A 144,179-nucleotide genomic window follows, 5' to 3' on the forward strand; every position below is an offset into this window, starting at 1 on the left:
ACTTGTAATGGTGAGGTCAAGACAAGTTTCCAAGATGATTTGTTCATTCTGCGATTAATATACTGTGGCCACAGATTTCCAATGCATTTAGGCATGAGGCAGTGCCAGAATAGCAACCTGGATCAAGAAACTATTAAATCGAATTTTTGTTGAAAATTTGCAGTACCGGTAATTTGTGGATTTGTTGTATGTGCTTGTAATTATTAAGTTACAAGAATAAAATTACTTGTATTTTAACTGTTGTTATTTATCAACAACATAGTAATAATAGTAGACTTTATTACAAATGCTAGAATCTTTCATTTTCCTTATGAAAATATTTATTTCAGCTACATTTTCCCTTCAAAGAACAGAGAAATAGTAGAACAGAAATAAAAAATAGAGAAATAGAAAATATTACTACTATTAATAGTTTGTTTGTTCAAGTGATGGAAACTTGTTCTTTGTAAAAATGGCAACGCAGACTTTAGTCGTAGCATCCAAGTTGTTACATGGTCTCCAACGAATTACAAGATATTTTATTTCGTTGTGCTTGTTATATGCTTAAAATCAGGGGTAAAAGTGGATCTGAAAAGGTACGACGCATAACGTCACACCGTCCCCCTTGCCTATCTTTGCCCATTGTATTTTTTTAGGAAGTGGCCTGACGCCATCGATAGTTTATTGAACTGGGGACGACGTTACCCCGCGTTCCCTCACACTTTTACCCCTGGTCGAATTTATGTAATACTAGCTGAACCTGCGCTCTCTACCCAGCGCATCATTCACATAGGAGCATAAACCTCCTTGTCATTCCTCACAACGTCTGTATATGACCCTTTACAGACACAAGTGAAAGACGTCTTGATAAAAATCGGTAAGAAGTACACTTATGTCCAAAATGATTGTCGCATATCTATAACTGTCTTCTTGTAAGAATATAATTTGATAATGGTTTTGCAGGGTACTTTTAATACTAATACTACAGGGCGCGGCACGTAAAACCGGCCCGTCGTAATATTCTGGTATATTCTGTTTTTGGCAACACTTAAATAATCTACCTTCCTACCAAGAGATGGCGTGTCGAGGTCGGGTCGACTTACGTGACCTGCAGCAGTCACGTGCAGCCGCAGCCAGTGAAACTTGTCGAAACCAGTTGAGAAAAAGGCCTCGTTGTGTTAAGCCGGGTGAGTGTCAGTGTGTGATAATGCCGTATTCGATACCCGAGCGTGTTGCCATTGTTGAAGGGTTCATTCTCACTGGATCTTTTGTGAAAACAAAGAATTTGTTTCGGGAGAAATTTCCAGGACGCTCTGTGCCAGCAAAAAGCACCATTCAGGAATTTATTGAAAAATGGCGGCGTACAGGATCGGTTCAAAATGCTCCCAGGAACAGACGACCATCTGTCTGCACACCTGAATTAAAGATGCAGGTGGAGGAGATAATGACAAGAAGTCCTCGAAAGTCAACCAGGAGATTGAGTCAACAGGTTCATGCGAGTGAGAGAAGTTGCAGACGTGTTTTAAGGGGACTGAAGTTAAAACCGTACCGGATAAGTGTTGTGCAAGAACTGAAGGAGCCTGACCTACAGAAGAGGGTGCATTTCTGTTCATGGCTGTTGAGCAATGTTGCCAGTGGTTTCTTGGATCCACTAATGCTCACCATGAGTGACGAGGCGTGGTTCCACCTGTCTGGGTACGTAAATTCCCAAAACAACCGGTATTGGTCGACAGAAAATCCACACGTAATCCACCAGGTACTCTTGCATGATGAGAAGATTGGTGTTTGGTGTGCCATTTCCGCCACACGCGTTATTGGGCCCATATTCTTTGAGACGACAGTGAACAGTGACGTGTATATGGGAATCCTGGAGGAGTTTTATACACACTTGACCGAAGAGGAGCGTTAGTTATGTTACTTTCAGCAGGACGGTGCAACATGCCACACATCAGCTGCATCATTGTCCCTTGTGCATGAGATGTTTACACCAGAGAGGACAATCAGCAAAGGCTTGTGGCCTCCTCGGTCACCAGACTTGTCCACGTGTGACTTTTACTTATGGGGACTGTTAAAGGGAAGAGTATACGAAACAAATTCACACACAATTGAAGAACTCAAGACCAGGATCCAGGATGTCACCAATAGCATTACAACACAAAAACTGACAAGGGTATATATGAATCTCCTCAATCGTGCTCACATGTGTGTTGAAGTGGGCGGAGGACACTTTCAGCACCTGCTGTGAAGGTGAGTCGTCATATTCAATACATTCCATTTCATTTATGTGTTGTAGTTAATCATATTCAATACATTACATTTCATGTGTTCACTTTACGGGCCGGTTTTACGTGCCGCACCCTGTATGCGTATAATCGGGAAATGTATATTTGAGGTAAATTTCATAGGAAAAGAATTATAAATACGAAAATTTGAATGAGTAAAACAAAATGTTGCTAAATGGACAAGAAAGTTTTGTTCTTATTTACTGCTCTTGACATAAAATTTGCCACATACATGTCTTCGCCGATTATACACATACTAACGTTATAAGATATACCGGGCGAATTCGTTATCAAATTATATTCCTACAACACCACATTTATAGACATGCGACAATAATTTTTGACATAAGTGTACCATAAAGGGGAGACTTTTTGTCGATTATTTTTTCAATATCTCGCCTCGTTTGCAAGATTGAGCCTACTTTCGGTTGGAGTTTCGAATTCATGTATGATCAGTGTTTTATTTCTTCTTGCATGCAGTATGTAATAAGCAAATATATTACATACGCAATTAATTATGTCGTCATTGATATATGGTGTTCATTGGGCAAAACACTCCAAACAGTAAAGATTCATCTTAGACTGGAGAAATGGTTATTCTTCGTTTTTCATTATAATTTGCCCATGAAACAAATGCCTGAAAGATATACAACCCCTGTACACAATTGCTATGTTGGAATGTGTAACTCATAGGATATGATGCTTTACTTTTTTCAACACTTCCAGTGTACAACTACAAAACGTATTAAAGAAATACGAGCCACGTTTTTTCAAGATCCAATTAAAACTGGACAATCTACATAAATTTGGAATCGACCAGCGAAAACGGCACGTTTCTGGCACTTGTGGTTTTCGAGATCTCATTTTCGAAAGGATTGGAGACAAACAAATTTTTCTTTGGAGACAAACATATAAACCTAGCATTTTAATATATAAATGGGTTGTGTCCAGGGACAGGTAGATGGGGAATTTGAGCGCTTTAAGAGTATTGGTAACTACTGATGAGTCGAAAAATATGAAAAAGTTGCTAATTCGTTTTCTTCGAAGAACTAAGGCATAGGATAGAGATGTTTGATACGGTGATGGATGAGTTAGTCTCGAGACGCCCGACGTCTACACTAAGAAAATGTTTCCACTGTTTTATGGTGATTTGTTTTCAGTGTCTGCTCCAGGATTCCTTTGTTCTTGCAATATACGTTTAATAATAATAATGAATAATGTACATGCGTGTGTTTCAGCCTTAAGCATAGAAAAAGAGACTCAGAGCGACCAAACTTTGTACACAGAGAGAGCTTCGCAAGTCCTAATTGTTCGAAACCTTTTTTTCGATTCTCGACTCGGAGAGTCAGATTTAGAGGGATAAAATTGTATGCACGTTTCTGACAGTTTCTAAGATCATACATGTATACAACCAGCATTACATCGTGGGTGTATGGGCTTACATAACAGCAAAGGATAAATACTCGAATAATGAAATGGTTGTAGAAAAATTCTTTACGGACATTTTTTTCTTCCTACTATCCAGGTGCTGAATTGACCGGGAACGAGGGACACTTACAGCTCGTATAAATAATAGTAAAGCTAGTATAAATATCTCATTATGCTTGCAGTTCTGTATTTTTTAAACTGACTTTTTATCTTCAATGAATGTGTTTTTCATTGGACTTTTAGTTGAATTTATACTCTGAACATGATTAACCGAGTTACAGTGCGGTCCTTATCTTGGTTTGTTGGCTGATTCGGAATATAGCGTTCCTTCCAGCAGCGAAACACTATGAAACGTAGGCCTACAGATTAACGTGGGATCTGAACCATATGAGCTTCCACTAGGACAGTAGTTACGTTTAGCCACGCGAATGACATAGGTGCCCTTCGACATAGGTGTGAGCGCTTCGTAGTGAAGTGTTACGTACTGTGTGTTTTGTTGGGTACGTACACGTAAAAAACATGGAGTAAAGAGTGCATCGGGACATTACGTGTGGCAGCGGAAGATTAGAAACAGGACAAAGCAAATGAGGTGTAGGCGCAGAGCTAAATATAGTTCGTAGTGTAATTTCGCGGCTATAGACAAGATTTCAGGATGGTGAAAACATTCGAAGGCAACATTGGACAGATCGTCTGCATAACAGCCCAGCACGAGGACCGCTACCTGACAACGTCGAACCAGCACTTCATCTGCATTAACCTCTGTGACCCATGCCTACAGATAAGCTATGTATCGACGGCTATATGAAGTGTTTCTTTATGTAAGGCTATCCGCTAAGAAGTCCCATTCACATCAAAACACTATCAGGATCACTTAAGGCCAGGCGTATATTGACCAGAAGACAGAACAGCCAAGCCGAGTTTCAGTACTGTGAGCAATCCAACGAAGCTTCCCACTGCATACTCACTCCAGCACAAACAGCTAGACAAATGTTTCTCCAACGTTATGGTGGAGACACACATTCAATATACTAAGGCCTCTCCCTCTCAGCATACTCTTCTGCCTCCCTTTTCCTTGGTTTGACTGGCACCTTTCTCTGGTCAATATATCTGCGCCCGAGTTAACATAGTGTCCAGTCCATTCTGAGTTGACTGAAGAACAATGGGATGGGGTACTCGTCACTGGTGAGTCCCGGTTATTTTCGACGTTTGTACATCTGGCGGAGACCAAGAACACATTATGATTAGGCTGAATTTGTGGAATGAGATCATTATAGCGGTGCTGGAGTGTGATCTATTGGAACGTCATTCTGCAACAATGTGTGAAGCTCTACCATCGTCCACGTGGCCCTAGTTTCGTCTAACGAGCACAGGTGGATGAATACCTGCAACACCACCACGTTCCTTGGATGTTTCTCCAATTAAACATTTCTGGAACTACTTTGTTGTCAGATTGCGACCCAAAATCCACGATTCCCGACGGCTCCTCCAACGGATGCTTGTACAGAAATGTGATGCATTATCACAGGTGCTGCTGGATAGCTTCATCCAGAGTATGGAAACACGCTATTCAAGCTGTATAGCCATTCACGGTGATATCCTATTCTGAATATTTCTGGCGATGTCAATCGGAATCGATGTGCAATCGACGTAACGAATCCGCGAGGTAGATGCCTTAAAGTCGCTATTTGGTGTTTTTCTGCGTCATTGACCTTCAATGTGGCCTCTGGTTCTCTCTCATACACATCCGTTTCCGCAGATCGGCATTGGTACCTCCCCTTCACGCAAATATCAGTTCCCCATGGCATTCCTTAACTTCTGGACATAAATGTATGTACTAAAATACGCAAAATTATTTGCCTCGTAGTAGGTAGACAAAATAAATAAATAAAATTACAATACATAATAATAATGAAAAGCACAATTTAAAGCACGATCTTAGGGAGATGGGTATTAACAATTCAGACAGAACCAGATGAAATCATCCACTGACAGGTTTTTGTTGCTATGGCGATGATCTTTAGGGTCCCTTAAGTTAAATATCAATTTATTTCGCATTATTTATTGGTTTATCTTTTACAAACTTATACCAGTTATATTGTACATAATACATTACGTAAGATACACGATACAAGTCTGACAACAGAGTAAACGCACTCAAGTAAGGAAGAGGCACATCGTGAACACCCGCAAAGCCACTATACCTCAGCACTTTACACACATCAGTTTGCATGATCGATTTGTTAAAAAAAAAATCTCACGTTTTCACTCATTTTGAACAGAAACAGGTTTATTCTTTTCACTAGTTCTTTCTTGCAATCCTTTGTTTTTATCACTAAAATATTCAGCAATAGGTGCTGGACATGGATCTCCCTCAAACGTTTGTCCAGATGTAGTTCCGTTATTTTTGTTTACAATTTGCTGATATACTGCAAGCGCCTAAAATGAAATGGGAAAAAGGTCTTAATACATATTGTTACACTAAAGCAGATTATGTCAATGAAAAAACAAAAATCACATTCTTAGTATTACTATTATCTTGGAAGCTTAGAAAATGCACAACCTGCACAAAATTCATTTATTTATAAAAATAAATATTTACCTAAGTTATATTAATTGTAATTCATTACTGTTTTACCTTGCTGGAGAAATTGTCAGCTAGGTATATTCAGAATAACGTATTGACTGCTTTTGTTTCTGCAGATTGCTTCTATATGCAAAAACTCTACTTTTCACTTTAAACCACACTAGATAAAGGAAAAGAACTATAATATATTGGAAAAACTTGAGATGTTTTCAGCAAGGTGGAAAAAGGCAAAATATTGTAATGAATTTTAATTAATACAAGGCTTAAACTGGTAAATTAGTATATTATTATAATATAAAAGGCATTATAATGCATTATTTAACGTTTATTTGTTTATTTATTTATTGGGATCTACATTGATTCTTTGTCGTTTCAGATCCCAGTAAATAATGTTCCAATAACATAAGACGATATTATACTACGGGAAGCCTTCTTGTCCTAAATCGATCCAACAATCTATTACATAAAAATGCAACTGATTTGTTTGTGACCGAATCACAGGAAAATGGCTCAACCGACTGAAATTACTTTTTGAATATAGTTATCACCTACATCGAACTGTTATTTTTAATCATATTACTTTGATTAAAATACATATGCTAACGCGGAAGCGGGGAATCCATAATTTATGCAAAAAAAAAAAAAAATCTCAGGAACCCCTCATGCTAGGAACATGGAACTCATTTAAAAACTCGCCACTAAAAATAAACGGACAGATATCTCAGCGTTTTGTAAAGTCTATTATGTTTTAAGGGGGTAATGAGGCATTTTGTATTTATGTTATATATAAATGCCAGCATAGCTCTAGAACGCCAGAAGCATTTTCATTAAACTTGGTACACATATGACTTACAATCTGGAAACAAAATACTGTGGGGTAAGACATTTCTATTATCCCTGGAGGGTAGAAAGGAGTGACATGTAAATATTATAAAAAATGACTGACATTAGTGTCGATCCATAGTTCTCTCGATTACTGAGATGAATACTGACAGTCCCGTATTATCGTAAACGAAGTTGTACTCGACCTATGGGAAATCTGTAATGTACTTATCAAAAGTTTTAAATACTGTACAAAGCATTAGTCTCAAGATCAGAGCTACTAAAACATGGTGTCAACGAAAGTATTCAGAGCAATGTCTTCAAAACTAGTAGGAGTAACTGCAAAGGATTAAACACTGAGCAAGAAAAATAATAATTAACAAGACCACTCTCACAAATCCTCAGGAAGAAGAAGAAGAAAAAAAAGAGATTCATAACGTATTTCGTTTTGTCACTTACAAAATATTCTTGATACGCTTCAAGGATTTCCCGTATTTTTTTCCATTTTAAAGCTGAAGCCAGCTATAATCAATGAAACTTATAAATTAAAACTTGATTATGTATTTGACAACTAACAACATGGTGTTAGATAATTGATCAAACGAATATTGAACATAAATCAGAAAGATACTAGGTGGTGCAGCATGTTGAACAAAATCAAATACCGAGCTGTGATTAAGTTTATCCATCTTAGAGGACAATCGGCACAAACGATACATGAAAAATAATGTCCATTTTATGCTGTGTATGGTGAGTAACGCCCATTTTAAGTTACAGTGAAACGCTAGAAGAAAGAATTTAAATGTGATCACACAAGTTTACAACATGATCCGAAAGAATGTTGTCCCTAAATGAGTACAAACTCAGCGTGGTTGCAAAAGTCAAGTAGCTAGTACTTGAAGATAGACGTGTAACTACTATTGTCAGAAGTTTGTAAATTAATTACAGTAATTCGTATGTAATTAGTGGGTGAACCAGTAGTTAGCAGCAGGGTGGATTGATTTAAATTAGTCTGATTTAAATCGAGATTTCAATCACTTGATTTTTTAAATAAAAATCGTTGGTTTAAATCAAATTTCGAAATAAATTAATTTAAAGTGAAAATAAGTAAAATCCAGCCTCTGTTGTGTTATTTCAATTATGGAAGATAATCATAATACAATAAGATGCAAACTATGTACAGCACAGTATGAAAACGAGTGTTTCATGCAGAGGATGATTAGGAAAAATCCCATTTTGAACGGGTAACGGAGGAATTCTGCTTTCTTATCTTCGTAACATAAGGTTTTTAAATCGCTAACTATTCCAACGAGAAAATCACCATGGACATTTAAGACGAAAATTCGGACGTAAGACGATAATAGGGGCGTATTTATAAAGGGGTCCGATTCCCTCTCCGAAACTTAAATCTTTTTTAGATTTTATAACTTTAGGCGAAATTTGCGTAATTTATATGTATTTCATGCCTCAAGCTAGTTCCATTTTTTTTTTAAGGGATGCCCCTGCCAAATATGACTGACTTTTGTATTTTAAAAAAATCTCATGTTGATAAACGTCGCCGTACTTTTTCATCAGTGCTTAAGAAACACTGTTTGGGATTAGAGATGCAAAATAGCCGGCTTTTTTGATTTTTTTTACATAAAAAGACGGCTTTTTAGAGAAAAAAACTGAAATTTCGGCTTTTTTCATTTTCATGATTTTTCTATCTAAATATCTTTCTTATAGTATACTCTATAGTTAAACAAGATTTCATGACCTAAATGCCATATTTCCCTTTAGAATTCACCATCATGATGGTAGGAGCACATGTTTTATGAATTAAACATTAAGTACGTAGTATTTGAGAGCAATTTTAGAGGCTATGTAACTTTATTTTAACTTCTGAGTTATCGACATTTTTTCTTCTTTAGATCATTTCATTTTCATTATTTGTGTTTCATTTCTTAGAGCTTAGTACTCTAGTTTCTAGGACATAGTTAAACTTATGTTTTTCAATATATCCGTCAGAGCATACTTCCACATATCTGTTATACTGTAGCTGTGCAATGATGTAGCAATAATCTTCCGGATGCAACCTTGAATACCATTTTATACAAATAATCAGTACGGATTTAGAAAAGTGTTTTGGGAGTTTTTTTTTTCTTTCTTATTAATAGTTAGTTTCTTTTTTTTTCTTTTCTAAAAATGCCTGATTTTTATTTGAGGGGAGCTTGAAGTTTATGAGTAAAGACACAACTAAAATTTCGTTTGTTTTAGGAATTCCGTAATTTCGGAAAACAGGCCCAGTCCGAAAGACACCCCCATCCTAACCCCTTTCGCAAATCCGTCATTGCTGGTAATTAGTAACAACAATTTAAAACATAAGAAATGAAACAGCCAGGAATCACAGTACACACACTATCTCTACATTCACAGATGGAATTAAGAACTTTTGTCGGAATGGTCGAATGCGAGACTGAATCCCGGATTTCCCAATAGAAGCGGAAAAGCTAACCACTCACTCATGTTTGTTGTGCTTAACTTAAATGTATTTCGTAGTTTTTCTTTCCTTTTCTTTTTTATCTAAGGGGGAAAGTTCCGCAATGACATATTGAATTCTTGTTAAAAATTCAGAAACCTTCAAGACTGGGTAAACCATGATGATGGTTATATATTCCAGAGCCTTGGAAAACAAACGCTCAGATGAACAGTATTACGCATATGATCCATTAACAGAAAATTCAGTACTTTCCTGACTAAACAAGCTTAAGGAACAGTCAGTGCATTACAGAATTTGGGACTTTATCGATTTTGCAGGTCCCAAGCACCTGATAGGTGGTAACAGATTATTACGTATGTAATAAATGAATAGAAAATACATTTTCAACATTTCTGTTCCATTTCAAAGAAGCTTCTGTAGGGGTAGCAAAGGTGGAAGCAAGAGGTACATTAGCAAATTAGGTGATTTTTGAGCGTCCCATACAAAGATTGCATTTTTTCAGTCTTTTAAAGTAATATGTTGAATTGTAATAAAACAATGATTATTTTTCATTGTTACTCTAGTACGGATGTTTATGAAAGTCTCGGAAGTCAGACATAATAAACTTATAGGCTATAACAGATTAACGAGGAAATGATATTTATTTATTTAACAATCACCAGATGCAGCTCAGAAGCTATTTTATACTGGATATCTAACAACAACATCGAAAGGATTTGGGAAGGTATCGACCAGGACCTGTTTTAGTAGGTATCCTCCCGACATTTGCCTGGTAGGTCTGAGGGAAACACTGGAAAACCCGTCAGGATGGTCGGCAGCAGGAATCGAACCCATGATCTCCCGAATGCGAAGCCAACGTTGTACCACTTGGGCCACTTGATATACGTAATGAACAAAGAGAAGAACATGTTATTTTTGAGAAGGCTACGGCGTCGAAACATAAATTTGTTTTGTGCGTTTGTTCAGTAAATATATTATTATCTTCCAGATGTGTTATTTGTTTGAACTCACACACATAGTACAATAAATTCTGTGTGTCATGTAACAGTTTTTCCTTGTTTTTGTATTTTTAATTCACAATAAAAAATATTGCTTATAATGCATATGAAAGTTAAAACTTAACTGCAAATTATTATATACATGGATTAATTTTTTGGGATTCATAATAAAAATGTGTTAAGAATTAAAATTGTTTGAAACATGTTTTCGAAATTCATGTTTATTTTCCAGGTTTTGTATTATTATCTGCTCCATTACTACTTAAATGGGTTTTTGTATTGTAGAGAAGCGAAACAAAACCTGCTTTATTAATTTAAAGCAGAATTTGGAAAAAAGCCCAAAGTTTCCCAAGCAAAAAAGCGAAGCAGAAAAAAACGAGTCCCCCCCCCCCCAAAAAATAAGTTTTTTTCTGAACCCTTGCATTTCTATTTGGGATTGAAATAAATTAACGACTGGCAATCAATTTAAAATGCAAGCCCAATACTTTAATTTAAATGGCATAATTAACATTTAATATTAATTCCTAATGTTTTTTCTTCAGTTCGTGACTTGTATTACGCGAGAAGAAAGATTTGATTTAAATCAAAAAATCGATTTAAATAAAAAAAATCGATTTAAATAAAAAAATCAACAAAAATGTTTTGTTTTTTCTTCACCCTGGTTAGCAGCATCCTTAATCTTACATAGTTCGATAATTATGAATGTTTAAATATGTAAATTTTCTATGCTGAAACATTCCAGTGCGAAGTTATTTTTTTTCCTATTGTCTCGGCCCCCAACTCCGCTGGGCTGTTACGATTCACACTGAGAACAAGGATGCTATTCTAAACAGATTAGTGGCTATGGAAGAATGCTGGGTAATGTGACTCTGGAACGAGTAGAACATGGAAATATATCTCGCCTCCACTCTGAAAAATTTTAGAGTGCAGCATGCATCCAGCAAGGTCATGCCCATATTTTAGGATCATAAAGATGTGATCTTAAATGATTACTTACGAAAAGGAGCTACAATCACAGGAACCTGCTACAAAAGTAACGGGATGCCATTAAAGAAAGAATATAAGGTTTGCTCTCGAGAGGTGTGTTGCTGCTAGCGGGCAATGTACCAACACACCAAGTAGGAGAAACACTCAGATTTTGCGTCAACGTGGCTACGACCCTTTTCCCTTCCACCATATTCACCCGGTCTGACTTCGTCCAATGTGAAAAAAAAAAAAAAAAAATGCGCGATAGGCGTTTTGCGGATAATGTCATTACTTCGATGGAAATCTGGTTTGGCTCCAACTCCGCACATTTTTATACAAATATTAACAGGCTGATCCTTAAATGCCAAAAATGTAGGGCAGTACGTGAGTGACTATATATAAAAATGAAAGTGACTATGTTTGTAACTTCTGAACTCTTGAACCACCCAATAGATATCGACCAAATTGTCAACATAGATGAGGTTCGGGTCTGTGATGGTTCTAATCATTTCACTTTGACGGTGCAACTTACGAGAGGCGGAGAGGGAGATATATAAAAATAACTAAAAATGAAAGCGTCTATGCTTGTGACTTAATAACTCTTGAACTACCCGATCAATCTCAATCAAATTTTCAATACAGATGAGGTTCGGGTCTGGGATAGTTTTTATCATTTCATTTTGATGGTGCAATTTAGGGGAGGAGGAAGATCTTTAAGAATGACCGATATTAGTATCGAATCCATAGTTTTCGGGGACACTTAGACGAACAGTGACACTTCCGATACAGTTTAAATCCAAATTCAGCCCTTTATGTCCAATATGACATATTATACCCGTGCGCAGAATTGGTATTATATATATATAATTACACGTCCGTGGACCAAATTGAATATCTCTAGCTCATCTCTACTATGGTAAAGGTTACGATCTTCTGACATCCCTTCGTAGTAACTGTAACCCACTGTACTTCGTATGTTAAGTGTGATTGCATTTTAACAAACTTTTCGTCTTTCTAGGTGTTTCAAAGTATGGAACTGTAGAAATGAATGAAATGAAATACAGATAAGTTGTCTACTTTCTCTTTCTTCATCACAAATCATGAAGAAATACATGGTGTACATAACTAAGGTTGACGATTGTATAGCGTTGTTGCTGGGTCGTAAGGACATTCTAAATGTGGGCGTAGCCGTACAAGCATACTAGAAAGGAAGATCCAGGATATCTTCACCAGCAGTTAATGAGAGATGATTAACAAGGTTGAAACACTAATCGAAGGAGACTGCAATATATAATTTATGAAAGAAATATGCTAGGAGGCACACTTACGTTAAGCTCCGTGGAAAATATACATGATCACCTGTATATGGCAGTGGTATCTGGTCTACTACGCTTTTTTAGAAAGATCAGAAAGAACAATGCTCACACAATTGTTGAATCTAGCTAATCAGGACAAAGATTTGTTTTTCTTCAGGGTTACCACAATGAATGAAACCTGGGTCCATCACCTTGGTTTATCTAGTACAGAAAGCTCAAACCAGTAGAAGCATTATGCTTTGCAGCCACAATGTGCAAATCTCCGTCCAGAAGGTAATGTCATAGTTCTATTTAAAGATGAAGCAGAAGTGAACACGATTATTGGAGACAATTTTGCAAACCTCCCGGCAAAGGAGTGTGGTAAAATTAAACTATGAAGTCTATGAAGTGTGTTTTCAAAACATATATTTGTGCTTCATGACAATGCAACCGCCCATGTATCTCACTTTGCCTTTCATGAAAGCACGCCAGTACGAATGTTGTTTTACTTTATCCACCATATTCCCCAGATCTTACACCTTTCGAATTTTATAAAAATAAGTGCTTTAAGCTGACAGTGGCGTCATATTAGCAACATAATCATGGCTAAAAGAGTAGTCAGACATTTTACCCAGATGATATTGAGGAAAAAATATGTCGTTGCAGGTGACGATTACGTAGACAGCACGGTAGCTTTTCTGCCGAGACAAGTTTCCAGTACATTTGGAATTACTGAGAATAGATTCTTTTTGAATTCTCTCCTCATATTGATAGTACAAATTTTGTTAAAAAGCTTATTATAACATTTTAAATGAGAAATAACAAACCTCGGCCACAGCACCCGACACATTTCCCGCATTTTTAGGCAAGATGAGAGTATTATTTGATTTCGCCAACTTCTCAAAAGCTGTCATATATTGTTCAGCAATAATCAGAGAAGCTGCTTTAACACCATCCTGAAAGAAACAAAACAAAACAAAATTAATAACTTACATAGCTGTTTATAAGAGAAGTAATAAATTCTACATTATTATTAGCTTTAAACGAAAAGTATGTTCAAAGACTTGACAAAAAAATCGATAGATCTCATAAAACTGAACAATATATCGATGAGTGTAACTCCTATATATCTGATTAACCATACTGTACAGGGTGGCCACAAAGTTACTCCTTGATAAATGTTAATGTAATGTTTCCCGTTACCCCTTGATACATTCTAATGTAAGTTTTCCCTTTATCCCCTTATTGATGCTAATGTAAGGTTTTCCATTGTTTTAGATTGTGTGAACGATGGCTGATACTTCCAGTTACAGTACTAAAGAACGTGTTATTGCAAATTGTTGGATGCTTGAGAGAAACCACACAGGTAAGACGCCGGCAGAAGTGAGTGCAGACTTTCGGACAAGATTTCAACGTGATCCTACCCTGAAACAACACTTTTATGATGGGAACAGAAACTATTCGCCACAGGAAGTGTCAAGGATAAGGAATAAATGGAACAGAATCCTCCGCATGTGATACATGGGCAGGCATGGTCCGCAGACGCGTGTTTGGGTAGTTCTTTTTTGATGGTGTTGTGGATCACGAGCGATACCTCGAGAAGTTGCAGAACTGGTTTGTTCCTCTCTTACCGTTAGACATGTTGGGGCAACTAACCACTATGCTGTCGCCATACGCGAATATCTTACTGAAGTCTTTCCTGGGCGCTGGATTGGTCATGGTAGTCTGGATCTGCCCGCATCACTTGCCTGGCCATCACGAAGCCCAGACCTCACCATCTGTGATAATGCGCTATGGGGGTTCGTACGAGGTATCTTGTACAAAACCGTTACGATACGAGTGCTCAACTAACAGAAGCTGTGAAATAAGCTTTTACTCAAGTTACACCTGCAATGCTCCAGAAAATGTCACAGAACCTGGCGGCGTATTATCTTTTGTCATGAGAATGATGGTCGACAGAATGATCCTTTGGACACTTAATGTTTTCCATCAATAAAACTTCTCGAAAGCATTGTTGTTCATGTCATTCAGTTGTTTCCGTGTAGTTATTTACATACGTTTCGTGGTTTGTGTTACTTATTTTCAGAGATAACGGGACTTTATAGTCACCCTGTATACTCTCATCTTGTTACTGTCAAGATGAAATGCTTAATTAGTGAATATTTCAGGATCAGTTTCATTTTAACAAATGGCATGATTATAGTACAGCACACACTTTTCATTTTAAACAAAAAAAAAACTTTTTATCGATATTTTTTTCTTGAAAAACTAGCATTAGGACTTACATTCACAATATCATTTTGTTCAGCTCAATGAAACCCGATAAACGATAATAGTGTTGAATATCCAGTAATTACTATGCGATGGCTTTATGAATGCGAGATTTTTCTTTCCTCTTAAAGTTACAAAATTGGTAGGAGTCATAAGCTAAATTTTCTCATTATTCAGGAAATATACTTGCTTCTTAGAAGCCTACTTTATCATTAACTTAATCTTGGCAATCTGAATCTAAAATCATATTTTTACAGTACAACTCAGAAATCAAAATATGGCAATTGGATAAAAGTACACTATCAAATCTAATTCCTTACTTCTACACAAAGCGGTAGTAATTTTGTGATGGGTTACCAGAAGAATGAAAATGTGAATTTCATGTGTAACGACCCGTTTCGTTACAGAAGCCTTCACCCTGAGATGCTTCCTCCCAGGTAACATGTTATTCTTTCTTTTTAATGTCATTTCAAGTTTATATATTTCATGTTATATATTTATTTGTTTTCAATTGCATTATTCTGCATATAGTTCTAAATTACTGCTTTAAATACATCGTTTATGTATTTATGTTGTCATATTTTTAATTAATAAAGGTATATTACATTTTAACCTAGGCGCACAGGATAGGACAATATCAAGATGGATCTCGCAGAAATAAGAATATAAAGTAGAAACTGGATGAGTTTGCTGAAGACAAAAGTCAGTGAAAAGCCTTTGTGAATGAGCCATTGAACCTCCGGGTTCCATAAGCCATAGAATGAGTTAGTTATATTTGCATTTTAAACTATGTACTTCTTAACAACGCAAGATGGTTAATATTATAGAATTCTAACTATCTATATGACGAAATTCTGAATATTTTAATCCATGGTTTCTAGTTTTGGGAAAGATATACAGACATTGGTGAAAATCAAATTAAAATAAACAAATGTTGCAACATATTAAAGTAGAATATTCGTAACTGTTAGGAGTATGTGAGTAACTGGTACGTGTGTTTGTATCTCTGCTAGAAGAAGACATGATCTGATATTTAACAGAGTATTTCTTGTATATATACAGTACATAAATACAGCTATAAACGATCCATTCCAGCATAACTACCAATATCTACTAGCAAGGGCGCCGATCCTGGGGGAAAGGCGAGGCCTCTCCCCCCCCCCAAAGCTCATGCGGGCCCCCGCATTGTATTTATGAATATACAATGTTTGGCATAATTTGAACGCAATTTGTTTTAAAATCCTCATATATATGCCTTGTGCATCTAACTGCCCCCCTTCCCAATTTACAGAGAAATCGGCGCCCTTGTCTACCAGTACTATTGACAAGAAGCGGCATACGTTTTAGCTTCATAAAAGTTCGCTTTTGTAGTTTTCCTCGGATACCACGAATCAGAATTTACCCCGAAGCATATCATTTTGTAAGCTCGATGTGATCTATCAACTGGTCTATCAATATGTTATTAGCTCGATGTGATCCATCTTACCTTTGGACAATATTTTAGTCCAGGTTTTCTCAACCTGGGGTCGCAAGAGGGTTTCATGGGGGTCGCGAAGATAAACGGAAGAGAAATATAATTTTGTTCTCATACGCATATTTTTATTTTTCTACATATTGTTAAGAATAACAAAAAATACGTCTACTAAACATTTTCAAAAGGTACAGAGTTGTTTAAAAATCAATTTAAATGAAAGAGGTACGATATGAAACTAATGACAACTTCATACTGAAATACCAGAAAAATGCAAATGAAGGAAAAAAAAACTTACACATTGAATGAAAGCTAATGAGATACCTGAACACGGTGTAATTTCACTAGTGCGGCAACGTCCGGTTCAATCTTTGCGAAACACATTACCACGTCATTTAAAATACTCAATTTTTTAAAAACAACTATCCAAGTTTTCTTAACCAAAATTAGAAATCACTTTATTTTTATTATTATTATTATTATTATTATTTGGCCTAGGAATTAATTCGTGCGGTTGGTACGCACACATTGAAGCTGTAGTACAAACACAAAATACATAAATACCTTAAGAAAAATATTGTCCATCGCTAGCCACCACTTTCGCCCATCTGTCAGGCAATGTACGGATTCCGTGGCGAAAGAAGCCCTCATCCTTGGAAGCGATCCAGTCAGAGACCCATGTTTCGATATCTTCTGAAGAAGTAAACCGCTGTCCAATCAAATCGTTGTTCATGCAATCGAACAAGTAGTAGTCCGAAGGAGCAACGTCTGGTGAATACGGCGGGTGGGGTAAAACTTCCCATCCGACATTTTCTAAATAGGTTTTGACCGGTTTTGCGACATGTGGGCGAGCGTTATCATGTTGAACAATAAGTTTATCATGTCTGTTCTCCCATTCTGGTCGTGTTCTGGCCAGAGCTTGCTTCAAACGCATTAATTGTCGTCGATAACGTTCTCCATTCATAGTTTCACCCAGTTGCAGCAGCTCATAGTACACCACACCTTTCATATCCCACCATATGCACAGCATAACCTTTACACAGTGAATATCTCGTTTTGGTTGTGATGGACCTGGTTCACCTGGTTTCACCCAGGCCTTTTTTCGTTTAGGGTTCTCGTAATGGATCCACTTCTCATCACCCGTAATAATTCGATGCAGAAACCCCTTTCTGCTCTGTCGTTGAAGCAGCAATTCGCAAATGGTTTTTCGTCTTTCAACGTGTCTGTCTTTCAATTCATGTGGAACCCAATGTGACATCTTTTGAATCATTCCCATGACTTTCAAGCGTTTGGAGACTGTTGTTTGATCAACGCCTAATGCTGCTGCAAGTTGTTCCTGCGTTTGACACGAATCCTGCTCGAGCAATGCTGTCAATTCTTCGTCTTGAAATTTTTTTGGTTGTCCAGCTCGCTCTTGGTCTGCCAAGCCGAAATCACCACTTCTAAACCGTGCAAACCACTTCTGACACGTTCGCTCAGCTAGAGCATGGTCACCATACACTTCCACCAAAATACGATGACTTTCAGTCGCACTTTTCTGCATGTTAAAGTAATGCAGCAGGACACCCCGCAAAAACACTTTATCAGGCACAAATTGCGCCATGTTCACTTAACTACAAACTGGTGTTGTTGACGCTTTAATCCACTGCCCTATACTACGAACGATACGCGATGACAGGGGTTTGCAACACATGTGTGGATACACGGAACTGTGGGACGCTCCGTTCGTTGCGCCATCTCTTGTCCACCCGCACGAATTAATTCCTAGACCTAATATTATATGATTCAAAATTAAGAGAGTTATAAAGTTTTAACATTTTCAATCGGCGTCCATTTTGAAATAATATGGCGGATCGGATTCGATATTTGTAATATGAATGAATTGACCAAATTTAGTTTTAACCCATTCGCTTTTAAGGAAGTTACTGTGTCTATTATATACAAGAAATGGATTCTGCTACTATAGAAATAGATGGATATGGTGAGATCTCCGCAGTAGGCACGTGAAAATCCCACACAAGGTTATTATTACAAACCAGAAATTATACGGAGGTCGCAGGCAACAGAATGTGTGATAAAATGGGGGTCGTGATAAGAATTAGGTTGAAAACAACTGTTTTAGTGAAACAGAAAATAATGGTTAATAGTTAACAATGATTTTGGGCTATGTCATCAATCATATTACGAACTGTCATCTTGTTAATGTCATAATGAAGAGCTTTATACGGGTATACTTCAGTATCAGTCTCACTTTAATAGGTGGCATGGTTTTCGTTCAGCATTAATTTTTAGATTTACAAAATACTTTGTTTCTCTCAATTTTCTCGAAAACTACTCATGAGTTTTCCGACTGACGCATATTGATTTCTTCCACTCAGTAAGTTTATTGATTGGTACATATCTGATCTTCGGACATTTGTTTTCCCGTTAAATCTAATAATATTGTAGAATTTATTTTTAAATATATTTTTGTGTTTGCAGCTAGACATATAGTAAACTCACTGTTTATTTGTGAAATACTGAGATGAATGAAAGTCGATCGCAAACTTCCAAGCACTCTGATTGAAATGCAAAAATCATAAGCATAAATAACGGCCTCTATCTTCTGTTTCTGTGGTACTATTTTCATTTCTCATACCTGCAGGTTATTTTTAACTTGAGAGGCAATAGGCATTTTGTTAATGGAATAACTTACTGCGGTTATAAAGATATCTGTAACTTATTAAACTTAAAGCAATGCATTAGTGTATATTTGAATGTGCTGCGAACACACACAAATTACGTTCAACACAAGATCACGAATCAAAAACATTAAACGATTACGTACACACATTAAAATTGACTTGTCATTTTTACACCAAACTGACAAAAGTAAGGAAATAACATATTCTTAATGATTTTTGAAATATATGGAATTGTGTATATTTTTTTCAAAGCACTGTACCTCTTTCGCCAGAATTTTGGAAACAATTTCTAGGCCAAGAGCTCTTGCTTCCGCTTTTGCCACCATGGCAGCAGCCTGACCTTGGGCTTTGTTGATCTGTTCTTGTTTATCAGCCTCTGAAACGACAAATAATAATTCGCGTGTGACACTACATAAAGTATCTTGCATAGCAGTGCCTTAACAACGCAGTATTTCTTCATAAATATACTTTTCATGTACTGCATACACTATAATGCCATTTACATTAAATGAAAATATTGTTCTTCTTGTTCTTGTTCTTCAAATGAAAATATTGTAACACAAAATTACATATTTTCATGTCAAATTCAATATTACCATAAGAACAATGTACTAAAATGTTCTTATTTTAATAATGAATACGAAGTGAAAATTATATAATGCATAGGAAAGAAAAAAAAAAGCGCTAAACATGTCATTGTTACCCATATTACAATTTCACGGAGATACATATGCTAGAAAGGTTAACTTTTTTTCTTCTGTACATTTACTAATCATTGTCTTAATATATTCCAATAAACACTGTAGTTACATAATAGTGGAGTCTGCTCTCATTAAAAAGAAAGTAGGAATATTGCAAATTACAATTCTGTTCATATAAAGAAATGTGCTCTTGAGAATTTTTTTGTTTTACAACAAAAACTTAAAAAATACAACATTGTCATTTCAGAAACATTTCTAAGCACTTCTGGCATTACACATTCTCTCGTAGGACCCCCCCCCCATATATATATATATATATATATATATATATATATATATATATATATATATATATATATATATATATATATAAATGCTACTTTATAGTGCATCTAATGTAAAAATAAATGAATGAATAAAAATAAAAAGAAATGATACTCCGGACTTAATTACGTTAACTTTTATAAATATTCACCTGAAGAGGTTACAAATAATATTAATGTAATTTTAAGAACTCAAAACTAATTAGCACGGTAGAAGATTAGTGCCAAATTACTGATTTCCGAGGAATAAAATCATACTGCAGCATGAAAATATTTATTTGATTTCAAATCAAAAGATCGTTCGAATGTAGTGTTGATACAATAAACTAGGCTGTTCGAAAATAACTGTCCAAAACACACAACGTTCATTCGACTCTACTTGACTCCAAGTGTGCTAGAGAGATGGGGCAATTAATATTATCAGTGGGGCATTTCCAGATATTCACTGCAGGTCTGCCGATCGCCATTCTGAACCATATTAAATACTTCAACTTAAAACGTGCTGATGAGCAAACATTTCGGGAGATGTGAACGTTTCATCCTCCTGATCATCTCTGCTGATTCTAGAGATCTTCTTGAACAGATTTTCACAGATGATGGCTGTGTTTCCATTCCAGAACTAGGAGGCGATGGTAAACGACGACGAGTTTTGTAATGATTGGAGGACATCCGTGACATCCTGGCTCGTTGCCGCTATTTTGTCTCTCTTAACAGGTACCTCACTGCCGAGAATTTCCAACAGTTTTGCATTCTATGTGTCAAAGACTTCGCTTTGCTCAGACTTTACTTATTCAATGGCCACAGTAATATTACTAATATGTTTGCTTTAATAGTAGATGAGGTTCTGGAGACTAATCCCAAGATTTTGAGCCGACACTTTTGTTCAATTTCTGTCTCTGCACACTATCCTGTTGAATTTAATCGTTCCCGTACTTGCATTGAAAGGAACCCATTAAATTTCTATAACACCAATACTGAGCACTGTAATATTTCCTTTAAGGCTCTTACATTCAACTCTGGCTTACGTGAGTCGCTTAACATTGCTCCAGGGATTGAACATACACCTTTTGATATGTTGAGCAACATCTCGTGAGATTTACAGGTGCTATATATTCATATTCGATCGAAGATGATGTTCGCACTTCGATGGCATATGGCTCTAGTCCTTCCAACCTTGAAGCCAGAGAAGAACGCAGCAACAGTCACGAGACATGGACTCATACTTCGTTCAGCAATACACTTAGATTTGAATGTTTTAAGGAAACAGATTTTAAACTTATTGGTCAAATGATATGAGGGTTCCTTACACAAAATTCTATTTATGTCAAGCATTCATCAACCTATTATGTTTATCAGTGAAGTGAAATGAAATGAGGTACGGGTGAAGAAGAAAAAGGTGAGAATTTCAAAGCAATATTTCATTAATTACAAATCGCCAGCTGTACAAGATCCTAGTTAATGCAAATAAAGAAAAGCCATAAAGGCTATGGATAATTTAGTTTAAAGACTACTGGAAATGCGTAAGTTGGGGATATAGGAAAGGGTAATCAACGGTGATGCAGTACGTCACGCAGTTTTAGTTTTTTTTTTGGAAAGGATCTGTGTTGAGCATGGCAATAACCACTTGGCAAAACTTACACAGTTGAATAAATAAAGGGTGTTTTTGGGTTAAGTACAATTTTAATAAGTATTAAGAAGTTAATTAAAGGACTTATAGATACAAGGAAAATAAGTATACATACGTAATAAAATTACATTTTAATGTTTTATTCGTACCTGATGCTAATATTCTTGCTTGCCTTTTGCCTTCTGCAACGTTAATATCAGCTTCTCTTATACCTTCTGACTCCAGAATGGCTGCTCGTTTCTTCCTCTCTGCTTCCACCTGCATTTGCATAGCTTCCTGAACACGTGAGGGAAGTTTAATATCACCTAGAATACACAAAATAATTATGTCTTATTTATAGAATCACTGGTTTAAAGAAAGATTATGTGAAATAATGACTTAGAAAAATAATGAACTTTTTTCAGTATAATTACAAAGGGATTCACACTAATGCATTACAATCGTACATACGCAAAATACGCTACACATATCAACATTTTTATACTCTTCATTATGCGAGAGAACTAAAACTTCCTAATTAAATATAAATTTATGAATTGCAGCAAATTAACTAGATCTTAAATCCAGGGCTACTAGCTGAAAGTACAAGGCGTAGAGTACTGCAACTTACAGCATGAAAAAAACTCATCGAGTTTCCTTTCAGATATCATGAAAGGGTTTAGTATATCGATTTGACCTCTAGGCGCGCGTACAAGAAGCTCATGTGCGAAGCCTCAGCACATCGACTGTAAAGACAGGCAGAGAACTTGGTATACCATAATCGACACCGTGGAAAGTGCTGCAGAAACGATCCTTGCCAACTAATCATGATGTTCTGAAGAATCGGATCAGAGCAGCTGTGGTTAAGGTTGACCAGGATATCCTTTTAAAAGATGTGAACGAAATTAGAGAGACAGGGTGTCTACTAAAATTCCAAAATGAAATTTTCGTGACCTTTTCTTTACCAAACTATAAAATTTCGTAACAATCAAAAACTAATAACAGTACCTATATTCTTTAGCACTTATCTCTATCTTATATTTACTTTCAACGGCTGTTCCCTGGAGCGATAAAAAGGTGTTTTCTCACTCACTTTTAGAATATTCACTGTATATAGTCTGTTTTGTTTGGTAACTAACCACACTCACAAATCCACTAATCTAAAAATTACATATCTAAATTGATATTTTATAGAAAAAAATTTCCCGTATCTACTTATATTTGTACAGATTAAAAAAAATCGTGACCCAAAAACTAAAGTTCGTGACTTTTTCTTGACTTTCGTGACCATTTTCTGATTTCGTGACTTTTTCGTGACATTCGTGACCGATAGACACCCTGAGAAGTCATTTGTAGAAATCATTATCACACATTTCAAAGGTCTTCATATGGTTGTTAGTACTAAGTGTGACATAATTACTGTATAAAGCGACAGATAGCGTTTGCCAGAAGACTAACTAAAATTTGAAAAAGAACTTGCATTCAGTCTTTATTTATCTTCTCTTCCTTTTTGGTTCCTTATTCACGATAAGCCGCGATGTTTCAACCCAGGGCAAATGCGACTTTCCTTGTTTTCGGGTCAATCCAGGAACTGATTATCAATTCCACAAATCTTGAATAATTTATTAATTTTAAAATATTTTGCTATTATTATTATATTATAAATACAGAAATAACATTGAAACACGAACTAATAAGCACTTGGGAAATCAGAAGTTTTGCATTATCGAACTCTATTATATTCTTATTCAGTCTCAGATAAATGGTTGCATCCAAATTTTCGAGAATAGTTTCACAGATTTAGCATGTACATGAGCACCTTGTGGTTGAGAATAGAGAATGTCGCCATTCAAGAGCCAAAGTGTGTGGTGGCCTCATCCTTATTTACACGCACGGTTTTGACATTCTATTTCTTCACGTGCGTGGGTGTACGCTATGTCGTACGTCTTCTCCACTCACAGATGTTAACTGACGTTGTTCTTTAATGGGTACCCGTATTCCTGTAAAACCTACAACGAGGTATAATCCCCTACGATGTCCAATGAACGAAGGTTAATCCGACAGCTGCAGCGAGGAATTGCTTGTATTACGCATCAGTAACGCGATGTCCTGGTTCTTGAATGAATAAGGGAGGCCTGGGATCATAAGGAAGGCGTTGATTTCACATCGCACGGAGTTTTAACAGATACTGTGACGAACTCAGCGTAAGCTAAGAAAACCATGAAATAACTTCGCAATAATATTAAAATTTCAATTGATCATTATTGTAAAACTGAACCAATTACAGTGTGTGGAACATGTAACATTCAAGAAGCATCGTCTACATATACTCCATCAGCAAGGTAAGTGAATAAATAATAATAATAATAATAAAAAAAGCTTTATCGCATCGTAATACATGTATTTCTTCACGTTGTGCATATCTTAGTTCCAGTCGTTAGTGTTTCTATCTTGTAAAGAAATCGTTAGGCTGAGGTGTTTCTATTTCGTATTTTAATCTTGATTTATTTCTTTTTGGTAGCGTTCTCTTGTCTCGCTTCCTAGGTGTTTCATCGATTACAAAAATCAATGGATTCCTCTTCAGCGTATACCAGGTGAGTATTTAGTTTAGGTATTCTCCTTTTTCTTATCTCTTTATCTTCCCTTTCTTATTTATTCTTTTATTATATTATTTATGATATAATTTCGAATGCATGATTTTTAAATTATTAATTAAATTACTTATTCTGTTGCCCTCATTATTTACATGTATATATTTATTTAACCTTCAAATGTAACTTCATCTATTCATTTAACTTCATGCATATCGTAGACTCTACTACATTGCATTTTTTTTTATATAGAAAATATGCTATCCTTGATTCCACGCTGAAGGTATGTCGGGTAAGTACATTGTTATGAAGTTTAATGTGCTCTTAGCTTAACGAAACTTTTCCTTACGAACACACTCTGGAATACTCAAGTATGTAATTATTTTATTTGTAGACATTTAATAGTACTTGGTCTTATGATTCGTATATTTACCTTTTACTTTGCTGAATAGTATTTACGTGAGACTATGTTAGTTATTTCAAGTCGGACTTCAATATTCAATTTCCTACTGAGAATTTTGACGAACATCCAAAACTTGTTAGCAAAAACAGTTCATTTTAGTTATGTGACAGAACGATGTCAAGCATACATTCCCCGAAGAAAATAAGTTTTCAGCAACTCATCATATAACCTTTCTAGTTGAACAAATTATTCTTATTGTTAATATTAAATAATTTTGCTGGAGATAATCTTAAATCTCAAAGAAAATTAAAGTTGTCTGTAAACTTTTTGTTTTGAAATCTTGTGTGTATACTTAATTCTTACATTTTCTTTCTTTTCTTCCTGTTCAGGTGCCAGAATTAGACTTTTTCGCTAGATTCCAGTCATACTTCACATAAAGAAGTAAGCTTATGGGCTCAGATTTATGATATAGGTGCGATTATACACACTAAATTATAGCATGAAATATGAAAATAAAATTACATAACGTGTAGAAAATAATTAAATTAAAATATAATACATGAACTGATGTCTGTAGTGTGGAGTGCAAACCTGGAGTACTACAAGTGGAGTCGCTATGTGAATATTAAGATTGTCAAACACAACTTATTGTGATCACGTTCGCAGTCACATTTGCTATATGTGCATGAAAGTCATTGGAGCAGAGCAAACATCAAATCCTACGTCAAACTTGGCAAATCTGGAGCGAATGCTTTATGAAATGTGGCTAAGAATCGTGTGAAGTTTTTCGAGTGGGATGTACGCTTCACGAAGGGCAGAAGAGTACAACACTTGATGACCATAACAGAACAGACCGATTTTTCAAGAGCTCAACCCCTGAAAATGTGTGAAAATTCGGTTATTTCTCCATGAGAATCGTCAAAGAACCATTAGAGACATTGTTGCAATTACAAATGTGTTATATAATGCGGTGCAGGTAATTGTCATATGAATTAAACATACACCAACTCGCTGGAAAATGAATGCCCAGAGTTCTTATTCTCAAACAAAGTATCACCATGCTGTAGACTGTCAAGATTATTTATTATCAGTGTACTCCACAAAATTCCTTTCTTATGTCGAAGATCATCACTAATCATCACTAAGAAGAAACACGTAAAAATCCTCCCTCCGGGCCTTAGCCCTTTAGCCTTAGCACCGCCCTTTATTCTCAACTCTGGAGGAAGACAGATCATGTGGCTAACAGGCGACTGGCCAGGAAATTCCTAAAATGAAGACTATTTGATTGTTATTGGAGATCGGACGGGAAAAAAGATGAAAGCAAATCCTGCAATTTGTAACGATTATTAACTTATTATTCTTACACGTAACATTTAGCCCACAGTTCGTGTAGATTTTAAAATATGTCAACACGATTAAACTACTCTAAATCAGACACGTCACTTATATCTCTATTACCTTTTTATTATTCTTTTCACAACTCCATTAATAATAATCTTTTTCAGTCATCATAGCAACCTTTAAACAACTATTTACTAGGTAACTAGGAGTACAGTTTATACATTTAAAACCAACATAGAATTTTAGCTACTACGATTAAATCTTATTTCTTTATATTTTAGAATCAACAACATATTATCTCTTTTTTTCTTCTTCTACTCAACAGATTGTGTACTTTTACGCACCGTTGCCCAAATCCAGATACGAAAATGGAAGTAATTTATCGCATAGATATAAAATATCGTTGTATATATGGTTCTCGACGGTGACTTCTTGAATTGGTTACAATTTAAGAATCCTGGACCGTTACATAATTTTACATACATGGTTACATTACTTTTCGAATAGCCCTCGTATATATATAAATTACAATACATATATATTAATTTCATTTTATCTCATTCTTATATTTATTTAACAACTAATTCCATTTTAATTGTATAAAATTATCGACGAAGAGGACTAATACAAATAAAAAAAAAAGGATCACTTTATTAATTATTTAGGTCCTAAAATAGATTCTTTAAATCAATATTATGGGAGCTCATTGACGAATCAACTCAATATATGCTGACATACTATATAACTTATTTCTTCCATTGAGATTAGTTTTGAAGTATAGTAAAGCAGTCTCAGCATAGTATTCAACACGGAGTATAATTTGCTCAAAGTGGGAAAAGAATTCACAGAAACATAAAAATGAGTGTTTCTGGAAATAAAAATATACATGAAGAAGGTGGTGATGTAGAGCTAACAAGTATGAACTCTTCAACGAACGCGGCTGATCTTATAAGACAGCTTGGCCAGCAAATATCTCAGCAACAGCAAAAAAATGAATACTCAACTAGAGCAAATATCCCTCCAAATAACTCAATCCATAACACATCAACTAACACAACAGGTGGATGCTAAATTTGAGCAAATAAATCAAGAAATACATTCCAAATTAGAACAAACAGATCATAAGATGGAACCGATTTTACATCGATTTGCTAATGTACAAAGTTCGGTGGAAGTTGTGGAAACTGTAGTTAATGAGCATACCAATCAGATCCGGGAATTGCAAGAAGTAAATGCGATCAAAGAGAAATTTAATACTCCAAATAGTGATCGAGTTTCGGCTATCAACGGTGAACCTATTTCACATGAATCTAGAGCAGTAGTGGAAGATAATAATTTATCGGAAGGATATTCAGAACAAGACGATAGTGAAGCTACTATAGAGAGAGGTGGGAGAAGAAATCATCCATCTCAGCGCCGGAAACGCATTCCCGTAAATCCTAAGCATTGTAAGCGTTATAGTATAGGTAATCATTTTCGATTCAGTGAAATTAGATCTCTAACAAAATTTAGTGGAAAGACAGATGACATCCCGGCCAGCACATTCCTAGTAAAGTTCGAGGAAGAATGTGAGTTAATTGGAGTAGACCGATCTAAATTTTTGAAAATTCTGCCTCAAGTTTTATTACCACCGTGTTCCATATAGTTTAAAGCAATCAGAAGTAATTTACATAATTATTTAGATTTTAAAAATGCCTTACTTTCCAATTTTGAAAATGATTTCATGTTGGCCAATAGAGACGCCTTAGTTCGAAATAGACATTATAACCCAAAATTGGATAAGAGTCTTACTGATTTTGTAATATCCGTATATAATGAATTGAAGTTAATTAATCCATACCAACATGAATCAAGAGTAATAGCATTGTTGATTTCTGCACAATGCGTTAATTTCAATCACCTTATTATGATAGTGCTAAATTTTGAGTCGATTTATGCTGCGAGCTAATAGTAATCGAAATCAAGCCTATGCTAATCGTAATCAAGTTAGTTATGTACCTGTTCGCAACACCAATGTCAGAGAAGAAGGTGTTCTTAACCCTTTCGTAGGCCAATTTTTTCTACAAGTGATGGAACGATACCTCCTCCATGTTACCAAACACGCACTCAAAATAACCAAGCTATCAAAAGAAATGATTTCTCTAATGTAATTCCCATTTCCGTGGTGAAAACGACTCATAACCAATGAGAATATCGCTTCCCAGTGGAGCAAATAAGAGCATACCTATGTTCCCTTGGCGGGAACTCTTCTTCCCATTGCCCACAAAAGGGTTAATGCGAGAAATAATACAAGATTCTATTGTAATGAGAATAGAACTGAACCCAATGTTACCGGTACGAAAATGGAAGTAATTTATCGCATAGATATACAATATCGTTGTAAATTCAAGTTAAAACTGTATGCTAGTGTGCTTCCAGGAATTTACTGCAAGAGTTCGTTCCAAGAAGCTGGCGACAATTGCAATATCATAGGAGGTAACCTAAGCTTTCAAAGAACTTCGCTTGTTCAACTGAATGACAGGAGGACAATACTCTAGTATTGCAGTTGCAAAACGCACGTGTTCTGTATCGACCGTCGAAGTTAGAAATGGCTCCAGTTGCCTCAACTTTATCCGCGAAATTGCTGTCGTGGGTAACTATCGATGATGCGTTTACTATGGATAGTAAAGTGATGTTGTGCCAAGTGTGTGATAAAAAATAAAAAAAAAAAAAATTAAAAAAAAATGGATGTTCAATGAAATCTCAGTTACAACATGTACCAAGTGCACTCCATGCAAGAAATAAAAATTTGCGAACTGCAAAAAAACAAGTACTCTTGACACAAATGCATCAAGATACTTCAGTGAGTGAGCTTTTCAAAGACTTGTGCCAAGCAATGATAGCATCAAACATTCCTTGGAACAAAGTTCAAGTCAGGGCCGTGTCGGGAGGGGGGGGGGGGGGCGAGCGGGGCGACGACCCCGGGCGCCGAAGTGAGGGGGCGAAAAAATCGGGAGAAAAAGGGGCAAAAGAAAGGAAAAATTACTTGGAATATATATGTATGGGGGCGCTGTCGTATACTCTCGCCCCGGGCGCTGATTTTTCACAGCACGGCACTGGTTCAAGTGCCAAAATACCGTGCTTTTCTGGAGAAGTACTGCGGGCGTCGAATTCCTGACGAATCCACTCTTCGAAAGTGTTATCTCAAAGTTTGTTATAGGGAAGCTATAGATACCATTAGGGCAGAAATAGGTAGTTCATATATATATATTTGGATTTCTGTGGGCGAAACAACAGACGTTTTGGAATGTTATGTAGGAAATTTAGTGATTGGAAAGTTAAGTGAAGATGCTTCATCTAAATCCCATCTTATTGCGAGTAAATTGCTGTAACACACGAATCATTCCACGATTGCTTGCTTTGTAAACGATGGTCTTAAAGTGTTGTGACCGGGAGGAGTTCAGGAAGAAAAAGTCCTTGTTCTCTATACAGACAGTGCAGCGTACATGTTAAAAGCGGCTAGAGCACTTACAGTTTTTTACCCTCACTTAATTTATTTCACCTGTATGGCCCATACTCTTCAGCGTGTTGCTAAAGAGGTGAGAGACAACATTTGCGAAGTAAATCAACTAGTTTCTTCCACGGAAAAAAAAAAAAATGTTTGTTAAGGCGCCACAACGTGTTCAAGTTTACAGAGATCAACTGCCAGACGTGCCACTTCCTCCGGAGCCTGTGCTAACGCGATGGGGCACTTGGAAACAGGCAGTACATTTCTACAATGAACATTTTCAAAAAATTAAGCCTGTTGTTCATTCATTTCCATCGGAGTCTGCTGTGTCAGTTGGCATTGCTCAGAAACTGTTTAATGACTCAAAAGTAGCGTGTGATATCGCATACATAGACAGCAATTTTGGTTGGCTATCTACAAGCATTCAAAAGCTAGAGACTGTTGGGCGGCCTCTTCCGGAATCCATGGAAATAAATCATAGAGGGTGCAAAGAGACTGCTGCAAGGTGTGTGTGGAGATGTAGGAGAAAAGTTCGAAAGAAACTAAATGCAGTGCTGGAAAGAAACCCGGGTTATGACAGGAAAGAAACCCAAATACAAAAGGACTATATTTGCACCAAGAGCCCAGAATTCTCACGACCGAAGGGGGCAAGGCACAGCAGCATGACGCTAAACTCATATATTATCTAAACACTTTCAAATTTATGGACAACTTATAGTCTAAGGTCAATGGTGTAGAAATTTAGGACTTCGAACCAGATAGGTAACTATTAATACCGACTGATTTGAAACAGTAACAATTTCACGTTTTGAACTTTAGTTGTAACTCATAGTCTAAGCTCATTGGTAAAAACTTATCTTTAGTGAAATCTGACTGGTTATCATTACTCCAAACTCCAAACTTCATACTTAAAACCTGATAGATAATTATTGCAATCTATTGACATACATAACAATTTCACACTTAGAACTTAAGTTACAACTCACCTTAAAACCTTCTTGGTAGAATCTGAGTGGCTGATCAATGGAAAGTTACTCTTGATGCAATGTGATTAGTTGATCACTTTTCAACCTTTGTTTAATACTTTTTTTTTTCTTTTTTTTTTAAAGTTCCTAAGTTGCTTAAAAAATTTTCGTTAATGTTTGATTTTAAAAACTTTGTTTCAACATTTTTAGTTTGAAAATTTGGATTTCAGAGTTGTTACTTTGACAATTTTGATTTGGAATTTTGTTTTGTTTTATATCTGTTTTATTTTTTATTTATTTATTTATTTTTTTGTTTGAACATCTTTGTTCAAAGATATTTATGGAGTAAGTTTCTGTATACTTTAATACTTTTAGTGCAAAACAAAACAAGAAATGAAAAATAAACAAATAAACAGACTTTTCCTAACGAAGAATTACATTTGCTTCTGGTCATCTTTTCTTTGAATAATATGATAATTACACTTCCATAAAATTTATGTAAAACTAACTTCTTATCGACAAGCAAAATCTTACACGTTCGTGATCTTGTATTAAATAGAAAATCTCATCTTCCATAGTTGTTATTACAGAGCAAATAAATAAAAACCTGCAAATATTTAAAATGAGTGACGCTTCTCGTGTGAACTATATCTAGTGAAAACAGCCCTTACTGATGAATTTACTTAAATTCTTGTCATTGATTGGTTGTAAATGTGTATCAACATGAATGTCAAACAATGCGACGATATATGAATAGTGTTTACTCTGAAGTTAAACAAAAACATGAATATATACATGCAGTTTACAAAAAAAGAAATCAGGAAATAAATATACTTGCATCTTCATCATATGGAAAACTAAATATAACTGGAACCATAAGAACTGGGAGCATGATGGCTCACCTCTGCTGCGTGGGTTTGATCCCAGCTCGCGTCAAGTGGGTTTTCTCGGGGTTCTCTAGTTTTCTCTCACTTTATTCATTCCACCATTGCATTCATTTCTCATCATCACAGTTTCCTTAGCCTAGCTGGCATAATCGTGGGACGTAAAACTGAAGATTTTATTTCATTTTTCCATAACAACTAGTAAGAATGGAACCATAATAATTTACTTTGCTTGATATATATATATATATATAGCTTTTTAATGAAACTACTTACGAATTTCGTATCTCAAGCATGTAATTCCCCATGCTTCACTAGCCTTATTGATGGCAGCTACAATACCAACATTCAAGCTTTCTCTTTCTTGGAAAACAGTATCCAACGTTATTCTACCCAGTTCTGATCTGAAAATAAAAACAAAGACGTGGCGAAATAATAGTGTAACGTGGCCTTATTAAATAGACCAATTATGTGAGTTGTCATAACACAATCAGATGGAAACATCCGACATTAGCATACAAATGTATCCTTTTGAAAATTCAACGCAAAGCAATGTGAAACTCGACTTCACGTCTATGTCTGAGAGAGAGTGGAAACGTTGTGTGTCTTAACTGATCCATGTCTTGCATCATCTGTACATTCTATAATGTCTTTAGTGAAGCCGATTTTCTCGCTGAAGGCGCATGGACTTCGGTCTAAGTTCGATCAATATTTTATAAAATCTTGGGTTGAAAAATAAATGTTAAATTCCATTTAAACAATAGACTGAGATTCTTTATCATTCTAGAACTTCTCATGGTTCCAGATCTCCCAAGTTCATTCAAATTCTCTGGCACATTATTTTACACATTTAGAAATCTAATACCTCTCTTCCACAAGTGTTCATTAAAATTCAGTTCCTGAAACCTAGTGTAATTTGCTATATTACACGACACAAGCATCAAAAAAATCTACTGAATAATTTGTAATACAGAATATAATTATCTGTATCTATACAGCTAAACTTCCGTAGATTTATCGGAATAACATACAAGTTATTTCATAATGTTTATCGTATAGAAAATAGTCGTTATATTTAAAAAGGAAATCAAGGAGAAATTTCTTAAAATGACACACGAAGTTTAGAGGCACAAGTACGTAATACATCACACTCTTCTACAGCGAACGATTTAAACCATACAATCTAGAAACAAATCAAAAATCGGGTTCCATCCGACTCGACTTCTAGACGTTCTTCACAGTACTAAATAATAGCCAGTTTTTAGTCAGGATAAGGCCATCTAAATACAAACCCGAAGAGACTAATTGAATCTAACACATGTCATCTTTAAGTTAATAATAATAATAATAATAATAATAATATAAAAATAAAAAGGAAAGAAAGAAGCTTGTTCACATTCTGTTCTGCCTTGAAGCAGCGGTAATACTCATATCACCACATGTTTCTGCAACTTTTTACCAAGAAATTACAACGAGTTCAGGATGTTCAAAAATTCTCCCTACAACTTTGTATATTTAATGCAGATACACTGCATGAAAGAGACAAATGTGGCTGCACATGGCCGAAATTCCAGTTCCAAACAAGCTCTTCTGTGATGCCCGAAACGGCATTATTGAACCTGGAGTTTAGGTCATTGATGTCCTGCACCTTTGTCTCGGTGTATACATTGCGCTTGGTTGAAAGTTCTCCAACTGTGGAACAACATATCCACGCTAAACATCCAAGTAAAAATTTGCCATCACTATATTCTTTCGCACTAAAGAAAATGATCCAAGAATTCGAGTAACACCGCTCCATTTGTTCTCTTTATCACTTCTCTCTCAAGAATCCAGAGAGGAATTTCAAACTCCCGAAATTCTGACACTCTGTCTATTTATTTGCCCAGAAACATGAAAAGTTGAAGCATTCAAAGAACAAAGATGTGGTAACAAACTCGGAATCTTTAGCCAGTCAATCAAGAATCGCTTTTGCGAATATTTTTCGTTGAGGGTATACTGTTTGGCGCCGTGTGCTTGTAACAATAGCAGTTTGTATGCATTTGGACATACATAGTGCATCTATGTAGCACCTTGTGCACCGTCGACCAGGGCGCTTGCAGTTCTATGACAGCGGAACGAATTAATTTCTTCAGGCTTCGTGAAAATGAATCACGAACACGTTTGATGGCTTCTTCCAGAAGCACAGTTATAGCCCTTGTCCGCCAGGATTGGTTACATGTACGTACAATTTACATACGCCAAAAGATGTTAGACAAAGAAAAACGAGCAACTTGAGAATATCGAATATATAAATAAATAAATAAACACACAAATAAATAATAGAAGTCAAATTAAATATATGAAAGCTTAGCTATATTTAACTACACTTAAGAGAATAAGAAATCACACACGAAGCGTTCTCCTGCACTTCCCCAAGACTTAGTTAATAGCACCAACATACTTACTAAAAGACGTAAAAACACATTTTTAAACTCTCATCCATATTCCCTGAGGACAGATATTTGTGAAAAGCCATTTGCTATATATTTCAAAGGCTAATCGGCCTTCTTCTGGCAGCAACAGATTGAAAATTTTTTGTGATAGTGTTTCCTCTCATATTGTATATTCATTGAATTAATGTTCAGAAATCTATAGAACAGACTCACAAATTCAATGTTCCCGACTAGTAAGCTTACGAATATAAATACAAATTATTATTTTTATGTATACCTCAATAAATAACTGCTTTTCATTCAGCAAAACAAACCTACTGTATACAAAACCCATCGATTAAACTAGAAACTGATTATGTTCACATCTTTAAAATTATAAATAACGAAGTTATGCAGTACGTCTAGATACTACTTTGATTATTTTTGTGTTTAGTGTATGAAATATTTTTGTTGTATTAAAGCACATGTATTTTAATCTATATATATAAAAGAGAACGTACAAATCCTTTGTGAACTCATCACGCTAATACGGCTGAACCGATTTCTTTCATTTTTGGGGGGTTGTTAGGATTTGGACCCTAGATGGTTTTTATCATATCACTTTAATTTTTAATTACCAGTGTCTTGAGATAATGGACCATTCAAGTCTCCATAGTTCATCATAGGTAAAAATAAACGTATGTATATGCAACCCGCATGACCACGTGACTCGGCGGGTTAACATAAATGACAGGCGCTTGCAATTTGAAAGCGAAAAAGTAAAAATTATCTAAGTAACAAAGTTTATTGCGTTCCGGGGTGACCGCAGCGAAGCGGGGTGAACGCTGCTAGTCAGAAATAAATGGGAAATACAATTTAAGAGTGCTTTTTACTAATGTAATTAGTGATAATAGTGTCCCGTTGAATGTTAAAGTTTGTTTTTCCTGTGTTTATCCATGGTTCTTCGTCCTTAAACACAAATCTTTCTTTCACCGACGGAGAAGTGCAAAATCTTCTTGTTTTGAATATTCTGATTCAAATTTTGTAGACCAAACACTGCAACATTTACTTGAAAGATCAACCAAGTTCTTCTGCTTTGTACACAATTGCCGTTGTAATCTATCAATTTCTGCATAGTACTTGACAATGGTAATGGTTTTATCAGGAGAGAAATTGTAACGGACAATGGAGCCTAGTGCTGTGAATCTCACCAATGACAAAACATTGATGAGGTCAGACTGGGATTGGGAAATCTTTGGTGAGTTTCACTAAGGACTAACCCTGTCTATTTCGCTTACGATTATCGTACAAGATCCACTTCTCATCGCAGTGCGATTGAGATTAATTTAGGTTATGAACATATTATAACAGATGTCCACTGACTGTTGTTTGTGATGGCTAGCCAGTTCTTGTGAGACCCAGATGTTATCCATTTTCAGTTTATTCACATACTGACAGTCAGAAATTACTGAAATGGATATGTAGAGCTACTGGGCAAATTCCCTAACGGTAATGCGTGAATTTTCTTATACACGTGTCTTTAAACTGTTGTTATTCATCCTTGACATGAGTCCTTGCTTTCCTCATTTTGAATACTCTGGTTCTTGGCACGAAATATTTTAAATCAGCGATGTAGTTACACTTCTGAAGGAACGACTATCTGTTGAAGTTATTTTCAGCTGATATTACTGAGGGTTCCATTCCTGAAATATATCTAGAGACAGGAACGTCGAATGTTGATATTACATTTTGACCACTTATTTATTTTCCTGCGAGATAGCAAACAAGGCAGCAAATATTGTTTAAATATACCGCATAAAATATCAACACGACCTCTTTAACAACATATACCTGAGTTATTCTTATATGTACGAGGAGCATACTGAAAGTCATGAGCAACATATTTTCACAACCGTAATCTTTAGTAATAAGTGAAACCAAGTATATCATCTCAATCTATAGACCGTTCTTTCTTTCTTTCCAGACGTTGACGCTGTTTGTTGATAAACGTGACCACAGGCAGGATTTCCAAAATGGCAGGCAGCGATGTTTCGTTTCGACAGCGTGCTGTGATCGTACTTCTTGTTAAACAGGACCAATCTGCTTCTGAAATTCACCGCATACTGCAGCGTGCCTATGGAGATAAGTGCATGGGTGGCAGCAGTGTTAGGAGGTGGGTGAAACATTTTAAGGATGGAAACACAAGTATCGAAAATAAGCCTCGCAGTGGGCGCCCTCGAACTGCCTGCACGGAACTCAACAAGGTAAGGGTTGATGAGCTGATTAGGGGAGATAGGCGTATCACTGTGAATGAAATCGCTGCAAAACTTGGTGTTGAACATAGTGCGGTACAAGAAATGATTCACAGCTTAGGTTATCGGAAGGTTTGTGCCCGTTGAGTCTCACGTTTATTAACCGAGGACCACAAACGTCAGAAACTAACCACTGCCCAAACCCTTCTTCAGATATTTCGACATGAAGGTGATGAGTTTTTGACGAGTATTGTGACTGGAGATGAAAGCTGGTTCCATCATTATGAACCTGAAACAAAACGACAGAGTACGGAATGGTACCACTTGAATTCGCCACCGAAGAAGAAAACGAAGACAGTGCAATCAGTAGGGAAAGTTATGGGGAGCATCTTCTGGGATGCACAGAGTTGCATTCTGGTTGACTTTCTTGAGCCTGAACAAACCATAAATTCTGCCTGCTACATCCAGACACTTTTGAAGCTCCGTCGTGCCTTGCACGATAAACGTCCTGAAAAGATCATCCTTCAACAGGAAAATGCGCGTTCGCATACTTCACGTGCTACTATGGAGCAGATCAGGAGATTTGGGTACGAAACGCTTCCACATCCTCCCTACAGCCGCGACATGGCATCCTCCGACTACCATCTTTTCGATTTTGTGAAGGAACAGATGAGAGACCATTGCTACGAGACACTGGAGGATATTCGGCAAGCAGTGTATAAATGTCTACGGGCAGCTGGAATGGAATTCTATCGCAAGGGTATTTTCAAACTTGCAGAACGATGGGAAAAATGTGAAAGAAAGAAAAAAAAAAAAAAAAAGGAAAAGTGAAAGAAAGGTCTATACACTGAGATGATTATTTGGTTTCACTTACAAATAAAGATTATGGTTGTGAAAAAATGTTGCTCACGACTTTCAGTATGCCCCTCGTATTTCTTAATACCGTAATAATAGTTTAATGTATTCTTTTTTAAAAAAAGCATGTAGACATGTAACCGTTAAAGAACTGTCTGTTGTTGGAGAATCTCATTGCCTTACACTATCTCATCAAGTTAACTTAAAGCCGTAATTCTCCACAGAGATACATATCTGAAAGCATGGAATGCAGTAAGCGACAAAAGTAGAAAGTTTCAAAATAGTTTCTGCTATAAACTTCACTCCGCTCGCACTAAACTTCTATCGATTACCAAAACTGTTGAGAAGAAAATCTGAAGAATAATTCCCACAAACAATACCTCGTAAAAAAGTAATTTATAAAACAGTTTGTATTTCTGTCATGAAATAAGCACACATACTACCTACAGCATATTTAATATTAGTATGTAAACGAAAATTCATATATAAATTTAATAAACGCAATAAATCAACAATCGCATCATGAACACGTATTCGCCTTAATTTCCACACACTCTAAGCAGTACGTCAAAACAAATATCGTTAAAGCGGTCAAGTAGGTTGGCTACAGTGTTTACAAAATGCTAGGAGATATGTCACAAAGAGTGTAGGTTTGAAAGTTTTGCAGGAGTTGATTTTTACAATCCATTACTTCATGATGTTCATAGCACATCTTGCATTTACTTGGTTAACTAAAGCCATTCAACAGTGTTCCCTTCGCCAATCTAACTTTTTGTCTTTTCTGTAGTGGATAGGATAAAACTATTCAGAAATGTAAACAGAAAAAGTCGCTTTTTTCCCCCAACAACTATACTTTTACCGATAAATCTATATGCATTTTTCTCTGGGTGTTAAAATTTTCCAACTTTGCTCACAAGCTTCGAACATTGTTGGATGTAGTGGCCAATGACAATGGTAAACTTTCTTCAATATTACTTTCCAGCAATGGTGGTCGTAGAAGACAGTGAGTATACGCGTGGGAGTATATCGAGTTTATGGTATATACTCTATATAAAGCAAGCTATTTTGTTTTGTCGCAAACTGTACATGCACAGTTCCGAAACAACATATTTCCGTACGATATTACCCTTCTGTTTCATGTATTTCATTATTTATTTCATACTTTGTCAACATCATGAAACTAACCTCATTGTTGTTTGGGCAAGCTGTGTGATAGCGAATTCTGGATCCTCCACTCCATAACTGGCCTTGAATGGGTCTATTATCCTCAAATAAAGCACTCCATCTATGTTTAATGTCACATTATCTATAAATAAAATGAAAAGTTTAAACATATAATGGTTTAATTTCCAATTTGGTAGTTTAAATGTACAAAGTACGCATATATACACACACACGCATGCTTTAGAGTAACCTGTTCTATTTTCCTATGTAACTTAAACAGACATTGTGTCCCCTTCCCTTTTCTAAATAGTTTCCGGAATTACGTGCACAAAAGGCGAAAATGCTAACCACTCAGCTTCTGGATATTTACATATCTGAATCATCACAGAAACTGTATTCGGAATCATAATGACCAACATGATCTGTAATGAATTATACCTACAAAATTTATTAGAATTTCTGAGAATGTGATAAGCGTATCTTCACGAGAGGCAAAAAATGTATTTACAGCCGACATAATTTCTTTTTAGTGGACATTTTAGAACTCTTTCTTATATACACGATATTCAAACTGCGTATCTGTACCTAATATTTTCAGCTGCAACAATTCACAGCTAGAATCTGAACAATATCTTCGAACAATGAAGTACGTATTCCAACCACAACGGATTTATGTTATTACTACAAAAAATTGTCACAATAACTCCCATTGGTTGCAGTTGAAATTAGTCAAGTATAAGTGAATAAAAAGAGATAAATTCCTCGAATTTTGAAATTTTCCTTATTTAAATAATGTGATAAATTAATTTTTGTCGACAACTTTCACCAAAATTGTCTATCTTAGTGAAGTATGACATACCTCTTCTTTGAGGTTTCCCAATTATCCCTACTGCTTGGGCTTAAAATCAACTGGGAATAAGGGAGTAAATTTAACTCCTCCTCATATGATTTAAGAAAAATGTTCCACGGTAGCTTTGGTAAAACCAGAGGCGGCTTATGAGGGAAGTCACGATAAAAGTTTTATCGTTTTCTTTCCTCAGTTTGAAAGACACCCTCATGAGCAGCCTCTGGGTAAAATTCATTTGATTTTGATGTATCTAGATATATGTTTTATGAGTTTTTCTCACAATCTAGACTGCTTGGAGTTGAAATGAATCAATAATAAGGGAGTGACATCCCCCTTCCTCTTTTATCAAAATATTTGCGTAAAATCGTGAGTCTTCGATTTTTATGAAACAGTTCAATCAAACTTTTATTTTTAAAAAATGTCTTGCTTCTACAACAATGCACAGTAATAGTAGTGGTATTTCTTTTTTTAAAAAAATAAAATTAAAAGGGCAATGATCTTGCCATTTACCATTGAAAAATATTACTTACTGCTTTCCATTTTCGCATTTAACGACCAATTCTTGGCCAACAAAAGCGTTCAGCAAATCTCGCGATGATTAGACAAAAATTCAACACCTCGCCACTGATCTGGCATCTGTATGGCATTATTCTTTACTTCTGTCCTCTCTTCACTCCACCGTAAAATAGTTCAAAGCTTGAAAGCTAGGTGTGCGTGTTTATAAACCAACAATCAAGTAAGCACTTCTTATATAATAGTATTAGGATCTCAGACTTACCTGCAGTTATAGCACTTTGTTTTGGTACATCTATTGCTATTTCTTTTAGACTTTGGACATACTTCACTTTATCTACAATCGGTATTAAAATATTTAGTCCAGGCTCTAATATGCGGTGAAACTTTCCCATACGCTCTACAATCCATGCCTGAAAGAAAGAAAGAAAAAAAAAGGTACCACACTATAAACATGAATTTACAAAATATCGAAATAATTTCAAGTAATATACAGAGTTATCTGATCCGCCCTACGGGTACAACTGCTCTAGGTTTCAACGAGTTCTCACACTCTTGATTTATTATTATTATTATTATTATTTATTCCTGTAGTTATTCTTATCCTTCTATATGCATTTCTTAATACGGGAGGAGGAAGATGAATTCCGGAAAAACTTGAAACGCAGTAAAGCAATTTTTGGACAGACGGAAGCGAGTATTGTTTCTTATTATTAAATAAATATAAGCCCTACTCCTCTTCTACCAACACGAAAGCCTTGATGCAAAACCTGTCCTCTCTTTGATATCGTTTGACCTGTGGACATCTTAGAACCGACAAAATATACTCAATTTCGTCTTTCAGTGATTGTGATTCTTAGAATCTTATCTACTTCGTAAAGTGCATTCACTACCCCGTGCAATTTTCTAAATATCATTAGAAATACCCCATCCTCCAGAACAAGAAAGAAAAAGAACAAAAAATGAACTTGCTGGTTAATCCATATCTATGATACCTGAAGTGTAATCTTAAATAAAATCCAAAGATTTCAGCATAGGACGAGTTGAGTTGATTTTAACGTCCCTTTCAGCAGTGAGTCTATATGAGATGGGACCTACTAATTAACGTGGAATCCGAACCACATGAACTCCCGCCGGAAATCGAACCCGGGTCTCCCATGCCAAAGGCGCGTACGCTAACCGCTTAGCCACGAAGGAGCTCGCACCATAGGACGAATATTGCTGTTCATACAAATCAGTAACAAAATCTGTAAAGGTACACTTTGGAACAGCTATACAGGAAAGCAGCAGAATTCAACATAATTTGGTACATTGCTAAACGAAGTTCATTAAGTTTACAACACATATAAAATTGTAAAATTAGTGGACTGACTAAGAATATATTTTCTTCAAGGTCTCAATTTTTTTGTTAATGACCTACGATAATGAATTATAGTTGTAACTACTCCTCAAAATTATAAAATTATACAAACCTCCTGCTGAGGAACGAACATGATGATTGTGTTGAGTGGCGTAGATGCTTTCCATCTTACTTGAGACTCTGATTGCAATCTGGCCGCCGAAACTGACAAATTAACAACTGTGCCCTGAAATGTGAATAAATACATGAGATTAAAATGTCCAGTATTTTATAATTAAAACTGAAATGCCGCTAGATGTTCAATATTATACGCAGTGTGTTATTAAAATTCACAACAAAATACAGGATATATTACAACTGCTAATTATGAGAAATTTAATTGTCATTTACGTTTATTTAGATACACATGAAAGCACTAGTACGTCTCTACATCTGAATGAACAAGGAAGCAATACCAAAATTGTCAGCTAGCGTGTTATGTACTAATTTTATCTTTGCCTGGTGAAACTGAGATAAAAATACTTACTAGAATTATCCTATTCTATACACAGACTATTGATCGTACGAAGTTTTTCTGGAACTGTTTTCCAAGTCTTGCGCACCAAAAGCGAAATGGTAACTCACAATTGAGTTTCTAGGGAGCTACATGTATGAGATTATGACAAAAACTTTACTTTAGAAACACAATAATCAACATTAAATATAATCGTCAAAGTACTTTCGGTTCTCGATCAGTGAATACACTAATATTTTTCTCTGATATTACACTTCTGCTAAAATGTAACAAAGAACTTGCGTGGCACATTTTGTTATGTAACACAACAACTCACCAGCAAAATGGTTAATCAGGTATATAGTTAATAATATTTAGTAACACAGCCAAAATTTGAAAATAAATCTGTGATTATTAAAGAACGCGGATACTGATATTACTGATTAGTTGACAAATCAGTATTTTCTGATTCAGTTAACAAATTCAATTTCATACCGCTAAATTTGGCTTTAGAATGTACTGAACAATGCTTAAAGCTGATGTAACACGCTTCATTGTACATATTAATTGAGTGTGTTCATTCAAGTTAAAAGTAAACAAAACAGATTGGCTCTGCATATATCCAATTTTTCTCCTTTTATTTAAAAGAAAGAAAGAAAGAAGGGAGCTCTCATGATTTTCTGCCACACACGTGTAAACGCGTCTTCAAGCTTGTAAGTTTTGTGGTTACTTTTGTGAAATTTTAGAATGTCGCGTTTTACCTCCCAAAACGAGGATATTTTAAATGTAGACAGATCATCGATAGACGAGAGATAAGGCTTGAATTTTTTTTCGAAAAGCCTTACTTGGATGTGTCATAAACATATATATATATATATATATATATATATATATATATATATATATATATATATATATATATATATATATATAAAATCTGATCTGTTGGTTTAGGCTGAAAGTGGGGGAAGAATATTCTGGAATGTCCACCCACACCTTCAAACACACTGACTGGGGAAGTGAACGAAAAAAAAAAAAAAAAAAAAAATCAAATGACAAATCGTTGTCAGATTTAATGAAAAAGGAGCGATATAAGAATATGTACTGCATATATAGAATTTAGCTTATTAAGAGTAAATAACGTAAGGGTAACGTGCCGGGGGAGGTTTAACAGTATTTTGTAGAAAAAATGAAATGAAATGAAATCTTTAAGTTTTACGTCCCACGGTTATGCCGGTTAAGCTAAACCTAATGAATGAATGAAATGTAATGAATGATAATGAATGGTAATGAGTAATGAATGAAATGGTGGAATGAAGAAAGTGGGAGGAAACGCGAGAGCCCAAGGAAACACACGCACACGGTGTTTGTCCACCACAAAGTTCACTTGGCGGGGGCTGGAATCGAACCCGGGACCCCAAGCACCAGAGGTGAACGCTCTACCACTGAGCCACCGCGGCCTATTTTGTAGAGCGGAAGATACAGAATAATGTACTATCAGACGCATCGAGATTTGGCAACAATTGAACACATGGTAGAGTAACAGCATTCAAGGCTATGAGAACACGATAATTTGTTCGGAAAAGAAAAACACGTTCCAGAATTCTGCTTCGTCAGGGGTTAAGAAAAGTATGACCTGACGCTAAAAAAAGAATTTTAATTTTTGAACAAATACGCGAAGCGCACAAACCGCATGATGAGAAAAACGAACCAAAACCAAATTGTGTGGTCATTTTAAGGAAATATTCCCAGGACACACTGGCGTCTCTCGAAATTTATTAAGACACGTAACATGTAATACGAGGGTCCATGGTCAAAGCGGTCAGTTTGCAGCTGTGAGAGAAAAGAAAAGGTCTTTGAAAGGCAATACCAAGAGACAGAGACAGACAGACAGACAGAGAGAGAGCGAGCGAGAGAGAGAGAGAGAGAGAGAGAAAGAAAGAAAAGAAACCTCACGGAACTAGAGAGGGCTTAGAGAAGGGGATGCGGTAATGCACAATCGAAAGAGTAGGGAGTGATGCATCAAGGCGAGAAAACGTGCTTATTTTAATTTTCTTAAATAAAATAATTACTTAACTGAAAGTATTGGAATACATAAAAATGCTTGGAGTTGAGTATTTAACATACAAATCTATAAATAAATAAATAAATAAATAAATGGAGCATTATTTCTTTAAAAGGCTTTCTGTCTCTCTCTCTCTCTCGCTTTAAATCTATATAGGATCTATTCACATATGTATAATTATATATGTCAAAATATTATCAACCCATTGTTAGGCAAAAGATCACTCCTGACCTAGTTAAAAGCAGTATGTAATCTGTGCAAATATTTCGAGATAAAATAGCATTATTATTATTGTCACTAAGTTAGCAATATCATAAAAAATTGTGAAAAGTAGGATCATTATAATATTGTATAGCCATTTCAAGTGGAGAAATACTTTTATAGGGATACCTTGAATACCAAATAATTATTAATAATGTTATTAACACAATCAAAATTATGAGTATAGTTTTATCCAACAATTATTATACTAGTAGTTCTATCATTAGTAAAAGTAGTTAGTAGCAGTTTTATTTTCATTTTTATATCAAGATTACAATAGCGTACCGACCACTTTTCCTCGTCAGCACGTGTTACTTGATATAAACCTATACGTTGCGCGTGTGCGAAAGCTAGAAACAGCCCAACCCCTGGAAACTGCATTGGGTACCGTGTACCGAAAGGGGCGGACCGCAAGTGACCAATTCCGGTACCGATCGCTTTCTTTCGTCAAGCCAAGCTGATTGATATATATGTTACATGTGTGTAATGATTGGAAATACTCCACCCCCGGAAGCTGTATTATTCCCAATTACCCCCTAATTTTGAGACTTTTCTAATGATAGGATCTGTTTTCCTAATTGCTGATTTTGTCGGCAGTAGCTGTTTTTCTCGGCCGTTGTTTTAGAGTCAATGTTTTATCCGTAAATTGTATGCATAACGGGCATATAGAGTTCTTTCGAGGGAGATAGAACCATAAACCTAATATATTTTAAAAATACTGAGTTTCACGGCTTTCTTTCCAGGGGGGCGAAGGGATGGTAGTTATCCAGCATTTCTTATAAGTACCTTATTTGAAATATGTAAAACAGTAACAAGTGGAAAACACAATATACACACATCTTCTTAGCTTCACTTTTAATTGCTGATTTCAATTGCAATTAACAATTACAAGTTTCAATTGTAAATTGCAATTAACAAATGTTTCAATTGCACCCTTTGTGATTGACAATTAACAATTACAAGTTTCAATTGCCTGGTCACCAATTAACAATTGACGAAAATTTAATTGCAAATTTTGATTGAATTCAATTGCAATTGAAATTAATTGCCAAGGACAAATTAAAATCAATTGCAATTAATTTCAGAGCAATTACTTTCAATTGATTGATTAATTGCAATTGATTTTGCCCAACACTGGTCCCAGTGTTATTGAGAATTTCCATTTTAAGCGGGGTAAAGGGAGAACTTTCTATAATTTGAAAGCGATGTTGCCTGTTGTGTCTGATCATATCACGGGGAGACGGTTAAGCAGTTTGAAATTAACTTTTGAACATACAGTAGTTAGTACCTACCCTAAGTTGGGTTTTCATCACATTACTTTGATTTAAGGGAGCACCCTAGGGAAAGGGGTAGACGGGGCTTTAGAACTGAGGCAAAAAAAAAAAAAAAAAATTCAGTGTCACGAGTCTGCCAAGTTAGGAAGATGAAACTCGGTATAAAAACTTGTCATTAAAAAAAAAGTAGGTATGTGTTCCAACGTCCTAGAAAACTTTCGTTTTAAGGAAAGGGAGTGGTTTTCTATAATCCTCTGTTTACCAAACGATGTTGCATGTTGTTTGTGATCGCATCACGGGGAAACGTTTGAACAGTTTGAAATGAATTATGGAACATAAGTTATTATTATTCGTATATTTATTGTGTTACTTTGCTTAAAGGGCGCATGGTAATGGAGGTAGAGAGGATTCTAAATTTTAACCAAAATTATAGTATCTCATCATGAGCATGTCATGTTAGAAGATGAAATTCGGTATATAAACACATTAAAAATAACGGGGCATGTCAGTTCCTGTTTTTCAAGGAAAGAAAGAGAGTGTTTTCTATAATTTCTTTCTTCACATTTCAAATGACGATTCCTGTTTGTGATCGCGTCACGAGGAAATGATTGAACAGTCTGAAATACATTTTTCAACATGGTTAGTTCTTGCCTGAAGCTGGGATTTTATCATGTAACTTTTCTTGAAAAGTGTATCCTAAGGGACAAAGAGGTACAAAGTTAATGCCAAAAATACAATATCTTATGGAGTTTTATTACAATACTTTCATTGATATGCATATCGTAAGGGAGAGAGGAGGGTCAAATATTTCCATGAACCTAACCGTGCAAAGATTGGGCATTTCAGCTAGTATGGGATAAGAAGTAATGCGACTCCATTTCCTTTATTTTTATAATACATACTTGTGTATTAATATAAAACTTGTATATTAATATAATCAGATAATAAAATGTCTTTCTCCATATGTGAGTCAGTTACAAATCGTGTACATTTCAGTTGAAAAAGGAAAGTATTGACGATGTATCTATATGTTCTCAACACTAACGGCAATTAGATCGTGAAGCTCACTAGTTCTTCTTGTTTATATGGTGGAGCATGTGAAACACAGTGTAATTATTCTATGTCACAAAAGCCCCTTAATCGTTAAATCTATTGCAAGAAAACAAATTTGCAACTGAAAATTAGAAAAAATCAATTTCCAACATTACAGTTCTTAAAAAAAAAAATTACTTTATTTCTTTTAGAAAAATAACATTCATTCAATAGAGCCATTTTATCTCTGGCCCCTGAACTTGAGATACTATCCCAGTATTTACCTGGAGTGTTTTGCGCGAAACTAAAAGAATCTTTAGTCAGGACAGTGCCTCAAGGATTTGAATCCTGAGTGTAAGAGGGGGATTTTATCCCTATTCTGTATTACATAAGATTATCGACTACTTTGTTACTCAAAAAATCGTGTACTACTTCTTCCTAGAAATCAAAATATAAGTGAGTTAGGTTAGAAATTAGATTTCTGGGTTTTGGCATCTATGGCCATATTGGCCCGGCACGTATGAGAATGACGTCCCTAGCCGATCACACTATCCGAGGAAAGAGTAGAAACAAAGGATTGGGATCAGCTTGAGACGCGTATGTTAGCTACAATTCCGGAATTTGCCTGGTGTGAATGAGGAAAGCTCAGAAAAATGCACTCAGGATGGCTGACCTGGAAAAGCTTTTACACTTCTGAACGAGTGTCCCCACCGGGAAATATAAGCGAGTGTCAGTGGTGCAAGCTGTGTCCCACGAAACGAGGATGGGCTTCACGGATTTTGCGACCTTTTTCTTTCTTTGTTATTTTTAAGTTAAGTAAATTTCTCATGACTGTACACCGGGGCTAAGGAGAGCGTGACGATGAGATGGATGATAATGGTAGTATGACGAAAGTGGCAGGAAACGGAAAAGCTCCGAGAAAACCCATGCACACGGTATTTGTCCACTACAAAGCGCACTTAGCAGAAGCTGAGATCAAACTAGGAAACTGCGTCAGAGGTGAATCACGGTGGCTCCACAAGGAATTTCATACTTTCATTTGTACAATAGAACATGAATGCTCATATGGTATTTAAGTAGAAATATGGCTTATATATACAATTTAATACTATATTTTTTTTTTAACTATACTATAACATTTAATAAAATCCAATATTGCCCAATAAAACCCAATTTTACCCAATAAACCCACTGGGCTGGGCGTTTTAAAAAAAAAAACCTGGGTTTTTCACAACCCTGACAGCAGGAGAATATTTAGATGAGTCAACCTACAAAGAGGGATATTTGTTGCCTGTGTATATGACTGTGACTGGTGGCTTGCAGAGGTTATAAATATCAGTTGTGGACTAAATGAAATTATCATGAACTTTATGCTACCACATGGACCGGTTACTTGATACAGCACTCCATCTGCAAGACAGCAAGCCACCCTCAGAGCTCAACTTCGATTCGCGACGTTTTAAAGTCTGTGAGTGCCCCATCCAGACAAAGCATTTAATATTTTGCCGAAATTCGAAAGGTTACAGTACAAGACCTTACATACATATTTCCTAACAGAGTATATCACTGGAATCATTACATTATTATCTCGCAAATAAAACAAAAAGCAACAAAATATCTTGAACCATTCCAGACAGAGCATTTAATATTTTGCCGAAATTCGGACGTGAGAAACGTCGCTATCTTTGGTGGTCTGTATCTCGGGGCAGGAATGTTACTTGGATAAAATGTCAAAATACCGGTACGGATTTCTTACTTCATCCTGAATTTTAACACCTGTTAAATTCAATAATATTTGAGACCATCAAGATTTTTTTTTTTTTTTTTTTGCCTGCCTGAACTGATCTGGACTATGCCCTTTAAGTCCTGTTCCCTCCAATTGTATAAGGCCTCAAGAGGATGTTTTATTTACACGTTCGACTTAATTTTGTTTAAACGTGATGATATGCAATGAATGATGAAAGTTGCAAGCGTTCGATTTCCTATTTTAAGGAGGGTTGAGACATAAAAACTCATAAGTCGAAAAATAACATATCTTCTTTCATCAAAGCCTTTCATGAATAATACGTACGATTACTTCATTATCATCATTCAAAATTGTGAATCTTCCATATCAACCACGGTTTGCCGTAGTGGACCCAGCCTGAAAAAACCAACAGGTTTTTTCGGGTTGGACCCATCTGAAAAAACCCCACCTGGGTTTTTGAGCTTTTTGTTAGTATATTATTGGTACAACTAAGGTGATCACATTGAAAACGATTTTTATCAGATCTTGGGCTTTTCTTGGGCGAATTAGATGCTTTCACGTTAAGGTATACAAAACATTCAACATAAGATCTTTATAAAGTTCTGAATGCACTGAATGAATAAAAAATCTTACCTTTGCTGAGATAATTATAGAACAAATTAATGTATGGATTATGCTTATAGCCTATTTGAAGTAAAAATGCAATTTTATATATTAGAAAATAGTTTCCGTGAATAGTGTGCTCGCCGACTCGGCGACGCCGAGGAACGTTCGTTATTCCTCATGCGTTTGACGGGTTTAAGGTCATAGGTGCCAATATTGTCAATAAATATGTAGTGCATTAGTAAAACTATTAGTGTTATTTTTATTACCTTTCATGGTAACACAAGTATTTTTCAGTAAAACTTGGTTTTCCAAGAGCAGCAGCTTAGTTCAGTTATTTGTTGCTACTCTTCAAATAAGCATTCTGTAGAATCAGCACCAGCAATAGCGTAAAAATTCTTGTGAAATTTAAGAAGCTTAATGCTCAGAGTTCCGAAAACTACGTAACGATATTTCAAGTGCTGAATTCTAACTTCCGGACTAGTGGAAGCTTCGATGTACAGTAAAGAAAGCTACATTTTGGAGAAAAAAAAAAAAAAAAAAGTCGCGAAAGAAAAACTCAGAAAATTCCCGCAATTGAACGCGTAAAGCATCGGAACTGAATACTTCAACAATAAAACTATTAATTTACGCTGGAAGATATTTAATTTCATTTAAGACATTTTGAAACATTTACTTTATAAAATATGTATTATATCTTTTTTAATTGTTTTAAATCAATTATCTGGAAAGAACCATATTGCAACAAGTGCTCGAGAAATTCCCGTAATTGAATGCACAAAGTATTGGAAGCGAACTTTAACGATAAGACCATTTATTTTACGTTGGAAAATACTTATGTCGTGTAAGACATTTTTAAACATTTATTTTATAAAACATGAATTATATCTTTGTTTTAAATTACTATACTTGGCGAACGTCACTGAGGCTTCTGGGATGATTCTATCTACATTTGTTCGTTCGTCTACCTGTACCACACATACTACAGGGTATCACTTTCGGTCTTTTAAGTTTAAATTTTCAGGGTACAAGCACGAGACACATTAATTTTAATGTATAAATTTTGGCGGCATACCAACGTAAAATTTCAAAATAGCGGGTATTCACGGTACGCAGCGAAATTTTCAGTCTTTAACGTTGAAATTTTCAGACTAGAAACACGAGACACTAAATCAGCTGTATATATTTTGGCTGCGATCCAACGTAAAATTTCAAAATGGCAACCATTTTCTCAAAACAGCAGTGAATAGAAAATTATGACAATGATAATCTTGAAATATAAATCACATTCAACTTTTACCCCAAAGACAGTGAAATATTTCAAAAAAAAAAAAAAAAAAAAAAAAAAAAAATTAAACCCGAAAAAAACAAACCCGACAATACCCGATAAAACCCACATGGGCCCAGGTGGGATGGGCTTTTTCAAAAAACACGGGTTTACTCGAACCCTGATATCACGAAGCAATTAACCAGGATCCAGTTCCTTTGAATAATTTACGGGTTAGTCTCTTTGAAACCGCCTCAGCCTCTCCGAGGAAATCGTCCTGATGAACAAATCCATGAAACTACTATACTCACCATAATATTGCGCCATACTGTATGTGAATACGTAGTTCTGGGTTCGATTCTCGGTGGGAGAACACTTAAAATTTAATTTCAAAATAATTCACTTTCATTAGTCGTCCGTCTTCTTTAATCTAAAGGGTACAATCGTGGGACATTAAACTAAAATCATTTTTGTCTGTGATTAATATATTGAGGGCTTTAGGGAAAAAAAAAAAAAAAAAAAGAGCAAGAGCAAATCAGGTATGGAGAAGACAAATTTGAAGTGAAAATAGATTCTATTGTGGAACACCAAGAGGAATTTGATTCTCTAACGTGTGATTCCGCCTATTTCTAAAAGCACAGTTAAAAATTATACGCAAGTAGGAAATGTTTTGTTCTGTAGTTTGGTTACGTGTTGATTCACTTTAACGAAGTTAAATGAGGCGCCAGTTTAATCATTTTGGTTTTACTATATTTTTCTCTAGTATCCTTTATCAGACATTGTCTGATCCATAGGACACATAAAAATTTTGATATCTGCCACAATTTATCCTATATGCAACAGAACACAGCAAATTTGGTTAAATAATATCTGCAATGTAAGACCACTGAACACGTGCTACTATAATAAAACGTATTTTTTTCATTGTATGCTTAATTTTTCACAAATATGAGTAATATTCTTAGATGAAAGATTCGGTGCTGCCAAATATTGTATTACAATGATGGCACCATGTATTCTTATATCTCCTATCTCTGATTATTCAATTTCAATTGTATTTATTTAATTGTGGCTCCCTTCAAGTAAATCTGCATTTACAAAGAACAAGGGAATTCCTTTTGCGTAATTTACAGGCAAAATCTGTTAATTCAGAATAGAAGAGCAATACTTGAACAGATTTATGCAGGTGGAAACCACGCAAGTCATGTATCAACTTGGATAGACCCTACAGCATTAAAAAGTGTGTTACATAACCATGCAACTGTATAGTGAAAAAAAAGGCATTACAAAATTCATTTTTAAGCCACATAAGTGCATAAAGTGTGCATTACTGTTACCAATTGGTATCCTTACGTATGCAACAAAGCCGCCATTTTTGAATCGATGTTTTTTTTTTTCACATAAAAAGCCGGCTTGTTTGGGGAAAAAAACGAGAATTTTGGAAATTTTGGCTTTTTTCATTTTCATGAGTTTTCTGTTTAAAATAGCTTTCTTATAGTATACTCTAAAGTTAAATAAGATTCCATGACCTAAATGCCATGATTCGCTCTGGAATTCACCATCATGATGGATGGAGCACATGGTTTATGAATTAAAGTAAACATAAAGTACATAGTATTTGAGGGCAATTTTAGAAGCTATTTAACTTTATTTTAACTTCTGAATTATCGACATTTTTTCTTCTCTAGATCATTTCTTCTTAGTCATCCGTGTTTCACTTCTTAGAGCTTAGTACTCTAGCTTCTAGCACATAATTAAACTTATGTTTCTTAATATATCCGTCAGAGCGAACGTTTTTCAATATATTCGTCAAAGCGTACTTCCACATTTCCGTTATACTGTAGCTGTGCAATGATTTAACAATAATCTTCCGGACACAACCTTGAATACCATTTGATAGAAATAATCAGTATCGGATTTAGAAAAATATTTGGGAGAGGTTTTTCTGAATAATGTTTGTTTTTTCTAAAAATTCCTAACTTTTATTTAAGAGGAGCTTAAGTTTATGTGTACAGGCATAACAAATATTTCATTTCGTTTGTATATTCAGCTATAATCTTCCAGATACAACCTTGAAGACCATTTTATACTGATAATCAGTAACGGATTTAGAAAAGTATTTTGGGAGGGGCTTTTCTTATTAATGCTTAGTTTTTCTAAAAATTCATATTTTTCTTTTTTTCTTTTTTTTTTTATTTGAGGACAGCTTGAAGTTTATGAGTAAAGGCAAAACTAATATTTAGTTTGTTTTAGAAATTCCCTAATTTCGGGGTAGAGGCTTCAATCCGAAAGACATCCCTACCCTAATCCTCTTCGCAAACCCATCATTGCTGGTAATTAATAATAACAAAGATTTAAAAACGATTAGAAAGTAAGTCGGCCAGGACTCACAGTACACGCACTATCTCTACATTCACAGATGGAATTAAGAAAAACTTTTGTCAAAATGGTCGAATGCGGGCTTGAATCTCGGACTTCACAATAGAAGCGCGAAAGCTAACCACTCACTCATGTTTGTTGTGTAGTTGTGCTTAACTTCAATGTATTCTCTCTCTCTCTTTCTCTGTGGCCATAAAAGCTCTCCATTGACTTCTGTCCTTATCCAATTCAATCCAGTTTCTACTCTGTATTACTATTTCTGCTAGATCCATCTTAATATTGTCCTCCCACCTGGGCCTAGGTTTTCCAAATGGACATTTCCCGATTGGATTTCCAGTTAAAACTTTGAAAGCGTTTCTACTTTCTTCCGTTCTGGCTACATGACCTACCCACCTGAGCCTCCTAGACTTGATGACTCTAACGATGTTTGGTAAATCGTATAAATTATGTATTTCCTCCTTATGAAGTTTCCGCCATTCCCCATTCCTATTCGTCTCAGAATTTTATTCTCAAATAATTTCAGTCTGCATTCTTCCTTCAGCGTAAGCGACATGCTTCACAACCATAAAGCATAACAGGCATGATTATCATTTTATATATTTTAAGCTTTAAATTCCTCGACAGAATTCGCGACAAACTATTTTGAACTGAATAATAACAAGAATTTCCTGATTTCAGTCGACATTTAATTTCTTTGTGGGTATAATTTTGGTCTGGTAATACTGATCCAAGATATTTGAAAGTATCCACTGTGTCCAAAGTATTAATTGATATTTTAACGCATTCATAATTTGCCGTATTACGATCCTTATGAACTTCCTTGTATTTAGATTTCTCTGCATTTACTCATGTCCCTGCAAGCGTTTAATAAGGCCTCTGCATTTCTTTCGATTGTTCTCCTATCAGATTTACATCATCAGCATACACCGTAAATACCATTCAACTCTAGGCCCTGGTTCCTATCTTTGATTTTTCTTATAGCGTACTCCGGAACAAAGCTGAATAATAGCGGCGATGACGCATATCCTTGTTTCAGGCCAATCTCGACGTGGAAGCTCGCATTTTTCGACTCGGACTTTACTCTGGGATTCATTTAAACACTTAATAAATCTAGCTTTTTGGGTATTTCAAATTCTGTAAGAATGTTGTACAATATTTCCCTCCTAACCGAGTTGTAAACCTTTCCAAAATCAATAAACAGTTGATGTACTGGGTAATATATTCCCACTTCTTTTCAAGTATTTGTCGAATGGTAAATATCTGGTCGATTTCGACTAAATCCACACTGATAATCTCCAATAATTTCATCTGCGTATGGGGTCAATCTTAGTAATAGAATGTTAAGAAAAATGCCTCGATAATTATTACAATCAATTTTTTCGTCTTTCTTGTGAATTGGAACAGTGATTGATTCTTCCACTCTTTTTAAATGTATTCCATACTTTTTCTTTTTTGTAAAAAAAAAAAAAAAAAAAAAAAAAAAAAAAAAAAAAAACGTAACGATATGTTGAATTATCTCGTGAAAAATTCAGAAACCTTCAGGACTGGGTAAACCGTGATGGTGGTTATATATTCTACACCCTAGGAAACCATACGCTCAGATGAACGTATATGATCCATGAACAGAAAATTCGATACTTTCCCGATTCTAAACAAGCTTAAGGAACAGTCAGTGCATTACAGAATTTGGAGCTTTACCGATTTTGAAGATCCGAAGCACCTGATAGGTGGTAACAGATTATTACGTATGTGATCAATCAGTGAAAAGTTTCTTCGAAATATTCATACAATGTATATGAAAGTTAAAACTTAACCGAACTTAAAAATCTCTACGAATTACTGTCATGCGCCCTGAAAAGAAGACTGAAGAATACATGACGGTTAAGTTCCAATAAGGCCCATTACACCAAATCTTTGAGTTTTTTACGTCCCACGAATATGCCGGTTAGGCTAAAGGAGACGGTGATGTGAGTAATGAATGAAATAGTGGAATGAAGAAAGTCGGAGGAAACGGGAAAACCCGAGGAAACATACGCACATGGTGTTCGTCCACAACGAAGTTCACTTCGCGGGGGCAGGAATCGAACCCTGGACCCCAAGCACCAGAGGTGAATCACCGCAGACCCTCCCGTCACACCAAATAATGTGCTAAGGCAAGTAAAGTACACCAAACCTAACCTAAACTAACCTAACCTATTCGTAAGTCATCATTGCCATGACTTATGACTTGCATGGGGAAAGGTTCTAGAACGCAGGTGCCCCCATATAGGTTAGTAACTAGGTTGGTTCCTTTCTGTACCAAAGTTTAATATTCAATTCACATAGTATTGCCGAGCGAGCGTTAGCGAGTGAAGGTGCGTTAGAGCCCCACAGGGCACGTTGTTTTCTGTCTTTATTACAGCTAAATGGGAAGGGGGACCTGTGTTCTAGAACCTTGTCCTTGCATGGTGAAAAGCTGGCGGGGCTTAACGGAATATATGCCTATATGATGATATTTAAAAGTTATATAAAATCATTTTATCAAATGCTCTATATTCTTAATCTCCCAATGGCAGAACTTTCTTTGGTTTTCTACGATGAGTTTTGTAAGTCAAAAATTTTCTACATAAGAAACACTTGTGATTGTTAAAAATACACTTTACGCGACGTAAAAAACAGTTGAAACTATATTTATGCAAGTCGTCCGTGCATTTAAGACACATAGCAGGCATGTTTTCACTTTTCTACAGTATTTTTTTTTTTTTTTTTTTCCTCCTCTGGTAATATTTCTGCACAGGCGCGGCAAATTTTCTGTGATAACATAGCAGATCGCGGCATGTTCTGCTATGGGGTTTAATGTGTACAGGATTTAGTCATAATCTGAGGTTTGGAGGGTACCAGACTTTCATTTATACGTACCAAAATTTATTTTAATAGACATGAGCTATAAAACTAATTCTTGTTTGGATGGTCGAGCCTCGTGATATCTGCTTTGGGAAAGGTCACGTAATTGTGCATACACATACTACATGGGTGAATAATTGCGTCACATAAACAGGTCAACAGAAAACAAAAGGTAACTGTATTGTGTTTCCGTTAGTGGAGTAATTAGAGTTACAGTTCTTTTTTGGCAAGGTTCTCGAACACAGGTACCCCTTCCCAATTAGCTGTCATAAAGACAGAAAACAACGTGCCAGCGCTCTAATCCGCGTTCACTTGCTAGGCAATGCTATGTGAACAAAAGGCAATTATTCCGAAGTTAGGCGTCCGCTTTCGCCACGTTTTTTCGCTGTTATTTCCTTTGCACACTTTCTGCAATTTGTTATTAGGTTTATTAATCTATGCTCTTCACAAACTTTTAGGTTCGAAAGTTGGGCGTCCGTTTCCTGTAAAATTTTTAAAATTTACAGGAAAGATATGGATAATTTGATCGTTTGTGTGCTTGATAATATATAAGGGTCTCGATAAAATCTGTTTGTTTGTTATATATAAGCGGTTATAAACATGGGACTATACCGCGAGCGGAGGAAACTATTTGGCGCAAGCTAACTAAACAGTTGCATTGTGGGAAAGTAACGAGCATTTATGTTATCAACATGGCGAATGTACAAGGGCAATGAAATAACAGTTTGAACATTTGTGAAGCAATACGTTGATAAGGAGCAAAATCTTTTTAAAGTTTGTGAAGACCACGGATTAATGAACCTAATAACAAATTGCAGAAAATGTGGAAACGAGATGACAGCGAAAAAACGTGGCGAAAGCGGACGCCCAACTTCGGAATAAATGCCTTATCTAGCACACAAACGATCAAATTATCCACATCTTTCCTGTAAATTAAAAAAAAATACTGGAAACGGACACCCAACTTTGGAACTTAACCCGAACAAAATATTAAACTTCGATACAGCAAGGAACCAACCTAGCTACTAACCTATATGGGGGACCTGGGTTCTAGAACCTTTCCTTATTTTGCCATAAAATCAATTTGAACGGGAAGGTTCTAGAACGCTGGCTCGTACATATAGGTGAAAGTGTATTATTATTATTATCAAAGCTCAGTACCAAATTCACATAATGCCGAGTGAGCGATAGCGAGTGAAGCCAGCTCGTCTACTCTCTTTATTACGACTCAATGGGAATCCGAGCCAGTGTTCTAGAACCCTATCAATTTGAACTAATAACAATGCAGTTTACTATAAAAATTAAAATAGCCGGCAACACCTATTCATCCTTGTACTACAAAAGTGCAACTTCATTGTTGATATTACTACAATGTGAACATGAAAATTATGATATACATGCGTACTATTTAATTGTTAGATTTTACCTACATATTTAGCTCTAAATAAATATTACCTGCTGAAATCTCGAGTTCCTCAGCTGTAATTCGGCTAACCTTAAAGCGGGACGCCACATGCTACTTACCGAACAAGCAGACAGTATAAAATAGAACTAACAAATATCTTATGCTCTAACCATTTGGCTCAAATGATCACAATGACCATTTTTTAACGGAATTAATTTGAAAATATTTTTCACGTCAACAGAAAATCTCTAGGTAATACCAGTTTTAATGGGTAAAGTTAAGGTATTGCTTAAGAATAGTCCGTCACAAAAATAAAAATTTTACAGTTAAAATGAGTGAGTGCATATCAAAAAGTTCATTTATTAAAATGGAAAATTGGTAATTTCAGGGTTGCCACACATGGCAACTCATTCACTATGAAAGTCGAGACTAGGGATGGCGAATAACCCCGGGATCCGGATATTTTCCTTTGGATAGCCTATCAGAGAACATCTTTATTTTAGCTAAAAATCCAAATTACGGAGAAATCCAGGTATCGAATAAAATTCGAATTTCATAGGAATCAAGATTTTGAATAAAATCCGGATTTGGGCCTGAAAAATTTTCGTTACTATTTTTTTAAGACGTCTATGTGGGTAGCAACACATTAAATTGTATGTACGTATGTATTGTCCGTTTACTGTAGCTTGAAGCTGTGTTTTGACACAAAACCTGGCTAGCGAGTCTTAGCAGTCCTTCCCCTTCTTTCCCCTTATAGCAGTGGTAACAGTAGCACTAACTCATCAACTTTAGTAGGGTTTGGTATTTGCAAGTTGCGTAAATTTCGAAACAGTTTACTTCTTCTCTAAAAAGGACCGTAACTTGTGTGGGGCAGGGGAGGGGCAACTGCCCCCAGGGAGGTTCCCCGCCGTTCGAAGGGGCTCATTTGGAGACAAAATTTTCTTAATCCATATACAATACGAATATGAAATTATAAATGAAGCATCAAACAGTTTCACTACATTACATAAAGCAGGGCAAAAAAGGTAAATAAAACAAAAGTGAGCCGTGGGCCCACTTCAGTAAGAAACGTCTATTATTAGGGGCCCTAGAAATAACTTTTATTCGTATGGCTGTGAGATTTGTCAATATGGTCCCCTAATTAATTTGTCATGTATGGAACGGACCCAGGGGCGTGAGTAACGGCCCCGCAGACCTTGCTGTGAGGGAGGGCCCACAGGCTCCGGGGGGGCATAAATAGTAAGAAAAGATAGAAAGAGGGGGTCCCAAGAATGAGAAAAACAACTTTTTCTAGGAGGCCCAAATACACGTATTAATGCTTGCCCCCCCCCCGAAAAAATTTTAGTTACGGCGCTGTCTCTAATGTGAATTTATTGGTACAGTTCTGCTAATAGTTAACTATATCAGGTTGGTCTCTTTAAACCTTGGGTCGTGGAGAAAAACAATCTTATAGGAGCATAGTATTCATATTTTAAGAAGGTGGGGAAAGGAGAACGAGGATGAGAAAGATCAGAAGGAAGAAAGAAAGAGAATGAAAGAAACACTTCTACATTTACTTCATAATGAATTTAAGCACATATAAACGAAAAAGGGATGTCGGAACCCACCACCATAATATTTGTGGAAGTGTTGGCAACATAATATTCTGAAGGAATATATTTCCCGCCAATTCTGGGGTCTCGGTGTTTGGCCCAATTCTGGCCTTACAGCAGTGGCGGATCCAGGGGGCGATTGTCCCCCCCAGGAAAGGAAACTTTCTCATTTTATATATTTAAATAAAACCCAATCCCAGAGTTTGGAGCTCTTAAAAGTAGCTCTAAGTAGCAGTATTAAAACCCACCGCTCCCAAGAAGTCTGTCCTGGATCCGCCCCTGCCTTACAGAAGCTACCATCTAGGCATTCATCTCGTGGGACTGAGGAAAACCTTAATAAGGAATACCGGCCAGAGCCGGGTTCATACCCACGCTCGATCTACCTATTTTAATGCCTTTTTTTGTGTTGCACAGTGTCTGGTAAGGGCACCCAAACAGGGCAAATGTGTACAGCTTTAAAATGTTTAAATGTTAAAATTCGCTCTATACTGTACTTTGAACACGTAATTCAATGTGTATTATATTCTTCTTACAGCAGCATGGTTTATTTCCTAATACTTTAAGTCTATGGTTGTTAGTATTTATAATTATTACATCATACTAATCCTTCTCAAAGCTCGTTCAATTAGTATGAAATTCTACACTTAGCAGTTTGCAACATTGTAAACCTTCACCAACAGGCAATATGTCGCGAGAATATTTCCACCTATACTCGCATCGAAATTCCTAGTCCTTGTTTACAATCAGTACAATATATTTCTGTCGCCTTATCATGAAAACAATGCTGTCCAGCGAACCTAACGGTCTTCGGTTCGCTGACCAGGATAGCTGTGCGGTTTTGCGAGGATGGCGCTGCTGTTGTGTTTACATCAGTTTCTAGGCAAGCGCGGTGGGACAGGGGAGCGGAGAGTTTCACTTTGCAGTGTATCCAACGGTTTTTTAAAGTTGCAGTTTAGATGTTATGAATAGTCTAATCTCTTTACGCTTAATAAAAAACGCCGCAACTTATGTATGTATTGTAGTGAACCATTCCTGAAGTAATGCAGATGTATTGTGAATAGTGATTTATGAATGGAAATTACCAATTTAAGAACAACATAGCACAATTGACAATTCAGTGAGCTTCTACTGTGTATTAAGCAGATTGTATAAAAATTGATTATGTTTTATTCGATTTAATTATAAAACAGTAGCAGCCTGTAAAACGCAGGAATGACAATGTCAGTGACTAAAAGATTAATTTTGGGTTGATAGCTTAGAGTTTTGCGCAATATATTGTAACTGTAAGTTTAAATCAAGTTAAGGTTAAGGCTCATGATGCTGCTGTTTAAGTGTATGTTTATCGATTGACAAATAAATTACTTTTTCGAGTTTTAGCCAGGGAGGAATCTCAAAACGTTTCTTCTCGAGAACTGTGAAAGTCCTTTCCGCTGGTCTATTGGCCAGCGCATGTGCTTTTATTGTATGAGGTTCTGGGTTTGATTCCCATTGAGAGAACAAATTTTAATTTTACAATCTTTCACTTTCATTAATCATCTCTCTCCTCTAGCATAAACAACATAATCATGGGACGTTAAAATAAAGAAATTTCATTTTTTTGTTCGAGAAATGTGAACCTTTTGGGGGGAAAGGAGGTGGAGAAATTTTTCCTTCATTTTTTAAAGATTTATGGGATTGGATAGCTTGCCTTTAGGGATTGATTTGTACAATTTGGTTCAGTGCACCCTTCTTTTAGGATCATTATAGAAATTCAGCCCTTTGGTAGAGTTCGAATAAAAGTATTGATGAAATATCAGCGTATGGGTAGTGTAAGAGTAAGTATCGTTGCTTCAGCACACAATAAATTTTATTTATGAGGAAAGAAATTACCTCTGGACTAACTCTGAATTTCTCTCAGGTTTTAGCTATCAGGTCACAAAGAATTAAATCTACTAACTGTTTACACACACAATATAATTTTGAAACTTGGGAGCCTAGTGTTATATTTGTGTCTGTAGTATATAATAATGCTGATACGTTATTCTGTTGAACATCTTAAAGATATTTGTCGATTGACTTCAGAGGACTGAGTTTAGCCCGTAAACACAAGTTGCCTATAGTTCAAACATATCAGATGTACGGTCTTGTTTAATAAAACCTGCTCCTCCCTGTCCTCTATCTGAAAAGTCCTATATTGTTATTCACATATGAAATTCAAAGGCAAAGTCAATCGTCTTTATTCAGTTGTATTTTTATTTCAAGTGTAAGTATTAATATGCGCTACGCATGGTTGCAAGAGGTTGGGTGGCTTTTTTTAAAACACTGAACTGACATATCTAACATTGGCACTCATCTTCTTTATAAATTGATGTAAGAAACGGCCGATTGATTTCCAGCCAATTAATTCATCACCGGTATCTTTGAGCAATGAGATAACAATGGAAGCCAAACTTCGTTCTTTTTAAACTTGATACTTTGAAAAACTTATGCAAGTCGTTTTGTTATTCAAATACATATTCGCTCTAATAAATTTCAGAAGCAGCATTAATCTTAGAATAACGTAATGGCTGTAAGAGTTACCCTAAAAATTTATTTTGTATGTTTTCTTTTTTACGTAATTCAGAGATTTTGTCTGAATTTTACTGGAGTTATAAGGAACCTTCAATTATCAGGCACCCCATTTTAATCGCTCCCCCTCCACCGTCAATGCAACACTTCTAACCGTCTCCCCAGGGGTCCTGGGTCCACCCCTGATTGAGATGGTACATAAAAATAATCTCTGTCTAAAATAGTCTTAGTAATTTAAAAAAAGATATTTCTGCCAAATTTTGAAAACTTTATTTGAAAGTTTTCAAAATGTGGCGGAAATATCTTTTTTTTTTTTAAAAAAAAATACTAAACCATGCTAAATAATGACAGAGATTAGACAAAATTATCTTTATGTACCATCTCAATCAAGGGGTGGACTCAGGACCCCTGGGGAAACGGTTAGGAGTGTGGCGGTGAAAGATTATTAGTTCTTTCTCTCACCAAACGTTTGAAGTACATCCGAATATGATGTCAATGCAAAAGAATTTTCTTACTCAATACCCCGATCGCTCCGCCCCTGACTTGAGCATATGCGTGAAGTGGTTTATTACGAACAAGACAGAAAGAACTGTGATAGATTGGTTACAGAACTGTGATAGATTGATTACAAGTAGTCCGGTTAGAAACACTGCTGCTTGCATTTTAGTTCCAAAACCGGCCGCCCGCACTCGTTCGCTGGTTGTGTTATACCTCTGTTTATTGTTTACAACACAAACTGCCATCTTCCAATATTGCCAGGCGTACAAGGTTTTCGCACACTTTCGAACAAGAACACTTGTACAAAATTGAGTGTGCATTATATGTAAGATTTTATTACATAATAACTAACTCGATTTGCCATAACGTTAATATCTCAGTCATCTCAAAAGCAGCAATTTATGTAGTAATAGCACTTGGTCCATGACTGTGCAGAAGAGGGTACATTCGGTTCGGCGATTCATGTGCCTGGCAACCATGAATTAACCATGTAGGGGTGAGAAGCAAGGTTTTGACGCTCGCACTACAATTGTTGTTTGTAAACAATCTTCCATCCTAGAGTGAAAGGACAATATACATGTAAGTGTGTGTGTGTGTGTGTGTGTGTGTGTGTGTGTGTGTGTGTGTGTGTGTGTGTGTGTGTGTGTGTGTGTGTGTGTGTGTGTGTGTGTTAGAAACCTGCACGGGTAGAGCTTAAGTGGGCCAGCTCTGTTATTTCTTTGTGCCGGACCGGGCTTGGGCGTCCGACACTGATTTCTCTTTAGGTCGGGCCGGGCTGGGGCCGATTAACTGCAGTTCTTTAATAATTATTCAGTTTCGTTAAACGATAATTGCAATAAAGCCAAACGTTGAAGAAGTGTGCCCGTGAAAAATATTACAAAGAATACAATAGCTATTTACAGTTTGTGTTGCTTAGCGGCTCCACATCACTATAGAGGATTGCAGGCATTGCGCGGTAAATTGAGCTCTGACCTTGGCCTTCACTGAACCCAAAATATGACAAGAAGGAGTGGGAAAGTTTTGCCTGTCGCTAAACAATATTGCCATCTTCACTTTATGCTAAAAATCAATTAAGTTAGATTTTCGTTACAGGAAATGGAGTTTTGTTCTGTCGATGACAGGCAAAGTTCTAGGAGGCAATGGTACCATTCGGGAGGCAAGCGTCAGGTTGTGAACCAAAGTTTAGAAAACGTTTCTGAGGGTTAGGTCAAGTTTAATATTAAATTTTGAGAAAGATTGGTGAACGAGATAATTTTTTTAAAAAAATCTCGGGCCTGGGTCGGGCCGAAAATCTTCAAAACTTTTCGGGCCCGGGCTGGGCCGGGCCTAGGTACATTCGGGGTGGATTGGGTTCGGGCCGAAAAATTCGGCCCGTGCAGGTTCTAGTGTGTGTGTGTGTGTGTGTGTGTGTGTGTGTGTGTGTGTGTGTGTGTGTGTGTGTGTGTGTGTGTGTGTGTGTGTTAAAATGAAAATGAAATGACATTTTTTAGTTTTACGTCCCACAGCTATGCCGGTTAGGCTTGTAAATTATTCATTGTAGCTTTGGAAAATTTAAGAATACTAATACAACCCCAACTGACCAAAGCAATAGGCTATATATATTTTAAGATTATATATTTGTGTTACAGTTTCGGCTATGTGACATATCCTTCATCAGACACATTATGAGAGAAATATCCAATTTTGACAGCTTATATATCATGGCTATACCGGTTAGGCTAAAGGAGATGGTGATGATAAGCAATGAATGAAATGGTGGAATGAAAAAAGTAGGAGGAAACGGGAGAACCCCGAGTGTGTGTGTGTATGTGTGTGTGTGTGTGTGTGTGTGTGTGTGTGTGTGTGTGTGTGTGTACAGGGTGTTAATAAACTAGGCCGACAAACTGAAACAGTTGATTCCTCACATCAAAATAAGGAAAAAAGTTAATATGGACCTGTGGTCAGAAGGGCATAGTTTCAGAGCTAGGCAACGTTCGAAGTGGAAAAAAAAAGCATGGGCGGTATGTTCTTTAAAGATTTTGACTCGACATACCGGGTATCTAAATGTTGAGATAGAATGAGGGTTTGTTGTCTAAAAGATTGCATCTCAATTTACATAATGACTAAAAACTAGTGATGAGGAAATGCAAAACCAAGACCGGGGTGGTCTTGGTCTTGGTCTTGCACATCCAGTCTTGGTCTTGGTCTTACACTGGAACCCTTGGTCTTGGTCTTGGTCTTGCACACCCAGTCTTGGTCTTGCATGCAAGAGTCTTGCAAGTCTTGCATTTAAGAAATCTCAAGCTTTTCATAGGTAAATTTTACTATGGATATAAGGGATAATAAACTCTACAATGCTCCAATAATAATGGAACTATAATGAATGTTTCTAAATGTAATATAGATTAACTTTGTGTAAGTATCATGATAGCGTACAACATAGGCGCCTTTCCTTTTTTGATGGGTGCCCACGCTTCACTACTTGTAAGATAAGCCAAAATCACAACGTTTCGTAATCTGTTTATATTTTTTAACAGATCCAACTAGGGATGGTATCGAGACGAGACGAGACGAGACTTTGTACAGTCTCGGTCTCGTCTCGGTTTAAAAATAGCTGTCTCGGTCTCGGTCTCGTCTCGAGTCAAAAATCGCCGTCTCGGTCTCGGTCTCGTCTCGGTCAACAAATGCTTGTCTCGATCTCGGTCTCGGTCTCGAGGGCCAAATCTCGGTCTCGTCTCGGTCTCGTCTCGAAAGTCTCGAAATAAATAGGTGAAATTAAAATTGTAAAAGTATTATTATTGTAAAGTCTGTCATTTCTGCTTCTTATTTTTGGCCTTATTCTTGACTTAGAATTATAGTATGGTGTACTTCTTCAGAGCTAATTTGCTAGCGCTGATGCCTTCCATGCGTGTGTTCCAATTTCAATCATCAGTGGGTATATCATATCTGAGATAAAATTCTAATAGTAACCCATATTTCACTTTCAGCAAAAGACTTTCTCATATGGCCTCAGTACTCCTATACAATTAAACTCTATTAAATTAACTTCAGTACTATACAGTAGTTTATTTCCTTCCTTAGAATAAGAATTGTTCAATACATTCTAACTTATAACGCAACACATAGCAGCATGAATGTATTTAATCGTACCGAAATTGAAATTTTACAATTTCTCATTTATTGTCCAATACATTTTGTTTTGACTCTCATTTTAAAAGCATAATATAACGTTCATTATTTGAACAAATAGGGTAAATTATTACTACAATATATTTTGTTTAAAATTGATCAAATGCTTTATTACCGTTTCACATCTACGTGTTTAATTGACACCTTATAACACGAAATTCCTGAACTTTGTGATGGGAGCTACGGCACTCATCTTGTGTGGCCTCGGGTTGCATCACGAAACAAGTTAGATTCAAAGTCACATGTTTCGCATAGTTCGCTTCTAAATTTAAGTACATTCTGTTTCTTATACAAGTTCCGAAAGTTGTAATGCATTACATACGCATACGTATATCCACTGCCGTAACATAGATTAAGCTTATTCCTGAGCTCTTAGCGGTGCATGTGATCTTTATTCGAGAAAACCAATTGTGCGTTCATTACGTTGAAATTTTATATTGATTGAAAATTACTTGCGAAACATAAACATACATATTATATAAGTATGCATATATAGGTAATTCGAGCTAGCTGTATCTATTTTTTCTCTCTCGCCAAAACAAGTGATTATTAACTTTCTAGTTTTCTTTTGTATTCATTTTCTTAGTTTTGCAGCAACATGAAGTATTAAATAGTCAAAAATATATTTTTTTTTCGCTGTATGACTTTCATTAAATTTTGGATCCAATTTTATTCCACCTTACCTAATAAATTTATACAGTATATATATACATAAACATTAATGGTAGACTATGTTAAGTCACTTTTTGGTCAAATTGAGTTAGATTTTTTTTTTAATAGATTATGTTCTTTCTAGTGGTGTAATAATGTAAGCCTAAAGCCACCTTACTACTTTGCAACTACTTAGTATAGTTTGAAAAACAGTAGGGCCTATTATAGATCTTAGTTAAGGAACCGGTTTTTCGCTTCTCCTGTAAAATTACGAAATTATGACTTGGTTTAGCTTACCTCTCAGGTCTTGATATAAAATCATCACCATCATCATAATCAAGCATTATCAATCCACTGCTGGATGAAGTCTTCCCAAGTTTTCTCTACAACTATCTAACTTGGGTAATTCTTTTCCAGGTTACTCCCCAGTGGTTCCTGATTTTGTCACAATTTCTTGTATGCGGACATTTCCTAGGCTGTTTTTGTCACGTGGTATACAATCTAAAATTGTTTTTGTCTATCGATCATAATTTCATCTTGCAATATGTCCATAAGATTTTCCGATCTATTTTAAACATTTTTCATTAGTACCAGTCATTAGTTGCCAAATAATTCATTTCTATATATTCGGGCTACAAATAGTTCATATCCTCTACTTTTGGAGCACAGACACGCTACTTTTTGATCTTCGGATCTGGCAACACGGACTCAATTATTTAAATCAACACAATGTAAGAACCCCCATTTGCTATAATGGCTAGTACGCTTGATTTTGGTTCGCATGGTCCCGAGTTCGATTCCCGGTGGCGGTAATGTTCAACGACCGAAGTTTTTCGGATTCCACTATGATCAGTAACTGCACGTCTCCTTTAGCCGCCCTAGCATAATCGTGAGACGTTAAACTAAAACAAAACAAACCAAAAATCAACACAATGTGTATTACTAACTGTAAGTCTTTGAATAATTGCATATAGCTATATGATATGGATCGAGTTTGAGGTGGTTGGTGGTCAAACTATAACAAATGAAATGCAGTTAGGGCGTAATTAAAATTTTAATAAATCAGTTTTTTAATCTAAAAAAATACACCAGGCCTAAGGCTTAGGGAGAACAACTAGTGCTACTGAAAAGTTGTCAGTTACGTTTAATTTCAGTTACAATTTGATTTTACATGTATTGCTGGAACGAAACCTTTGACATTAACATTATAAGTAGCCCAAAGACTATGAAAAACATCGTGTTTTGAAAACATTCTTGCATCATAAAACAAATTACGAGTAATTTAAAAATATTTTGCACTTTAGCTACGTTATTTGCACTATATTTATAATAATATTTAGCAATTTATTTAAGTTCGCAACACTGCTTAAAATGATGTAACTGCGACTTGTTGTAATTAAAACTACTGAACACTAATGTTATAATGTTCCTGCCATTTGAGTTATTAGAGATCTCCAAAATGTTGATGTTAGTGATACTGTATTGTTCTTTGTTACACTGAATAAGATATGTGCTTTTGTGGTTTAATTTAATATCTAAATTAGAAATATGTAGAGCTCTTTCGTGGCTAAGCAGTTAGCCTATGGCATGAGAGACCCGGGTTAGATTCCCGGCGGGAGCTCATGTGGTTTAAATTCAACGTTAATCAGTAGGTTCAGTCTCATATAACTTCGCTGCTGAAAGAGGCGTTAAACTCAATTAAAAATGAAATGAAATTTTTGAGTTTTACGTCCCACGGTTATTCCGGTTAGGCTAAAGGAGACTGTGATGATGAGAGATGAATGAAATGGTGGAAAAGGAAAGAAATGAAATCTTTAGTTTTACGTCCCACGGTTATGCCGCTTAGGCTAAAGGAGACGGTGATGATGAGAAATGAATGAAATGGTGGAATGAAGAAAGTGGGAGGTAACGGGAGAACCCCGAGAAAACTCACGCACTAAACTAAATTAACTGAACAGAAATATGTAATATCAAACGTAGTGCAATTTGAGAAATTACAACTTTATGTTGCGTTGGCAACATTGCTCGTTTATCTAGTGGTATTGCAGAGTATCTGGAAGAATTTCCCCTTCCATATTTCACACAGCATGTTTAAAAAATCAGCATTTTTAATATATATATGACTATTACTAGATGAAATACCCATTTTTCGCATGGGACCAGTATTTGGAAGTCAAGGCATGTGGGAGTATCACTATCTCAGCAACCGCGAAAACTACTGTATGTATTTGACACTAATATAGGTCATTTTGTATTATTTTTACATGTCTGGGTACCCCCTCCCCAGCAGGTGAGCCCCGGCCCGCATGCACTGGTAGCTGAATTTGAAAGTCATCGCTAATGGAAGTGACACCATTGATCTCAGCGACCGCAAAAACTATACATTTGACACTAATATCGGACATTTTGGATTACTTTTACATGTCTCGGTATCCCTCCTGTGAACTCCGGCCCGCAGCTGAATGCGGTGAATTTGGAGGTTAATGCGATCGGAGTTTCACCATTGATCTCAGAAAACGCGAAAACTATTTGACACTAATATCGGTCATTTTGTATTATTTTTACGTCTCGGTACTCCCCTCCCCCGCAAGTGAACTTCGGCTCGCATACACTGGTAGCTGAATTTGAAAGTCATCGCTAATGGAAGTATCATCATTGATCTCAGCGACTGCGAAAACTATGTATTCGACATTAATATCGGTCATTTTCTACCCTCCCGATTTATTTAAAAAAAAAAAAAAAACGCTTCTTCTTGGTTTGAGGCCTGGGACATAATACTTGTCACTCAAATTTCGTAACTCTTGGACTCTTGTCTGGTCCCCAGGCCGCACACAGGCAATCAGAAAGACAGGCACACAAACACATAGACAAACAAACTCTTCCTTTTACTTATATTAGATATCTATACAGGCGAGGATCCAAGGGGAGTGTTAAAGGGGTTATACACACTGGATAAAATGTCAAACTATGGTTTGCCCCTCCCTCGATCATATCCTTGATCCGCTAATGTATATATATATATATATATATATATAAAAGTGTGTTTGTGTGTGTGTTGAGAGAGGGAGAGAGAGAGATGACTATACACATCAGCAGTGGATTTTGTTTCGGGAGAGGCTTGAGAACGATTAAGAAATATTTGTGTTGTACGTGCAATGCAAAAAAATGATTACAAATCTATTTCGAGAGGGGCTTCAGTCCGATAGCCATCCCCTAAATACGCCACTGAACATTACTCAACCGTTCCCATATTACCTAATACAGCAACGAAAGAAATTTTGAGTAAAGGTCAATCTTAATAGTTGTCTATATCAATATTCGAGACGAGACCGAGACTTTCGAGACTGACCTAAGTCTCGTCTCGGTCTCGTCTCGATTTATAGAGGCCCGTCTCGGTCTCGGTCTCGTCTCGGTAGATAAAAGGCCGTCTCGGTCTCGTCTCGGTATATAAAAGGCCGTCTCGGTCTCGGTCTCGTCTCGATAATTCGAGACGATACCGAGACGAGACCGAGACTAGTCTCGGTCTCGGTACCATCCCTAGATCCAACACTCCACTGTTCCCCAAACTGGGGAGGCTACCCCTGAGACGCATGAAAGAAAATCAAGACGGCACAGATTATTTAAATACAATGAATTGCAAAATTATTTTTACGCTCTAAAGGCGTCAGATTTTTCTTTTCAACCACGATTAGCTAATCCTTGTATTAATCAAACTTCCAATTAAATATTGTGATTTTGTTTTACAGATTTCCATATTAACTCTATGGAGCAGAAACATTGACATTACGCAAAAGCGATGAAAAAATTGCAGACTTTCGATACATGGACATGGAGAAAAAAGGAGAGAATTAACTGTGTTAAACGGACAAGGAGAGGGAAGGAGTTGAAAAAAAAATAGCAGTTGGGAAAAAAAGAAGAATTTTAGGTATTGTTAAGAAGAAGAAGAGGAACTGGTTAGGATATTGGCAGAGGAGGAACTGTATTATGAGGGATGTGCTGGAGGGTATTGTGGAAGAAAAGAGATGGAGGGAGCGAAGGAGACTAGTTGAAGGAAGGTATTAAAACAGAAAATTGCTATGTCAAGACGAAGAGACTAGCTGAGGACCACTGAACGTTAAAGCTTCTCAGTTGCAGCAAGGAACCTGCCAATTATGGCAGAATAGCTATTATGAAGATGATGATATATTTAGCAATATTGACCAAAAGAGAGAGAGAGAAAATTAAAATAATAATTATTATAATCAAACTTCTTAATATTTTAGAATAATTTGAGTGAAAACTGAAAACGATTCAACTGTCTATGTCTTTTGTGTAAATTCAATCTATATAAATATGTTGCGAGGTACTGCATCGGATGTGTCATTGTTCATCTCAATGACATCGAAAACCATGAGTTCGACATCGATAATGGTAATTTTTGATGATTTTATATATCTTGTTCCTCCCCCAAGTTGCGGTGCTGAATTTGCATTTAAACGGAATCGGAAGTATCACTGTTCATCTTAGCGACGCCAGAAACTATGGATTCGACACTAATATTTGGTCATTTTTAAAAATCATTATTATTTATCTCCCTCTCCCCAAGTTACGAGGCTGAATTTGGTCGTAAACGGTATCGGAAGTATCAGTATTCAACTCAGCGAACTGGAAAACTATGGATTCGACAATAATATTTGTCATTTTCGATCGTTTTTATACCTAGGTATATATATATATCTTCCCTTCCCTCCGCCAAGCTACGGGGCTGAACTTGGATTTAAATAGCATTGGAAGTGTCACTGTTTATCTCAGCGACCCCTAAAACTATAGATTCCATTTTAATATCGGTCATTTTCAATCATTTTAAAATATCTTTCATTCCCCCTCCCCTAAACTGCACCGTCAAAGTGACATGACAAAAACCACCTCAGGTCCGATCATCATCTATGTTGAAAATGAGATCGAGTTCGGTAGGGTGGTTCAAGAGTTATTAAATTTTGTTTATTTTTGTACATTTTCCATCCCCACCTCCTACCCTAAGTTCTAACATCAGAGTGATTTGATAAAAAAAACACCCCAAGTCAGAACCTCATCTAAGGTTGAAAATTTGATTGAGATCGATTGGCTGGTTCAAGAGTAATGAAATCAAAGTAAAATGATTAAAATCGCTCCAGGCCTGAACTTCATCTATATTGAATATTTGATCAAGATCGGTCGCATGTTTCAGAAGTTATTAAGTTTTATTATACAGGGTGAGTCAAAATAAGTGTTACAAGCCAATATCTCGCGAACTATACATCATATAAGAAAAATATTAAGAGACAATGTGCAATACAGAGGGGCCTAAGAAATGAGTCAAACATTAGGTTTCCCCCGCCCCCCATTTTGGGGGGAGGGGGTGAACGTGATATTTTCAAATGGGAACATAGGTCGAGTGATACCTCGTTCGAAAGAGCTTGAAAAATTGAACAATTTTTGTAGGAAACAATTTTTGGTATGGGGCACTGTTTTCAAGATAGATTCCAAAATTGATCCTGTAGCAGATAAAATTTCCAGTACTTATAAATCGGAAACGTATGAGTAGGAAACGATTAAACAAAAAATGAAAAACGAAAACATCATAGGCAATGTGGAATGATGTTGTCGTGGTGTCCCCAGGGCCCTAATCATGGGCCCCGGGACCAATTTCAAAATTTCAAATGGGAATATAGGTTGAGTGATACCTCGTTCGAAAGAGCTTGAAAAATTGAACAATTTTTGTAGGAAACAATTTTTGGTATGGGGCACTGTTTTCAAGATAGATTCCAAAATTGATCCTGTAGCAGATAAAATTTCCAGTACTTATAAATCGGAAACGTATGAGTAGGAAACGATTAAACAAAAAATGAAAAACGAAAACATCATAGGCAATGTGGAATGATGTTGTCGTGGTGTCCCCAGGGCCCTAATCATGGGCCCCGGGACCAATTTCAAAATTTCAAATGGGAATATAGGTTGAGTGATACCTTGTTTGATAGATCGTGGAAAGCCAAACAGCTTCGTACATTTGTTTTCATTTTAGGCAAGCCTGTTTCAAAATGGCCGCCAAAAATGGTTCCACATTCAGATAGAAAGTGCAGTGTTCAAATTGAGTATTACACGCCAATATCAAGCGAACTACGCAACAAATAAGAAAAGTGTTAAGAGTCAATGTACAATACAGAAAGCCTGAAATTTGTGTTAAAGAAGTTCCCTCGCCCCGCTTTTGTATGGAGGGGTGTACATGGAATTTTCAAATCGCAACATAGGGCGAGTGATACCTCTTTGATAGATCGTGAAATACCAAACAGCTTACTACAAAAGTTGTTTCGATCTCAGGCAAGCCTGTCACAACAGCATTACCACACAACCTAATATCCTGTAAAGTAGTAGAATAACGTTTAGTAATTCTACGGGTATGTGCGATGTTAAAAATTGTAATTTCTATCACTGTAAAGCAAATAATTTCAACACTTACCATGTTAGAAATGATGCTCGATATGTCCTCCATCCTGCTCCACACACCTCCGTAAGCGGCGGCATAGGGATGTTCGTACATCATGTAGCATCTCTGGAGTGATAGATGCACACACACCTTGGATACGCGCCTTGATATCATCAGTAGTTGTTGGTACGTTGGACATTACCCGATCCTTAACATAACCCCAGAGGAAAAAATCAAGTGGGGTTAGGTCAGGAGATCGTGGAGGCCAGTGAATAGGACCTCGACGCCCAATCCATTTATTCGCCATACGGTGGTCCAATAAGGCTCTGACCTGGCGTGCGTTGTGTGCTGGAGCACCATCATGTTGATACCACATTCTTATACGTTCAGCGAAAGGAATATTCTCTAACAACTCCGGGTATAGTACATCACTGATAAATGCGGCGCCACACCATACATTAAGAGACCACCGATGCTGATGAGCAACTTGTCTCTGCCATAGTGGATTTTCCCTAGCCCAATAATGCATATTATGTCGGTTTACGTGTCCTGTGTTTGTAAATGTAGCTTCATCGCTAAACAAGATGGTGGATATGAAGCTGCGCTGTCTGTTTTCCATACCTTCCAACCATAGACAAAATTGCAATCTGGCATGAAAATCATTGCCAGATAGTTCCTGATGTAAGATGATATGATACGGATGAAACATGTACTCGTGTAAAATACGCACTACAGATCTTTGGCTAACTCCACTGGCCTGAGCGAGGTGTCTCGTGGTAACATGTGGGTCTACATGCATGGCTGCCAATATTCCTGTTGCACGTTCTTCATTGGTTGCAGAGCGGTAACGACCCATACCTCGTCCCCGGACAAGACTACCATGTTGCCGCAAACGTCTCTCCAATCGCAGAAATGCCATGTGAGATGTTTGTTGGCGTTGGGGATAGCGCATTGCATACATTCGTGCCGCGTTACGATAGTTTCTTCTACATTCGCCCAACACCAGCAACATATCTACACAATGATCAAACACCGCCATTGCTCTATTCAAACGCTACCCAAACTAATAATATTAATGCGATAGTGTTCGTTTCCTTGTACGGAAAACTTATCACCAAAGTTGATAACCCGTTCTTTATACGCTTTTGAACCGTTCAACACACAACTACAGCCCCTATCTACAATATCCACACTGCCACTTCCCTTTAAGTCACTAACACTCTCACTAACAGCTAGGCAATGTGACATCAATGATGATTTTACGTTGAACACTACTACTCAACAAGAAAAAAATAATACCATACTATTCACACTGCATGAACAAACAACACACAGGTACATTCAAATGTTCTCAGTAGAACAATGAAAATCACATTCCCCGTCCCCTGTGTGAATACAATATACAACGTTATCGTTGTACTATGTTCCGAAGGCCATCGGTTCCATTCCCCAGGCAATGACGTTGACGGGCTTTCCTTACTCTAACTGGGCACATGTTGAGATGTTGCCTACAAGTAGGGCCTAATAGGTACCTTCCTATCCCTTTCTCATATGATTGTAGTGATTGAGGAACGACGTCTCTTTGCGCATACGTATTAGTATTATTCATTGTCTTATTATTTTCATTCATATTATTATTATTAGTACTAGTTTTATTATTATTTTTCGTATTCTTCTTCTTATTATTGTTATTAGCCCTTATAGGTCGATTTTGCCCCCGAACATTTTACTTGTTATTCACTTACAGTATGATGATGGAACCTCATGTTCGACATATTTTTAGGCCTGTCTGTATTGTACATTGACTCTTAACACTTTATTTGATGCAATAATTCGCGGGATATTGGCTTGTAACACTCAGTTTGAACACTGCACTTTCTATCTGAATGTGGAACCATTTTTGGCGGCCATTTTGAAACAGGCTTGCCCAAAATGAAAACAAATGTTGTACGAAGCTGTTTGGCTTTCCACGATCTATCAAACAAGGTATCACTCAACCTATATTCCCATTTGAAATTTTGAAATTGGTCCCGGGGCCCCATGATTAGGGCCCTGGGGACACCACGACAACATCATTCCACATTGCCTATGATGTTTTCGTTTTTCATTTTTTGTTTAATCGTTTCCTACTCATACGTTTCCGATTTATAAGTACTGGAAATTTTATCTGCTACAGGACCAATTTTGGGGTCTATCTTGAAAACGGTGCCCCATATCAAAAATTGTTTCCTACAAAAATTGTTCAATTTTTTAAGCTCTTTCGAACGAGGTATCACTCGACCTATGTTCCTATTTGAAAATATTACGTTCACCCCCTCCCCCCAAAATGGGGGGCGGGGGAAACCTAATGTTTGACTCATTTCTTAGGACCCTCTGTATTGTACATTGTCTCTTAATATTTTTCTTATATGATGTATAGTTCGCGAGATATTGGCTTGTAACACTTATTTTGACTCGCCCTGTACATATCCCTTCCTTCTTTTTCCCCTAGGTTCTACCATCAAAGTGAAAAAAAAACTAAAAAAAACTTTCCAGGACCGAACCTCAAAAATGTTAAAAATTTGATCAAGATCGGTTCAAGTGTTATTAAGTCACAAACTTAGTCATTTTTATTTTTATTTATATTGATTTTTGTACATCTCCCTCTCCTCCTCCTCCCCTACATTGCTCCGTCAAAGTGAACTGACATAACATTCCAGGCTTGAATCTCATTTATGCTAAAAAAAAAAATAATCGAGATTGGTCGTTTGGTTCAAGAGTTACTAAGTTTTATTTATTATTTTATAACTCCCCCTTTGCTCTCCCCTAAGTCTTACCGTCAAAGTAAAATTATGAAAAGACTCCCAGGCCCAAACCTCATCTATGTTAAAAATTTGATCGAGATCGGTTGGCTGGTTCAAGAGATTAGGAGTCACAAAAATAGTCACTTTCAATTTTATAATAGAAATTTATTGTTGTAGTATAATGTTATATCGTTCAATCCTCGATGTGCCGTATAAATAAGGAGGCTAAAAGTTATATTAATAAACAATTATTCAATATATAAGCATCCGCCCATGAAATCAAACTTGCGGTCACATGTACTGGTTTTGTAAATGTCATGAAAATGTTATGTCGATATTAGTTTTAAGAATTGCACATTGAATATTTCCAACGGATGCTTGAGTCTCGGAGCCAAGGCCATACCCATGTAGTCGACACCTATGGTGTACGGTATTACCGATGTTCAATACTACATTTCTCTTTAGTTTTGGAAGAAGAACACCACTAATATGATTTGGAATGAAATGAAGTATCTAGTTTAACGTCCAACGTTTGTGCACCAAAGCTAAGGGAGACAGTGATGATGAGAAATGACTGAAATGGTGGAATGAAGAAAGTAGGAGGAAACGAAAAAATACCGAGAAAACCCATGCACACGGTGTTTGTCCACCAAAAAAGCTCACATGGTGCGAGATGACACCTGTGTGGCTTGAAAACGAGTAATATCTACAGAAAACGCGAACAACCAATTCAGAAAACATTGCTAAAATCTACAGGGGCAGATCAACTCACACGGATTGCATAAACTACTGGGAACACAATCACTCCAGCAGCATTTTTACTGAAGCCAAGAAATCCATCTCCTTCTTTTTTACATTATATAAAAAAATCAAGTAGTGCCGGTACTTGTGCAAGACTCTTGCGCAAGAGTCTTGGTCTTGGTCTTGGTCTTGCAGGTATGGTCTTGGTCTTGGTCTTGGTCTTGCATAGGGATTCCTGGTCTTGGTCTTGCATGCAAGACTCTTGCAAAAACTGCAAGACCAAGACTCTTGTGCTCATCACTACTAAAAACCACTGGAGTTATTGGGGAAGGGATGGAGGGACTTTGATCCCCCACCAGCGACTTTCTGAAAAAAAATCCCCTTATATTGTATTATAGAGAATTATACATGAAAATACTCAAAAACCGAGTTTTTATATTAAAAATTTCCTGCGGGAAAACTCACAGACCCTCCACTCGACTGAGGGGTATTCCAAACCCCTAGAAGATTCGTCCCCCACAGCAGACAACCCCTAAATCCACTGCAAGGCACACCTTGCTGTATTTCTTATAAATTGTGTATACTAGTAATAAATAATTAGTAGATTAAGACGTACCAGGCCTGGTTAATAGTATGGTAGTGTATATATTGTGTATATATAGTCTATGTAAATGTGTACTAATTTATATTCATATTTTTTTAGTTTTGTAAATTTCTTGTATTCAATTTAGTGAAACTACCATAGTCCCCGCTACCCGCAAGAGATTCCTGTGACCGAGATTTGCCGAACAGCTATAAAAAGAGGCGGATTTTTAAGTTAAGTGATTCTGAAAGGAATCCTCCTGAGTAATGGAGCCGCGTTTTCGTCTTTACGTTTCTCAGAGTAAGAGGAACAGTTTCCACTAGAGTATATATTGGGGAACTATTTTCTAACTTAGAAATGTTGGTTTTGATTTCGAAAGAGGATAGGATTCGTGAATTAAAGAAATAATTGAGTTGGATAACTCGGATTTAAGATGTTTTGGAAGGGATCGCGAAAGTAATTATCGTGTGAATTCTGGGTAATTGAATATGGGTTTTTGTATAATTAAGGCGCGAGGAGAAGTGTGTAGGGAAATTAAAGAATATTTTATTCAGGACTAAAGATTTAATTTTTGGACATTATCGTTTGGACATTGGACACTGTCGTTTATCACAGAACGACGAGAAAATTGAGTTTAAGTGAACTAAGAGGTGTTCACAGGGTAATTAAATGGGTACCCGGCTATTAATTGATCTAAGATTCTTTTAAGGATCTTAAACTTATTTTGAAGCGGAGTCTTGAAACATAGACGAAGCTGATAGAGTCTCCTACCACTTAATTTACCCTCGGATCCAGTTTACGGATCCAAAATACCTTACCAAACCCTATACAAACCTTAATTATTAGCTAGTTTTTTTCCAGTGAAGCAGTGCACATAAGAAGTTGTTTCACGCTGAGGGCAATTAGGTGAAGTATACTATAAGCAATTAGTATAGCTGATAGAAAGAATTAACGAGTAAATTTGTCAGCTTGTAAGAGAACGCGAGGCAAATTACTCAAGAGGCCAATCCCTTATTAGAGATCAGTATATATATATTCTAGAGCAGTTCAATTAAGAATTTAGATAGGAATATTCTTGAGTGGGAGCATTTTAGAGAAGAAGTAGACAACTTATTATTATTGAACCAATTAAACTTTTTTAATAATTTATCCAATAAAAGGTTAATTATAAAAAGAAAGATTATGTTTTCTAATTTCAAAAAATTCGTTTCCGGGAAGGGAAAATTTCTCAAGTAGTCTTACCCTAGACGAGACTAATTAAATTAAAAACGAGCTAATTTATAAGCAACCTCGCTTTCTCAATTAGTTAAAGGAAAGAGAAAGGAGAACACCCAGGTTAAGGGTTGATAAGAACCTTCTTTTTAGCATTAATATAGAATAATCTTTATTTTTCCTGTAGTATGTAAATGAGAGGAAGGAAAAATAGGGAGAGTAAGGAGCTATTGCACCACCCATGCTCAAAAGACGATCTTTATATGCATTAGGGAAAGAAGACACGCACACATATCAGGGCGTGATTTAGGGGGGCAGGGATGGGCATTTGCCCCTCCTGAGTTTGAGATGTATATAGACTTTATTAATAAAATAGTAGTAAATCAGTGAAAATCGCGAAATTTTACTTATATCAAGGGGCCTTGCCCCCCCAAGCAAAATCTGAAATGACGCTCCTGGCACATATAAGAAAGAAACAATTCAATATGGCACATCAACATATAAACTAAATGAACAACTTTGAAGACACCTTATTCGAAAACAAAAGGTAGGGAAAAAATAACAGTCGGTGTTGTCAACTTAAAAATTATATCTACACAAAAATAAAATATTTTTATGTGCAACGTTATTCGTCAATTATAGGGTTGCCAGACGTCCCGGTTTTGAATGAAAGAAATAACTGTCCCGAAAAAGGCTTTCGGGACGCTTATTTGTCCCGGTTTTCGTTCTTCAGATTGAAAAAAAAATCAACCTGCAAGAATTAGTCTGTCACCTAAAAGCGGAAGGTTTTCGGAAGATTTGTGTAGCCGACTTTACTAAACAAACAAGGAGTTTAAAAATCGCATTCATTCTTTCGTCCTATGGACTGTTTCGCTTCCAGAAGAAAGAAAAAAATATAAGTTATATTCATAAGGGGCATAGGATGGCAATAATTTCTTGAATATCACTTTCTCGGTGACGGGCTCTAACTACTAGTTATTTTACATTTCAAATGTTTTTTTTTCTTTCTTGCTAAATGCTAAATTTGTATCCTATTTCTTTTAGAGTAGTGTTTCTGATTCAGATGACGCAACAAAGAAAAAATATCCTTTCAATCACAAATGGGAGGGTGTGTTGTAATTGGTGCAATATTTAGGATCTGTTAAACACAACAAATCAGAATTCGGAATGAGGGACACCAGGCAGCTCTCTTTATGTTTACTTTTCACATTCTTTATACATCCCTTGTGGGACTTCATTTGTGTTAACTGTATATAGAATAAACTGGAAAATTATGAGTAAGAACCTGGAAAAAACGGGTAGTTAATTGATTCTGACCAAGTGAGTAGGAAACCCTGACCTTATATATAGCCTGAGATTGGTGTTCCGGTTTTTCATATACAAAATTTGGCAACCCTAGTCAATTACCGTGTATAAAAATGGATTTATTAAAGCATTCATTGTCCAGTGACGGTATGTCTTATCACTGAAAAACCAGAAGCGGTATGACATACCACCGCATACTGTCTCACTTCGACCACTGGAGCTAGGGCTGTCCAAAACCGTAGGAAAATGAATTTTGGGGGCGAATAGCCCCAAAACTATTTGTTATTGAGCTAAGCGGCATATTATTGTCTTAGACTTGTAATCTATTCTATTCAAAAATGTATGATTTTGAATCGTTCAATGACGGCGCAAGTGAGCCCCCATAGAAGGTGTGGGTCCCGAAAATTCCATTAGGAAAATTGGGTCCGATTCATGATAGATGGAACGACGTTCCACCAAGTAACAAAAAGTGGTTGACAGGTCATAGATATTTTGAACAGAATCGAGATGACGACGGATTTTTGGTATGTTGTGCGTGGTTGCACAACTACAACAGGGACTGAATGTAATGGATAAAATGAAATTAAATAAAATTATTACATGTGGGTGGTCATGACCAGGCCCGTATTTATATCTTGTGCGCCCCTGTGCTCTACATAATTTGCCGCCCCCTCCCACACAAACTTATGTCTCAAACAAGGAAACAAGCCTTGATTTTGCAAACATACAGCTCTTGTTAAGTAGCAGTTTAGGTACTACAAGTTACAAAAGTTACAACGTAATTTTAAATGTCCTAATTCTCTCAGTAATGATTACGATGTGGTATTCCGTCCAAAGGTAGGTGTTTGACCCGAAGGTCCCTGGGCAAGGTGAACCCACAGATAGTATCATTGCATTCCATGGGATGGTGATGACGTATAAAGAACGGGACCTAGAATATAACTTGGGATTCGAACCTCTTGTGTCCCCACCGGGAATCGAACCCGGGACCCTTTGATTACAAGGCAACGAGCTTAGCCACTCATTAATTGAGGACACATTTTCTCAATACTGGCATGTAATTCATTCATGTAGGTTTTAATTTACTGACCGGAGAAAATACATTCTATTAATTTCTAGAGAGAGAGTAACCTACTAGAAATCTAATGGGGGCGTGAGTTTGAAGCTGGGATTGGCTGACATCCATCACTAAGACGCCTATAATTATTGGTGATAACTGATAAAAAAAATAACTGTTTGCATTATTCACCGTCAGTAATAGTTTAATAGCATCCATATTAATGATACAATAGGCTGTCTGTCTGTAGTGCTGAGAACCATAATAGATAGAAACATGAAATTTTAATATGTTTTAAAGCTCTAAGAGAAATCATCCAAATGACTGTTCTAGGTTCCTAGGTCACACTTGAGTTGAAATATGGGGGTATAAATTAACTATAAGAATGACATGGAACATTTTTAAAATAATCGAAAACGACCAATATTGGAGTTGAATTAATAGTTTTTGGGGTCGATGAGATGAATAGTGCCAGTTTTAATATAATTCAACTCTAAGGTCATACTCTACTCCTCAAGGAGGGGGCGAGATTTTAAAAATAATCGAAAGCGACAGATATTAGTGTTGAATTAATAGTTTTCGATGTCACTGAGTTTAACGGTATCAGTTTACATAATGTTCAAGTTCATCCTCACCCCTTGGAGTGAGTCGTGAAGGTAGGAGACGATGACTTTTTAAAAATAATCAGATAAGCTAGCTAATTAGTAACTACTGTAATTAGAGCGCATTAAACACATTAAGACATTTTCTCGAGCTTGCGCGGAACTCTGTGGGTTGCTGGTTTTAAATATTACTTTATTGTAAATCGTAAAGAAAAAAAAATCCAAAATTTTGCATCCCACGAAATTCTGCCGCCCTGTGCTCGAGCACAGAATAGCACTTACGTAAATACGGGCCTGGTCATGACCCACAGTTATGGCATGTGTGCTAAAGGAGACACACATTTATAATACTCAATGATTTTTGAGAAGATAAAATGGCCAGAGAGAGCAACAAACGAATGTTTTAACACGGACAGGAGAGAAGTGGACACTTGTATCCAGCATCCATCGCAGGAAGGTCAATTGAATTAGACACATCTTGCAAAGGAATTGTCTTCTTCACACCGCCATAGAAGGAGATGGAAGAAAAGCGAGGAATAGGAAAAGAAGAACAACACAACTGATCGATGATTTTTTAAAAAAGAGAGAAAATATTGGGAGTTAAAAGAGGAAACTGAAGATCGAGAAAATTGGAAGAAACATTTCCAGGCTGAAATCTAAAACTGAAAAAAAATCCTCATTAGTCCCAGAACTTGCCGAAAGGTAAAATACTTAATAATAATAATAATAATAATAATAATAATAATAATAATAATAATAATAATAATAATAATAATAATAATAATAATAATTTTTGAAGAATTGATACGAGAATTTGCGGGAAAATAGAAATATCACATGAAAAAAACAGCTGATGCAATGTTCATCACAAACTCACTTGGTCGTGGATCTAAAGTGGGACCGTTTGCCATATAGATGCACACTACCACTCAGTTACCAAGTACCCCTTTTCCCCTTAAACAAGGAAGGCGATGACAAATAAAAGTAACAATCAGGGCCGGTGTAACGGGCAAATTTTACCCTAGCAAATTATTACCCTAGAGGGTAAAATTTGCCCGGGAAAATTTGACGTCAACAATAGGGGTACAAATATTATCGTGAAAATATTACCCTACATGTCAATCAAATATATTGTTGAAAGGAGGGTAAAAATTGACCGGGAAAAAATGACTTCTCACGTAAGAGGGTAATAATATCCCGGGCAAATTGTACCCTATAGTTAAACTCGCTTGAACTACACAGTAAATTTCTCCTAAAGAGGGTAATAATTGACCAGGAAAAAATGACTTCTCACGAAAGAGGGTAATAATTTCCCGGGCAAATTGTACCCTATAGCTAAACTCGCTTGAACTACACAGTAAATTTCTCCTAAAGAGGGTAATAATTGACCAGGAAAAAATGACTTCTCACGAAAGAGAGTAATAATATCCCGTGCAAATAGTACCCTCTTGCTAAACTCTACAGAATTACAGTATACATTTCTCCTAAAAAGGGTAATAATTGACCAGGAAAAAATGACTTCTCACGAAAGAGGGTAATAATATCCCGGGCAAATTGTACCCTATAGCTAAACTCGCTTGAAATACACAGTAAATTTCTCCTAAAGAGGGTAATAATTGACCAGGAAAAAATGACTTCTCACGAAAGAGGGTAATAATTTCCCGGGCAAATAGTACCCTCTTGCTAAACTTTATAGAATTACAGTATACATTTCCCTTAAGAAGAGTAATAATTGACCAGGAAAAAATGACTTCTCACGAAAGAGGATAATAATTTCCCGGGCAAATTGTACCCTATAGCTAAACTCGCTTGAACTACACAGTAAATTTCTCCTAAAGAGGGTAATAATTGACCAGGAAAAAATGACTTCTCACGAAAGAGGGTAATAATATCCCGGGCAAATAGTACCCTCTTGCTAAACTCTACAGAATTACAGTATACATTTCTCCTAAAAAGGGTAATAATTGACCAGGAAAAAATGACTTCTCACGAAAGAGGGTAATAATACCCCGGGCAAATTGTACCCTATAGCTAAACTCGCTTGAAATACAAAGTAAATTTCTCCTAAAGAGGGTAATAATTGACCAGGAAAAAATGACTTCTCACGAAAGAGGGTAATAATTTCCCGGGCAAAAAGTACCCTCTTGCTAACCTTTATAGAATTACAGTATACATTTCTCTTAAGAAGGGTAATAATTGACCAGGAAAAAATGACTTCTCACGAAAGAGGGTAATAATTTCCCGGGCAAATTGTACCCTATAGCTAAACTCGCTTGAACTACACAGTAAATTTCTCCTAAAGAGGGTAATAATTGACCAGGAAAAAATGACTTCTCACGAAAGAGGGTAATAATATCCCGGGCAAATAGTACCCTCTTGCTAAACTCTACAGAATTACAGTATACATTTCTCCTAAAAAGGGTAATAATTGACCAGGAAAAATGACTTCTCACGAAAGAGGGTAATAATATCCCAGGCAAACAGTACCCTCTTGCTAAACTCTGCAGAATTACAGTATACATTTCTCCTAAAAAGGGTAATAATTGACCAGGAAAAAATGACTTCTCACGAAAGAGGGTAATAATTTCCCAGGGAAATTGTACCCTATAGCTAAACTCGCTTGAACTACACAGTAAATTTCTCCTAAAGAGGGTAATAATTGACCAGGAAAAAATGACTTCTCACGAAAGAGGGTAATAATATCCCGGGCAAATAGTACCCTCTTGCTAAACTCTACAGAATTACAGTATACATTTCTCCTAAAAAGGGTAATAATTGACCAGGAAAAATGACTTCTCACGAAAGAGGGTAATAATATCCCAGGCAAACAGTACCCTCTTGCTAAACTCTGCAGAATTACAGTATACATTTCTCCTAAAAAGGGTAATAATTGACCAGGAAAAAATGACTTCTCACGAAAGAGGGTAATAATTTCCCGGGCAAATAGTACCCTCTTGCTAAACTTTATAGAATTACAGTATACATTTCTCTTAAGAAGTTTAATAATTGACCAGGAAAAAATGACTTCTCACGAAAGAGGGTAATAATATCCCGGGCAAATTGTACCCTATAGCTAAACTCGCTTGAAATACACAGTAAATTTCTCCTAAAGAGGGTAATAATTGAGCAAGAAAAAATGACTTCTCACGAAAGAGGGTAATAATTTCCCGGGCAAATTGTACCCTATAGCTAAACTCGCTTGAAATACACAGTAAATTTCTCCTAAAGAGGGTAATAATTGACCAGGAAAAAATGACTTTTCACGAAAGAGGGTAATAATATCCCGGGCAAATTGTACCCTCTTGCTCAACTTTATAGAATTACAGTATACATTTCTCTTAAGAAGGGTAATAATTGACCAGGAAAAAATGACTTCTCACGAAAGAGGGTAATAATTTCCTAAACAAATTGTATCCTATAGCTAAACTCGCTTGAACTACACAGTAAATTTCTCCTAAAGAGGGTAATAATTGACCAGGAAAAAATGACTTCTCACGAAAGAGGGTAATCATTTCCCGGGCAAATAGTACCCTCTTGCTAAACTCTACAGAATTACACTATACATTTCTCCTAAAAAGGGTAATAATTGACCAGGAAAAAATTACTTCTCACGAAAGAGGGTAATAATATCCCGGGCAAATAGTACCCTCTTGCTAAACTCTACAGAATTACAGTATACATTTCTCCTAAAAAGGGTAATAATTGACCAGGAAAAAATGACTTCTCACGAAAGAGGGTAATAATATCCCGGGCAAATTGTACCCTATAACTAAACTCGCTTGAAATACACAGTAAATTTCTCCTAAAGAGGGTAATAATTGACCAGGAAAAAATGACTTCTCACGAAAGAGGGTAATAATTTCCCGGGCAAATAGTACCCTCTTGCTAAACTTTATAGAATTACAGTATACATTTCTCTTAAGAAGGGTAATAATTGACCAGGAAAAAATGACTTCTCACGAAAGAGGATAATAATTCCCCGGGCAAATTGTACCCTATAGCTAAACTCGCTTGAACTACACAGTAAATTTCTCCTAAAGAGGGTAATAATTGACCAGGAAAAAATGACTTCTCACGAAAGAGGGTAATAATATCCCGGGCAAATAGTACCCTCTTGCTAAACTCTACAGAATTACAGTATACATTTCTCCTAAAAAGGGTAATAATTGACCAGGAAAAAATGACTTCTCACGAAAGAGGGTAATAATACCCCGGGCAAATTGTACCCTATAGCTAAACTCGCTTGAAATACACAGTAAATTTCTCCTAAAGAGGGTAATAATTGACCAGGAAAAAATGACTTCTCACGAAAGAGGGTATTAATTTCCCGGGCAAATAGTACCCTCTTGCTAAACTTTATAGAATTACAGTATACATTTCTCTTAAGAAGGGTAATAATTGACCAGGAAAAAATGACTTCTCACGAAAGAGGGTAATAATTTCCCGGGCAAATTGTACCCTATAGCTAAACTCGCTTGAAATACAAAGTAAATTTCTCCTAAAGAGGGTAATAATTGACCAGGAAAAAATGACTTCTCACGAAAGAGGGTAATAATTTCCCGGGCAAAAAGTACCCTCTTGCTAAACTTTATAGAATTACAGTATACATTTCTCTTAAGAAGGGTAATAATTGACCAGGAAAAAATGACTTCTCACGAAAGAGGGTAATAATTTCCCGGGCAAATTGTACCCTATAGCTAAACTCGCTTGAACTACACAGTAAATTTCTCCTAAAGAGGGTAATAATTGACCAGGAAAAAATGACTTCTCACGAAAGAGGGTAATAATATCCCGGGCAAATAGTACCCTCTTGCTAAACTCTACAGAATTACAGTATACATTTCTCCTAAAAAGGGTAATAATTGACCAGGAAAAAATGACTTCTCACGAAAGAGGGTAATAATATCCCAGGCAAATAGTACCCTCTTGCTAAACTCTGCAGAATTACAGTATACATTTCTCCTAAAAAGGGTAATAATTGACCAGGAAAAAATGACTTCTCACGAAAGAGGGTAATAATTTCCCAGGGAAATTGTACCCTATAGCTAAACTCGCTTGAACTACACAGTAAATTTCTCCTAAAGAGGGTAATAATTGACCAGGAAAAAATGACTTCTCACGAAAGAGGGTAATAATATCCCGGGCAAATAGCACCCTCTTGCTAAACTCTACAGAATTACAGTATACATTTCTCCCAAAAAGGGTAATAATGGACCAGGAAAAAATGACTTCTCACGAAAGAGGGTAATAATATCCCGGGCAAATTGTACCCTATAGCTAAACTCGCTTGAAATACACAGTAAATTTCTCCTAAAGAGGGTAATAATTGACCAGAAAAAAATGACTTCTCACGAAAGAGGGTAATAATTTCCCGGGCAAATAGTACCCTCTTGCTAAACTTTATAGAATTACAGTATACATTTCTCTTAAGAAGTTTAATAATTAACCAGGAAAAAATGACTTCTCACGAAAGAGGGTAATAATATCCCGGGCAAATTGTACCCTATAGCTAAACTCGCTTGAAATACACAGTAAATTTCTCCTAAAGAGGGTAATAATTGAGCAAGAAAAAATGACTTCTCACGAAAGAGGGTAATAATTTCCCGGGCAAATTGTACCCTATAGCTAAACTCGCTTGAAATACACAGTAAATTTCTCCTAAAGAGGGTAATAATTGACCAGGAAAAAATGACTTTTCACGAAAGAGGGTAATAATATCCCGGGCAAATTGTACCCTCTTGCTCAACTTTATAGAATTACAGTATACATTTCTCTTAAGAAGGGTAATAATTGACCAGGAAAAAATGACTTCTCACGAAAGAGGGTAATAATTTCCTAAACAAATTGTATCCTATAGCTAAACTCGCTTGAACTACACAGTAAATTTCTCCTAAAGAGGGTAATAATTGACCAGGAAAAAATGACTTCTCACGAAAGAGGGTAATCATTTCCCGGGCAAATAGTACCCTCTTGCTAAACTCTACAGAATTACACTATACATTTCTCCTAAAAAGGGTAATAATTGACCAGGAAAAAATGACTTCTCACGAAAGAGGGTAATAATATCCCGGGCAAATAGTACCCTCTTGCTAAACTCTACAGAATTACAGTATACATTTCTCCTAAAAAGGGTAATAATTGACCAGGAAAAAATGACTTCTCACGAAAGAGGGTAATAATATCCCGGGCAAATTGTACCCTATAACTAAACTCGCTTGAAATACACAGTAAATTTCTCCTAAAGAGGGTAATAATTGACCAGGAAAAAATGACTTCTCACGAAAGAGGGTAATAATTTCCCGGGCAAATAGTACCCTCTTGCTAAACTTTATAGAATTACAGTATACATTTCTCTTAAGAAGGGTAATAATTGACCAGGAAAAAATGACTTCTCACGAAAGAGGATAATAATTCCCCGGGCAAATTGTACCCTATAGCTAAACTCGCTTGAACTACACAGTAAATTTCTCCTAAAGAGGGTAATAATTGACCAGGAAAAAATGACTTCTCACGAAAGAGGGTAATAATATCCCGGGCAAATAGTACCCTCTTGCTAAACTCTACAGAATTACAGTATACATTTCTCCTAAAAAGGGTAATAATTGACCAGGAAAAAATGACTTCTCACGAAAGAGGGTAATAATACACCGGGCAAATTGTACCCTATAGCTAAACTCGCTTGAAATACACAGTAAATTTCTCCTAAAGAGGGTAATAATTGACCAGGAAAAAATGACTTCTCACGAAAGAGCGTATTAATTTCCCGGGCAAATAGTACCCTCTTGCTAAACTTTATAGAATTACAGTATACATTTCTCTTAAGAAGAGTAATAATTGACCAGGAAAAAATGACTTCTCACGAAAGAGGGTAATAATTTCCCGGGCAAATTGTACCCTATAGCTAAACTCGCTTGAAATACAAAGTAAATTTCTCCTAAAGAGGGTAATAATTGACCAGGAAAAAATGACTTCTCACGAAAGAGGGTAATAATATCCCAGGCAAATAGTACCCTCTTGCTAAACTCTGCAGAATTACAGTATACATTTCTCCTAAAAAGGGTAATAATTGACCAGGAAAAAATGACTTCTCACGAAAGAGGGTAATAATTTCCCAGGGAAATTGTACCCTATAGCTAAACTCGCTTGAACTACACAGTAAATTTCTCCTAAAGAGGGTAATAATTGACCAGGAAAAAATGACTTCTCACGAAAGAGGGTAATAATATCCCAGGCAAATAGTACCCTCTTGCTAAACTCTGCAGAATTACAGTATACATTTCTCCTAAAAAGGGTAATAATTGACCAGGAAAAAATGACTTCTCACGAAAGAGGGTAATAATTTCCCAGGGAAATTGTACCCTATAGCTAAACTCGCTTGAACTACACAGTAAATTTCTCCTAAAGAGGGTAATAATTGACCAGGAAAAAATGACTTCTCACGAAAGAGGGTAATAATATCCCGGGCAAATAGTACCCTCTTGCTAAACTCTACAGAATTACAGTATACATTTCTCCCAAAAAGGGTAATAATTGACCAGGAAAAAATGACTTCTCACGAAAGAGGGTAATAATATCCCGGGCAAATTGTACCCTATAGCTAAACTCGCTTGAAATACACAGTAAATTTCTCCTAAAGAGGGTAATAATTGACCAGAAAAAAATGACTTCTCACGAAAGAGGGTAATAATTTCCCGGGCAAATAGTACCCTCTTGCTAAACTTTATAGAATTACAGTATACATTTCTCTTAAGAAGTTTAATAATTGACCAGGAAAAAATGACTTCTCACGAAAGAGGGTAATAATATCCCGGGCAAATTGTACCCTATAGCTAAACTCGCTTGAAATACACAGTAAATTTCTCCTAAAGAGGGTAATAATTGAGCAAGAAAAAATGACTTCTCACGAAAGAGGGTAATAATTTCCCGGGCAAATTGTACCCTATAGCTAAACTCGCTTGAAATACACAGTAAATTTCTCCTAAAGAGGGTAATAATTGACCAGGAAAAAATGACTTTTCACGAAAGAGGGTAATAATATCCCGGGCAAATTGTACCCTCTTGCTCAACTTTATAGAATTACAGTATACATTTCTCTTAAGAAGGGTAATAATTGACCAGGAAAAAATGACTTCTCACGAAAGAGGGTAATAATTTCCTAAACAAATTGTATCCTATAGCTAAACTCGCTTGAACTACACAGTAAATTTCTCCTAAAGAGGGTAATAATTGACCAGGAAAAAATGACTTCTCACGAAAGAGGGTAATAATATCCCGGGCAAATAGTACCCTCTTGCTAAACTCTACAGAATTACAGTATACATTTCTCCTAAAAAGGGTAATAATTGACCAGGAAAAAATGACTTCTCACGAAAGAGGGTAATAATACCCCGGGCAAATTGTACCCTATAGCTAAACTCGCTTGAAATACACAGTAAATTTCTCCTAAAGAGGGTAATAATTGACCAGGAAAAAATGACTTCTCACGAAAGAGCGTATTAATTTCCCGGGCAAATAGTACCCTCTTGCTAAACTTTATAGAATTACAGTATACATTTCTCTTAAGAAGGGTACTAATTGACCAGGAAAAAATGACTTCTCACGAAAGAGGGTAATAATTTCCCGGGCAAATTGTACTCTATAGCTAAACTCGCTTGAAATACAAAGTAAATTTCTCCTAAAGAGGGTAATAATTGACCAGGAAAAAATGACTTCTCACGAAAGAGGGTAATAATTTCCCGGGCAAAAAGTACCCTCTTGCTAAACTTTATAGAATTACAGTATACATTTCTCTTAAGAAGGGTAATAATTGACCAGGAAAAAATGACTTCTCACGAAAGAGGGTAATAATTTCCCGGGCAAATTGTACCCTATAGCTAAACTCGCTTGAACTACACAGTAAATTTCTCCTAAAGAGGGTAATAATTGACCAGGAAAAAATGACTTCTCACGAAAGAGGGTAATAATATCCCAGGCAAATAGTACCCTCTTGCTAAACTCTGCAGAATTACAGTATACATTTCTCCTAAAAAGGGTAATAATTGACCAGGAAAAAATGACTTCTCACGAAAGAGGGTAATAATTTCCCAGGGAAATTGTACCCTATAGCTAAACTTGCTTGAACTACACAGTAAATTTCTCCTAAAGAGGGTAATAATTGACCAGGAAAAAATGACTTCTCACGAAAGAGGGTAATAATTTCCCGGGAAAATTGTACCCTATAGCTAAACTCGCTTGAACTACACAGTAAATTTCTCCTAAAGAGGGTAATAATTGACCAGGAAAAAATGACTTCTCACGAAAGAGGGTAATAATTTCCCGGGCAAATAGTACCCTCTTGCTAAACTCTACAGAATTACAGTATACATTTCTCTTAAGAAGGGTAATAATTGACCAGGAAAAAATGACTTCTCACGAAAGAGGGTAATAATACCCCGGGCAAATTGTACCCTATAGCTAAACTCGCTTGAAATACAAAGTAAATTTCTCCTAAAGAGGGTAATAATTGACCAGGAAAAAATGACTTCTCACGAAAGAGGGTAATAATATCCCAGGCAAATAGTACCCTCTTGCTAAACTCTGCAGAATTACCGTATACATTTCTCCTAAAAAGGGTAATAATTGACCAGGAAAAAATGACTTCTCACGAAAGAGGGTAATAATTTCCCAGGGAAATTGTACCCTATAGCTAAACTCGCTTGAACTACACAGTAAATTTCTCCTAAAGAGGGTAATAATTGACCAGGAAAAAATGACTTCTCACGAAAGAGGGTAATAATTTCCCGGGCAAATTGTACCCTATAGCTAAACTCGCTTGAACTACACAGTAAATTTCTCCTAAAGAGGGTAATAATTGACCAGGAAAAAATGACTTCTCACGAAAGAGGGTAATAATATCCCGTGCAAATAGTACCCTCTTGCTAAACTCTACAGAATTAAAGTATACATTTCTCCTAAAAAGGGTAATAATTGACCAGGAAAAAATGACTTCTCACGAAAGAGGGTAATAATATCCCGGGCAAATTGTACCCTATAGCTAAACTCGCTTGAACTACACAGTAAATTTCTCCTAAAGAGGGTAATAATTGACCAGGAAAAAATGACTTCTCACGAAAGAGGGTAATTATTTCCCGGGCAAATAGTACCCTCTTGCTAAACTTTATAGAATTACAGTATACATTTCCCTTAAGAAGGGTAATAATTGACCAGGAAAAAATGACTTCTCACGAAAGAGGATAATAATTTCCCGGGCAAATTGTACCCTATAGCTAAACTCGCTTGAAATACACAGTAAATTTCTCCTAAAGAGGGTAATAATTGACCAGGAAAAAATGACTTCTCACGAAAGAGGGTAATAATATCCCGGGCAAATAGTACCCTCTTACTAAACTCTACAGAATTACAGTATACATTTCTCCTAAAAAGGGTAATAATTGACCAGGAAAAAATGACTTCTCACGAAAGAGGGTAATAATACCCCGGGCAAATTGTACCCTATAGCTAAACTCGCTTGAAATACAAAGTAAATTTCTCCTAAAGAGGGTAATAATTGACCAGGAAAAAATGACTTCTCACGAAAGAGGGTAATAATTTCCCGGGCAAAAAGTACCCTCTTGCTAAACTTTATAGAATTACAGTATACATTTCTCTTAAGAAGGGTAATAATTGACCAGGAAAAAATGACTTCTCACGAAAGAGGGTAATAATTTCCCGGGCAAATTGTACCCTATAGCTAAACTCGCTTGAACTACACAGTAAATTTCTCCTAAAGAGGGTAATAATTGACCAGGAAAAAATGACTTCTCACGAAAGAGGGTAATAATGTCCCGGGCAAATAGTACCCTCTTGCTAAACTCTACAGAATTACAGTATACATTTCTCCTAAAAAGGGTAATAATTGACCAGGAAAAATTACTTCTCACGAAAGAGGGTAATAATATCCCAGGCAAACAGTACCCTCTTGCTAAACTCTGCAGAATTACAGTATACATTTCTCCTAAAAAGGGTAATAATTGACCAGGAAAAAATGACTTCTCACGAAAGAGGGTAATAATTTCCCAGGGAAATTGTACCCTATAGCTAAACTCGCTTGAACTACACAGTAAATTTCTCCTAAAGAGGGTAATAATTGACCAGGAAAAAATGACTTCTCACGAAAGAGGGTAATAATATCCCGGGCAAATAGTACCCTCTTGCTAAACTCTACAGAATTACAGTATACATTTCTCCCAAAAAGGGTAATAATTGACCAGGAAAAAATGACTTCTCACGAAAGAGGGTAATAATATCCCGGGCAAATTGTACCCTATAGCTAAACTCGCTTGAAATACACAGTAAATTTCTCCTAAAGAGGGTAATAATTGACCAGAAAAAAATGACTTCTCACGAAAGAGGGTAATAATTTCCCGGGCAAATAGTACCCTCTTGCTAAACTTTATAGAATTACAGTATACATTTCTCTTAAGAAGTTTAATAATTGACCAGGAAAAAATGACTTCTCACGAAAGAGGGTAATAATATCCCGGGCAAATTGTACCCTATAGCTAAACTCGCTTGAAATACACAGTAAATTTCTCCTAAAGAGGGTAATAATTGAGCAAGAAAAAATGACTTCTCACGAAAGAGGGTAATAATTTCCCGGGCAAATTGTACCCTATAGCTAAACTCGCTTGAAATACACAGTAAATTTCTCCTAAAGAGGGTAATAATTGACCAGGAAAAAATGACTTTTCACGAAAGAGGGTAATAATATCCCGGGCAAATTGTACCCTCTTGCTCAACTTTATAGAATTACAGTATACATATCTCTTAAGAAGGGTAATAATTGACCAGGAAAAAATGACTTCTCACGAAAGAGGGTAATAATTTCCTAAACAAATTGTATCCTATAGCTAAACTCGCTTGAACTACACAGTAAATTTCTCCTAAAGAGGGTAATAATTGACCAGGAAAAAATGACTTCTCACGAAAGAGGGTAATCATTTCCCGGGCAAATAGTACCCTCTTGCTAAACTCTACAGAATTACAGTATACATTTCTCCTAAAAAGGGTAATAATTGACCAGGAAAAAATGACTTCTCACGAAAGAGGGTATTAATTTCCCGGGCAAATAGTACCCTCTTGCTAAACTTTATAGAATTACCGTATACATTTCTCTTAAGAAGGGTAATAATTGACCAGGAAAAAATGACTTCTCACGAAAGAGGGTAATAATTTCCCGGGCAAATTGTACCCTATAGCTAAACTCGCTTGAAATACAAAGTAAATTTCTCCTAAAGAGGGTAATAATTGACCAGGAAAAAATGACTTCTCACGAAAGAGGGTAATAATTTCCCGGGCAAAAAGTACCCTCTTGCTAAACTTTATAGAATTACAGTATACATTTCTCTTAAGAAGGGTAATAATTGACCAGGAAAAAATGACTTCTCACGAAAGAGGGTAATAATTTCCCGGGCAAATTGTACCCTATAGCTAAACTCGCTTGAACTACACAGTAAATTTCTCCTAAAGAGGGTAATAATTGACCAGGAAAAAATGACTTCTCACGAAAGAGGGTAATAATATCCCGGGCAAATAGTACCCTCTTGCTAAACTCTACAGAATTACAGTATACATTTCTCCTAAAAAGGGTAATAATTGACCAGGAAAAAATGACTTCTCACGAAAGAGGGTAATAATATCCCAGGCAAATAGTACCCTCTTGCTAAACTCTGCAGAATTACAGTATACATTTCTCCTAAAAAGGGTAATAATTGACCAGGAAAAAATGACTTCTCACGAAAGAGGGTAATAATTTCCCAGGGAAATTGTACCCTATAGCTAAACTCGCTTGAACTACACAGTAAATTTCTCCTAAAGAGGGTAATAATTGACCAGGAAAAAATGACTTCTCACGAAAGAGGGTAATAATATCCCGGGCAAATAGTACCCTCTTGCTAAACTCTACAGAATTACAGTATACATTTCTCCCAAAAAGGGTAATAATTGACCAGGAAAAAATGACTTCTCACGAAAGAGGGTAATAATATCCCGGGCAAATTGTACCCTATAGCTAAACTCGCTTGAAATACACAGTAAATTTCTCCTAAAGAGGGTAATAATTGACCAGAAAAAAATGACTTCTCACGAAAGAGGGTAATAATTTCCCGGGCAAATAGTACCCTCTTGCTAAACTTTATAGAATTACAGTATACATTTCTCTTAAGAAGTTTAATAATTGACCAGGAAAAAATGACTTCTCACGAAAGAGGGTAATAATATCCCGGGCAAATTGTACCCTATAGCTAAACTCGCTTGAAATACACAGTAAATTTCTCCTAAAGAGGGTAATAATTGAGCAAGAAAAAATGACTTCTCACGAAAGAGGGTAATAATTTCCCGGGCAAATTGTACCCTATAGCTAAACTCGCTTGAAATACACAGTAAATTTCTCCTAAAGAGGGTAATAATTGACCAGGAAAAAATGACTTTTCACGAAAGAGGGTAATAATATCCCGGGCAAATTGTACCCTCTTGCTCAACTTTATAGAATTACAGTATACATTTCTCTTAAGAAGGGTAATAATTGACCAGGAAAAAATGACTTCTCACGAAAGAGGGTAATAATTTCCTAAACAAATTGTATCCTATAGCTAAACTCGCTTGAACTACACAGTAAATTTCTCCTAAAGAGGGTAATAATTGACCAGGAAAAAATGACTTCTCACGAAAGAGGGTAATCATTTCCCGGGCAAATAGTACCCTCTTGCTAAACTCTACAGAATTAAACTATACATTTCTCCTAAAAAGTGTAATAATTGACCAGGAAAAAATGACTTCTCACGAAAGAGGGTAATAATATCCCGGGCAAATAGTACCCTCTTGCTAAACTCTACAGAATTACAGTATACATTTCTCCTAAAAAGGGTAATAATTGACCAGGAAAAAATGACTTCTCACGAAAGAGGGTAATAATATCCCGGGCAAATTGTACCCTATAACTAAACTCGCTTGAAATACACAGTAAATTTCTCCTAAAGAGGGTAATAATTGACCAGGAAAAAATGACTTCTCACGAAAGAGGGTAATAATTTCCCGGGCAAATAGTACCCTCTTGCTAAACTTTATAGAATTACAGTATACATTTCTCTTAAGAAGGGTAATAATTGACCAGGAAAAAATGACTTCTCACGAAAGAGGATAATAATTCCCCGGGCAAATTGTACCCTATAGCTAAACTCGCTTGAACTACACAGTAAATTTCTCCTAAAGAGGGTAATAATTGACCAGGAAAAAATGACTTCTCACGAAAGAGGGTAATAATATCCCGGGCAAATAGTACCCTCTTGCTAAACTCTACAGAATTACAGTATACATTTCTCCTAAAAAGGGTAATAATTGACCAGGAAAAAATGACTTCTCACGAAAGAGGGTAATAATACCCCGGGCAAATTGTACCCTATAGCTAAACTCGCTTGAAATACACAGTAAATTTCTCCTAAAGAGGGTAATAATTGACCAGGAAAAAATGACTTCTCACGAAAGAGGGTATTAATTTCCCGGGCAAATAGTACCCTCTTGCTAAACTTTATAGAATTACAGTATACATTTCTCTTAAGAAGGGTAATAATTGACCAGGAAAAAATGACTTCTCACGAAAGAGGGTAATAATTTCCCGGGCAAATTGTACCCTATAGCTAAACTCGCTTGAAATACAAAGTAAATTTCTCCTAAATAGGGTAATAATTGACCAGGAAAAAATGACTTCTCACGAAAGAGGGTAATAATTTCCCGGGCAAAAAGTACCCTCTTGCTAAACTTTATAGAATTACAGTATACATTTCTCTTAAGAAGGGTAATAATTGACCAGGAAAAAATGACTTCTCACGAAAGAGGGTAATAATTTCCCGGGCAAATTGTACCCTATAGCTAAACTCGCTTGAACTACACAGTAAATTTCTCCTAAAGAGGGTAATAATTGACCAGGAAAAAATGACTTCTCACGAAAGAGGGTAATAATATCCCGGGCAAATAGTACCCTCTTGCTAAACTCTACTGAATTACAGTATACATTTCTCCTAAAAAGGGTAATAATTGACCAGGAAAAAATGACTTCTCACGAAAGAGGGTAATAATATCCCAGGCAAATAGTACCCTCTTGCTAAACTCTGCAGAATTACAGTATACATTTCTCCTAAAAAGGGTAATAATTGACCAGGAAAAAATGACTTCTCACGAAAGAGGGTAATAATTTCCCAGGGAAATTGTACCCTATAGCTAAACTCGCTTGAACTACACAGTAAATTTCTCCTAAAGAGGGTAATAATTGACCAGGAAAAAATGACTTTTCACGAAAGAGGGTAATAATATCCCGGGCAAATAGTACCCTCTTGCTAAACTCTACAGAATTACAGTATACATTTCTCCCAAAAAGGGTAATAATTGACCAGGAAAAAATGACTTCTCACGAAAGAGGGTAATAATATCCCGGGCAAATTGTACCCTATAGCTAAACTCGCTTGAAATACACAGTAAATTTCTCCTAAAGAGGGTAATAATTGACCAGAAAAAAATGACTTCTCACGAAAGAGGGTAATAATTTCCCGGGCAAATAGTACCCTCTTGCTAAACTTTATAGAATTACAGTATACATTTCTCTTAAGAAGTTTAATAATTGACCAGGAAAAAATGACTTCTCACGAAAGAGGGTAATAATATCCCGGGCAAATTGTACCCTATAGCTAAACTCGCTTGAAATACACAGTAAATTTCTCCTAAAGAGGGTAATAATTGAGCAGGAAAAAATGACTTCTCACGAAAGAGGGTAATAATTTCCCGGGCAAATTGTACCCTATAGCTAAACTCGCTTGAAATACACAGTAAATTTCTCCTAAAGAGGGTAATAATTGACCAGGAAAAAATGACTTTTCACGAAAGAGGGTAATAATATCCCGGGCAAATTGTACCCTCTTGCTCAACTTTATAGAATTACAGTATACATTTCTCTTAAGAAGGGTAATAATTGACCAGGAAAAAATGACTTCTCACGAAAGAGGGTAATAATTTCCTAAACAAATTGTATCCTATAGCTAAACTCGCTTGAACTACACAGTAAATTTCTCCTAAAGAGGGTAATAATTGACCAGGAAAAAATGACTTCTCACGAAAGAGGGTAATAATTTCCCGGGCAAATAGTACCCTCTTGCTAAACTCTACAGAATTACACTATACATTTCTCCTAAAAAGGGTAATAATTGACCAGGAAAAAATGACTTCTCACGAAAGAGGGTAATAATATCCAGGGCAAATAGTACCCTCTTGCTAAACTCTACAGAATTACAGTATACATTTCTCCTAAAAAGGGTAATAATTGACCAGGAAAAAATGACTTCTCACGAAAGAGGGTAATAATATCCCGGGCAAATTGTACCCTATAACTAAACTCGCTTGAAATACACAGTAAATTTCTCCTAAAGAGGGTAATAATTGACCAGGAAAAAATGACTTCTCACGAAAGAGGGTAATAATTTCCCGGGCAAATAGTACCCTCTTGCTAAACTTTATAGAATTACAGTATACATTTCTCTTAAGAAGGGTAATAATTGACCAGGAAAAAATGACTTCTCACGAAAGAGGATAATAATTCCCCGGGCAAATTGTACCCTATAGCTAAACTCGCTTGAACTACACAGTAAATTTCTCCTAAAGAGGGTAATAATTGACCAGGAAAAAATGACTTCTCACGAAAGAGGGTAATAATATCCCGGGCAAATAGTACCCTCTTGCTAAACTCTACAGAATTACAGTATACATTTCTCCTAAAAAGGGTAATAATTGACCAGGAAAAAATGACTTCTCACGAAAGAGGGTAATAATTTCCCGGGCAAATTGTACCCTATAGCTAAACTCGCTTGAAATACAAAGTAAATTTCTCCTAAAGAGGGTAATAATTGACCAGGAAAAAATGACTTCTCACGAAAGAGGGTAATAATTTCCCGGGCAAAAAGTACCCTCTTGCTAAACTTTATAGAATTACAGTATACATTTCTCTTAAGAAGGGTAATAATTGACCAGGAAAAAATGACTTCTCACGAAAGAGGGTAATAATTTCCCGGGCAAATTGTACCCTATAGCTAAACTCGCTTGAACTACACAGTAAATTTCTCCTAAAGAGGGTAATAATTGACCAGGAAAAAATGACTTCTCACGAAAGAGGGTAATAATTTCCCGGGCAAATAGTACCCTCTTGCTAAACTTTATAGAATTACAGTATACATTTCTCTTAAGAAGGGTAATAATTGACCAGGAAAAAATGACTTCTCACGAAAGAGGGTAATAATTTACCGGGCAAATTGTACCCTAAAGCTAAACTCGCTTGAACTACACAGTAAATTTCTCCTAAAGAGGGTAATAATTGACCAGGAAAAAATGACTTCTCACGAAAGAGGGTAATAATTTCCCAGGCAAATTGTACCCTATAGCTAAACTCGCTTGAACTACACAGTAAATTTCTCCTAAAGAGGGTAATAATTGACCAGGAAAAAATGACTTCTCACGAAAGAGGGTAATAATATCCCGGGCAAATTGTACCCTATAGCTAAACTCGCTTGAAATACACAGTAAATTTCTCCTAAAGAGGGTAATAATTGACCAGGAAAAAATGACTTCTCACGAAAGAGGGTAATAATTTCCCGGGCAAATAGTACCCTCTTGCTAAACTCTACAGAATTACAATATACATTTCTCCTAAAAAGGGTAATAATTGACCAGGAAAAAATGACTTCTCACGAAAGAGGGTAATAATATCCCGGGCAAATAGTACCCTCTTGCTAAACTCTACAGAATTACAGTATACATTTCTCCTAAAAATTGTAATAATTGACAAGGAAAAAATGACTTCTCACGAAAGAGGGTAATAATATCCCGGGCAAATAGTACCCTTTTGCTAAACTCTACAGAATTACAGTATACATTTCTCCTAAAAAGGGTAATAATTGACCAGGAAAAAATGACTTCTCACGAAAGAGGGTAATAATTTCCCGGGCAAATTGTACCCTATAGCTAAACTCGCTAGAACTACACAGTAAATTTCTCCTAAAGAGGGTAATAATTGACCAGGAAAAAATGACTTCTCACGAAAGAGGGTAATAATATCCCGGGCAAATAGTACCCTCTTGCTAAACTCTACAGAATTACAGTATACATTTCCCCTAAAAAGGGTAATAATTGACCAGGAAAAAACGACTTCTCACGAAAGAGGGTAATAATTTCCCGGGCAAATTGTACCCTATAGCTAAACTCGCTAGAACTACACAGTAAATATCTCCTAAAGAGGGTAATAATTGACCAGGAAAAAATGACTTCTCACGAAAGAGGGTAATAATATCCCGGGCAAATAGTACCCTGTTGCTAAATTCTACAGAATTACAGTATACATTTCTCCTAAAAAGGGTAATAATTGACCAGGAAAAAATGACTTCTCACGAAAGAGGGTAATAATATCCCGGGCAAATAGTACCCTCTTGCTAAACTCTACAGAATTCCAGTATACATTCCTCCTAAAAAGGGTAATAATTGACCAGGAAAAAATGACTTCTCACGAAAGAGGGTAATAATTTCCCGGGCAAATTGTACCCTATAGCTAAACTCGCTTGAACTACACAGTAAATTTCTCCTAAAGAGGGTAATAATTGACCAGGAAAAAATGACTTCACGAAAGAGGGTAATAATTTCCCGGGCAAATAGTACCCTATAGCTAAACTCTACAGAATTACAGTATACATTTCTCCTAAAAGGGGTAATAATTGACCAGGAAAAAATGACTTCTCACGAAAGAGGGTAATAATATCCCGGTGAAATAGTACCCTCTTGCTAAACTCTACAGAATTACAGTATACATTTCTCCTAAAAAGGGTAATAATTGACCAGGAAGAAATGACTTCTCACGAAAGAGGGTAATAATTTCCCGGGCAAATTGTACCCTATAGCTAAACTCGCTTGAACTACACAGTAAATTTCTCCTAAAGAGGGTAATAATTGACCAGGAAAAAAAGACTTCTCACGAAAGAGGGTAATAATTTCCCGGGCAAATTGTACCCTATAGCTAAACTCGCTTGAACTACACAGTAAATTTCTCCTAAAGAGGGTAATAATTGACCAGGAAAAAATGACTTCTCACGAAAGAGGGTAATAATTTCCCGGGCAAATTGTACCCTATAGCTAAACTCGCTTCAACTGCACAGTAAATTTCTCCTAAAGAGGGTAATAATTGACCAGGAAAAAATGACTTCTCACGAAAGAGGGTAATAATATCCCGGGCAAATAGTACCCTCTTGCTAAACTCTACAGAATTACAGTATACATTTCTCCTAAAAAGGGTAATAATTGACCAGGAAAAAACGACTTCTCACGAAAGAGGGTAATAATATCCCGGGCAAATTGTACGCTATAGCGAAACTCGCTTGAACTACACTGTAAATTTCTTCTAAATAGGGTAATAATTGACCAGGAAAAGATGACTTCTCACGAAAGAGGGTAATAATATCCCGGGCAAATAGTACCCTCTTGCTAAACTCTATAGAATTACAGTATACATTTCTCCTAAAAAGGGTAATAATTGACCAGGAAAAAATGACTTCTCACGAAAGAGGGTAATAATATCCCGGGCAAATAGTACCCTCTTGCTAAACTCTATAGAATTACAGTATACATTTCTCCTAAGAAGGGTAATAATTGACCAGGAAAAAATGACTTCTCACGAAAGAGGGTAATAATGTCCCGTGCAAATTGTTCCTGCTATCTAAACTCTGTTCAACTACATAGCATACTACATTTTTCCAAAGGTTGGTAATAATTAAGCAAAAAAATGATTTAGCAAGAAGGTGTTAATGATAATTGTTATTTTTATGTATTCTTTATTTTAGGCATATGCTGGGACTAATGAGGTTTTTTTTCAATTTTTTATTTGGGCCTAGATGTGGTTCTTCCAGTTTTTTCGATGTTAATCTTATTATTTTAACTTCCGATAATTTTTCCTTTCCTTCAAATCATGGGTCAGTCATGTCCTTTTTCTTCCTATTCCTCACTTCCTTTCTATCTTTCCTTCCTATCAGTGTGAAGAAGGCAGTTTCTTCGCAAGGTGTGTCCAATCCAGTTCGCATTTTTAGGAAGGAAGGTGCCTAGATGTGTCTTCTTCTATCCCTTTCAAAACTTGGTCATTTGTTGTCCTCTCGTCCATTTTATCTGCTCAATCTTCCTCCAACACCGCTTTTCGAAGCTCTTTAAATATTTCTTCTCTAACTTCCGTAATGTCCAAGTCTCTGAGCCATACAGTCCAATGCTCCATATATATAGCACTTGACCAACTTCTTTTTAAATCCAATATTGAGCCTGCTAGTTAAGATTGATCTTTTCTTTTTGAATTTTTCTTTGGCTATGGCAATTCTTGACCTGAGTTCTTTGGTGTAGTAAGTGTCTCTCGTCAAAATACTTCCCAGATGCTTGAAATTGTCTACCTCCTCAAGTTCTCCTTGTTGTACACTGATCCGTAAGCCGTGTTTCCACGGGATTTTCTCATGACTTTCGACTTTTCGATGTTAATTTCCATTCCATACAATTTTCCAGTGTCAACTATTTTGTCAATCTTCTCCTGTATTCCTCCTTTGGTGTTAGCTATTATCACCGTATCATCTGCATACCTGATCTTGTGAATGATCGTCCTCCAATCTTGAAATCTCCAATTCCCATTAATGCTTCTTTCTTTAAACTCTATGTAAATATTCAATAATTGGGGTGACAAACTACATCCTTGTGTGACCCCTCTTTCAATCTTCATACTGTTTCTTTCTCTTTCATTCAAGCGCAGCTTCATTCGTTGTCGTGTGTACAGGTTTTGAATGAGTCGTCGATTTCTCCAGTTGACTGCGCTTTCTTTAAGTATTTTCAGAAGCTTTCAGGCAGTCGAAGAATCACAAACAAACTTCTTTCTTTACATCAAGCATTCTTTGGGGTAACAATATCCCTGATAAATTGTACCGCCTAGCTGAATTTCATTAAACTGTTTATATTAGTTCTATATATATGTGTGTAAATTTTGAAAAGGCTTCACAAAATAAGTTGTAATAATATTCCTTGAAAATTTTACACCTTGGTAAATTTAATCAAACTGTGTAGTAAATGACTCTAGAATTAGGTAGATTTTGACCAAAAAATGGAATCTCAGGAAATAGCTGTAAAAATTTCACTAAAAGTTTAGTATATTTTTCGAAGTGAGAGTAAATATTGACAAAGGGAAATGACTTCACAATATAAGAGTTTACTATACCTGGTGCAAATTGTACATCAAATAGATTCTAAATAACTAGTTTGTAAATTTTTGTGAAGGTGCGGTATATAACAAAAGATTATACTTAACATTAAAAAGTTTTTCCTTTCCCATGAAAATTGTACTGTAGATCTTAATTTGATTAAGATATCTATAAAGTACATTGTTTTGAATTCGTATAGTTTTTTTTCTTATAATTTCTTCCCACGAGGTGTGTTATAGCAATGCAAAAAGTATACCATCTCAACGTGCCATTGTAAGAAGTTAATGCATTTCTAAATGTGTGTGTGAAAGTTGATTGTGTATTAATTTATGTTGTTGTCTGTACCACATAACTACGAGGGTGGGCTGATACGTTCTCGGCCCGACCCAGAAGGACTTGAACTGCAGGCATGAAAGTTTGAGGCTATTCAACATAGTCCCCTCGAAGGTAAAAACACTTGGCACTTCGATTCTGCAACTTTTCCAACCCCTCAAAAAAAATAAAATAAAATAAAAATAAAACAAGATTTCTCAAGTTCTGCAAAAAACTGTTCCACAGCTGTAATCACCCCTTCATCACTGTGAAATTTCTGTCCTTTCACTGTTCTTTTGAGTTTCGGAAAAAGATAATAATCAGAAGAAGCCAGATCTGGCGAGTAAGGTGGGTGGTCAATGCACTGAACCCCTAGGTCCCTCAGAATATCCATTGTTCAGCTAGCCTTGTGGACGGAAGCATTGTCCTGAAAAAACAAAACACCTCATGTCAACTTTCAGGGGTCTTCTCATTAATAGCGTCCTTTACCTTAGCCAGCAGACTGCAGTAATAATCTGCAGTTATGATTTGGCCCATTGGAAGGTAGTCTGAGGGCAAAACATCATCCTTATTTCAGAATATTGAGGCAAGCACGTTTCCTGCGGACTTTTGTGCTTTTGAATATTTGCGGCCTTGGAGATCCTGAGTGGCGCCACTCGCATGACTCCTCTTCGGCTTTCGTATCAAAGTGATGAAACCACATTTCATCCTGGGTCACAAGCTGATTCAAAAAATCGTCCTTGGAGTTTCCAAATGCAGTAAAATCACATGCCGCAACTTGCACGGGATATTATTACAACCTTTCGTCAGAAGTAATTTTTAACTAGTCAATTATTACCCTCCTTAGGTGAAATTTACTGTTTAGTTCAATGGAGTTTAGCTATAAAGTATAATTTGCCTCAGATTTTATTATCAAATTTAGTGCGAAATCATTTTTTCCTGGTCAATTATTACCCACTTTAGCGGAAATTTACTATGTAGTTTAATGGAGTTTAGCAATAGCGTACAATTTGCCCGGGATATTATTACCCTCTTTCGTGAGAAGTCATTTTTTCCTGGTCAATTATTACCCTCTTTAGGAGAAATTTACTGTGTAGTTCAAGCGAGTTTAGCCATAGGGTACAATTTGCCCGGGAAATTATTACCCTCTTTCGTGAGAAGTCATTTTTTCCTGGTCAATTATTACCCTTTTTAGGAGAAATGTATACTGTAATTCTACAGAGTTTAGCAAGAGGGTACTATTTGCCCTGGATATTATTACCCTCTTTCGTGAGAAGTCATTTTTTCCTGGTCAATTATTACCCTCTTTAGGAGAAATTTACTGTGTATTTCAAGCGAGTTTAGCTATAGGGTACAATTTGCCCGGGAAATTATTACCCTCTTTCGTGAGAAGTCATTTTTTCCTGGTCAATTATTACCCTTTTTAGGATAAATGTATACTGTAATTCTGTAGAGTTTAGCAAGAGGGTACTATTTGCCCGGGATATTATTACCCTCTTTCGTGAGAAGTCATTTTTTCCTGGTCAATTATTACCCTCTTTAGGAGAAATTCACTGTGTAGTTCAAGCGAGTTTAGCTATAGGGTACAATTTGCCCGGGAAATTATTACCCTCTTTCGTGAGAAGTCATTTTTTCCTGGTCAATTATACCCTCTTTAGGAGAAATTTACTGTGTAGTTCAAGCGAGTTTAGCTATAGTGTACAATTTGCCCGGGAAATTATTACCCTCTTTCGTGAGAAGTCATTTTTTCCTGGTCACTTATTACCCTCTTTAGGAGAAATTTACTGTGTAGTTCAAGCGAGTTTAGCTATAGGGTACAATTTGCCCGGGAAATTGTTACCCTCTTTCGTGAGAAGTCATTTTTTCCTGGTCAATTATTACCCTTTTTAGGAGAAATGTATACTGTAATTCTGTAGAGTTTAGCAAGAGGGTACTATTTGCCCGGGATATTATTACCCTCTTTCGTGAGAAGTCATTTTTTCCTGGTCAATTATTACCCTCTATAGGAGAAATTTACTGTGTAGTTCAAGCGAGTTTAGCTATAGAGTACAATTTGCCCGGGAAATTATTACCCTCTTTCGTGAGAAGTCATTTTTTCCTGGTCAATTATTACCCTTTTTAGGAGAAATGTATACTGTAATTCTGTAGAGTTTAGCAAGAGGGTACTATTTGCCCGGGATATTATTACCCTCTTTCGTGAGAAGTCATTTTTTCCTGGTCAATTATTACCCTCTTTAGGAGAAATTTACTGTGTAGTTCAAGCGAGTTTAGCCATAGGGTACAATTTGCCCGGGAAATTATTACCCTCTTTCGTGAGAAGTCATTTTTTCCTGGTCAATTATTACCCTCTTTAGGAGAAATTTACTGTGTAGTTCAAGCGAGTTTAGCTATAGGGTACAATTTGCCCGGGAAATTATTACCCTCTTTCGTGAGAAGTCATTTTTTCCTGGTCAATTATTACCCTTTTTAGGAGAAATGTATACTGTAATTCTGTAGAGTTTAGCAAGAGGGTACTATTTGCCCGGGATATTATTACCCTCTTTCGTGAGAAGTCACTTTTTCCTGGTCAATTATTACCCTTTTTAGGAGAAATGTATACTGTAATTCTGTAGAGTTTAGCAAGAGGGTACTATTTGCCCGGGAAATTATTACCCTCTTTCGTGAGAAGTCATTTTTTCCTGGTCAATTATTACCCTCTTTAGGAGAAATTTACTGTGTAGTTCAAGCGAGTTTAGCTATAGGGTACAAATTGCCCGGGAAATTATTACCCTCTTTCGTTAGATGTCATTTTTTCCTGGTCAATTATTACCCTTTTTAGGAGAAATGTATACTGTAATTCTGTAGAGTTTAGCAAGAGGGTACTATTTGCCCGGGATATTATTACCCTCTTTCGTGAGAAGTCATTTTTTCCTGGTCAATTATTACCCTTTTTAGGAGAAATGTATACTGTAATTCTGTAGAGTTTAGCAAGAGGGTACTATTTGCCCGGGATATTATTACCCTCTTTCGTGAGAAGTCATTTTTTCCTGGTCAATTATTACCCTCTTTAGGAGAAATTTACTGTGTAGTTGAAGCGAGTTTAGCTATAGGGTACAATTTGCCCGGGAAATTATTACCCTCTTTCGTGAGAAGTCATTTTTTCCTGGTCAATTATTACCCTTCTTAGGAGAAATGTATACTGTAATTCTATAGAGTTTAGCAAGAGGGTACTATTTGCCCGGGATATTATTACCCTCTTTCATGAGAAGTCATTTTTTCCTGGTCAATTATTACCCTCTTTAGGAAAAATTTACTGTGTAGTTCAAGCGAGTTTAGCTATAGGGTACAATTTGCCCGGGATATTATTACCCTCTTTCGTGAGAAGTCATTTTTTCCTGGTCAATTATTACCCTCTTTAGGAAAAATTTACTGTGTAGTTCAAGCGAGTTTAGCTATAGGGTACAATTTGCCCGGGAAATTATTACCCTCTTTCGTGAGAAGTCATTTTTTCCTGGTCAATTATTACCCTCTTTAGGAGAAATTTACTGTGTAGTTCAAGCAAATTTAGCTATAGGGTACAATTTGCCCGGGAAATTATTACCCTCTTTCGTGAGAAGTCATTTTTTCCTGGTCAATTATTACCCTCTTTAGGAGAAATTTACTGTGTAGTTGAAGCGAGTTTAGCTATAGGGTACAATTTGCCCGGGAAATTATTACCCTCTTTCGTGAGAAGTCATTTTTCCTGGTCAATTATTACCCTTTTTAGGAGAAATGTATACTGTAATTCTGTAGAGTTTAGCAAGAGGGTACTATTTGCCCGGGATATTATTACCCTCTTTCGTGAGAAGTCATTTTTTCCTGGTCAATTATTACCCTCTTTAGGAGAAATTTACTGTGTAGTTCAAGCGAGTGTAGCTATAGGGTACAATTTGCCCGGGAAATTATTACCCTCTTTCGTGAGAAGTCATTTTTTCCTGGTCAATTATTACCCTTTTTAGGAGAAATGTATACTGTAATTCTGTAGAGTTTAGCAAGAGGGTACTATTTGCCCGGGATATTATTACCCTCTTTCGTGAGAAGTCATTTTTTCCTGGTCAATTATTACCCACTTTAGCGGAAATTTACTGTGTAGTTTAAGCGAGTTTAGCTATAGGGTACAATTTGCCCGGGATATTATTACCCTCTTTCGTGAGAAGTCATTTTTTCCTGGTCAATTATTACCCTTTTTAGGAGAAATGTATACTGTAATTCTGTAGAGTTTAGCAAGAGGGTACTATTTGCCCGGGATATTATTACTCTCTTTCGTGAGAAGTCATTTTTTCCTGGTCAATTATTACCCTCTTTAGGAGAAATTTACTGTGTATTTCAAGCGAGTTTAGCTATAGGGTACAATTTGCCCGGGATATTATTACCCTCTTTCGTGAGAAGTCATTTTTTCCTGGTCAATTATTACCCTTTTTAGGAGAAATGTATACTGTAATTCTGTAGAGTTTAGCAAGAGGGTACTATTTGCCCGGGATATTATTACCCTCTTTCGTGAGAATTCATTTTTTCCTGGTCAATTATTACCCTCTTTAGGAGAAATTTACTGTGTAGTTCAAGCGAGTTTAGCTATAGGGTACAATTTGCCCGGGAAATTATTACCCTCTTTCGTGAGAAGTCATTTTTTCCTGGTCAATTATTACCCTCTTTAGGAGAAATTTACTGTGTAGTTCAAGCGAGTTTAGCTATAGGGTACAATTTGCCCGGGATATTATTACCCTCTTACGTGAGAAGTCATTTTTTCCCGGTCAATTTTTACCCTCCTTTCAACAATATATTTGATTGACATGTAGGGTAATATTTTCACGATAATATTTGTACCCCTATTGTTGACGTCAAATTTTCCCGGGCAAATTTTACCCTCTAGGGTAATAATTTGCTAGGGTAAAAATTGCCCGTTACACCGGCCTTAAGCCGATTGCTCCCAATCAGGCCCCGCGCCTAAGGGGGCACCGCGCTAGTGCCGTCTACTCTACTCTCCAGTGCCGTTTTAACAGCATATTAGGCCCAGAGCAAACACATGTGTTGCGGTTCCTATAACTAAATTTTGTTCCTAATAGATGTAATTAATACATGCCATTCTGCTCGCGGAGCTCCAGTGCTTGTGGACTCCTGGGCGAAGTGGCTACGGTGCCGTTCAAGCACACGTAACATATTGCAATACAGTTATATCCATAGACTCCACAAGGGAGGGTATGGCTTTTCCCTAACAAGTAAATGAATAGTTTGTATTGAGTTTCCGGGCATAAGCAAATATTTTCTGAATTTAATGCTGTAGTAGTTTCTTTATTTTATTATTATGATTATGATTATGATTATTATTATTATTTTAACGTTTACAACTTCTGTTGTAAAAATAAATATTATATCCAGGGAGTATTCTGCACATCCCCAGCACCCCTAACACTCCCTATGGTGAATTCATTTTTTCATTCATTCATTCGTGTCCCGCGTGGCGTGGTCGCTAACACTCTCACCTTCGGTGTGAGCGGTCCCGGGTTCGATTCCCGTTGGGGACACTCGGTCGAAAAAGTGTAACCTCTTCAATGAGATTTTCCCTGGGTTTCCCTCATTCACACCAGGCAAATGCCGGGATGGTACCCAGAACTCTTCCTTCCTTCCTTCCCTTTCATCGAATAGTGTCTGCTCGCTGAGGGACGCCATTCCTCATATACATGACAGCTAAATGGCCTTAAAATGGAACATTCCGATTTGGTGAATTCAATTGCTGAAACTGATTGCTAGCACTGGATTCACCACCAAAAGAATCATAGAAAAGTGGGTGTTTAGTGGCAGACCTTATACAGGGTGGGAGATAAGTGAGGGCAAAGTGCGAAGATAGAACGTAGAAAATGTCTAGAAATGCCATGTAGAGCCTGTCTATCTCATCCATGCCTCGGAAAGTATGCGAACTATACTTAGGCTCCACCCTCTGATGGAGGAAATTCTCCTTTTGCTTACGGGAAAGAAGTGAAAGGCCTCAGCTGTGTTGCCAATTTGCCATTCAATCGTTTGGTTTTGACGAGTGAAGATCGTAGGCTACTTAGAATGGCTAACAAGATAGAGGACAGTGAAGTGCGTGAAATAATTCACTTTGGCAACGCTTCCAACAATTGAAAGATCTCGGCCGCAACAACTTCTCCCTCCTCTTTTGAGGGAGGTACGGGAAAGCACACATCGACTGCAGCGCCAGAAGGGGCACAGATCAAATAGAAAGGCTCTAACTTTGAAACAACTAGAAGGATTGAGGCCAAATGTTGGATATGAGGAATGCATGTAGAACTTCACTGAATAGACTTGATTTGAATCGTGGGGAACATCTGAAAAGCCGCCATGTTGGAATTAGCACAAAACGAATATACGGGAAAGGGATTATGTGACACATGCTCTTGATGCACACCGTCTATTGAAATAAACAGCTGGCAGCTCAGAAATCTAATTTCTGATCCTAATCATTCACTCATTCATTTTCAAGTATGCCTTTAGTAACGAGCGACTTTTCATAAAAAATTATACGCAAGTGTTATGTTTTATTCAGTCATATTAACGCAGAGCAAGTATGGCCTATTATTTTAACCTTAAATTTAAATAAAGAAGTTTCGAAAGTCAATTTGTGTAAGGCCAAATTGACAAAGAAACTATGGTATTTATAATTATGACGCATTCAAGACGTCATTTTCTTATGTTTTCCGCAATGTAAGAATTGTTAGTAGCTTTTGCAAACTTTTTAAAACACGTCTTAAAGTATAATCATTGTTGTGGCCGCCCGCCGGATGAGGTAAGGGAGTCAGCTACATCACCTATATTTTCGAAAAGTGTTATATTCTTCGAAATACGCGTCAAAACTTGTTAGATAGGCTTGCTGATACACAGTTGTATTTAATAGATTAGTTAAGAAATTCTATCGTGCTATAGGTATTTACTGTATTTAATATATGCACAGTGGCATAGCCAGGATTTCATTTCGGGATGGGTCTGGAAGTCCTCCCCAGGAAAGTTTTCGGCAATGGGGAAATTAAAACGCAATTTTAGGGTTTCTTTTAACAGCGTTAAAATTTTCAGGAGTCTGGTGGCCCTCAATATTTGGTAATGTTTGGTTATGTGGGGACTGAAAACGTAATTTTAGATTTTGTTTTAAAAACTTTTCAAAATTTCGGGGAGGTCACTAAAACAAGTAGTATTATGACTATGTCCTTTTCAGGTATGAAATACCAATATTGTTAGTTGTAGATTTACATATATATAATTTTATATCGAAATGTACTTTATATGTGTTTAGTCTATTAACTTTTACGCACTATTTAAGCGCACATTTTGATTGTCATTCATTCTGACTGCAAAATCTCTATTAAAACGTTTGAAATGAAATTATCATTATTATTATTTTTAATTTGACGTCCCAGGACTTGTTCTTAGGAGATGAACGATTAATGAAAGGGAGTGTTATGAAATAAAATTTTGTGTGCTCTCTCACCGAGAATCGGGCTCGAGACATTGTACACAACAGGAGCATGCGCTAAGCACTAGACTAGCAGGGAGAGCGTATATCTTGGTGCAAGTTGTAAACCTGGGAGCCCCGCAAAATGTTCCCAATCGGGTCCTGCATCACCTAAGGCCGGCCCTGGTAACAATACTGGTTATACAATAAAAAGAGGGAAATGTGTTAAGAAAGTAGATATGTCGAGAAGAGTTAGTAACTTATGCTCCCAGATTTGTTTTTAAAAATTTAAAGGGTAAAGGAGATGAATGAGTAAAGAAATATGAAAAAATTCAGGGAATAAGAATATGTTATACAATGAGAGAACTGTAATTAAACCCATGGACACTCCTGAAAAGACACCTCATTTCTTTGACCAATATGAAAAGTTTCTTAACCATGTGAGTCACATTGTAAATAGTAACAGAAAAGAGGACACATTGTATTTCCATGCAGTCATAATGGTGAGAATGTCATAGAACGGATCAGGGACGATCAAAACCGTATACTGTGTCATGGAAGAGCAAACGGATATGTCTGGGAAGAATCGTACAATCTATATTGAAAGTAATCCCCTCCCTTCCCTCTTTGATGTATGAACATATCAGATTATCAAGGGACAGCCAGAAACAAATTCCAAGGATTTTATAAATATTTATTTGAATTACAAGTGTAACACTTACATATTTGTGTGCGGCTTCTCATGCTTACTTTCAAAGTAACACTTCAGTGATAAATCAATTTCAAATGTAGTTCCAAAATATTAATATGCTAAATGCTTTCTCTTAAATATTTTCGAAAAAGGTTTTGTAAATATACGTATATCAGGTGTTATTAAGAAAGTTGTGAACTGCACTAAAAAGTATTTGATTTTTCTTCGTAATGATTTGTATATGAATGTGACTAAGCATCCACAATGCTTTAAAAATATAGTGTGGAGTCCTCTCGCCTTGAAATAATATGGGTCAGTCTTCCGCGATCAGCAACGAATTTCTCCTATCTTGCTTGTGTGCAGCCTCATAATCAGCATTCAGCTTAGAATTCTCACTGTATTTCCTTCTTTCCCCATCGCTTCACATAGCGAGGTATAAAACAAGTTTATTTACGGTAAAAGTGTGATTACATTCTGCGCAAGGGTAGTCGCTTAAACTACTGTTCTGTGAAGCAGGCTAATGCAACAAAGAGCAATGCCAGAACACGTTAACAGAAAGTAACATCATGATTATATTATGTTACCAAATGTCTCTTGGACGTCAATCAGGATTGCTAACTCCATAATAAGAAAGTTTTTTTTTTCTTGTTTTGTTTTGTTCGGTCGTTCCTCATTCTCGTATAAAAATGAAATCTTTTAGGCTAAAGGAGACGGTGATGATGAGAGATGAGTGAAATGAAGAAAGTGGGAGAAAACGGGAGAACCCTGAAAAAAACCACAAGCACGGTGTTTGTCCACCACAAAGTCCACATTGTGCGAGCTGAGATCGAACCAGGGGCCCCAAGCACCGTGAGCCACCGCGCCCCCTTCAATAGCGTATAGAAATAAATGCTCGTAATTCTTTTTGATATTTGTCCTCGTATTAATTGGAAAGGCACGAGACTTTGTGATACATTAGCTTTTGAGAAGGTAGTTTGCTTAAGGTTGGGATAAAGGGACAAGCTTTGCCGATAGATGTCACCACAGTCTTCTTACCCATCTTATGTGTTTTTTACCTTTCACGAAAATTCACGATTTCTCTTACAAATTTTAGCCTAGAGACTTCAAGTTTTTAGAGAGGGAACTTCATAACCTATAGAAGGCAACAATCCGTGCCGATTTTTTTAATTTAAAATTTTCTAAAGGTTTGGATATCCAGAGGCAGCGTGGCTCAGTGGTAGAGCATTCAGCTCTAGTGACTGACAAGTAAACCTTACGTTTGGGTGAATCGAGTTGCTGACTGAGACACATATGAGAAAGTAGTACTAATTGTGGTCAGTATTTCAGTGAAGTTGTAGGTGCGAAGCTCCAGGGGTTTAGGAGATACAGCTACCAGAACATCACATGGAAGTACAGAATAGTCTTCATACAGTTGGAGGTAAAAGCCCTGTAAGACCTCTTGTAATGACAAAAGGTGAATAACAAATATATGGGTACATATTAGGACTAGGAGGAAGTCATATAGTAAGGGTATACCTGACGGCGGCCATCTTGAAATCCGCCATTTTGAATTAAGGTTAAGTTTTTAAAATAGCAATAGGATCATGTGATAATGATTTAAGGCGCAAATTTAATCAGACGAACAATGGTGACGTTAATTTTGATTTACGCGCAATTGGTAAAAAGTTACAGGGAAATTAAATATTGTTGCAGCATATATATATTAGTCCTTACTTGCTATTAATAAGGTGTCAATGTTATGCGTTTTGTTTATAACTTTTGTCTGATTCAAAATGGCAGGTTTGAACATGCCCGCCATCAAGGCAACTCTTACTATAGACCTAATATTTATCCACCTGCTTTTCATTTAATTATTATCATTAACACAAAATTTACAAGGTGGGGTAAAAGACTAATACATATGCTGCAACAATATTTAATTTCCCTGTAACTTTTTACCAATTGCGCGTAAATCAAAATTAACGTCACCATCGTTCTTCTGATTAAATTTGCGCCTTAAATCATGTATCACATGACCCTATTCCTATTTTAAAAACTTAACCTTAATTCAAAATGGCCGCCGTCAGGTATACCCTTACTATATGACTTCCCCTAGTCCTAATATGTACCCATATATTTGTTATTCACCTTTTGTTGTTACAAGAGGTCTTACAGGGCTTTTACCTCCAACTGTATGAAGAGTATTCTGTACTTCCATGTGATGTTCTGGTAGCTGTATCTCCTAAACCCCTGGAGCTTCGCACCTACAACTTCACTGAAATACTAAACACATTTAGTACTACTTTCTTATGTGTGTCTCAGTCAGCAACTCGATTCACCCAAACGTAAGGTTTACTTGTGAGATCCCAGTTCAATCCTAGCTTGCGCCAAGTGGGCTTTGTGGTGGACAAATACCGTGTGTGTGTGTGTGTGTTTTCTCGGGGTTCTCCAGTTTCCTCTCAGTTCCTTCATTCCAATCATTTTCAACATCGTCAGCTTTTAGGCCAGCTGACATAACCGTTAGATGCCAGCTGGTCTAATCATTTTATTAATTTATAGCCTTTATACTATGAATCATGTTACATTACAAGATGTTTGACATCTAAGACTTGGGTGAACTAGTGTTGCCTACGAGATTAGAAAAATTTTTCGTTTCGTCTCGAATTTAAAAATGTATTTCTTGTATCGATAACGGTGAACATTAATTATTTTTCAAAATCAAACTCTTAATTGGGCAGCTTTTACACCGTCAAAAACCTGTTTGGCTTTTATCTTTCTTAAATAATCTAAAAGTTCAATACATGACATGGAGATATGGAAATACACTAAATGTACAGCAGTCTGTCATTACTTCATACGTGTTTCATCTTACTTTTAATATTTCTATGTAAGCTTTGCTTGATGGAATAGTAAATATAATGAGGCACAGTATTCATTAAATTTGAATTACGGTCGCTGTAACACATTTCTATAAAGTCCCGACCTAATTACAAAATTAACTAATCAACATCTTTTGCTAAAAATATACACGTAATTTTTGTAAACAAAATGATAGAACGAAAGGCGTCCGTCTGACAAATGAACCAGACATCGGATAACAAATAGTAAAATCGAACTGTGCGGTTGAAAACTGGACGGCTGGCAATACTATTTGTAACATAGAGAAAGAGTCATGAAGACAAACACGGTGTTGTAAAGAACTTGTTGCAGCAGACAGAAGATATAGAAGAGCATACGATGGGGAAAATTTGTGTACTTTTCCTATTATATAGCTGCATATGAGAAAAAAAAAAAAATCAACTGACATAGTTGACTGAGCCTCCAATAAGAATTATAAAAAAATCCCTGAAATGGTGGGGCGTTAGCTATAACATCCTCTACACCTTGAAATTAAGAGATTTTAAATTGGATGACCCATACAGAATCAGACACATAAGAATCTTTGAAACAATAAATAATTATTTTAAATTTTCAAAATGACTTCAATCTCTACTGAATCGGGATGTGGCAATTCTGTTGGTCATATGTGTTGTTCTGAAATCTCTTCATTGATTCTGTTTGTTGTACAAGTAGTGTTCTGGGTTATCTTTCGCCCAGTTATATTGAAGAGTAACTATGATTTTACATACGAACTGTGTAAAAAAAATAGCATTTTTTTTTTTCGAAATCGAGAGTTCCTCCGAAATCCGGATTTCTTCGATTTTATTATCTGGAACTTGGATATTAAAAAATTTGGATTTAGCCATCCCTAATTGACACCCAACCAGAATTATCCACATTTTTTTCATAAAGAAAAAATGTTGCCAACGCTTAAAACAAATATTCAATCTGCAGTCATCGCGTTGGAATAAATACTACTATGTATTGGAAATTATATTTCTTGTTACTATAAGTGACTGGCAAAACAAGTCTAAACTAAAAATCATAAGTGTCCAGTAATTTTCTGTACCAACTTTTAACTTAATAACCAATATTATCTTCCTGCTGGTGTAATGGCTAGCACGTGCAACTTTAGTGTACATGGTCCCGGTTCAATTCCCAATGAGAGCACAAAAGAAATCAATTTAATGATCATTCACTTTCGTTAATCATCCTCGAAGGGCACAACTGTCGGACATTAAACTAATAATAATAATAATAATAGTATTCACTGCGCGTGCATGTTATGAGAAATCGTATTCTAATTACCCACATTTCAATTTTTATTGTTCCTTTTCGAGTGACGTTCACACATAATTATCAGGCATTCTCTTATTTGCGCGTCAAAAGTTATTCCGTTCTCAAACGGGAATTTACTTTAAAAACACGAGAAACTGAAATCATCTATAATAGTTCACGTTCGGCCACAATAGAGGATTACCGTAAATGGAAACACTCAACTGATAATACATCACTTAATGTAATTTTTATGGGGGAAAAGTCGTATCCAAATTAAACTCAAATTTCATTTTTTTCTATTGTTCCCTTTCCTGTCATGTTCATAAACATTCCAGCGACGGAAACTTTTTTATGCGTGTTGTATTTCAAACCTATTCCGAATTTAGACTTTTGGCACTGCTCTCCCGTCTAACGAGAGAGCTTCTTATTTGAGATTGTTATATTACTATCAGATGAGTGAAATAAATTACGACTTATAATTTTCTAGAATTTAGAAGCATGTAAGAATGTCTCTTCACGAAAAATTTTCCATTCGTTCTATTTCAATCATGTTTAAAACTAGAACCTATGTATAAATGGCAGCTATTCTGCTTAAAGCTGCAGAACGTATCAATTAAGAACGTGTCATGTCTACTAGATAAGCGAAACAAATTGTGATTTATTACCTTCTGGACTCTAGAAAGATTTAAGAATGTCGGTAGATATCAGCCAAGAAAAATTTTCCACTCCATCTATTCTAAAATATTCCCAATTTCGACTTATTATTACACCAAACATTTTTTGAAGTTAAAGTTAATATTGGCGCCATGCTCCCTTGCAGCGGTGGCAGGTATTACTTGTGATTACGTTGTTTTTATTATATGAGTAAGTTAATAGTTTTCTGAATTCTTCATTTTTCAATTACATTTTTTTGAACAATTTGAATATTTTTTATTACAAATAAATATTCTGAAAATGAATATTTTATTACAAAATTTAAGCGGATCATGCTGGTAGCCAATAAGCAATGGCCTTAGAGGAAGACCGTGGAGCATGGAAGCATCTCAGCTGCAGCAAGTGACCTGCCAATAATGGGAGAATACCTATGATGATGATGATGATTATATCGCATAGTAGTAAACAACAAATAGAATATAACCACAACGTTACATTAATATCTTGATGTTATCTTTTATCGAATATACCTTGTTAACAAAGAAAACAAAGAAATATATTTTAAAATATATATATTGTCTGATTTTTAACAATATTTTGGAGAACATAGACTGAGATCTATACTCCTACGTAAAAGTTACAAAAGGCAAGATAGAGACAATTTTTTTATGACACCCCGAAGTAATTATGGAAGAATAGTAACAATGAAAATAATAAGAGAAACAGAACACCTGACAATTTCCATTGGCATACAATATATTATACTTAACATACAATTGATATGTAATAATCAGTCTCAATTTTCAATTACACTACATCACAAGCGCTTTCTATCGTTGCATTATAAAATACTACGCCACACTTTATTGTAAATTTTAAATCAATCCAACGTTTGTATTACTTCATATGATATATTTTATAAGCTAAGTCTCTATAAGTGTCAGTAAACAATTAATTATACGGTCACTAATTTTTCTGGAATACATAGTATAAAAACATATACTATATTAAATAATTCAAGTATAATTATGACACCTACATTGAATTCATCAAGTAACCATAATAATAATTTAAAAAACTGAATTATAGGTTGTGAATAACACGCGAAAATATGTACGATTTTTACCACGGAATTGATTCTTAGGTACTTAGAACACTGGCATAAGTTGGAGGTGAGCTAACATTGCAGACATTACTGCAAGATTCCATCTCTACTCAGGAAGAGCACTGCATACGTTTACTATGATTAATTTTAAAAATATAGTAGTAAAATCCAAACACTTTATAGTTAAGCTAGAGATCTATGATCCGTATTCCGTATGATATTCTAATTAAGTCATATTTATTAGTATTTAAATTAGTTTCATATTTTCATTTAGTTTGTAACCTCTTATTATAATGTATATTTTGTATCTGTAAACAGGGTGTCTACTAAACTTCCAAAATGAAATTTCGTGACTTTTTGGTGACCTTTCCTTTACTATACCATAAAATTTCGTAACATTCTCAAGAGCGAATTAGGCCGAATTTTCATGCATGCGGTAGAAGCATGCTTTACTTGCGATTTAGTAGCGTCTAAAGCCGACCATAGGCATTTTTGGTGGTGAATTTTAACGTTTTATAGAACAAAATTTTCCAGTCTGTATTTAAATTTGTAAATTTTTTCCTGTCTGTATTTATATTTATTTAAAAAAAATCGTGATCCAAAACCTAAATTTCGTGACTTTCATGACCGTTTTCTGATTTCATGATTTTTCGTGACTTTCGTGACCGATAGACACTCTGGTACATTGTGGAGTTGGATTGCGTTATAACTACTTCCTTTCGAATTCATACTTTGGCAATGAAGAAAAGGCTGAAGATCATACATGCTTCTGTTTGTTTTTGTTTTTTTTAAAACTGAGGTTCAAGTTATACAGATACTGGAGTTTCATTTATTTTTTTTTATTATCATTATTTTTATTGAGAAAGTTGTACTCTATATAATGAACTTATTCAAACTACTTCACCACTAGTAGTACTGTATAACCTTCATTAATGCCTCAAATCCTATGGTACTCTTCGTCCCAATGAAAACTCTTTCAGATACATGGGACGTTCAGTAAACATTTTTCCTGACTAGTTGCAGTTAATGTAGGATACTGAAATTTGACATGTGTATTGATGCATACCTCCATTGATTATGAGGAAAATTTAATCTTTTAACTCTTAACATTTTCTGTGTTACAGACACTAAACTACACGAAAGTCTAAAAATAGATCCAATTGACTTCCGAGTGGTGATCCAGTTTCTGTACTTCAGAGGCCGTACCTCAAAAAAAAAAAAAAAAAACCTTTGAGGAAATGAATTAAATTTATGGAGAGGAAGCCCCATCATATGATGTTGTGAAGCACTGCATCGTTTGTTCAGATCTGGCTGGATTTCCGTAGAAATGGCCCCCATTGAAGACACTATTGGACAAGTGTATCGCCGCATAACCCTTCACCAACTAGCTGAAGATGACACGATAAGTGTGGGGTCTGTGGGGAAAATAATAATTCATGAGCATTTGCACATGCATAAAGTATCTTCCTGATGGGTTCTTAGGCTACTGACACCTTCCCAAAAGCACGAACCAGTCACTTGTTCACAGGAACTTTTGACCTGTTCCCGAAAATTAGGAGGACTCTTTGACAGACTAATAACTCAGATTGAAACATGGGTTCATTACTATGACCCAGAGACTAAGGCCTAGTGAAAGCAATGGAACTATACTTCGTTACGAACTCTAAAGAAGGCCCGTGTCCAATCCTTAGAGGTCAAAGTCATGCTGACAGTTTTTTTGGAATCAGCACATAGTAGTGACTGGCGAATGATACCACAGTTATAGGGATATACTATGCTTCACTATTGCTGAAATTACGGGATTCCATCAAAACCAAGAAGCATGGAATGCTGACTAAACGATGCTTCAGTTCATCATTGGAATGTTGCCCTGACAGAAGCACGATCCTGCAGACATGAAATCTTTCCCCATCCCCCGTACTCCCCTGACCTTGCACAAGCTGACTTTCATCATCTTAACCATGAAGTCATTTTTGAAGTGAAAACATTTCAACGATGATAGAAGGTGATTTCTGAAGTCAGGTCATGGCTTCTGGAACGATCTACGAAATTCTGCAAACAAGGTCTCCAGAAATGCATAAAGCGATAGGAACAGTATATGGCCATTTGGAGGTTTCTATGTAGAGAAGAACTAACGTCTGTACCAAATCTCGTTTATCTCAGTTAACTGTAATTGGGTCTGGGGAAATCTTTAATGAACACCTCATTAGTTCTAATGAATCGGACAATAATGCTACTATCTTAGTCGAGTGTCGACCCTTCCTGATTAGTTAGGTGGCTTTTTCTTCTAGAATATTGATATAAGTAGCTTTCCTTCTCAAGCTAAGATTCATGATTTTTAATTTTTCCTCTACAACTGTCTTGTACTTCTGAAAATTGTATACGATTTCATTGATTATAATTAGTACCATGTATCGATAGCTATAGAGGAGAGCCAAACTGTTGGTTGTTTGTAAGTAGCGCAACGGATAATCAAAACTTCAGAGTTGCAACAGATAACGGTAGTCTTGTTTGTGCATATTTGTTGTGCTGTAAGTCTAAATATGTGCTTTACGAGACCAAAAGACGAATTTATGAGTTATTACAGTTGGCTCAATTGTATTTAAAATAATTGCTGGTACCTGATTAAGATAGTTGACTTGTAAGTTTAACATGGATTGAGGTCTGTGGTAATTTAATAATGAAAACATGAAGTAATTGAAGAACTACTAGCAATTGCGTTAATGTGGTTTGCATAAATTAGTTTTATTGAGCCGAATAATTTAAAAGTACTTCCTTCAATTATTAGAGGCGCAATATATGTCAACAGATTTACGTAGCACAAATAGATTACCAACTGTTCTGATATCTTATTCACAAGCCGCAAAGGTATTTCTATTATGTAAGAATTTAAGTACTCAGAATTTGTTTGATAGTGACACTTCATTTTTAGCCATAGTAATTAACCATGTACTTACCTGTTTGGAAAGTAGTCAAAGAATGCAGGATAGCTCCAAAAATTACACTTGGAGGGAAAATAAACGTGAAAGTAAGGTGAAGCAAAATGCTATTATTTACTTCTATTAGTATTCCGGTACCAATACTAGTCCGGTTATGCTTCATATACTAGAGGTCAAGGATCATACAAAGCACATATCTATTCCTTCGGAAACTATTTATTTTTCGTAAACCGCACGAAGTTACATGTGCCATTCAAGATAAAAACGAGCTTAGAAAACTTAAACCAAATAGAGATTTTGCAGATGATTTCATATTTATATTGGGACACTCCAATGGTGGTTGGTAGCAGTACAATAAAGAAATAGTTCCCTGAGATTATGTTTCGACTTCATAAAGACAGTTAATCAGAATAAGGAAAAAGAACCATATAGCTTGCTAAAAATAGAAGATACTGTAAATTTAGCGATGAAGAATATTATCTATAATTACCAGTAAAAAAAACGGGAGGTTTCTAGTAGTGAACAAACTATGATGCTTATTCAGACAAAATGGCTTCCCTTCCGTCTGAATTATCGGTCAGCCTCTCTATGATGAATTCATTGGTAGGAATGAGGTATGACGCTACATTTTTGCCGAAAGGAAATAAAGTAAGATACAGCAAGTATAGTGTGATGGTTCTATTAAGCTTCAAAATTAATTATTAATATGGGAAATCCTTTCAAATTTTGTTGTACTGGTTTCCATCAGTTGAACATTTTAACAAACACAGGGTCCATGTGTTAACTAACATCCAGCACACAACGGAAATTTTAGAGGAGGAAATATTTTTGAAAACAATTATGTTTCTGTGTACTATGTAGTGGAAATTAATTTTACCAAGGAATTATTCTGTTGAGCATTCGCCATAGCGCATAGAGTTAAAAATTAGTTGTTTAGGATCATTTCATACTATGAATCAATTTCTGATGCAAGTCATCAGTATATCTATAATTAAAAGAAAAAAATCGAAAATGTTTATTTCAGCCTTTTCGCTCCTTTAAATTATGAATAATAATGAGAAATTCATTAGATTGGCAATCCTTTAAAAAAAAAATCGTAGTTGCAGGTGAAGTGTGTAGGAAGTATCTCAATTGGAAAGGTCAACAAGTTTAAATTTTGCACATCTTTGCTTATCCTTAGCACCATCCTTGTTACTACCTTCAAAAATTCAAAAATTTTCTTTACTATAAATATGCAATTATTATAGCTGAAGCTACGTCATCAAATTTTAAGCACATTTTTATGGTTCATTGTTCTACTATTCATCAATGCGATTTCATTCACTTGAAGTGACGTTTTTGGAATAATTTTTCGTATTTTTACTACAGTACATTAATACAAGAAAAGAAGTCATTCGAAACATAGAAACGCACAATGATTTTTGAAAATGTACTTGCCTTTTTTTCAAATTTAGTTTTTTGTTTTTGTACTGAAAAATAAATCCAAACATACAACATTCCAGGTGTTTGTTCTGATTGGTCGGACAGCTACATATAATAAATCATTTCTTCACTTTTTAATCAATACATTTTAATTTTAACATTTTTCCTTCTCCTTTTCTCTCAATACATGCATACATACATATATACATGGGCGCATACATTAATTTACACTTTTGATGAATTACGACTTATTGATCTTGGTGGGATATGAGCAAATATTTCATGTTAAAAAGTATAAAATTTTGTTGGATTAAATACATTTGTCGTCATGTAAAGAGATATATGTAATTTACATATTAATAGATCAAATAGTATCAAAACCACACTACAAATACTACAATAATAATCACATATAAGCTTAATAAAGAATACAATACCTGATGGTAGAAGTATGTCATTACTCTTTCCTATTCTCCATTCTATATTAAGGTTTAATCACAATTCCTCTGTATTCAATATTCACAAAAATAGCGTAATATCCATCAGAATATTTACACATGAAAGAAATCAATATACAAGTGGAATACAGCGTATAACAACTAATCACAAGTTGATTTTTCTAGTTATATCATAAAAACAATGTTTTAATTATCACTTAAAACAATAGTTTTAGCCTTCACAAATGCTTATCACACAAAACCAATACATTTCAAATCATCTTGTCTGATTATTTAACTATAAGTGGCAATTTCTGCCTATCTTTGTCAAACATGCAATTCATGTCTCCAGCGAATTTTATATTTGCAATCATTCAAGGATCAGTTACTTATACACGGTATTTCTTATCTCACTATGAGACTAAAGTAATATAACTTTTACGGTGAAATTCACTGCGTGTACAGTCTTGGTTTAGAATGAATAAATAAATAACATATGTTAAAGACCGAGACGATGATCTTTCGTATTACACAACCCTGTTCGGATGAAACTTCCCTTATGAATTCTACTTCGCACTATTGCCACTGAATTTGATATTAATGCGGAAGTATTTTCAAAGAGATAGTTAGGGAACTTGCATACCTCTAGTATTTTCCCTGTACTTAAATCAATTTCACAACATACAAGGCTACTTTATGTCTTATATAGCAATAGTTGAACAAGTTATTTAAGTGAGTGTGATTTAGGTTTGTTGGTGGAGTTACAAGTATCGTTAACAGCTGCCAGTTATTTCAATGCATTATTATATTTTGGGTGTGCAGTTCATGGTCTACCTTTTTTCATCACTGTGGAGAGAGCAGAAAATTACAAATTTTAAAGTAACAAATCATACAACCCATATATCTAATACAGAATCAGTTCGTATTAAACACATCTATATACGTATATATGTATTCGTATGAAAAGTGTCTTTCGTCTAAAGTTTCTTTAATAGATGTCATTTTAAATATCATTTTAGATTAACTCACATTATCAATCATTAAGTTATTACTTGTGTAAAGTCACTTCTCAATCAGACACCTATACATGTCACATTATGAAGACGTGGACGGAGATATGGACAAAACAAACTTTATATATGCACAGATATACCATGCAATAACCCCATGAAAACTTATTTTTTACAAAATAGAAAAAGCCTAATATATGAATGACATTATATACCATTGACTTAGGTCATAGCTCCACATAGCTGCAGAAATCCACCACTATCCCAACACATTAATTCCTTGTAATTGTAAGTGTTCATGAGTTTTCTCCCGATGAATCACCTGATGATTTCTCTGAAGACTCTCCAGGTTCGGAAGCACTTAAATTCGTACCATTAAACTGTCGCAAGTGAATCTATTGTAAGATAAAATAGAAACGGTTACACAGAAATTACGATGACATCTGTAAGTTAATAGGAATTAATACATACTGACCAAATAATACCTCTTTATTGTTGTTACACGCCAAAAATGTGTCAGCTACAAGTAATTTTAAAATAATGACTGTCTAAGGTATTTTAAAAACAAAATAAATTGCAACTACCTTAATTGTGTACGATCTTACGTGAAACTGATTTAGAATTTTCGTTTGCACGATACTCTAAAAGTTAGTAGATAAAAGTCAATTACAGTAAAATTTCTGTATTCTTATAATGCAATGAATCTGTGATGCATTTACATCTTCGCATTGCTTCACACCACTAGTCCAACAAGGTGTGGAGGGAGGGCTCAAAGGGCTCTAGTCACTCTATGCCTTAGGAAAGTAATATTTTATGATAAATCCTTAAAAGATAGATATTGAAGTGGCCATTACTCATACCGATTACTTTCTCATAGAAAGTTGTTGAATTTCGAATTTAGGACCCTTTCACTGTCAACGCTATACGAGAAATGGACCTCCGAACATGATATCCCACAGTGTTTCTCGCGCCGAACACGCATACTCTATAACCACATAGCCATGAGAAAGCTCTTTCACACAAGTGACGACGTTTTATGGAAATACTGTTACTTTTTGAATCTCTGCAATCAGCACTTAGTTCCTACTGGTAAAATATTGGAAGTACAAACGAACGTCCTGTGACTTGACAAATGCAATTAAACCTCACCAAGCTTTCTGTACACTTCCAGTGATGTATACACTTGATGCCAACCACTTTAAAAGTACATTTCCTTGACTTTCCAGCGATAATCATTCATGAACAGTCAACTATTTGTATGTTAGTGGCTAGTATTCTTGTTTCGCAATCGGGAGATCCACTTTCGCATCCGGCCAGTTTCACATGAGATTTGTATTCAGTTCGACCAAACGAATGCTTTCATAATATTGAAATTACTAACCTCGGATACAATGTTAGGATTTTCAATTTATAAATATGTATCCCATACCATTCATTAGCTTGAATAATATCTTCCCATAAAGATTATACCTGACTTTACTATTGTTGTTATTAATGATTCCAGTGTGAATATAGCCCACATGCTGTACTTGGAGATTTGTTGAATATATGAACAAATGCTGCTGAAAATTTGATTTGATAAAAAGAAAAGAATGAATCCATATTTCAGAAAGTATAATATTTTCACTTTCCTCTACCTTCCAATCCATCCTAATCTCCACCAATATCTCACTTACCCATGACCTAGCGCCCTTGATGAGTTCCTAAACCCATGTCTCGAACCTAAAAAATCCACCACAAAATTCATGATCCAACCTGCCCGGTTTGTCTTAACCACGAACAACTTTACATCTGAAAATAATCACTACGTTCAACAGCACTGCAATGGGCACTCGTAAGGTCTCCTCATACGCCAACCTATGCACGGGATACCGGGAAATATCTAATACTACACTTTTCAATCTTCTGATTTCAAATTATAGACATCTTCCTACTTTGGATCCACAGCAAACTAACACTAGAACAATACCTCGTAAACAAGTGTACAGTCAAAATCACCTGGTCCTTTTCAGTCACTTTCCCAGATATGAACATCACATACTAGAATGGTCTCAAGACTAACGTGCCATCAAACCTACTAACAGTACGCAATACCTTCATTTTAAGAGCTTCCAGCCTCACAAAATCAAACGTTCTCTACCCTCTGCCTTGTCCCATCATATCCCTCAAGAATGACCTAAACATCCTCTCGTCAGTGCTCTCTGATGAAGCACTGTCAACCTTATGAGCAAACAGTTCTGGAGGAGAAAAGAAAGAAAAGCCTCTATACCCAAAACCATCCCTAGTTCAATTCCTACAGAAACTGATGAGTCTTCACATACTCACCAGCTCATCTCAAGCCGAAAAGACTTCAACACCATAATCACGAGAATTGCAATCAGCGGATGGGTACCAGATTTGCAGTCATCGGATTGGTGTTCCAAAAGAAGGCCAGAGAAATCCGGTGTGGTACAAAGGTCCTAGGATTATGAGGGCATCACGTTGGCTGATTACCTCGTATTTTACGAGTAAATGTACGAGATTGAGAGCGGCTACGTTATACTGCAATCAATGTCTTAAAATTCAGTAACAAGTTTGCTATGATGGAAAATATAAGATAAAAAACATTTAAACCATTCAAACATAGTAATATATATATATATATATATAGAAAGAGAGAGAGAGAGAGAGAGAGATTCTGCGTATTTCCTGACTAGTGTGTTCCTCATCTACTGTGAATGTACATGCATATAGTACGTGCATAGGTGGAGAAATTTTGCAAAACAAACTAAAAAAATGTGTTCTGAGAAATGAAAATTCGTACTTAAATTCCTTGATTTTCCAGGTTTCTTCAGCTTTTCATAAAATTCCCAGACTTTTCTAGGACGTTTTACGAGTAAGCTGAATTTCCTTACTTTCCCAGGTTTTCCAAGTCGGTGGAAACCAGCTGTTTTTTTTTTTTTTTTTTGTTGTTTAACAATTGGTTTAAACAAAACAAAACAAAACAAAAAAAAAATGCTTTAAAACGTGTGAACTTTTTGGTGACGTTTCCACATCAAACCATCTGCATTAGTTTTATCTCCTTTTCAACTTTTAATCAAGGCGTTCCACTTTCAACTCTCGGTCGAACCACACCCTTTAATTCACGTGTAAACCAAGTACTTGCACTTCGGGTGTCACTTTAAGCAAAAGTCTTCTTCTTGATAACCTCTGTATTACATAAGGATGTTCAGCCTGGACATACGAAACGACATCAAATTGCATATTTCTGCTTGCTTGCATGCCTGTTGTTTTATAAAGAAACCAAGGTTGCTTAAATATATTGATAGAATTGGTAAAATTTATTGACTGCCTACGTAGCTTCCAACATTAGCTCGAATTGGACTTTCAGTTTTAATTTTATTGAATAATTTCTACGTACTAAATTTGTAATTTAATTCCTCAGTTTTAATGTACTGATTATGATACGTTTTCCTTAAAATTTTACATACCAAGCAATAACGGGATTTTCCCAGTGGCTAAGGCGGGAGTTTCCCTATTTATATATAATGGTTTCACTTGCGCAATTATATCTTTCTGTCTTTCTGAAATGACTCTTGATGATTATATGACAAGTATGTAAAGATCAACATAACATATTTTTATCAGGAGTGCGTCGTGAGTGAGTCGGCAGCTAGTCAACTAGTTCTGGTGTCGAGTCCAATGAAGGACAATTTCTTTCGGATGTAAGCCGGAAAGCAGTTTGGATTCCGCTTTAATCTTATCGTTGTTGCATAATAACACCAAGGCGAAACAAACTTATTTCTGTTCATATGTAATATAAATACATAGATCAAATCATTTAAACAAACAAACAAACAAAGCAAAAAAAAAGTTTTAAACCAAAAAACCGGGTTAAAACAAAAAAAAAAAAAAAAATAGTTTCTGCCAACATTGGTGGAAACCCTGCAAAAGAAATCAAATACTTGTTGCCAATTGAAATGGAAACGAAAAATCAGTTGAGTGACAAATAGGGGATAAACACATAGGACGAAGCAAGTATATAAACACTAGAACAACCACAATGCAGGGAAAACATGGAAGTGACGGAGAAACATCAACATTGAGAGATCGTTCAAAGCTCATCTCCACGCAGTGTTGGTAAATCTACAGGTAGGGCAAAATCAGCTCAAAGCATGATGAGGACAATCCACAAGCAGATATTGAATACTTTGTCTAGCTCCACAGGCCGCTCATTAGATGGGTCTTCGCCACGAAGTAGAAATTCTTGTGTTAAGTGTGAATGTTTTATGAGAAATCGAGTTAGAATTCGTTCCTCAGGTTAAGATCTTGAACTGGTAGTCCAGACATGAAATGCAGATTTGGGTAAATGTAATTTATTGCTGACAGCCTGGTGCCATTCAAGCTGCCAGTGCTGATGCAAATGTGCAGTGAATAGCTAACGCAGATCCGTGCTGGGTATGGCGAGCTAAAGCTCTTTTCCTTCACCAGCAGCAACTTTCGCCGTACGATCTGCATCTTCATTATAAGCTATGCCAACACGGATCGGAACCCAGCAGAGCTGTATCTCACATACCTGTGCTAGTAATCTATGACATGATAAAAGTTGCTGGACGAAAGGATGTTTGCTTTCACAACAGATTAAGATCCGGTATATATGACGTGCAGACACACAATGTAAAGTTCGTAAAACTGCAACCAATTCAGCAGTGAATATTGCAGAAAATGCGTGAATCTGAAACAGTAAGTACATGTAGTTGTAAAAATAGGCAAATCTGACATTCAGCATCCTTGGAACAATCAATAAAGTCTTTAAACTGTTGTAAATGGGAGCGAGACTTCTTGTTGAAATTCATGAGGGCTGGTGCTTGGCTTCTTGTATTGGGCTAAAGGGAAAGAAATAGTTGGAAGAAGTGTCTCTGGTAGTGCTCTCCAGCTTCCAGCGTAAAATATAAAGGATGGTGAGGCAATGATTTTAGATGCGCAAAATAGTAGAGCATCACTCGATAACGGTGATGAGTTAAAGATGGCTTGTGCGCTTTAACACACAAGCTGGGAATAGGACTGGTACGGAATGTACCAGTCGCCTAACATATGCTAAAATGATAAACGGTATTCAGTTGATCTAACGTGGTAAGTCTGCGGGATCCATAAATAATGCATCCACAGCCCAACTTCGAGTGGATAAGTCGTAGAAGGACAATGCGATCTGCACCGCAAGATATATGAAACAAAACTTTCAGAAGATTGAAACAGCTTTCGAGAATGGACTATTCAAGACAGCCGGCGACCAAACTAAAGGCCCAGAAATCGGATGCTGTCAACAAAACAATCATGTATGGATAAAGATCTGGATGATATGTGGAGTTGCGTAAGCAACGAAAATGGGCATAACTAGTCTTGTCGACAGAGAAAGTAAATCCAATGATCGCTGACCAACGTGAAAGCCTATTCAAAGTGAGTTGTAATTGTTTAGCTCTAACACAGATATTACAAGAATAGCATGATATTATCTTGTCACAACACCAACAAAGAGAGTCACAGTTAAAATACTGCTTTGTAGACCACCATTATCTTGCAAGAAGCGGTCGGAGAGTATGGATACTATTTAAACCCGAAAGTATTGATCTCCAAGAAACTGGTATTGAAAGAAGCCCATACGGTCTCGTATCCTCCAAAGAAGTAGTTGATGTAAAATTCCATAATGCCAAGTGGTGTCACAAACCTTGAAAAGAGCAAAGAAGATAGCAATCAGATGTTGAGGGTGGCGGAAAGCATCCTGGATTACATTCTCAAGATCAACAAGATGACCAGTAGTAGAACGAAAGTTCTAGAAAAAATAATAGAGATTGAAAGCAAGGAATTAGTTTCCAATTACCACACTAAGCATGCATTAACTAGCACAAGCAGCTGGTTAAGGTAAGTGGCTTTTAAGTGGAACTGGACGTAGCCGATTTTCCAGGCTTCAAAATAAGAAAAATATAAGCTTCACGCCAGACAGGAGGAAAGAACTCTTCAATCCAGGTACGATTGTAAAAATCTAAAAGATTTTTTTATCAGTGGCAGGAAGATCGCAAGGCATAGCATAATGTATACAGTCTGGTCCAAATACAGTGTTTTTACTGCTAGTGAGAGCAGTGATAAATTCAGCAGTAGTAAAAGGCAAGTTGTAATCCATTATTTGGTGACGTAACATGTATGGGTCTACTTTCTGCTCGTATTTTAACTTGCAGGAACTCAGGCAAATAATTAGACGAAGTGAAAACTGTAGCAAAATGCTAGCCAATTCATTGGCGATCCGTTTCTGGTTCGTTGTACACAAATCGCGCAGGAGGGTTGACGGAAGAAGACTAGCCCTGAAGTCGACGAACTTTGGACCACGTGCTCTGGCATGAAGATTACGAAACTGCCAATCTGTCAGTAGCAGAAGTATCATTAACGCGACGAAGTGGCCGGCGTCGTACGAGAATAGCTTCATGTATGTCTTGCTAAGGAACATTGCGTTTCCGAGGAGTCCCATCTAACAATTGTAGAGGTATACGATTTTGTTATATTATTTTTGGGTGATGGAAATTAATATTTATTCAAAGTCAAATTAAAAAGATTGAATTGTAGTAATAATGAAATGTTGTTATGTCGTACACACACGTGTATTTGTTTATTTGTTTACTTACGTCAATGGTTAGTAAATGTGTTGAATGTAATTACTGAATGTTATGGCTAGACGCTAAGTCGTCAGTTTATGTGTTTGTTGTGATTTGTAACATTGTGTACGAAATATGAAAAGTCATCAATGTGAAATGATGTATGTAACATTGACACACTTTGACTGTGGCATAACTGTCAGATTTGCAGAAATTGTTGGTCTGGGAATTTGGTCACGATGTAATTCGGGTTGAAACCAATGTTTCACCAATAGCTGAGATAAACAGAAAAGATCAACGAAACGAATTCCAGTGTGTCTGGAAACAAGAACAAAAACCCCTCGTTGGAGAGGATTGTGATCAGAAGGAGAAATACGGTGATCAGAAGTGGAACAGAGGTCGAGAAACACTTTGAGAGCCGTTAGCAGCTTAGCAGTGAGCTGCAATCCATTCCACTTCGAATAAATCAAGGGAGATCTATCCTTCATCAACAACAACCATAGACTTGGAGTATGGTTGGCATCTAGTCGGTTGCTACAGCCTACCGACTATCCAAACTGAGAGATCCAGCATCGTGAAGTATAATCATCCAGTCCAGACACTCATCATAATCACAGGTATGTGTATCTCAGCTATGTGCGGGTTTTTCGTGACAGAATTTCTAGATGTTGGCGATATGTGATCTGACTAGTTATACCTCATTCATACATGAACATACACACTAACACTTTGACATTATTGGAAATAATACATTTCTTAAATGAAACTCAAATGTGTAATCTTTACCTCTCAATTCACTTCGAGCTACTCATTTCAGACAATGAGTAGTAGCAATCTCCGATCGTCTTTATTACGTCATCCCCATGCAATTTAGGCACGACGTGAGGAGGTTGTTACAATGGAATCGAAGCTTTAGCAGCAGCTAGCACACTTGCGTGAAAAGCCTTAAGGTGTTGATCAAAAGAAAACAAGGGAGACTGGTATAAAATCAAAGTTGCCAGAAAACTGGCCCCGGTCTGTATGGCGGAGATTGTTAGAAGACAAATGAGTAAATTGTAAAGCAGGTAGCCCAATGAGAATGATTGGAAAGTGATCATTGCCACATAAATCATGGTAGACACGCCACTGAAGATTAACTGCAAGTTGTGAGCTGCAGACAAAAATTTAGAAATGAATACGTTCATGTTGCAATGGTGTAGTGTTGGACTGCAAATATTTAGTAAGACAAGGTGTGAACTGTCGAGAAAAGTTGCAGCTTCTCGACCTCGAGGCTCGGTACGAAGATAACTCCACAGTTCATGATAAAAGCTGAAGTCCGCAACCAGAATAATTGGATGTGGAAGTTGACGATATTATCTAGATTAGCCGATGTAAAAGCTTCGAGCCGTGTTATGTAGATGTTACAGAAAGTGATCGGTTGTCCAAAGAAAACTTAAAACAGCTAGAATCAGGAACTCCCATTTCACCTGGATGAAAGTAAGATGAGCATTTCTCCTATACTCCGATTGCTACTCCACTAGCTGTACGACCATCACTGTCCTTGTCACGGCGGTAGTAGCTCGAAGCAGCAGAACAGCGAGTAGTAGTACAGGCTGAATGACAAAAATTCTTCGAAGTGAGTAGCATAACCATTCAAATTCCAATGTACAAGAGCCATTATGGTGTAAGAAATGAAATGAAATCTTTGATTTTTACGCTCACAGTTATGCTGGCTAGGCTAAAGGAGACGGTGATGAGAAATGAATGAAATGGTGGAATGAAGAAAGTGAGAACCCCGAGGAAATCCACGCACACGGTGTCTGTCCACCACAAAATTCACTTGGCGCGAGCTGGGATCGAACCAGGGACCCCCATACACCAGAGGCGAATGCTCTACCACTGAACCACTACGGTCCCTATTATGGTTTAGGGTTAAGAAATACAAAAGTTTTACTACGTTTCCCTTTTTTCTTCTAGAATCTTACTAAAACCGTCCTCCACCATACCTTCTATCACAAATGTGTCAAACTGCGCGGGACTGAGTGATGAGTGTTTCTGCTTTTCCTCGTCCAGAGGACTCAAAGGCTACTACCGTGCACATATCTGTTTCATAGTAGGGGTTGGGCCAACAGGCTGATAAGGGACGTATGCGAAACGTGACAGTTAGATATTTATGAAAATTGGTACGCTGACTAATCGTGGATCGCTAATCATCGTGATGATAGTCACTTGGTGCGGAAACATACGAGTGAGCACTAAAATGTTGTTATACCTGTAATATTTGTATATGTGATGGAGGCTGCATTATACACTTTAGCCGCGAAGTTGTCTCATAATGTTAGGCTTACAAGTTAGGCCTAACGACATATAAATTTTCCTCATATATAACATTCCACTAAACCAACCATTGCCAAAATGTAAATATGAATGTTTAATTTAATATAATCTATAATTCCAATGAAAAGCTGATCTAAACAAAAACATATTTATAAAATATATAACCATGAACAAACACTCAATACATCATAGCAAAAACTATATAATTTGAATCTAAACAATCCACATAATACAGTCTCATTTTTATCTTCTTTAAAACATTTTCATTTTGACATGTGTGTATTTACTGCAGCACTTATTTCCCAACAAATATAGAAAAAGATTTGCTGGGTTGGATTGGAATTTAACGTGCCTTTCTGAACCAAAGCTATATGAGTCGTGAACCTACAGCTTAACGTTGCATACGAATCACATGAGCTCCCACTGTGAATCGCACCCGGATTTCCCACGCCAACGCAAACCATATAGTCCTGAGGGAGCTCCATGTAGAATAACATTGTATTTAAGGTAGTCATTGTCATAGCCATTAATTTCACTATCACTATATTATTTTTACATGCTAGAAATGTTACGAGCATCCATTTTCAAAACATAAGAACGAAAGAAATATCAACCCTATACAAGATTTGATAATGTACCTGCAGGTGAAGGTTCACTTCATCACTTCGACTCAAATAAGGAAAATTTCCTCCAGATTTTAAATGTGCTAGTTTCGCCGTTGGATAGCATTTGTACATCTCTTCTCGGACATCATTGGACAAAGCGTACTCATCAAATACATCAATTATCGTAATTGGAATATCAGATAACTTTTGAGGTTCCACGTAACAATTAACACAATTTATTGTCAGTCTTGAAGCTAATTGTTGCTGTGATAAACTCTCAAGCTGGAAAGAAAAAAAAAAGTTAATAATTTGTATTACCACTCTTCGAATATAATTTTTTATTATTTTTGTGTCTACAGAAGACAATAGTATTTCGGTAACAGAGCGCTTACCTTTGCTATGCTTTGTCGTTGACAGTTTCCATCTATTCTAGTTTCGTTTACAGTGCATACGCTGACACTAAAGATTTTGCTTCATAGAAGCATTTGTTCGAGCATTCATACTTTACTTGTGTTTCAACAAAAATCTATTTCCAACGGCAAAGAAAAGATAGTGGGTGGCTGATTAGAAAAAAATTCTCACATCAACACATTTAGCCTTTCCACAAAATATATTACATACTATAATACTAAAGAATCCTACATACAGTTGGTTTTGCTACTAATGTGCGGTGACTCAAAGAAAAAAAAAAAGTAATCCTAGAGAAAATTATCTTGCGTTATTTCGAAGTCATTTTATGAAATAAAACAAACACATCGCAAACAAGCATATTAGGTTGATAAAACTAATGATTTGAAGTAATTTGGATCAAACACACAGTAATATGCTCCTACATATAAAACTGAATGAGTGCTAATGACTATCTGTAGAATCTTCCAAAGACACTTTCAAGAATCAATTTCTGATGTTAAGACTTTGTTGAAATCCACTATTACCCATTCACTTTGATATACAAAAATATTATTTCATGTCCATACCATAAACCATTAAGTACTTGTTTATTTAATTATTTTTTAAGAGAGAAAGAAAGAAAAAGCTATGATAGTGGAAGATGAAAATGAGAAGTAATTCTTCTTTCTAGTTTAGAAGACATTCAAAACACAAGAAATACTGAAATGAAGTTGTTTTATACTACACTAGCAGTTTATTTGCACTAATATATGTTTGTTCTTTGAAATTATCCACAACTTCTTAAAATTTTTAAACGAAAGACTTCTGTCTCGTGTCAGAAAGAATTCGCTTTAGATGTGAAAATGATCTTTAACAGCATCATTGAAGATTTTGAAAGAACTAGATAAAATAAATAATTGGCTAGGCGCTGGTTGCTATCTTTGACTTTCCTTATAGCGTACTCCAGGACAAAGTTAAATAATAATAGCGACAACGCATCTCCTTGTTTCAGGCCATTTTCGACGTGAAAGCTCGTGGACAAAAATTTTCCTACCCGAACTTTACTTTGGGATTCATTTAAACATATCTTAATTAATCTAATTAGCTTTCTCGGTATTCCAAGTTCTGTAAGAACGTTGTATAATGTTTCTTCTAACCGAGTCGTACGCCTTTCTAAAATCAATAAATAATTGATGTACCGGGGTATTGTATTCCCACTTTTTTTCGAGTATTTGTCGAATGGTAAATATCTGGTCGATAGTTGATCGATTTCGTCTAAATCCGCACTGATAATCTTCAATCATTTCATCTGCGTATGGGGTCAATCTTGCTAATAGAATATTTGAAAGGATTTTATAGGATGTTGACAGAAGAGAAATGCCTCGATAATTATTACAGTCAGTTTTGTCGCCTTTCTTGTGAATTGGAACAATGATTGATTCTTTTCACTCTTGTGGCAAATCTTCCTTGTTCCAGATAAGGAGAATGAGTTTGTATATCTAGTTCCACAATTTTTCGCCTCCAGCTAAAATTAACTCAGCCGGAATTTCATCTACACCCGGAGATTGGTGTTTCTTTAATTTTTTTTAATAGCGGTTTCTACTTCTATTCGATTGGGTTCTGGAATATACGGTTCTGCGGTGTGTATCTCCTTTTCTCCACACACATTAGTTTTTGGCTGCGTGTTCAGCAAATCGTCAAAGAAATCTTTCCATCTATTTAAGATGCTATACGTATTAGTGAGAACTGTTCCGTCAGCTTTCTTTAATATAAAAGCACGAGGTTGATAGCCTTGCTTAAATTCGCTGATCCGCTTATCCTTCCTGTCCCAAATATTTTTATTTTTACAGTTATCTTTGAGTTCGTTAATTTTTGCTTTCAACAAATCGCGTTTCTTTGTTCTAAAAGTTTTGGAAGTTTCCCGCCTGAGAGCTGCGAAATTTTGTGTAGTTATTTCATTCGGATTTTGTTGCCAGCGTAATTTTGCCTGTTTTCTCTTCTCTGCTAGTTTAATGCATTCCTGGTCGAACCAAGGTTTGTTCCTACGTATTTCCGCGTGTCCCAATTTTTCTATTGCTGCTTTTAATGCTATTTTTAATTTCAATCTAAGTATAATCAACACTAGTGCACTCCGAATATTCTAAAACCGAGAATCTATTCGAAACTTCAATCTGGTATTCCTCTCTTACCCGACTCTCTTCTAATTTCTTTAAATTAAATCTCTCCGTTTTCGGACATTGAATATTACCTTTATTCAACGATAATCGAAAATTGCAATATATGGCAATTTTAATGGTATTTTGTTAAAATGATGCTTTCTTCTAAGTTTTAACCGTTTTATTCTCTGGACTCATATCCTTTTAGAAAAACTCGATTCATATATGTATTTAAACGTCTGCATCGTAACAACTAGCTAACACAAAAACAACGGTGTTAGACTCGTGAACTTTGCAACATCCAAAAACCTTATCGTGAAGAGTACAAAATTCCCTAACAGCGACGTTCATAAATATACTTGGACCTCACAAGACGGAAAAACACAATCAAATTGATAACGTTTTAGTAGATAGAAGAAGACAGTCTAGCATAACTGATGTTTGGTCATTTAGGAGCTGATTGCGACACTGATCACTACCTGGTAGCAGTCATAATAAGAGATTATCGTTGAATCGAAATAACTACACAAAATTTCGTAGACATCAGGCGGAAAACCCACAAAACTTTTAGAACAAAGAAACGCGACTTTTTGAAAGCTAAAATTAAGGAACTTGAAGATAATAGTATATATATATATATATATATATATATATATATATATATATATATATATATATATATATATATATATATATATATAAATCGGGACATTTATAAGGCTATCAACGAGTTTATGAAAGGCTATCAACCTCGCACTTACATATTAAAGAAAGCCGACGGAACAGTTCTCACTGATACAGATTGTATCTTGGAGAAAGTGAAATACACACAGCAGAATCATATAGTCCAAAGTTTAATAGAAGTAGAAATCGCTACAAAGAAATTAAGGAAACACAAAACTCTGAGCGAAGACTTCTAGGTAAGTTAATTTTAGCCGGAGGGGAAAAAATGTGGAACAAGATACACAAACTCATTCTTCTTATCTGGAATAAGGAGGAATTACCACAAGAGCGCAAAGAATCAATTATTGTACCAATTTACAAGAAAGGCGACAAAACCAATTATCGAGGAGTTTCTCTTCTGTCAACACCCTACAAAATACTCTCAAACATTCTATTAACAAGATTGACTCCATACGCAGATGAAATTATTGGAGATTATCAGTGTGGATTTAAGTAGTAGAAAAATGATCGATCTGGCTCAACATTGGCCATATTAGAACAACTCAGGAGCCCCTGAGAAAATGACCACCATGCACCGTGAGCCCACGGTCTTTTACGTCCTAAAATTTAGGGGTGAATTTAATCCCTTTTATGAGCACTTTTAAGGGGGTGTATTCGTTCTCTTTTATGACCACTTTTAAGGGGTGAACTCGTTCTCTTTTACGAGCCCCCCCCCCTGGGAATTGACCACCGTACAACGTGAGTCCATGGTCTTTTACGACCTCCATTTTAAGGGTGTACTCGTTCTCTTTTACGACCTCCTCCATTTTAAGGGGGTGTACTCGTTCCCTTTTATGAGCATATTTTCCAACCCCTATTTCAACATGACAGAGATGGCGGACATAGCACAGGGGGTGTATTCATTTTCTCAACCCCTATTTTAACATAGCAGAAATTACACTGAGACTATGAACACACAGCAGAACAGATAATACATAGCACAGCTAATAAAAGAACATGGCTTATTTTTCAACCCCTATTTTAACATAGCAGAAATTACACTGAGACTATGAACACACAGCAACCTCCATTTTAGGGGTGGACTCGTTCTCTTTTATGAGCATATTTTTCAACCCTTACGAACACATAGCAGAGGTGTATTCGTTTTCAACCCCTTAGCATAAGACTATGCAACATAGCAGTTACGAACACATAGTAGAGCAGATAATAAACACAACCACCTCCATTTTAGGGGTGGACTCGTTCTCTTTTATGAGCATATTTTCCAACCCCTATTTCAACATGACAGAGATGGCGGACATAGCACAGGGGGTGTATTCATTTTCTCCACCCCTAATTGAACATAGCAGAAATTACACTGAGAGTACGTAACACACAAAAACCTCCATTTTAGGGGTGTATTCATTCTCTTTTATGAGCATATTTTTCAACCCCTATTTTAACATAACAGAAATGACATAAGAATACGTAACATAGCAGGGTGAACTCGTTCCCTTTTCCAACCCCTATTTTAACATAGCAGAGAATAGGGGTGTATTCGTTTTGGATTCCACCCTTATTTGAACATAGCAGAGAATAGAAGTGTACTCGTTTCCAACCCCTATTTTAACATAGCAGATAGCACAGCTAATAAAAGAGCATGGCTTATTTTTCAACCCTTATTTTAACATAGCAGGCCTCCATTTTAGGGGTGTACTCGTTTTCCAACCCTTATTTTAACATAGCATAGAATACACTGAGACTATGAACATACAGCAGAACAGATAATACATAGCACAGCTAATAAAAGAACATCGCTTATTTTCCAACAACACATAGCAGACATAAGACTACGGGGGGTGTACTCGTTCCATATTTTTCAACCCTTATTTTAACATAGCAGATAATACATTCGAACCCTATAGCAAAGATTCTTTTAAGGAGTGAACTTGTTCTAACCTATATTTGAACATAGCAGAGATGATTATTTAAAGATTGTAGAGGAATACGAAACTTCCGTGTTTTGTTATCAGTTACATAATAACTTCCGCCATATGTAGATAATTCTCATTACGTCATTCATCCGCATTTTAAAAAACATTGACCTAGTTTTCTCTTTAACAGACAATAACTTGTCATTCAACGATAGGAATCCCTGAACGTAATGTAATCAATTACAAATGTATAAAAAAAAAAGAGGGGAATCCCCGAGGATGACTCATACTATTGCGCAATATTACGTAATGCGGTCAGACAGGTATAAAAGACTGACCGACATGTTTTTTTGTAATCACTTCCTGTGTGCCGTCTGAAGCGTAAAGTTCAGATATTTTTTGTGTGTGTGGTTTATTATTAGTGTGGTTTATTAATAGTGTGGTTTTGTTTTCTTTTGTAAGTAAGACATTTTATAATAATAATATTAATATTATATTATAAAAACTCAGTTCAAAATTATTATAGTAACTTTGAGGAGTTAGTTTAAAAAAAATGGCAACAAAAAAGGTTAAATCAAATACTATTAATTCTGATACTCTATTTAATAATAATTTAAAAAAAATTATTTTAAAATGTGATACTGATTTAAATGAGGATAGTGGATGTTTTTTAAAGAATAAAAGAAAAGACTGTTTAGATATATTAAAACAGGAACAAGATAATTCAACATTTAAAGTAAATTTTTTTTTTAGCTACAACTTTTGTAAAACCAGTAGATTTAGAAACATGTCGATTCTTTGTAAATAGTGGTAACGAAATTATTTTACCGAGTACAGATGTGAATTCTATAATAGAAAAACTATTTAATAAAATTTTAGTTGAACAAGAAAATAGAGCAATTAAGAAATCAGGGTGGTCTTTATGTTCTGAACCAAACCATCACTTAGAAATTAAAATCAGTAAATATGATCCTCTTTCCGCTTCTTCTTTTATAAAATTACCTCAATGGATTTTATCCAAAAAGAAATGTGTTTTAAATATTCAAAATAATGATAATAGATGTTTTATGTATAGTATTCTAGCTGCGTTGCATCCCGCAAAAGATAATCCACATCGTGTAAATAATTACATACAATATATTAATACTTTATTACCATTATTTGAAAAAAACAATATACAATTTCCCGTTGAAATAGAACACATAAGCAAATTTGAACATATGTATAATTCTGTATTTCCTAAGGAACAAATTTCCATTAATATATATGGCATTAATTATGATCATGAAACTATTTTCCCGTTACGTATAAGCGAAAACACAGCTGTAGGTAAACATATAGATTTACTGTATTGTGAGGAAAATTGCAACACTCATTATTGTCTTATAAAAAATCTCAATGCGTTATTGAAGAGTCATAAAGAGAAAACTTATGTAAAATTGCCTCAATGGATTTTATCCAAAAAGAATTGTGTTTTAAATATTCAAAATAATGATAATAGATGTTTTATGTATAGTATTCTAGCTGCGTTGCATCTCGCAAAAGAACATCCATATCGTGTAAATAATTACATACAATATATTAATACTTTATTACCATTATTTGAAAAAACCAATATAAAGTTTCCCGTTGAAATAGAACACATAAGCAAATTTGAACATATGTATAATTCTGTATTTCCTAAGGAACAAATTTCCATTAATATATATGGCATTAATTATGATCATGAAACTATTTTCCCGTTACGTATAAGCGAAAACACATGTGTAGATAAACGTATAGATTTACTGTATTGTGAAGAAAATTGCAATAGTCATTATTGTTTAATAAAAAATCTCAATGCGTTATTGAAGAGTCATAAAGAGAAAACTTATGTAAAATTGCCTCAATGGATTTTATCCACAAAATGTGTTTTAAATATTGAAAATAACGATAATAGATGTTTTATGTACTGCATTCTAGCTGCGTTGCATCCCACAAAAGATAATCCATATCGTGTGAATAATTACATACAATATATTAATACTTTATTACCATTATTTGAAAAAACCAATATACAATTTCCCGTTGAAATAGAACACATAAGCAAATTTGAACATATGTATAATTCTGTATTTCCTAAGGAACAAATTTCCATTAATATATATGGCATTAATTATGATCATGAAACTATTTTCCCGTTACGTATAAGCGAAAACAGCTGTAGGTAAACATATTGATTTATTATATTTAAACTCTCATTATTGTTTAATTACAAATTTAAATGGTTTAGTTAGACATCAGTTAGGTAGTCATCAAACATTTATTTGTAGACGATGTTTAATATCTTTTTATAACAAATCAAAATTAGATGAACATGACAAATTATGTAAAGAACACACTCTAACTAAAAATAACATGCCGAAACAAGGAGAAGTTTTAAAATTTCGAAAATTGAAATTGTTATTACAGAATGATGTGATAATAATTGCAGATATGGAAAGTTTATTAAAACCTATAAATAAACAAAGTGGATCTCATACAATACAAATTCACCAACATATACCATGCAGTTTTGGTTATATTGTATGTTGGAGTAACAACTATATGAAATCAGATTTAGTTATTTATCGGGGAGAAAATGTATCGATGAAGTTTATGTCTGCTATGGAGAATGAATTAAGAAAAATCATAAACATATTAGATCAACAAAAACCATTAATACCATTAAATAGTTCTCAGTTACAGGAGTTTAACCTATCCACTGAATGCTCGGTTTGCGATAGTAAATATACGAGTAACAATAGAAAAGTTAAACATCATAACCATTTAACTGGTCAATTTATTGCCACGGTGTGCAACAATTGTAATTTACAAATTAAACGTCAAAGTAATTTTATCCCTGTCTTCTTCCATAATTTGTCTGGGTATGATGCACATTTATTTGTGAAAGAATTAGGTTGCACCCCTGGAAATATTTCGGTAATTGCTGAAAGCACTGAGAAATACATAACATTCTCTAAGCACTTTAATTTTAATGGTAGACCTATCGAGTTACGTTTTGTAGACTTATTTAAATTCCTACCGTATAGTCTCGAAAATTTGGTGTCAAAATTAAAACCTGAGCAATTTGTCTATACAAAGCAATATTTTTCTGATGAAAAGTTTCCTTTAATTCTCCGTAAGGGAATTTATTTTTATGAATACATAACAAATTTAGATACATTTAAAGAAACTGAATTTCCTGGAAGAGAGGCGTTTAGTAGCAAATTGAATGGAACACAAATTTACGAGACTGATTATCAATATGCAAAACTGATTTGGCGTGTGTTTAAATGTGAAAATTTAGGGGACTACCACGATCTATATTTAAAATGTGATGTACTTCTCACAGCAGATGTGTTGGAGAATTTTAGAAAGACATGTTTAAATGCTTTTTGTATTGATCCGATTAATTGTTTTACTGCACCTGGGTTGGCATGGCAAGCCATGTTATATAGAACAAAAATTGAACTTGAACTTTTATCAGATATCAATATGTATATGTTTGTAGAAAAATCGATTCGCGGAGGTATTACTCAAGCTGTGTTAAGGTATGCCAAAGCTAATAATCCTTACGTACATGATTTTGATGCGGAAAAAGAAAAATCTTATTTACTGTATATTGACATGAACAATCTGTACGGACTATCAATGATTGACTATTTACCATATGGTGGTTTTCGGTGGGAGGATAAAATTGACAATTGGCAAGACAAACATAAAATTATCAATTGGCCCACGGATAGTGAATGGGGATTTTTTCTAGAAGTGGACTTAGAGTATCCAAATTATTTACACGAATACCATTCTGATTTTCCGTGTGCTCCCACTAATGAAATTCCACCGAATGGTAAATATTCAAAATTACTATTGACACTTAAATCGAAATCGAATTATATCTTGCATTATAGAGTATTACAATTTTATCTAAAACAAGGTTTAATATTGGTAAAAGTACATAAAATATTATGGTTTCGTCAATCTAAATGGCTTGCATCTTATATTCAAGAAAATACTCAACGCCGTGCAAATGCTACAATTGAATTTGAAAAAGAATTCTATAAGTTATTAAATAATTTTGTATACGGAAAGACAATGGAGAATGTACGAAAACTAATTGATATAAAATTAATTAACAATGAAAAAAAGTGTAAAAAATTAGTAGCGCAAAATCAGTTTCAAAATTGGGTAAAATTGGCTGATAATTTGGCATTGTTTCATATGGTAAAAAAATCTGTAACCCTAAATAAACCAATTTACTTTGGAGCAACAGTTATAGAATTATCAAAATTAGCAATATATAACTTCCATTATAATATAATGAAACCGCAATATAGAGATAATATTAGAATTGCGTATATGGATACTGACTCTTTCATTTACCAAATTAAAACTAACAATATTTATAACGATATAAAAGATATGATTGAGTATTTTGACACCTCAAATTTTCCTGAAAATAATTCTTTATATAGCACAAAAAATAAACACGTTTTGGGTAAAATGAAAGACGAATTAGGTGGAGTTCCCATAATTGAGTATGTAGGCTTACGAGCCAAAACTTATGCAATTCGCACTAAATCTGATAAAAAAATAAAAAAAAATTAAGGGTATAAGACAAAATGTTACTAGTATGATCTCGATCGAAGATTTTAAGAATTGTTTAAACAATAATAAAACTATTCGAAAGACACAAACACAGTTGCAATCTAAAAAACATGAAATTTTTACAGTATCTGTTAATAAAATTGCTTTCGATCCGTATGATGACAAGCCAGGGTGTCCACTCTCAAAGCGTTTTGAAATTCCCGGTTTTCCCGACTCTACAAGATAAATTCCCGGTTATAACGGGCACTAAAAGACTAATATTTTACGAAAGAGGCGGAAGGATTATTATTTAGTTCCCACCCGAACAATATAAAATTATACTATCGAAATAAATTATATTTTCTTACCTGTTTTCGTTACTTCCCGATAGTCCATTGATTTTTTCTTCTAGAAGAACAGCTTCTTTTTTTGCCTCAGCAATTACCTTTGCTTTTTTAGCTTCCAATTCCAGTCTTTCTCGCGTTACAAGTTATCTCTCTCTTTTCTTTTTTTCCTTTTCACTCAAATCATTCGCCTTTTTCTTCAAATGTTCAGTATATCGAGCATGTGTACTTCTGGCCGCATGTATCATATCTTTGCTGATTTTAATTGACTCCAATCCACCTAATGCACTCACACCATCATACACTTGTCTCATGACAATAAGGCTCTCCTGTTTGATTCTTAAAAATGCATTCAGAATTCACAGAAAATCCTCTCTCTACTTATGCATTTCCGTGTGACAGTATCAAAATACATTGTATAAAATCACTGAGTTCTCGTACACTGTCCTCACTGAATACGGTAAGAAGTTCAACATAAAATGCATCCAGACGCTTCTCCTTTCTTTTAAACGTTTTGCAGTGATTAATAGATTCAGGTGACGAAAATACCTTCCGATATTGTCCCATAATTTTACCTGCTTTGCTTCCCGTAAACCATCGTTTAGTTACCATCTCCTCCAAAGATAATGTCAAACGCTTCTCCGCTAGTGTCAGGTTGTGACCAAAAGCACAGGATCGAGACACGAAATAGCTCGAGTAAGTTTGTATTTCAATTGTGACCTATCCATTATTTTCCTAATCATCCCTGCGATAGCTTCTCTGCACGTTCGTCGTAGTGTTAGCTTGTCCAGATCCGTTATTTCCTTAATTCCACGCATGGCATCCCTACTTACAAAGCCTATGTCCACATCTTTAGCAGGAAGATTGTTTGGATCCGATATATGTAATTTTTTGAACAGATGCACATGCTTTATTAAGAACATCATCCTTCACTATTTTTTTCCATTAATCTTTGTACGAGAGAAGTGAGCTCTTCATGCAAAAAGGGTTCCATGGGTTGGTCTGTTTGAAATTCGGTCAGAATTGGTTCCACCATTGAAGCAATAGTTGAGAAAAATGCTAATTTTGGTGCTAGCATTTTGTCGTGCATTTTTTTCTCTAGAACTAAGAACGTTGTCGAGCTAGGTGTTTTCTTGTCCTTCGTGACACACGCAATATATTTTTTTTAAAATGAGGTAACATCATTAATAAGGTTCGCAATGCAACGTCACTGTAAAATAATAACTACTGCTAACTTATCTGGTGGTTAAAGATATCAGGAGATTGCAGAGCCAGACCTATTACTAAACAAGCTATCATAACTGCCAACTAGACAATCTCATTCCCGCCATTTACTGCTCGCATTCATCTTTACATTGCTATTCATTTAAAACAGAAATAATAATAAAGAATATATCAAAGAAACAATTCGTGCTACTTAAAGTTGAATTATAGTTAAATAATTATCCATATTTTTTTTCTTAGAAGATGAGGGCCAAAACAAAAGACCACACACATGATTGTTGACTACAACATAGCGCTCTTTCAGGTTTCAAACAACCCCCTTTGACGCATCACTACTCTATTCTTTTTTCTAAATACAAAACTAACATGATCGATAAGCGAACCTCAACGTAGGATTCAAGCGATCACCTGTTTCACCGTCGCCACGTTCACTTGCGATTCATCATTGATGCTGAATTCGGACGCTCCAAACGGTGGATACCGATAGGATGACGCTAGATCCGACCCAACGGATCATGAATTCAGAAGCGCCGAGTGACTTATCGGTAGAAAACAATTGAGCTACGCCTTTTGTTTCTAACTTTCGGCCTTCTTCGGCTATTATCGTTGTATTTCCCGGTTCTTTGGAGAAATTCACGGCTTATTCCCGGTTTTTTCCAGGTTCATGGAATTCCCGGCTATTTCCCGGTGGGTGGACACCCTGCAAGCGATGTATTCTTAATTGTAACATTCATACATTGCCATGGGGACATTATCAGTTACCATCGAAATATTGTAATAAGTGTAAAATGTAAATTAATTCTTTTTTTTTTTTTAAAGAAAGTTTTTCAATCGATAATCAATGTAAAATATGTAAATAATATTTTAGGAGAAATATATAGAAATGATGTCACAATCAGTTCGAGAACAAATAGTTGCAGAATTACATAAAAGTGCAAGACGAAACTATCCTCGAATACCCGTTATAACGAAAGGGATTCATGATTTATGGCAAGCTGATTTAGTTGAAATGAATAGTGGAAAATTGAAAGGTCTAGCAAAAATTAATCGAAATTACAAATATTTATTAACTGTGATAGATACATTCTCTAAATATGCTTGGGCTATTCCTGTGAAAAATAAAACTGGGAAAGAAATTACACAAGCATTTATAACAGTACTGAGAAAAGCAAACAAAAGCCCTAAATTTTTACAAACTGACAGGGGTCGAGAATTTTATAATTCAGAGTTTCAGAAGACGATGACCCAAAATAAAATTAAACATTATTCCACGTACAGTGATGTGAAAGCAAGTATTATTGAAAGATTTAATAGATCATTACGTAACTTAATGTGGAGACAATTTACACTGCAGGGAAATTATAAATGGATTGGCATTCTGCCGGAATTACTACATAAATATAATAATACTATTCATTCCACTATTAAAATGAAACCTATCGACGCTATTAAAAAAGAAAATGAAAAACATCTATTGCAAAAAGTTTTCTGTGATAAAAAGAAAAAGTAAATTTAAGATAGGTGAATATGTAAGAATTAGTAAACTTAAGCGTCCTGGTTTTGATAGAGGTTTTACACGCAATTGGAGTACAGAAATTTTTCGAATTGCTAGTTTTCTTCACTAATCCTCCGACATATCACTTAGTAGACTCAAATAATAAACCTATTGAAGGAAGATTTTACGGACACGAATTACAATTAACGAAATTCCCAAAAACATATTTAATTGAAAAAGTGTTGCGAAAGAAAAATAATAAGGCCTATGTGAAATGGTTAGGTCTGCCAAAAAGTGAAAATTCTTGGATTGATTTAAAACATACTATATTGTAAAAAAAGAAAAGTCAAGAATTTATAGGTGAAGCATGTCGTCACAAGTATTTCTTGTAGATTTTATAATTTCAAAAGGTGAATTTTATATTTTAAATTCTAGCAACACTGTAAATTTTCGTTGCTTAGTTAAATTGTCATCATCATCACGAGGTCTATCAGTATCACAAGTAAAAAGTATATTAAATCAAATTTGTTCTTCCACAAACGCTGTTTTTTTATGTAAAGGAGAAAAGAAAGCAAAATATTTAAAAACGCTATTTAAAATAAATGCAATATATCTGTAATAGAGATGGAATGGAAAATTCCTTTTACATGTATGGTAGCAGGTCCTACAGGATGTGGAAAATCATATTTTGTTAAAACATTTCTTGACCATTATAGTAAGTTATTTAAAAATATTGTATGGTGTTATGGTGAATGGCAACCGTTGTATGATACTCTTTCAAACTGTACGTTTAAAGAAGGTTTACCTCAAAATAATGAATTT

General features: G+C 35.9%; 2 protein-coding genes across 3 annotated transcripts in view; both read right to left on the bottom strand.

Annotated features, from left to right (window-relative positions):
- Window positions 1-5,932: 5,932 nt before the first annotated feature.
- Window positions 5,933-56,681, bottom strand: Stoml2 (stomatin like 2). The gene is made up of 9 exons (XM_081748438.1): window positions 56,422-56,681; window positions 41,075-41,188; window positions 39,868-40,015; window positions 38,264-38,384; window positions 31,837-31,964; window positions 22,060-22,215; window positions 19,520-19,635; window positions 13,661-13,789; window positions 5,933-6,125 (listed from the first exon to the last, which is right to left on the bottom strand). Exons 1-9 carry the CDS (start codon window positions 56,479-56,481, stop codon window positions 5,952-5,954), a joined length of 1,146 nt encoding a protein of 381 aa, XP_081604564.1. The 5' UTR covers window positions 56,482-56,681; the 3' UTR covers window positions 5,933-5,951.
- Window positions 56,682-119,218: 62,537 nt separating this feature from the next.
- The window catches only part of LOC145678372 (maspardin-like), a 63,685-nt gene continuing 38,724 nt past the window's right edge, over window positions 119,219-144,179 (bottom strand). For both annotated transcript variants that reach the window (XM_081748439.1, XM_081748440.1), the window contains exons 7-8: window positions 130,577-130,825; window positions 119,219-121,394 (exon numbers count right to left, since the gene is read on the bottom strand). In XM_081748439.1, coding sequence (XP_081604565.1) covers window positions 121,296-121,394; window positions 130,577-130,825 — 348 coding nt within the window. In that variant the 3' untranslated portion in view covers window positions 119,219-121,295. The remainder of the gene's footprint in view (window positions 121,395-130,576; window positions 130,826-144,179) is intronic.

Source organism: Thermobia domestica, chromosome 2, assembly GCF_964235325.1.
Source record: "Thermobia domestica chromosome 2, izTheDome1.hap1.1, whole genome shotgun sequence".
Classification (NCBI taxonomy): domain Eukaryota; kingdom Metazoa; phylum Arthropoda; class Insecta; order Zygentoma; family Lepismatidae; genus Thermobia; species Thermobia domestica.

Bases quoted from the DNA above. Each gene is read 5' to 3' on its own strand.
- Stoml2 (XM_081748438.1), bottom strand. From the start codon at position 56,481: ATGTGGCGTCCCGCTTTAAGGTTAGCCGAATTACAGCTGAGGAACTCG. The intron at 40,016-41,074 runs GTTTGTATAATT...TCTTTCTTTCAG, and splicing joins TGTTCGTTCCTCAGCAGGAG to GCATGGATTGTAGAGCGTAT. The intron at 6,126-13,660 runs GTTTGTTATTTC...ATTTCATTTTAG, and splicing joins TGTCGGGTGCTGTGGCCGAG to GCGCTTGCAGTATATCAGCA.